The sequence below is a fragment of the Lithobates pipiens genome, unplaced genomic scaffold (assembly GCF_037356315.1).
Source record: "Lithobates pipiens isolate NorthernLeopardFrog02 unplaced genomic scaffold, aLitPip1_a1.2 Scaffold_1, whole genome shotgun sequence".
In the NCBI taxonomy this organism is placed as follows: Eukaryota; Metazoa; Chordata; class Amphibia; order Anura; family Ranidae; genus Lithobates; species Lithobates pipiens.
The window spans coordinates 175,288,553-175,432,731 of record NW_027507685.1 but is presented as its reverse complement, the minus strand read 5'-3'; the positions used below and the strand labels follow the sequence as shown (position 1 = coordinate 175,432,731).

The 144,179-nt window shown below is 44.6% G+C and overlaps 1 protein-coding gene across 2 annotated transcripts; it reads left to right on the top strand.

The window, feature by feature from the left end:
* Positions 1-85,816: 85,816 nt before the first annotated feature.
* LOC143979553 (uncharacterized) lies at positions 85,817-137,826 on the top strand. Of its 2 annotated transcripts, none has more exons than XM_077478943.1 (4): positions 85,817-85,968; positions 116,532-118,544; positions 131,140-131,231; positions 132,946-137,826. In XM_077478943.1, exons 1-4 carry the CDS (start codon positions 85,920-85,922, stop codon positions 133,012-133,014), a joined length of 2,223 nt encoding a protein of 740 aa, XP_077335069.1. In that variant the 5' UTR covers positions 85,817-85,919; the 3' UTR covers positions 133,015-137,826. The 2 variants fall into 2 exon arrangements, with proteins under 2 accessions (XP_077335069.1, XP_077335071.1); XM_077478945.1 differs by having other exon boundaries at positions 85,855-85,968; positions 116,535-118,544.
* The last annotated feature ends 6,353 nt before the right edge of the window (positions 137,827-144,179 follow it).

Genomic DNA, 144,179 nt, shown 5'->3' with positions numbered 1-144,179 from the left:
GCCCAATTTGGACATTTTCACTTAGGGGTGTACTCACTTTTGTTGCCAGCAGTTTAGACATTAATGGTTGTGTGTTGAGTTATTTTGAGGGTACAACAAATTTACACTGTCATACAAGCTGTACACTCACTACTTTACATTGTAGCAAAGTGTATTTCTTCAGTGTTGTCACATGAAAACATAATAAAATATTTACAAAAATGTGAGGGGTGTACTCACTTTTTTGAGATACTGTAGTATAGCATACTTGAATAAATACCCAACTGTAATGACAACTGAAGAAAGACAATAAATACACCAAAGGCTATACACAAAGGAAGTGGTTCAACGCTCACATAACATAGTTTGCATTCAGTAAAAATGTCTAAGACAAAAAGCAGCATAAATATATTGACATCCTTAAAGTGGGGTTCCACCCTAAAGTGGAACTCCCACTCATCAGAAGCCTCCCCCCCTCTGGTGTCACAGTTGGCACCTTTCAGGGGGGAGGGGGGGTGCAGATGCCTGTCTAAGACAGGTATTTGCACCCACTTCCAGGCATAGACTCCCACGGGAGTCTATGCTGTTTCCTGTCCTGGCGTGCTGTCTGCTGGGACACACACGATTCCCAGAGACAGCGCGGACCATTCCCATTGCGCTGCGTGACTTGCGCAGTAGGGAACCAGGAAGTGAAGCCGCAACTTCCTGATTCCCTCACCGAGAATGGTGGCGGCAGCAGCCAAGAGCCAAGCGATCAATCGGTCTCGGCTGCCGACATCGCTGGAACCTGGGACAGGTGAGTGTCCATTTATTAAAAGTCAGCAGCTGTAGTATTTATAGCTGTTGGCTTTTAATAAAAAAAAATTTCCAGTGGATCTCTTTAAACATTTATCGTGTCTGCCTTGTTCACAAAGTGCCATTGTTGGGATTTGACAGTCAACAGTCTGCAGGCATTGATAGGTATGCTCAAATAGTTTCGAGTCAAAACAAACATTGGGGGCTGATCTACTAAAACTGGAAAGTGCAAAATCTGATGCAGCTCTCCATAGATATCAATTAGCTTCCAGGATTTTTTTGTCAAAGCTTAAAGAGCTTAAAAGCTTAAAGAATAACATTCTCCTCAATGTGCATTTCAAGGATTTTAACAAATTTTGTTTAAAGAAATGACTGTTTCTTTGTCTGTGTCCATGTTCTTACTGAGTCTGTATGGGAGCGGTTTTATAATTATTAATCAGCTGCTGCACCTGCAGGGCTCTAATGAGAAAACTGCAGGGTCTGCATCCCTTTAGATGAGATTTCACTTTGAGAGTATCACACCAAAAATGAAGTTTTTGTTTCAGGGGATTTTCATACTGTGATTTGTATCTTAGTGTAGACTTCTAGCAGGAAATTACAGTTCTAGGGGGTGTTTTGTACACCATCTGTGTACAGAACACCTCCAGATAGCCATATTGCATTGTATTTTAGAGAAAATGACAGAGCTGCAGATTGAAAAGGAATGGTAATTTTTAATAACATTCAATTACAATATGACTTGTGTTGAAATTGTAAATGCTTTATTATTTTTTATTTAATTTTTTTGCAATTTTTTTTCCCCAAGAAAGTGGAGTTAACCTAAATTGAACAAGCTGAAGTTATCAGAGTTTTTGTTGGATGTTTCTATTGAAAATAGCCTGAAAATATAAATGAACTGACTATGGTACTGACATGTGTGGACCAGACTTTCCTAGGTTTATAGCTGAGCAGATCTAAGCATGAAAATATGAAAGCTCAGCTATCTGTTACATATGTGTACTTCTCTGCTTTTTAAAAAAGGAACGATAAACATATGTTAGAACTGAATATTTAGTCAATAACATAGCTCCCAACTATGCCTGATTTTGAGGGACTGTCCCTGATTTGGAACAAAGTCCCTCTTTCCTCCTCATTTGTCCCTCATTTTGGTCTGATCTATAGAGTTGTATATGAGATTCACTTTTTATCTCTCAAAACGCGTTTCACAGTGTGTAATCTTTGATCCAAATGCCAGATGGCAAAAACCAGTATAAAGGAATAATAGTGGCAAAAAAGCTTTTGTGTTTCACAAATCCTTTTTTGTGTAGAATGTGCCTTCAAGGAGGCGTGACAGGGGTGTGTCCTATGCTTACATCATTTTGCGAATAGACATTCCAGCTTTTTTTTAGCTTTGGATTATGTAATAGTTAAAACTCCGGCCAGGCTTTTCTTGTCTGTCTGTAGGAATTACCTTGTCAACCTGTTCTGTAGACAAAACACAAAATAAAAGTACATTTCTCAAATAAAAAAGGAATTCCCTGTTAAATATGTGTCACCAAAACAAGTGCTTCCTTTAGAAAACCTCTTCTATTCAAAGAATCCACATTTTGGATTTTTCCCTCTCTATAAATTTCACAGGGACACAGAGATAAAAGAATTCTACCCAGTGGCAGTGTTGCCAACCTACCAGATTGAAATTTACTGGCACGACACAAAAATTTCCTGGCACAGCCAAGTTTCCAAAAGTTACAAAATTGCAGTTTTAAGTGCAAATTTCAGTATTTAGGCTACAAACAAGTACAATATGCTATTAGCAATGTGATTTAAAGTGGTTGTAAACCCTTACAAACCACTTTGACCTACAGGTAGGCCTAGATTAAGGCTTACCTGTAGGTCCAAGAAATATCTCCCTAACCTACACGGTTAAGGAGATATTTTACAAAAATAGGGCACCGCTGTCTACGGCGCATATGCCCCATAGACATCGGCGCAGGTGCACTGGGCGCGCCGCAAGTGAAGGCAAACATGCCGTCACTTACGGCTCCCATGCTCATGCACCGGAGTGACATCATCACTGCTCCGGCCACTCACAGTGCCGGAGCAGCGATACCTGGAAGAAGATGGACGCTTCGTGCTACAGGGGACAGCGGTGACACACGCGGAATTGACGCCACGCGACTCCGGCCAGTTACAGAGCCGGAGTCCGTGACCCCGGAAGGAAGATGGACGCTTCCAGCTGGCGAGGAAATCAGGGACATCGCTGGCTCCTGTGTCAGGTAAGTGACACATAATGGACTACTATGCGATGCATAGTAGCCCATTATGCTTTACCTTTGCAGGGAGACAAAGAGGAAGTAAACCCATCAGGGTTTACTTCCTCTTTAAGGTAGATATTAAAGCAAAAAGCATATTTCTTATTTTATTTTCAATTTAGTAAGTAAGTGGCTCAGGGACAGGACTCAGGAGGGCAGGAAATTAGAACGGGCAGACACACACACATGAAATTGAGCAGTGTGCTGCAGCACAGTACACCAACATGTCCCCTCCTGAGTCACAGTGACAGTCTCTCTCCATGCCAGATGGTCTCTTCAGTCCCCTCCAGTACAAACATCACTGACAGTCCCACTCCCAGCTTGCCTTGCTCCTGTCCTGCAGACCTGCACAAGGCTCTGTTTACCCCGCTCGGCTCCCTTGCACCATGACATCACATGACACTCAGGCACCACCTCCGTTAGACCTGCCCCCTGCCGGTACCACCCAAACACACTGAAGCAGGCACGTGGATGGTCTCGGCCACCTCCGGACCCAAGCTCCGCATGCATTGTAAAAACATGACAATCTAGTGCTTCTCTGTTTGTACACTACTTTATTAAAAGGTTAAAACATTTCTTACAAGCAAAGCACTTCTTGTTTTCATTTTTATGGCAAACATTGCAGTGTTTTTTTCCTCTGCTACTACAGAGGATTGTCACCCTACAAATATCTATTAGAAAAATGTTCACTTCAAGTGTGTTATATCTCACTTAGGTGTACTAAATGATTACAGCAGTGACCTTTATCACAAAAGCACAAGGGGAAATGTATAATTTGACCTTTTTTAGGGTGGTAAAACCTAAGCAATATTTTTACAGATTTAGTTATTATATTAGTTTTCTGTGGAAAATGAGTTGCTATTTTATAATTCTTATTTAGAGTTTTTCCTTTGTTTACAATGCTAGATATAATACACTATATACTATAGTCTAGCTACTGTAACTCAAGAACTTGCTCCCGTAAAATGGCTTGTTGAGATTAATCTCAAGGTGAAGTATGACGTCACCTGCGGCCGTCTTCTTGGTTGTTTGTCTGTACATGGATATGCCTGTATTTTCCTCTAGATGGGACTAAGGGATACTGAATTAATATCCATTTTTTCCAACTTAAGAAAACTACTGGAGAAAAAATCATCAAACTACTGGCATATACAGTCATTTGACAACTATTTAAAAAACAAAATAAACCCCTCTGAACCCATCCAGATCTTCCGCACTATGGAGAATATTGGACCAGCATTCAAAAAGGAATGGGAAAAAAATGTATTGGTATGTTCCAATGGTATGATGTCTCTACTTGTAGAGGAATACCAAAGAATAATCTGAGAAATTGACAGAGAACATGAACATGCAACATCACAGCTTTTAAGAAACATGTGTCATATACTCAATACGACAATGAATTGAATGAACACCTTGAGCAGTTTAACAGAGAAATACTTGTCAAGAAGGAGAAAAAAATTCTCACTGACCAAAGGGCCTTTCAAGAACAAAAGGCATACAATTGGAAGAACATGCAGGTGAAAATTAGACCAAATTGTAGACAAACAACTCACAATGTGGATCCCGGCCTTTCTGATGCCTCCTCAGCCCCCTCGGTCTCCTCTAGGGGATTCCAGGGCTCCAGGAGGCCTAGAAAAAAGAGGTTCCATTGGAACCGGTTCAAATGAAAACTCAAACAAAAAGCGCATTACTGAGTCTCTAACTTCCCTAGCCCCTCTTAGCTCAAATCGGGCAACAATGGGCAATTCAGTGGGCAATATTGGTGCCTTTCCGTTGTTATTTATTGCTGATTCCAATACATCTTTTTCTAGATTGCAACCCACGGGTGGCAAAATATCTCAGACCAATGTCTCCCATAATGATCGACCCGCTAAATCCAGTGACAACAATGAACCACAGTGAATTGAGGATGAGGTAAATACTATCTATACCTCTTCCTCAGATCCCACTCTCACTGATTTAAATGCCATAAATTTGTCTTCCTATAAACTTAGTTTGGTGGAAACACAGGATATGGCACCGTGGCCTAAGTTTCAAATCAAAACCTGGATAAATTTGAGGTCCGAAAAGATCTTCAGCTGCTTGCTAGGAAACTAATCCTCAAACAGCTCTACACTAAGAACATACCTATCAAACCGGATTTTTAACCACAGGAATTAAAGGCTCTTGACACACTGATTGACCTCTTAGAGGAAGGCGATCACCCAGACTTGATCGACCAGATCGATTTTGAACACCCCTTGGGGCGCTACGATCAGATTGAATTACCAGTGTTGCCCAAAACTACCTTTAAAAAGAAGTCAGACAAGTTCCCAGCTCTGGGTATAAACTCCAATGTACTAGCATTTATCAAACTTTCCTGCAGTGAAATGTGTAAAATCAAGACTTCTCAGTCCGATCGGGACAATTTGTCAAGGCCTGAAAAGGAAGCATTAAAATCCCTAACCAATAATCCAGTGATAACCATAAAACACTCCGATAAGGGTGTGAATATCGTTGTGATGGACAATAACTTGTACTTAGACATGTTCAACAAAATTCTGAGCAATAGAGTATGGTACCAAAAAATCCCAGATACTAAAATCATCAAGTTCCATCAGGAATTTTATGATCTGGTCGACAAGGCTTTCGCTACTAATGTATTTCAGAAAGCCGAATGGGAATACATTAGAACCAAACTGCCACATACACCGACATTCTACTGCCTGCCAAAATTACATAAGAGCATGCTGAGACCCTCAGGTAGGCCCATTATATCGGGTAACTGCTCAGTCACTGAAAAACTGAGTGAATATGTAGATAGGCACCTTCGCCCATATGTGGCTGAGTTTCCTAGTTACATACAGGATACCATGCAACTACTCAAAAACAATGATGGAGTCTGCATCCCTTCTACGGCCACGTTGGTGGCCATAGATGTGGTGGCTTTATACAGCTAGCATAGCATACTAGCTCATTATGAATAACTTACCTGAGAAAGAAGCCCCCGAAGTGGTCCTCTGTCTTCATCTTCGCCGCTGCCATGTATCCCGGAGTGACTTCCGGGTCTCGCTGCTCTGGCGCTGTGATTCGCCGGAGCCGCGATGACATCACTCCCGCACATGCGCACGGGAGCCGACACGAGCGGCATATCACAGTGATCTGCGGCCTGCTCAGTGCCTGCTCATGTGCCGTAGACAGCGGTGCCTGTCTTTTTGTAAATATCTCCTAAACCAGTTCCTATGGAGAAAACCACTCGTCTATATGCGGGTCCGACGGATCAACAACAGCGCAAGAGCAGCTATTGAACTTTCTTTTTCTAGTCCCGCCGTACGTCATCGCGTTAAATGATCAAACTTTGGTGTGATCGTGTGTAGGCAAGTCCGTTTCAGTGGAACTCCTTTGGAACTTCGTCAAAAAGTCAGCTGAAAAGTCCGCCAGAGTTCATTCCAATGGAAAGTCCGGTCGTGTGTACACTGCATTAGTGTTTTGATAGATTTTTTAGGGGACGTGAGTGTTGTTGGCCCTCCCTTTTTTCCCCCACTGGATCGTTGATTCCAGTGTTTGAAAACTTAAATAAAATACTTTTCTCTTATTTTTACTTAGCTACATAGCTTTATCCAGCATTTTTACCTGGACCTCCCTTGTTTCTATACTAGATTGTAGGCCATCTGTTCAGCCACCTGTTGGCATTTTCAAGTTCTGTGGCATATACTGTGGTTTATGCAGCATTACTAGGTCCTCCTTGCCTGAGTATATCAGGTACATGTACAGTTTCTACTTTATTGACTTATGTATATACAGATAAACTCATATAGTGCCATAAGTATGTCACATATGTCCCTGTTACTAAATTTAACATATTCACCATATTGTACATATATCCCTGTAATCCCCTTAACCATGCCTCTATATAAGCTCACCTTTTTTGAGTTTTTTGCCATATATGAGTCTGGTTTACACATCAGATGAATAACCAGCATCTTTTTTGCTTTCAGCGACTACAGTTGCTCAAGGACATATAAAGGGGAACTCTCCAGTGGGCTATGCCAGAGCATCCTTTGTGAGGGACCAATTCCCCTTTTTTTGGACCCTTATGTGCTTGTGTTTTCATCTTGCTGAACCAGAAGTGAGCGGGTAAGCAGCCACAGCATGTTCTTAATAACTCTTTCATTTGGATGCAAGATACTCTGAACAGTTACAAAGTTTACACGGTCAGTGTATTCACAACTCATGATATTGAATAAGAAATGATGAGATAATATGTACATCTGTTATGATGCTGTATTATATCCACTGCATATTTACTTATAATTCTCTATCAATTGTTGACATTTATATATCCCGCTGTAACCGCATACACCCCTGAAGAAGAGAAAGTATTCATTACAGCCTTAAAACGCATCGGGTACTTCTGTCATCTTTACTTGCATTTCAACAGATCAAGTGTGGTTTTTGACTGTGACATCAAACTGTAATTTGTTTGTATTAGCATCCAGATTAATCTTATGTCTTGTATACTCATGAACTATTAAAAGATATATATTTATAATACTCGTGTGATACCTTCAGCTGCTCTCTGTCCCTTCCTAAAGTCCCATCTAGAGGAAACCTGTCTTTTAACTATGTGGTCCAATATGATCTCCAGCTATTCAGGTCTACGGAGTGAATGCAGACAGCTGACTGGATTAAAGACTATACAGTATGTATTAGACAGATTTTAAGGAGTGGTCCTTTTTATTTATTTTCCTAAAGACCTCCTGCCACAGCATATCCTCTCTATCAATTTGTAAGTTTCTTCCTATGAGGAGAGAACATGCTAGTACTTGCTGGTGAGTTTTTGGATTCTGTTTGGGGGATGGGTGCCCAGCAAGCCCAATATGGAGACTTGTGTTTGCACAATATGGAGACTGCCAATTTGAGTTGCAATTTGGATTCTGTATAGAGACCCCCACCATGGGGCCTTAGGTGTTACTTCCTGATGAAGCAAATAGGAAGAAAGAACTTATGATGTACGTGAGACCTAAGTGGGAGTGCACTTGCCTTTACTTCACATTGGTATAAAAATGATATGCTTGCACTGCAAAGTTAAAGAATGCAATTTTTACTTCTTGATAATAAGCCATTTTTCCTGGTGCATCTTCATGGTAGCATACAATGGGTTGTGGCTCCGCCCCCAAAACTCGATAGGACTGGTTAACTATAAATCAAAGACAGACTCGGCTCACAGAATTCTCCTTTTTGTCCTCACCTGATCAGGACTGGAGTCACAAGGTATCCCTTACCGTTTGTTGCCCCAGCCAGGTTCAGCCTCTCCTGGTTGGAAGTCCTCCCTGTACAGTCTCAAAATGAGCTATATGGTTGAAGACCCATTCTGATGGTCTGGGGGCCTATTTTTGCCTCTCCTGGCAACGTTGATCAAGGTCATCATCTCGACTTTCATTATTATTGCTCCTCGATTACCAGATGATGCTTTTTGAAGCGAAACACGTCGGCGGGAACGCATGCTGATCCTTTCACTAGTGCTAACATTGTTCCATACAGCGCTTGTTTTACATTGGGAGCATGTAAGTGCAATTCTTATGTTCCATTTTTTATTAAACATTCCAAACGGAATTATGCTATGTGGCACCTTTCTTTCCTTCTTTCTTTTATAAATTCCTGGTGAGGTACACTCCTCCATTTGCCCCATATTGGCTACATCCAATGCTGTTGTGGTTGGTTGTCTGGAGTCTCCAATGCTGCTGTGAATCTGGTACCTTAGGACCAACCTAATAATGCCCGTTTGACTCACCAGGTGTATACCTGTGTGTGTCCACGCTTTCTGGTAAGCGGCCAATGCTTATGGTGGTGGATTCCTCTTGTCACTTCATTGCTTGAACACTTATTCACATATCTATTTTTACTTTTAAATAACCACACATCACCCTTGGATGCCACTACCTGGATTTTTGTTTCACTGAGAAATCACTTCAGAATTTTTGCTTTATTGTGGACTTTCTTTTTGAACTAATATGCTATATGTCACAATATACGATTTTTAGTTACATGCCACAGTATATGATTTTCAGTTATTATATATGCTATTGGTTTACTTTATCACGTTTTATCTACATTTGATATCTTAGCGCTGCACTTATTTTTACACATATCCTATAACCACAGATTACCAGCCATAATGGTTGCAGCATTTGTGGTGGAAAGCCATTGCCTAACAAGTTAGGTTGTCAAGTCCACTTGGAAGAAGTGACAGTTGACAAAGAAGGGGATGTCTGGAAAGTAGCCACCTTGATTAAAGAATCGGCCAAGGAGTTGATACATGAAGCCTGTACCCCCCCAGTCGGTGGCTGAATTGGCTAGCACTTTTAACCAGAGCCAGTAGGTGGTGTCCAAATTGGAAAGCTTGTCGGAGGAAGGGGCCAGAGGCTTTGACGATTGCCCAATAGAGCTTTTTACAAGGGCAGTTAAGGATGCAATTGACTGGGGTGAAGTGGAGGAAACTCTCCACAAGGTTAAAAAGTACTAATTTCCCTTCACTGATCAATTGCAGGAGCTAATCCAGAAAGAATTGAAGGGATCAGTGAAAAAGGCCTGTATAAACAGGTTGTAAAAACTGTATACCCTGAAAAAGCTAAAGGTCAAGATGCTGCAGCCTCCTCCGATAGTGGATGCATCATTAATGTAGCTGGCAAGACACATCACCTTGCAGTTACATTCAAGGAGGCTCTAGTCAGAAAATTTGATCTAGATCTGAAGTGCTCCTACAAACTGTAGCACCTGCAGGTGCCTGTAGACCAGCAATAAGCAGCACGTGTGCTGAGTAAGTCTAATGGGAGTGGTTTCATAATTATCAACCAGCTGCTGCACCTGCAGGGCTCGGGGAAATTGGCAAGGTCTTCATCCCTTTAGATGTGATTTCCTATTGTGAGTATCTTACCAAAAATTACTTTTTGCCAAAAATCTGACTGGTATCTTCAGTGAGCCAATCACAAAAGCAGGAAATGCTGCTTTAGTCGGTGTTCTGTACATATTCTGTGTACAGAACACCTCCAGATAGCCATATTGCATTGCATTTTACAGAAACTTACAGCCCTGTTGATTGAAAAAGAAAGTGGATTTACCCTTTAAAGAAGCCCTTGTGGAGGAAGTGAGAAGAGACAAGGGGGTAACAGCTTTGTAAGAGCCGAAATTGGCAGGAGACTGTGGCAGATATGGCACTAGACTTCAATTGATGTATTTCAAGAGCAGTGTTCCCCACAGCCATGTCAAAGAGGGCATTATGACTGAAGCCATTGTCGGCGCATCCCGCCTTAAAAATAAAACTGGTGCAAGATACCAGATAATGGATCCAATCTATTTGAGAGTAGACAGGATACAGCCATCTCATGGGTGACCACTAGCCGGTCAGGGCAAATATCCTCTGACAAAAAACTGAAAAATCTGAAAGGTTCAGTAAACCGGCGGCAACTCGGAAGTAGATACAAGGAGGAAAAATCCTACGGACCGGGAAAAAGATTAGTGAAGGAACTGGAGAAGTACCCAATCTTCATTGTTAAAGCTAAAACTATAAGGCACCTGTCTTGGGAGAACAGCGGAAGTCCTTTTAAGGGTACACTCATCCAGGGGGTACCTGTGTGAACCTTTGCGCACACACACCTAGATGAAAAATATTCAGGATCAGTTATCTGCTATATTGGTGTGACATTGTGGAAGTTTAAGGGATGTCCACTTTCTGATCTCTTCCAACCAGCCAGGCTACCAGATTTGGTTGAAAAGTAATTCTGGTCCGGTTTGTAGCAGGGTTAAATAAAAAATTGAGCAATCGTGAAGGTTCCAAGTGACCAGAGGAGATGAGTATTCGGTTCACCGAAAAAAATCGAATTCCAGTAATCTGTGCCCAGTGCTAACTTGAAAAAACTCAACAAGCACAGAAAGTTGTTGTGCAAGATAGAGAACCAATCAAATCTATTATTGATAAATCTGGGAGGGTTATCAGACACCTACTTACCTGTCCCAATCCATCTTCAATTTCTCTACCAGTTTCAGGGCCTCCACTTTCGGTCTGAAGATGAAGACCTTTGTGAATACCCTGGGAAGGGTGTACAGACCGAAAGTGGAGGCCCTGAAACTGGTAGAGAAATTGAAGATGGATTGGGACAAGTAAGTAGGTTGAAATTGTAAGTAGGTTGAAATTGAAAATGTCTGCAATAGCGACAGGAAATGGGCTATTTGCCTTTATGAACTCACTAGATTGGTGACTCTATGGGGTTGATTTATAAAGGCAAATCCACTTTGCACTACAAGTGCACTTGGAAGTGCAGTCATGTAGATCTGAGGGGAACATCTGAAATGAGGGGAAGCTCTGCTGATTTTATCATCCAATCATGTACAAGCAAAAATGCTGTTTTTTATTTTCCTTGCATGTCTCCCTGAGATCTACAGCGACTGCACTTCCAAGTGCACTTGTAGTACAAAGTAAATTTGCCTTTAGTAAATAAACCACTATATATCACTGGCTACAGCTACTGGACGTTGCACTTTCTTTATATACCAACATTTCATGTTAATATATTTTTCAATACACTGTATAACATGTTGCTTTTAAGACTGTATCAATAATTGCAATTACACCATTTTGGCTTAGGGGGCTCTAGTGTCTGTCTCTCCTACAGTTGAGCATTAAGTCACCATTGCCTCTGCCAGTGATCAGCTCTCTCATGGCCAGTGTAGCAAGGTCCAGGGTTCCCTTTGGTCTAATAAGAACCTCCAGAATTAGGGACAGCTGACATCCTTCTATGTAAAGTGGGTTACAAGGCATGGTGCGTGTAATGCAAGATAGATTCATGGGCGCCAGACACTTCTTGAATGCAAAGAGATTTATTTTCTCTTGAACAGAACTGTGGGAGAGAAGGTTTAGTGCCAGGACACGCTTTAGTAGTTGCAATGTGAAAACGCAGACTCCAAGACTTCTATAGGTAGACAGCCATGTAGGGAAAGACATCCAGTAAGACACCACACCTTCATGAGTAGGATCGCTTTCTCTTATGGCACAGTCTTATAACAGTTTCTAACACAACTTGTACTTCCTCTACAATCACTTATTGTAGATCTTCACTCCACTAAGCTCCCAGTCTCTCTCACTAGACTTGCTGATCCACTGCCACTGGATCTCCCCAGCTAGTCCAACCTTCTGAGTATCTTCCTCAAGCGTCACTCCCACTTCTCTACTGGGTCCCTAGCTTGGTACTCACAGATACTCCTCAAGGGTCACTCCACTGGCCTGCTCGGTCCCTGGCTTGGCACACAAGGCTGCTCTGCAAGCGTCACCTCCGCTGGCTGGGTCCCTGGCTTGACACCAGCTGAAGTTTCCCAATTCTTGACTGTCCCTGGTTGGGGATAATACTGCTCCAGTACTTGCTTCGGCTACTCACTGTGGTCCCTGGTAATAAGGTGATTGGTCCCTTAGTGGTCCACAGCTTCCCCTCTACCTTCGACCACAACAGGTTCTCCGGCCGGCAGAACCGTCACTTATGGTTGGACTGCAAGCCACAGTCCCAACCTTATGCTGCTCTCTTGCTTCTGGATAGGCCCTCAGACAGCCCAGCAGCCAGATGTCCCCAGAATAGGCCTCAGGCTCTGGCCCAGCAGCCCAGGGCAGCACAACACACGTCCACCCAGACAACCATCCAGGTGGCACAGAACCCCCGATCACCTGACCTCACCCAAATAAATAAATAGGCTCTCCCAGCAGGCCAAAGGACCCAAGAAGATCCCTGCCCATTGGCTGAGATACCCTATCTATTCCTAATCTGTCCTTGCAATGTCCTTGTCTTATCTAATGTCACTAGATATCCGGCCATCTAGTGACAGAAGAGAGAAGTGCAGCAATTCCAGAATTAGGGTGGAATCAATTGATCTCCTATCAATTGGCCAAGACCACTATACCTGGCAGGTAATTTACTAGCAACCCTGCCTACTCATCAGGGTGCTACACCACTTTTGCCATCCAGCTTCAAGAGACTACTTTTGATGGCATGGAAGTTGAGAGGCAGAGGCTACTCGGTGCAGGTAGTAGCTACCTTGTGTCATACCAGAGAGGTCTTCATGAATAAGACTTACCAGGGAATATGGGTAAATTATGAAGATCTCAGGCAGCAAAAGCCTGGAGTCCTTTATCACATAAACCAACCAAGATCCTGCAGTTCTTACAACTGGGGCTGAAGGTTCAAATATGTTTAAAGTCCAAAGTTCAGAACTGTCTGAACTTACAGGGGTTAAAGGAGTCCTTAACCCTTTATGCCGCATACACACGACTGGGCTTTCCATCAGAATAAACTCTGACGGTCTTTCCAATGGAGTTCCACTGAAACGGACTTGCCTACACACGATCACATCAAAGTCCGTTCGTTTAGAATGAGATGACATACAACGGGACTAGAAAAGGAAGTTCAATAGCCAGTAGCCAGTAGCTGCCCTTGCGTAGTTTTTGGTCTGTCAGAATAGCATACAGACAAACGGTTATCCCAATAGGAATTGATTCAGTCGGAAAGACGGTCGCAATGACCGCCAGCCACGAGCAATCGTGGGCACGAGAGGCAGAACATGTGTATGTAAAGACACAAATCCCTGTTCTGTGAGGACAGACAGATTGTGAATTCCTAATAGCTAGGAATCACAATCTGTCATTTCCACTAGGTCAGTCCCCTCCCCCCACGGTTAGAAACACACACAGGGAACACAATTAACCCCTTGATCACCCCGTAGTGTTAACCCCTTCTCTGCCAGTGAAATTTTTACAGCAATCAGTGCATTTTTATATCACTGATCGCTGTATAAATGTCAATGGTCCCAAAAATGTGTCAAAAGTGTCTGATGTGTCCGCCATAATGCCGCAGTCCAGATAAAAATTGCAGATTGCCGTCATTACTAGTAAAATAATAATAATAATAATAAAAATGCTATAAATCTATCCCGTACTTTTGTGACATACTGTAGTTTAAGGTAAATCTAAAGGAAAATTGTACAAGAAAATTTAACATGTATGGCCAGCCTTAGTAAAAGCACCTCTTTGAGCACCCTAGATGACAGTGTATATTTTTAGCACTGATCACTGTATTAGTGTCACTGATTCTCACAAAGTGTCAATTAGTATTGCACTGCCCAACATACTATCACATTGGGGATACCCACAATCGCCTCACGGTGAGGAAGAATGGGGAGATGGTAATGTAAACAAGCATCTCCCCGTTCTGCCTAATGACACTGTCACTCCCTGTAATTGGGAGCGCTGATCAGTGATGTGTCACACACAGCCCCTCCCCCCACAGTTAGAATCTCCCTAGGACACACTTAACCCCTACAGCACCACCTAGTGGTTAGCCCCTTCACTGCCAGTGACATTTTTACAGTAATCAATGCAATTTTTTAGCATTGATCGCTGTATTAATGCCAATGGTCCCAAAAATGTGTCAAAATTGTCTGATGTGTCCGCCATAATGTCGCAGTCGTGATAAAAATTACTGATTGCCGCCATTACTAGTAACAAAAAAAATTATCAATAAAAATGCCATAAAACTATTTCCTATTTTGTAGACGCTATAACTTTTGCGCAAACTAATCGGCCTAAACTGAGGAAAAAAAATTTTTTTTTAATATTTTTGGGGGATATTTATTACAGCAAAAAGTAAAAAATAATGCGTTTTTTTCAAAACTGTTGCTAATTTTTGTTGTTTATAGCGCAAAAAATAAAAACCACCGATGTGATAAAATACCACCAAAAGAAAGCTCTATTTGTGGGGAAAAAAGTACATCAATTTTGTTTGGGAGCCACGACCGCGCAATTGTCAGTTAAAGCGATGCAGTGCCGAATCACAAAAAGTGCTCTGGTCAGGAAGGAGGTAAATTCTTCCAGGGCTGAAGTGGTTAATATACACTTATTGGGATTTTGTACCAAAAATATGTAGCAGAATACATAGTGGCCTAAATTTCTAAATTAATTAGATTTTTAAACTGGATGTGTTTTATAGCAGAAAGTAAAAAAATATATTTTTTTCCCCAACATTTTTGGTCTTTTTTTCAGTTATTGCACAAAAAATAAAAAACCTAGTGGCAATCAAATACCACCAAAAGAAAGCTCTATTTGTGTGAAAAAGTTATCTACATTTTATTTGGGTACAGTGTTGCATGACGGCGCAATTGTCAGTTAAAATAAACAGCGCAAAAATGCAAAAAATGGCCTGGTCATGAATGGGGGGTGGTAAATCTTCCAGAGGTCAAGTGGTTAATAAAGTGTAGTTTTTTTATATGATTATCCAAGCCTGTTCTGGTGTGTTGTATTGAGATTTATGTTAATAGGCTACAAGGGTTGTATTCAGAAACAGGATCTTTATTGGAGATTTATTGTAGGTATTGCTCTGGTGACTCCCCCTTGTTGGGGAGGGAGAGATTTTGTTTAAAACTTGTTCTGATTCCACTCTTTTATGCATTTATGTTTCTAAGTTGTAAGTCATATTTCCATATTTCCTTATCATTTCTACTAAATATGGCATACAGTTACTGCCATCTCACGGTTCATTAGATTAAGTGGAGCTAAATGCTATAAGGCTTGAGCGCCATCCAGTGGCACATTAGTTGTATGCAGATAGAATTGAAATCTACAGCTTGACTGCCATCACTCGGTGACAGGTATGAATTGTAAAATGTATATAAAATCTTTTTGTTGTAAGTATGGTCATTTAATCTAAAACTTTTTATTTTTACTTTTTAGTAGATGAGGTGAGTTACAACTTCTGACATATTCTTATAGCTCTTTTGGACCGTATTGGTGGGATCTCTGTGCACTGAATTCCTGGGTTTGCACGCCCTCTGGGCACATATAATGGATTCCCACTCTACCGGTTGTTTTTTTTTTTTTATCACATGGATCATGCTATGGGAAGATCTGGAGCAACTAATGGTTAGGAAAACTGAAAACTTTCAGCTGAAGTCATGAACTCTTACCGCTAGTACATCAAAGATTTGTTTTTTCCCATGCAGTTGGGCTTGTTTTTGTTTAGGGGATTGGAGATCAGAGATATACTTACCTAATCTTCTGATCCTCCAAGCACAAGACCAGATCCTGGGGTTCCTGTGCCATTGCCCCCCCCCCCCCCACCCGTGGTCTAGCTGTCTTGTGCGATGAACTGTTCCTGATGTCATCATAACCATAGATCTGCTCTGAATATTAAGATCTCAGGAACAGTCCACCACTGGATCATGGGGGAGCAGAGGATCGGGTGAGTATTAGCCCTTGTACACACGGTCGGACATCCGTTGGATTTTGTCCGAAACTGTTGCATACACACGGTCGGACAAAGTTGTCGGAAAAAATCCAATTGTACATAACATGATGACGTTATTTCGTTACGACGGGACTATGTTCAGGCTAGTAGCCAATAGCTTTGGTCTAGGAATTTGATCTGAGCATGCATGGCACTTTGTCCGTCGGAGTAGGCTACACATGATTGGAGTATGTCCGATCGGAGCATTTTGTCGGAAAATTTTACCGGCAAGTTGGAAAAGTTGGTCCGTCGCATATTCCGACGGAAACAGTCCGATGGAGACCACACACAGTCGGAATATCCGACAAAACGGTCCGATGGGACACATTCCATCAGAATCTCTGACCGTGTGTACAAGGGCTAAGGCTTTCTGGTCGCTCCTTAACAAAATGTTAAGGTTACGGGCTTATACATTATAACAACTAAAACATTTCAGTAAGAAGAAAGCCAAAAGAATATGAACAAATGATCAAATATACTTAGACATGTAATGGTAGATGTATAATATATGAAACGGAATCCAGGTACATCATTTTGCTACAACTATGGCATGGATGTGCTCAAACAGCCTTGATTCCCCCAGTGCTGTTCACCTCCCCCCATGCTCTCTGCTGCCCCCATGTGCTCTCCACCTCCCCCATGCTCTCTGCTGCCCCCCTGTGCTCTCCACCCCCCCCCCCATGCTATCCACCTTTCCCCATGCTCTCTGCTGCCCTCCCTGTGCTTTCCACCTCCCCCCATGCTATCCGCCACCCTCCCTGTGCTCTCCACCTCCTTCATGATCTTCGCTGCCCCCCATGTGCTCTCCTCTTCCTCCCCGTGTTCTCTGCCTCTCCTCTGTGCTCTCGCCCAACCCCACGTTCTCAAGGTTCTTCCCTGTGCACTCCATCACCCCATGCTCTTTTCTGGTCCCACCTCACACCACTTTTTGTCCCAGTCCATGCCTGCTACTATCCATGGCTCTGTTAAAGAGATTTATCCTCACTTCCTTTTCTACTGACAACTATTTGCCAGACAGGAAGTCAACTCTCCAACAGCAACACATACAGAAATAACAATTGTTTGCTTTAGTACAGTAGGGGAATGCTAGGATCCTTTGCATTTCTGTTGAAGCTTTTCCCTCATTACCTGTCTGGTAATAAAATGTTTTTGGGAAGGAAGTACGGGAAAAAATCTCTCTGATAGTAGAAACATTTACAGGGTAGTAATCCTTCCTCACTCCATACAAAACCAGAAAAATGTTTTTGGCTTGACACTTTAAACCAATTCAATACCGGCACTTTTACCCCCTTCCTGTCCAGGCCAATTTTCAGCTTTCAGCTCTGTCACACTTTGAATGACAAATGCTGTACCCAAACAACATTTTTAGAGTTTTTTTTAAAACAGATAGAGCTTACTTTTGGTGGCATTTAATCACCACTCGGTTTTTTTATTTTTTGCTAAACAAATGAAAAAAAACAGAAAACATTTTCTTTGTTTCTGCTATAAAATGTTGTTAATAAGTAATTTTTCTCCTTCACTGATGTGTGCTAATGAGGCTGCACTGACGGGCACTAATGGGCATTGATGAGGAGGCACTAATATGCAGCACTGATATGCAGCACGGATGGGCACTGATCGACCAAACCGATATGTAGCACTGATGGGCACTGACAGGTGGCAGTGATATTCGGAACTCATGTACACTGATAGTTGGCACTGATGGGCACTTATAGATGGCACTGATATGCGACACTCATGAGGAGGCACTGACAGGCATCACTGATGTGCACTGGTGGGCATCACAGGTGGGCATCACTGGTGGGCACTGGAAGGAATTGTTGATGGGGCTGCACTGATAATCATTGCACTGATTATCAGCACAGATCCGCCCTGCCAGCACTTCCTAGTTACACTGTGATCAGCATAGCATACTAGCTCATTATGAATAACTTATGTGAGATGGAAGCCCCCGAAGCGACCCCCGTTGTCCTCCTCCGACGCCGCCATCTATCCTGGAGTCACTACCGGGTATCGCGGCTCCGGCGCTGTGACGTCACTCTCGCATATATACGCGGGAGCCGCCACTAACGGCATGATCGCCGTTAGCAACGGCATGCTCAGTGCACCATAGACAGAGGTGCCTGTCTTTTGCAAATATCTATATCTAAAAACTTCTGCGCTCTATGGAAAGAATGGAAATTAACTAATAGAAAAAAGCAGCAATCACTAAATGAGTTGTCTCTCACTACTGGAAAATAAAATTAAAAGTTGCGATGCGCTAATTTCAAACCATAAAATAATCGTAGTAGACCACAAATATGCAATTAAAAATACAAAGTGCAACTGTGCATAAGTTAATCAAATAATGCTTCTGTGCATACATAAAAGTGATAGCTAGTGCCTAAACCGTAAAGTGACTTTATGTGCAACCAAACGCAGATTTGTCATAAAAATACATACGTATGTACAGTGTGTGAACTTATTTGCAAAATGTATATAATAAAACAAAAACAAGTTAAGAGTGTACGTTTAAGTGATAACTGGTGCAAGGACCATAAAGTGACTAAATGTGCAAAAAACGCAAATTTATCATATGAAATTTAAAAAACATATAAAGAGTGGATATACTTAAAAAAATATGTAAAATACAGGTAACAGACAAATATAAACTGTTCAATAAAAGTGACCAGCGTGATTGGAGATAAAATGTCCCATACACAGGCAGATCATGCAATTCGGTAAATGCACTAAGTGAAATGTGCAACGTGCTGGGCAATCAATCCATCCGTGATGATCCGTGCAATAAAGTGCAAATAATATGCAATTACCTCACTGCTGTGAGTAAACAGCAATATAAATGATGATCACCAGGATGATTGCTGGAAACGGCAGAGTAACACAATCTTTGGGAGACTTCTCTAACTTCCTCGTAAATGGCAAGTAAACTCAAAGGAATAGATTAAAGGAGACCGCCATAGTGTAGTATTTCAAACATCTAAGTTTTATTAAACAAGTTTAAAAACTACTCACAAACGAAGCTGGTATAAACACATCAGACAAACAGCATTAGAGCAAAACCGGATATGGACGTCACTTCCGGGTTCCTACGCGTTACGTCTTGGAGACTTCAACTGGGATGATCGCCGTTAGCAACGGCATGCTCAGTGCACCATAGACAGAGGTGCCTGTCTTTTGCAAATATCTCCTAAACCATGTAGGTTTAGGAGATATTTCTTGTACCTACAGGTAAGCCTTAATCTAGGATTAGCTGTAGGTAAAAGTGGTGTGTAAGAAGTTACAACCACTTTAACCGCTTCAGCCCAGGAAGATTTTACCCCCTTCCTGACCAGAGCACTTTTTGCGATTTGGCACTGCGTCGATTTAACTGACAATTGGGCGGTCGTGCGATGTTGCACCCAAACAAAATTGACATTCTTTTTTTCCCACAAATAGAGCTTTCTTTTGGTGGTATTTGATCACCTCTGCGTTTTTTATTTTTTGCCCTATAAACAACAATTTGGAAAAAAAACGCATTATTTTAAAATTTTTGCTATAATAAATATCCCCTAAAAATATAAAAAAAAAAAATGTTTTCCTCAGTTTAGGCTGATATGTATTCTTTTACATATTTTTGGTTAAAAAAAATCGCAATAAGAGTTTATTGATTGGTTTGCGCAAAAGTTATAGCATCTAAAAATAGGGATAGTTTTATGGCGTTTTTATTATTATTTATTTATTTATTTATTTACTAGTAATGGCGGTGATCTGCAATTTTTATCGGGACTGCAACATTATGGCGGACACATTTTTTGGGACCATTGGCGTTAATACATCGATCAATGCTATAAAAATGCATTGATTTCTGTAAAAATGTCACTGGCAGTGAAGGGGTTAACACTAGGGGTGATCAAGGGGTTAATGTATTCCCTAGTTTGTGTTCTAACTGAAGGGTGGTGGGGAATGTGCAGGGGACATGAGAGATCACTGTTCATACTCGATCTTTACACACACAGACCCCGATTCTACGTGTGTCAGCGTCGTTTTGCCCAGACGTGCTATTCTGCTGCAGTACAACTGTGGCAGCTGGTCGGCAAGTGGTTAAACTGACACATTTCAAATGAAAATCTATTAGTGTATAGTCAGCTTAAATCTTCGGAGATTCCGACGGAATGTGTCCTATTGGACCGTTTTGTCAGATAATCCGATGTGTGTGGTCTCCATCGGACTGTTTCCGTCAGAGTATCCGATGGACCAGGTTTTCCAACTTGTCCGTAAAATTTTCAGACAAAATGCTCCGATCGGACATACTCCGATCATGTGTAGCCTACTTCGACGGACAAAGTGCCACACATGCTCAGATCAAATTCCTGGACCAAACCTATTTACTACTAGCCTGAACATAGTCCCGTTGTAACGAAATAACATCATCACGTTATGTACAATCAGATTTTCCGACAGCTTTGTCCGACAGTATGTATGCAACAGTTTCGGACAAAATCCGTCGGACAAAATCCGTCGGACAAAATCCAACGGATTTGGTTGTCAGAATGTCCGACCGTGTGTACAAGGGCTAAAATGCCCAGAAATCCCCGCCTTCAAAATCTTATATGTACCTGGCCATGCCCCTATGGCACCCACTAGGAGCTGTTCAGCTGTCACTGCAAACTCTCCAGCCAAACCTTCAATTCTTCTATGCATTAAATATCCCATTCCTACAGAAAGTCAATCTTGTTATATGTCCCACCAATGAAAAACCTCCCAATAGGAAACTATCACATTTTCTCTATTCATTCAAAGTAGAAACAAAGGTTTGGCCTGAGAGTAACCAAAGCTAGAAAAAAGATCTTGGCAAAAGCTTCACTTTAAATATGTGCATATACTGAGCCATTTATGATTTACAAGCTTGATACTGAATATATTATCAAACGTGCTTAATGACTCTTCAACGTCATTTGCTCTAATTACACCAAGTACATCACTTAATCAGTATCACCGATACATAAACATTAACAGATACACCTGAAGAGCTAAAATTAAAGAGTGTTGTCAATAGATGAGTCACTACTCCGTGGGGAAAAGCATTCTGGGAATGTGTGATCATCCGGGGCTTTTATTATAGGATAGGGAGTATGCCAACAATGTTCTTATCTTCCCATGTCACAATTATGCCAACCCATTCAACACCATGTGGATATCCTGATCAGCCAGGATGAAGAAAAACCTGTTCTATAAAAATGTGCCAGAGGTGTGGCCACTTATATATCTCCAGACAAAAACATTTATAAGCTCTATAAAGGAGCTGCTGCTACTGTTGGATACACAAGCTGAAAGGACCACTTCAAAATGGCTTCCTACCTAACAATTATTTGCCTTTTAGTCTGCCTACAAATCACAGGTATGTTCTGTACAAGCCTAACTCAATGGGGCAATAGAAGTTCACCTATGTGGTAGTAAATACCAGTCTTTTTACAAAGCTATATATATATATATATATATATATAGAGAGAGAGAGAGAGAGAGAGAGAGAGAGATGTTAGATATATTACATTACAGCATTTATATATGTAGTTTACTCCATTGAAAGATAAATAGATAGATAGATAGATAGATAGATAGATAGATAGATAGATAGATAGATAGATAGATAGATAGATAGATAGATAATTATTTTATAGACTCCTTTCACAAAGCCTAACATATGGTTACCTTTGTGAATTGAATGAAAAAAAGTTATTTTATTACTGGTTGTTTTGTTACTGGTCCATTTATAGCATATTCATACCATTAAAATGTTATTTTTACTGTGTTTTTTATTCTAATATATTATATAGATAGATAAAACAGATAGATAGGCTGCATTACCTGAAAATCTTGAAAATTCTCACATTAAATACAAATGAACCTACTATACATATACTATATCTAAGTTAAGAAATTAATAATCTACATTTAGAAAGTTTTCTGTAAATATAGACGTTAAATTATATGTGGATATGTATGGTAGTGTTAATGTAAAAGCATGGCATATACAAAGCATAACGACTATATCTTTTTTTTTTTTTTCTTTCCAGGTTGCCTAGGTAAGTAAAAATTGTTCTATCATTCTATACTACACAACTTCTAAATTGTTGTATTTATTATTTTGGAAAGCCAGTATAGAAGAAAATTTGTGGGTTTAACCAATCAGTTTTGATTCTCCATGGTCTGCTTTCTGCCATAATACTTTGCACCAAAATGATCTGGCAAAGTTGGGAGGTTTATGTAGCGACCAGTCCCTTGATCTTACAGTTTTAGGTAACTATAAAGCCCCATACACACTATCAGATTTTCTGCTGATTCTTTCCTTCAGATTTACCAAAACCATGTAATATGCGGTCAAACCTTAGTAGTTTCAATTTGCATGCAACCAGGCAGGCCCTTATACTACATGGTTTTGGTAAAACTGAAGGAAAAAAACAGCAGAAAATCTGATAGTGTGTATGGGGTTTTAGACGGCATCTAACAACATCCTATATTAATGCAGCAACACCTCTGTTCTCAACTTCCCAGGCTGAAGCAACTGCTGAGCACTTTCTGTAGGTGGGACCCTACTCTCCCTGATAAACCTTAAAAGTCAGGAAGATTTCCCCTCACTTCCTGTCTTTACACAATGTTAGGAGAAATCTTTCTGGAGGGCAAACAGATTGTCAGAAAATATATTTTTTCAGTAGAATTGAGAATGGAGCGGACCTCTGTCTAGATATTACTATTTGTGTCTCCCTGCCTAGATGACAACAACTCCCCTCATTCCTTGTTCTAATGTCAGTGTCAAGAAGTAATGTGAAATTGTGGCCACAGATAGTAATAAAATGTTAAGAGAAGTATTTATTGCTGTAAGTTTAAATTTATCTTGTGTTATAAAGAAAACATAGGAGAAGAAATTCTAGCAGGAGGAGAGAGACTCCTAAAGTAAGTGGCTACAGAGCTGAGATCTATGGAGCTAGATCTCCCTGCTGGGTCTCCCAGAGATACAAAAAGCTAGTAAGTGACCCTTTCCACTGCCCACCTGGCAAAGTACCTTGTCCCTATGTTGGTGGGGGCAACAGCCTCTTCCCAAAACTTTAGCCGGTGGTGGAGGTCTGCAGGTAGGGTTATTGGAACCTGGAAACATATTGGAACCTGGACACTCCTTTTTATAAAAAGGGGGCTCCACGTACCGCTCCCTCCTCCCTATGGGAATAAGTACCCCTACTTATTCACACAAAAAAAGGAACATAGAAATAGACACTCTTTTCATTTTTGACAAGTCCTTTACTAAACACTTAAAAATCCTAAAAAAAAAAATCCCTCATTGTAAATCCATCATCCTTTTTGAACCCTGCCACCTGCCAACTCGCCGAAAAAAAAATACCCAATGGTTTAGCACACACGACCAGTTCCCTGAGCTGTCATCAGCTACATAAGGGAAGGGGATAGTGATGGCATCATTAGCCAAATATGACCATGGCCATGTTTGGTCAATGTCACTATCCAAATATGGCCACTAGTCAATGGGCAAGGATGTCACCGCTGTCTCTGTCCCTTGTGATATCAGCGGTTACTAGGGAAGCAGATGGTCCAGGCACTCACTGCTTCCTTAGCAACCAGTGACAGTGGGATGCTGTCATATATATTAAAAGTAGAAATACTGCTTCTATATATGATTTACAGTCCCCACCGAACAGGGGCCGAATGGGCAAAAGTTCATTTGAACCTCCAAACAGCCAAAGTTTAGTCTGAACCTAGGTTTGGACCAAACCATTGGCTCATCCCTAGCTGGGAGAAAAAGGAAAGTCCAGTGTATACAACGAGTTGCTGGAGAGCTATGAACTTCCTAGAACTGACTGGCTCAATACCGTTTAATGTAGTGAATTCCAAGCTCATCGACACTAGCGAAAAAAGGTTAGCAAATCTGCCTGGGTTTGTTTTGTGCACAAACCTTTCTCACAATTTGCAAACTTTATGGGAAATCCTTACACATCATCGATTGTTTTCTATTTCTGGTAGCAAACCTTCAAAGTTGTTGGCCCACAGTATTGTGAAGTTCACAAATCTGGTGTATTCATTGCAAACCCATGGTAGCAACAAACCTGAACCTCATCCCTACTCAAAAATATTGGGTATTACTTTGCCCCCTGGAGCTCCACATAGTGGCAGTAGGGAAAAGAAAGGTAGATATATTCTGCTGGCTTGGGAACGCAAAGGTGCTAGTTGCTTTGCCCTAAAGTAGTAGTGGTAGTGTTAACATATGGAAACATCAATCTGTGTTTGCTGGTCGGACCCTTTTTTTTTCACCTAACATAAATTTGTGTGGCAGGTTAAAATTCACACACTGGAAATAATCAGATGACCTCAGAGTCATGTGATCACTGAATCACTTAGTGAATGGTTTTCTAATGAGAGTCCATGTCCATAGATTAGGATTTCTATTTTTAGGAATTTTATACCTGGGGAGAAATAGTTGAAGTCTGTGTATGTGTGAAAATTTTGAACCTGACAATGAAAGGGACCAGGGTTAAAAGAGTACTCAGACCAACAGGGCTCACTCTCCCTAAATATCACTTTTGATTAGAGCAGTATGCAGGGGGCAAGTCGGACATCTAGAGACCCAAGCCAGTGAATTGTGTGTGAATGCAACTTGCTTTTTTCTCTGCAATTTTCTGCTTGCTGTTGAATGTGGCCACTTCACGCAAATGGGGCCACACCGCCCTGCAACCGCAAATCGTTTTTCAGAGGGTCGGTAAGAACTGCCACTAGTGTAAACCTATCCTTAGTAATAGAAAAACTTAGAAGGATGAGCATTTTTATTCTTGTATATACAGCTTGACTACATTACAGTAATAAATACAGAGGCTTTATACCAAAGAAAATTCTGCTTTTTCACCTCAAGTATGCTTTTTCACTATGAAATGTTTTGTCTTTAGGACAAGTACCTGGTTGGCAGATTGCTGTGTTGACTCTAGAAAGTGTAACAATTTTCATCTTTATACTTATCTTATTTTTTGGGGTGAGTACATATATTTTTTATCAAAAAAAAAAGAACAAGTAGGGTCAGTGCATAATTCATTAATTTCTAGGCGTGAGATGCATAATGCTGTAGATGAAAAGCAGTAAAATAAATGTATATATATATATATATATATATATATATATATATATATATATATATATATATATATATATATATATATATATATATATATATTACTGTGGCTGCTCTTCAGGGTACCCACAGGACTTGGTAAGAGTTATTAATAAAGCATTACAGTTTTGTTGAAGTCTGAAAACAGTGCAAAAAATAAGTGTTTGTTAAAATATAAGTGCCGGAATGAAAAAAAAGCAAATATACATACTCACCTAGATGGCTGCATTGATCCTATATCTGCTCTTTCTTTCAACACTCACTGGAGCTCTGGGCTGAGGAGGGGGCGGGAGTGGCTGGCTCAGAATCTCAGCTCTGAGTCAGCTGCCGATCAGGCATGTAGGTGGATTCCAACATTATTGTCGGGGTCCTTGCAGAGCCGAGACAGGCTCTGTGACGTCAGCTGACAGCAGACTTTGGCCACAGAAGTACAGAAATAAGTACACTGCTGTGACCCATAGGAGAAGTAAGACCAGAATACTTCTCCTTTCGAAAGACATGGCTTCCAATAAATCATGAAGTCCCACCCTATGCTTTCTATCTTAATGTATTCTATGTATTAAGATAAAATGCCTTCTGTGTGCAACAGCCCCCCTCAGCCCTCCTAATACTCACCTGAGCCCCATATCTATTCAGCGATGTCCACGAGTCCCTCGGCCGTCCGGGACTCTCCCTCCTGATTGGCTGAGACACCGCAGTGACGCCATTGGCTCCTGCTGCTGTCAATCAAACGCAATTAGCCAATCAGAAGATAGAGGGGGCGGGGCCGCAGCTCCTTGTCTGAATGGCAACACAGAGCTGTAGCTTGGCTCAGGTGCCACCATAGCAAGCTGCTGTGGTAAGCAGGCTGTGTCCATGTCCCCTCTACATAAGCTAATCGGACACAGACCTGTCATCCACCTGCTCAGCAGGGGATGGGCGGGCAAATCCCCTGTTGAAGAAACTAATTGTACCTGGAGTCTGCCCTGTGTTAAAGGGGCTTTAAGAAACATATACAAATCACACAAAGATTAAAGTGCTAATAAGCATGCCTCTTTTATTTAGACAATATTTTTGCTAAACTCAATTTTTATTACATTTGGATAGAAAAGCTAAGGGTTAATAACCCTGCCCATTTTTCTCCTGCTTTGTATGTCTCATCACCAATACATTTCCTGACACAAACACAACTTGAAGTAAGAGGAAAGCTCAACAAAGTGAGAAGTCCTATTCCCCCACCTCAAAAAAGTGTCAGCTTTATGTGTTTTTTTTGTTTTGTTTTTTTGCCATACATTATTTTTTTATGACCTGCCATACTTGGGGTGTTTTTCTACTGAATTGCTATGTAATGTAGCAATGACTATTGTGCAAGTGAGAAATATTCTACAATCCATGACAATTGCACATACACATAGCTATCAGGGCCTGGGGCTCAACCTGCAACCTCTGCTGTGCCTGTCTCTTCTGGCTAAGCTACCTGGGATGCTGGATAGCCCTCTGGAAAATTTGTTGACTGATCCTGCCTTGAACCTTGTTTCTCTTGAACTTTGAATCCATTGTTCCTCCTACGAACTTCCTATTTTAAACACGCCTTTGCACTTCCTGCTTGCCCCATTATTGTGCTCTCTCCAGCCAATATCTCATTCTTTTCACTCCTGTTGCCATCCATGCTTCTGCTACCCCTCGTTAACTACCTTTAGCTTGATCCCAACCTCCAACCACTCCTTACTAACTTTTGGCTTGTTTACTGACTATGCTTCTGCTTGATCCCTAACTGCTATATCTGTTACTGGTCCCCTCCTTGCTCACCTCCTAGTGGGGTGATCCTGAGGACCACAACCTGGTACTAACATGCAGCAAAACCTCCACCATCAGGAGCACTGGTGAATATTTGAAGTTTAGTGCTTAGACTCCGTACCTCAGGTGGGCGTGCATCATCTACCAGGATGATCTGCTCATGTATTTATCCTGCTGGTCAGTGGTAGTCTCACTGCTATAGCTACTGTTCTCCGAGCTGGACCCCGAACCGTGGCAAAAGCAATCAATGAAAAATCAATGTACATACAAATTGTATAAAGCATGAAAGAATCTTGCAAATCAATATCAGTTGTCCATATATGATTTATGATCAATCTCAATGTAGAAAAAGTCAACTTAATAAATTCTGACCATTCCAATATGTGACCATATGAAAAGTAGTGATAAAAAAAATTGGGAAAACTTCACGTGCACACTCACAATAATCTAGGAAAATCGTACCAAACATCCAAAGGGATATTCCCCCAAGTGCATTTGATCACATGGATATCGATTTGCGAGAATCTCTCCCGTTTTATACACACTGATTTTCCACAAATTGCTATGTGTATGGGCAAGTGTCACAGATTGTAAAGATTCTTTCACTTGCACAAAACGTATGTTTGGTTAGTATAATCAGTATTTTTTTGCTTGAGGTTAGCACTCTAGCGTTACACTTTTTTTTACATATTGTATATATATTTGGTATCAGATTTTTTGTGTTAGGAGCTTTACACTCTCCTTTTGATGACCCGAGTACAGATTTACATTATTATACCCATAGTTGATCCAGAGGAAGGCAAAAAAAAGATAAAAATCATATATAAAGCATATGGTGGTGACACAATCTTCAGTTGGTTTAGCACTCCAACACCTACCTATAGCTGAAATATCAGTTTTCGGTAGACTAGCCTTTTAAGAAGGCAACTAAATGACCAGAAATAAAAACATCTAAATTAATACCTGTATATCAAATTATTTTCATTATTTGTTTGTGCAAATTTTCTTCTAATTTGTTTTTCAGCTTGTATGTAAATGTTGCCGCAAATGCAAAAGTTCGACACAATCCTCCATTGGGGTATACTCACAGCATGGATGTGCACAGTAGTGACCCCAGAACAATTCTACATTAATCAATAACCTGCACTGATGATGATATGCCTGTCTCTCACTTCGTCCTAAAGGAGAAATGACTATATTTATTTATTATAACTTTTCCTTTCTCCAATGAGGATAGAACTTTGAAGCTCTGAACATGACTTTTCTAAACTGTCTATGTGTACAATAAACTTTTGTTAATACTGTTAATCCATTGTTGGTTGATTTTTTTATAAAGGTGATTGTGTCATATGGTGTTTATAAAAGCTAAAGTCTAGGTTCACAAATTTTGCTCCATTAATGCAGGAAACAACATCAAATGAATAAAGCGGGCTTATATTTGAAATCTAAATTTTTGTCTACTATTGTCCTGCTTCTGCAATCTATGCACTGAAAGTGTGATCTCTTTAATTGATCCAGTTGTGGTGAGCCTAATGTATGCCGCGTACACACTATCGGACTATCCGGCGGACCAAAATCCGCCGGACAATCTGCCCGTGTGTGGGCTCTGGCGGACTTTTTTCTCCCAAAAGTCCAGCGGACTTAGAAAGAAGTTTTGACTCAAAATTGTCAATCCGGTCGTCTGTGTGCTAGTCCGCCGGACTTTTGAAATGAACGGACTTGCTCCCACGGAGAAGAGTCCGTTCATTTTGAACGCAGCTCCAGGTAGACGGGACTAACGCAGGAATTCAATGTTGCCACCTCCATTGACACCGCTCTGGCCCCGTCACCTGGTATGGACTTAAAGGGGAAGCCCTACGCCGAAAAAATGGGAGTCTCCCGGATTCCGATAAGCCCCCCGCCCGCAGACCCCGACAAGCAATGGCCAGGGTTGTCGGGAAGAGGCCCTTATCTTCATCAACATGGGGACAAGGTGCTTTGGGGTGGGGGGGCCGCAGGGCCCCCCCCCTTCCCCAAAGCACCCCCCATGTTGAGGGCATGTGGCCTGGTATGGCTCAGGAGGGGGGGACGCTCGCTCGTCCCCACCCCCTTTCCTGACCGGCCGGGCTGCGTGCTCATATAGGGGTCTTATATGGACTTTGGGGGGGACCCCACGTTGTTTTTTTAGGCATAGGGCTTCCCCTTTAAGTCCATACCAGGTGACAGGGCCAACGTGGTGTCAATGTCGCCGATGGAGGCGACGACATTGAATTTCTGCACTAGTCCCGTCTACCTGGAGCCGCGTTCAACATGAACGGACGTTCATTTCAAAAGTCCGGCGGACTCCCGCCATAGTCCGGAGGTTTGTCCGCCGGAAAAGTCCAGTCGTGTGTGGGTAGGTCTGCTCGTTCGGAAAGTCCGGCGGACCTCAGCTGCAAAGTGCGGCAGGTGTTCCACTGGACTAGGTTCACTGTTCACTAGGTTCACTGTGCTATCCGCCGGATAGTCCGATCGTGTGTACGCGGCATTATTGTCTCAGTAGCTTGGTAGACAGTGACTTGATCCAAATGATATCTTTCAATTTCTAAATAAGTTTAACCCAAAACTTGTGCAGATCTTTAAAGATGAACATTAGGTAGGTCATAAAATCATAGGGTGTCTAGCTCCAGCAGAATACAGTACATGTTGTGAACAGAGACTAAATCATAAAGAAGAAGGGTGGAACTAGTTACATAGTTACATAGTAGGTAAGGTTGAATAAAGACAATAGTCTATCCAGTTCAACCTGTGTAGGTGTACATGTGTCAGTGTCAATAATCATTTCCCATATCCCTGTATGTTGTGTTTATTAAAATGTACATCCAAGAGTCTTTTTTTAAAATATATATATTTACCGCTGACACCACCAATTGTGAAAGAGAGTTCCACATCCTTATCGCCCTGACAGTGAAAACCCCCCTAAGCAGCTTAAGATTAAACCGCTTCTCCTCCAATCTCATTGTGTGGCTCTGTGTCCTCTTATGACCTGTACACACAGTCGGACATTCCGACAGAAAATGTGCAATCGGATTGTGTTGTCGGAATTTCCGATTGCGTGTGGTCTCCATCTGACTTTTTCAGTCGGAATTTCCAACACCCAAAGTTTGAGAGCTGGATGTAAAATTTTCCGACAACAAAATCAGAGCGTTTAAATTCCGATCGTGTGTAGACAAATCCGATGCACAAAGTGCCACGCACGCTCAGAATAAATTACGAGACGAAGGCTATTGGCTACTGGCCCGTTTATAGTCCCGACTTAATTGTTTTTTTACGTCACCGCGTTCTGAACGATCGGATTTTCCGACAACTTTGTGTGACCTGTGTATGCAAGACAAGTTTGGGCCAAAATCCGTCGGAAAAAATAAGATGGATTTTGTCGTCGAACTGCCGATCGTGTATACAGGGCATTACACTCCCTGAGACTGAATATTTTTTTTCCTACACTGGGATCACCATTGAGATATTTGTAAATTGCTATCATGTCCCTTCTCAAGCATCTCTTCTCCAGTATTAATTTTGTTGCCCTTCTCTGGACTTCTTCCAGCACCAGCACATTCTTTCTGAGGACTGGTGACCAGAACTGGATGGATTACTCCAGATTTGGCCTAACCACCAGAGTTTTATAAAGTGACAGGATTATCGTTTTATCTCTGGAGTATATCCCCTTTTTTATGCATGCTACATAGGGCGTCATCTAGCTGGAGTGATGTATAGACAAAATGATTGAAGGCAAACCAACAGACAATGCATGTGTAACATGATAACCACAGTGTAAAAGAGCAATCAGTACAAAAATTCTCTTCTTGCAACTGGAAGTAGCAGATCCCTTCCACACAGTTGCATTGCATAGGCCCCTCTATTCTTTTAGCCTAAGCTTTGCATACAGATAACCAGCCCCTGATTGTTTAACTACTTGCCGACCAGCCGCCGCAGTTGTACTGTGGCAGAATGTCACGGCTGGGCAAAACGGCGTTATGTAACATTGCTTGGCGCTGTGGCCACTAGGGGCACCACCTGCTCGCCCACAGAGCCCATGCGAGTGCCCGGCAGTCATGATTACTGCCAAGCTCCCACGATCGCTCGAGGCACATGGAGAACAGGGATCTTTGTGTGTAAACACACAGTTTCCAGTTCACTGAGGGGAGAAGTTAACCCCTTGATCGCCCCTTAGTGTTAACCCCTTTCCCTGCTAGTGAAATTTTTACAGTAATCAATACATTTTTATAGCACTGTTCGCTGTAAAAATGCCAGTGGTTCCCAAAATGTCCGCCATAATGTTGCAGTGCTGATAAAAATCGCAAATCACCGCCATTACTAGTTAAAAAAAACATTTATAAGAAAAATGCCATAAAACTATCCCCTATTTTGTAGACGCTATAAATTTTGCGCAAACCAATCAATATACACTTATTGCGATTTTTTTACCAAAAATATGTAAAATACATATCGACCTAAACTGAGGAAAAAAATATTTTTAATATATATTTTTGGGGGATATTTATTATAGTAAAATGTAAAAAATAATGTGTTTTTTTCAAAATTGCCACTCTTTTTTTTGTTTATAGCGTAAAAAATAAAAACCACAGGGGTGATCAAATACCACCAAAAGAAAGCTCTATTAGTGGGAAAAAAAAGGACGTCAATTTTGTTTGGGAGTCATGTCGCACGCTTGCGCAATTCTCAGTTAAATCGACGCAGTCCCGAATATCTAAAATTGCTCTGGTCAGGAAGGGGGTAAATTCTTCCGGGGCTGAAGTGGTTAAAGTGTAAGTTCACCTTTACAGAAAAATTTGTAATCTGAACTTACACAGGACCCCCTACCCTCCACCCAAACCCTTCCCCCAGTCTCGCTGACCTGCAGCGCGACAATCTCCCATTCTGAGCCCCAGTATAGCCGCCTCAGCTTTCTCTCTTCTTCTTCTCCGCTGAGAGGATGGGCTATGTGGGTTCTGACTGGTCGGCACTGACCAATTAGAATGCTCCTAAACTTACTTCCTGATGTTTAGAAGATAAAGCGCCGGGGATTTGTAGCCCCAGAGCTGTGAGGCGGCTATACCGGGGCTCGGAATGGGAGATCGCCGCACTGCAGGTCAGCAGGACTGGGGGGGGGGTTAAGGAGGGGGTCCTGTGTAAGTTCCTCTTACAGATTTTTCTGTAAAGGTGAACTTACCCTTTAAAGTTTTTTTTTTTTTTTAACATTTAATGGTTAGAACATAAAGTCTTGACAACTGAGGCATAACCTCCGAAAATGCGCTGTGGCCTCCCCACTTTCCACCATCATCCTCCCTGCTTGACAGCTCACTGCCTCTGTTGCAGCCATAAACACCCCTGGCTTGTTTTCCCTCCTGGTCTTTTTGGCACTGAAAACACTGCTGCTGTGGTATGATCGGCCCGCTGACACTTTGATTGTCTGCTGTTCCTTTCATGATTACCATTCCAGGCTGGATTCAGAGATTCTAATCTGTAAGTGTGCTTGGTTTATTACAATGGTGTTTGTTTGATTCCACTTTCTGCAGAGCCTTTACATTGTGAGGAGATCCATCCCAGATCTTTCATCAGGATCTACAGGAGATTTTTAGATTCTTCCATTCATCCATTTGTTTTCCTCGTGTTGGACTTTTATTTTACAAGGGCTCATGGACTCTGGGTGCACATACTTTGAGTATTGTTCCATAACACTTAAAAGAGTACTGGAGGTGTATCTCAGAGGAAGCAGCAGAGCACTTCATTTGTCATCACCGGACACTTCTGGAGCTCTACTCCCATAGGAGTCAAAAGATTGCTGCCCAGGTCTTCCCAAAACTTCAGCCCCACAGCCGGGCCCACAACCAGCTCATTCACACTTTTCTTCAAGGACCAGTCTAGGTGTGTTGTTTTTGTTGTTTTTATTTTTGGAGAACTTGGATAGAGTTGAGGGAAGTGATGGGATACTCTTTAAATTGAGGATTTGGTATTCCTTTCTGAGCAAGCTATAAGGAATGACAGGCTTGTAACAAACTGTAGACTTCAGCTTAAAGGGGTTGTAAAGGCTCATGTTTTTTCACCTTAATGCAAAAACACCTTGCAGTCACCGGCCCCCTAGCCCCCCCCCCCCCCGTTTTACTTACCTGAGCCCCGAATTTCCATTGGCGCGTCCCCGCCATCCCTATCTCCATGGTTTCCCTGCTCTTGATTGGATAGATTGATAGCAGCTCAGCCATTGGCTTCCGCTGATGTCAATCAGATCCAATGACGTGGGCGCCGGGGGGGCAGGGCCGAGTGTTGCATTCGGCCTCTATGGATGCCGAATGCTGGACTTGGGAGGGCGCCCGCAAGGTAACCCCCTCAGGAGAGCGCTTCTCCAAGGGGTTATCTAATGCAGGGAGGAGCCGCGAGAGCTGCCAAGGGACCCCAGAAATGGATGTTCGGGGCCAAACTGTGCAAAACAAGCTGTGCAGTGGAGGTAAGTATGACATGTTTGTTATTTAAAAAAAATAAAAAATGATCCACTTTAAGTAGTAATTAGAGCCACAAGAGAAAAGTCCCTTAAATATTGATATTTGCACTGAAAACTGGCATTTTAGGTATTGTTTTGCAGTGCCAGTAAAACATGCGGCTCTGTCAGTAAATTCATAGATTTTTTTGCCAGTAAAAAATGTTGGCGTCCTGCCAGTAAATTTCACTTCAGGGGGGGTTGGCAACACTGCTTATAACCCACTACATATTGAAGGATGTCAGCTGTCTTTGGCCTTGAAGTTTTTCATTAGACTGGAAGAGGTTAGAGATTCTGCTACAATTAAATGAATAGGTAATAGGGAGGCTGTCTTTGAGGAGCTCTTTCTGAAAACATCCGTTGTGAGTCTGTTTTGCTGTTCTAATTTCAATAGTGTGAGTCAAACTAGTGCTAGTTTCAATACTATGTGAGTCAATGGCCAAGAACAAGTATACAGATTAGCAAAGTCAAATAGAAAAGATAGTTAGAACTAATCTTTTTACATGATTTTGGTTAGGAATGTGGGTTGGCACTCCTACCTTATCACCTACAATGTAGGAGAAGTAATGGGTGCTGGTCCCGCATTGTATGTGATAATGATGGCGAGAGGTATGGCAAAAAGACCAGCCAATAAAGGTGGAACTGGCAGGAAGAAAGATACTGAGACAATGAAGTAAAATAAGTAATACTGCGATTTCTCTCATTCAATAGAAACATGAAACACTGTATATTCTTCATTAGTTTGGGGAAAGGGGTGATTTTAATTGTTCTGTCTTTGCTTGGAATGAGAATTTAAAGTAGAACTTCAGGACTTCATTGTCCACAGCATAATTTAAATAACTTACCTCTAATGATGATTATTCTAGGTCTGGATCACTGCTGTTTATTGTATGTGGCGGTACCCCCAGAGGGTCGCTGGATTTTGGCTCCCCATTGGATCTGCACAGCCATTCCACAAGCATCGAACAGCCAATGAACCAGCCCCTTGTCTTTGTTTTTGTTGTTTTATTAGGGTGGTTAACTTGGATCAGGTTAGGGCAAAATGGGATGCCCCGAACTGTATTTACAGAAGATCTCTTGAACTGCTCCAAACTTTCAGAATAGATCCCAGACTGTGAGATAAAGCATCATATAGCTTCATTGTGTACACAAAAGCCGGTTACTATGCCTCTGCATTGGTAATAAGAATGCTATAGTAACATACTGGAGGTTACAGGCCCTGCTCTAATGGTTTTGATACATGGGTCACATGATCTGCCCTCCCCCTTTTGGGTCTAGCCAGTATCATTACTATGGCTACTAGTAATCTTATTAAAACATTTTTAGTAAACATCATATTGGCAAATATCCTCAAGCTTTGGCTGTTCATCCAGTGAGCTTCTGGATGTTACTGGTACAGAGCTAGCAGATCTCAAATGAATCAATCCACTGTGCGTTGACCCAGCAGCTTCCAGGAATGTGCTGGGAGCATGGCTGCAGTCCAACTATCTTCTGCATTTCTCAGACCTGACAGCTTCCAGGGATGTCCTGCATGTTCTCCACTAGTTTCTCTAACCATTCACGGTTCACCCCCCCCCCCCCCCCCCCCATCTGGTCTAAATCTCCCTCTACCTTTTATGATGGGTGGAGGCCTGCCATATAGTACTTAAAAAAAAGGACAAATTTTGACAAATTCTCAGCAAAGCAATGGGCAACATCAAGGCCCATATATATAGGCTTTTGGGCCTATATGCGGTGTGTAGTTTCCAAGTAATCTTGAGTGCTGTTGCTAATTCCTGGAGGCACTTGTGAACAAACGCAGGGCCTATGGCGGAAGGGTTTCAATATCTGAGGATAATTTCCTGGTTCAGGCATTTGACCACTTCATTTGTAGTCTCAGTCTTTGTAGGTACAAACTGCCATCAGCAAATATTTGTATACTCCTGGGGGGGTGATTGCAAGGTCAACCAGTACTTCTTCCATCGGTGAGGCTCCTACAGCTCGTACTCCAGGAGTTGGTACAGGCTCTTTTCTTGGTTTGTTATTGGGTCATCTACACATCTGTTGGCTGCAGCTTGTGCCAGTGTAGGTAGCCGGGGAATGTAAAAAATGTCTCTCTAGGGCCTTTTCAATAGCTGTTTTGCCAATGTGTGTTCCTTTGTGGAATTCTGTCACTAATATGGTTGCTACAATAGCTGCAATGACAATTCTCCCGTCCTGCAGCTGCTACCACCGGTCTTTCCTGTACTTTCCAGGTTCCGTCTCTGGTATAAGAAAAAGATGGGACTTTAAATGAGGCTATTGAATTGTGGGGGTGAGATAATTAGAAAATATATTTTATTGGCATATTGAGTCTGACAATATATAACAATGATGCACATAGTAGAAAAAGTTTAATATATATATATATATATATATATATATATATATATATATATATATATATATATATATACATACACACACACACACACACACACACACACCTAGCTCTTTATGTGATTCTGGGTTTGGCAATATACAGTGTCATTAGAAGTAGGTTGAGAGGGAATACTGGGCTTTTTGCAAAGACCGTGTCCTGGCTCCCCATTCATTTATTCTCCATAAGACCCTTTTGTAATGGAGACCTGTTTTCTAGGTAGCGCCAATTAACCCGATAATATTCTTATAATTTCACACACACACACACACATACATGGTGTTGACCTCATGAATTACATATACATATCAAAGGGACGGCATATAAAATTGACAGGAGATTTAATATGGATAAAATGAATTATTGCAAATTCATATACGTACACGTCATCTAAATGGCACTATGCAATAGTAAGAAACACAGTATAATCATTTGGTTGTAGATATTGAGGCTAAGTAGGTTCCTATCAGTAGGCATGAGAATGCATCCTAAAAACCTGACGTTTTTCGTGGATAATACCACTCTTCAGGGGCAGATGCATGCAACTCTATAAAAGACAACAAAACATGAGTAGACCAGTATGATCAAATGTTATACCCCTCAATGGGGAGGATGTGTACAAGAGAAAAGGGAGAGAGTTACTCATCCCTCTGAGTACTTAATAATAAGTCTGGAAATTGGGGACGAGGAATCAGAGGCTGTCCCAATTGTCTGTACAGCTTGCAACCTTTGCAGAAACACTTCCTAAAATTAGCAATCAAACACTGTAAGGGGACAAGACTAATGACTGATTCCCACCCCTTATGTAGCCTACAGACACCAAGACAGACACCGAGGGTAGGATAAGGTTTTGAGAATCCAGTAAGGGGTCAGAATCCTCAGCACAAATAGGGTTAATAGACATCACTTCCCCCTATCAGCGACTCAGACACGGTCTACCGTCTCAGAATACGCTTACACGTGGTTCACAATCACTTTGTTGCTGAGGAGGGTTGAGCACTTGGCATCTCTGTGTAGATGGGGTTAGTCATACGTCCGGTAGCCTTTTTAGCGTTCTGTGAAAAAACAAATGATTACTCCAGTGCTCAAAAGGACAGTCACCAGACCAGATACTGTGTGGAATCTACTTTACACTTCCTCTGGTGAAATGCTTCAATGATGCTGCCCTCCCCAGATGGGGGAATTCAACCATAAACTGCAAAAAAAACACACACACACACACACACACAGTGGGGCGCAAATACCTAGTGCATTACCAGAGATTTAATGATAGAAGAGATCAAAAAGCCAAATGAAAAAGGTAACAGGCATGACAACAAATCTGGTGGGTCACCAGATTTGTTGTCATGCCTGTTACTGTCCTTCTGTCCTTTGTGAGTATTCATTTGGCTTTTTGATTTCTTCTATCAATACATCTCTGTTAATGCACTAGGCATTTGAACCCCTTGTGTGTTTTTTTTACATTTCAGCTTCATGTTACAATTCCTTTGGCACTAACTGGTCACCCCTATGTAGCACCCTCCTATACTAGGATGCTAGGAAATTTAGTGTTTGGCTTGCTCTGTAGTCAGAGTAGCTGAATTTGATTGTTTGGGTCTGTTTCCCAGGCTTACGTGGTTTCCTAGGTGGTAAGATCCATTACTTCCCTCTGTTTCAGTTGAGAAGCTTCCAGAATTCAGGGAAGGGGATTTAAATCTATCACCTAAATATTTACTATCCTCTAGCCAATCCTGGGGAGGTTTGCCCTTTAGGTGGTCAGAGAGGGGGTAAATAGGTTGGAACTTGTGCAAACTTGTTCTTCCCCTCAAGGAAGTGGGAGCACATGCTTCAGGGGGCTATTAGTCCCAAAGCCTTACTGGACTGGCTGCTGGACTATTCCCTCCCCTGGATGGAGCCCAAATGCTTGGGATATTAATGAGAGTATTTGTGGTTTTCTGTATAGATGTTTTTTCTATGTATATCTGTTTGATTTTATTTTATTGGAGATACTTTGTGTCTGGGTGTCTCTTTTATATTTCTTGTAAAATGAATTAAAATATATATTTTTTATCTTTAATCTGGGTAGTATTGGTGATCCATTAAAGTCCCATTAAGGGGGTGTCTTTTTGGTGGTATTTGATCACCTCTGCTGTTTGTTTTTTTTTGTGCTATAAGCAATACCTTATTTTTTGTCAGTGCCCCTGCCGAGACTAGTCTTTGCATCCGCCCTTGGTTAACCCTTCCCTATGCCACCCAAAAAATGTTAAAATGATTCTTTTGCCTGAAGCTACACATAAAAAATGTACCTGCTCTGACTTACATTCAAATTCAACTTAAGAAAAAACTTACAATCTTGTTTGTAACCCGGGGACCACCTGTATTTAACTTGCTGTGTACAAAAAAAAAAAAATTTGTGCTTTGAATTCAGCACAGGGTGTTCCCCATCCCTGCAATAAACCATTGCACTCAGGACACTTGCCTATCCTGTCACCTCTTGTCCCAGCCCTGGTTGTGCACATCTAACTATCACACCTATATGCGCTTGTCGGACTTTCTCCTCTTAAACCATGACCCTTAATATTGAGTTCTACTCTCTCCTTTTCAGCTGTAACAGCCTCCACTCTTCTGCAAAGACATAACCCAGGATTTTGGAGGGTATCTTGCAAAATTTGTGCTAATTCGGCCACAAGAACTTTTGTGAGGTTAGGTACTCATATTGAATGGAAAGACCCATCTCACAATTGGTTATACAATTCATTCAAAGGTGTTCAGTAGGGTTGACATCAGGGCTCTGCGCTGGTCCCTTGAGTTTCTCCACAGCAAACTTTTCACGCTATCAGTATAATTCATAAAGAATGTGTTAAGACACTCTATGAATCTATCTGTCTCTCCTCCACTCAGCAAATGTTGATGAAGGTGACAGATTCATGAAACCTTTGGGAACAAGTACATGAAGCTATCCTATATCCCTTACCGCAATCCGCAAACACTACTTCCTTGGTACATGCTCAACCCCTTGTTAGCTAAGACATTGACAGCTCTGCAGCCAACAGCATCATACCAACTGATCCTGGCACCATTCAGCTGGTGGCCAGGTGATTTACTGGTCAACAGCTGAAACTAAATGGGCTAACATCATTGTACAAATATTTGCATTACCATATTTTAGTAATGACATTGCAATATCGACGTTGCTTTATCGATGATTTGCTTTATCGATGTTGGAAGCCACCAGCTGTAGTCACCAGACCAGAAGTCACCAGAAAAGCTGTCATGTTTATATTTCCAGCACAAAATGCCCCACTTTGAACACTCCCTGTATTTAGACAGGTGCAGTCTGTATTCTCCACTGCAGGTGGCACGCCTCCACAGTGGCAATGCAGATGGAGGAAGAAGTAGAGAAGAACCTATGTTCTATGGTTTCATCAGTCACAGGGAGGCAGCTATCTGATTGGATGCTGGCACCCCCATATGACTTTGGTGGCCATCTTGGGTCAGGTAGAGTCTATTTGAGATAAAAAAATTTAAAAATATGATAAAGTTGGCAGCAACAATACAAAATAGTGTTGAATAAATCAAGGTGACTAAGCAGCTGCTCCTTTAAGTTAGAACACCACTTTTAGCAAACAAAAACATAAAAAAGGTACGGCGCTACTATTAAACAGGCAAAACAAAGTGAATCATATTACAGTTCCAATACTTAACCACTTGCTTACTGGGCACTTAAACAGCCTTCTGCTCAGACCAATTTTCAGCTTTCGGTGCTCTCACACTTTGAATGACAATTACTCAGTCATGCAACACTGTACCCAAAATAATTTTTTGTCCTTTTTTTCCCACAAATAGAGCTTTCTTTTGGTGGTATTTGATCACCTCTGGGGTTTTTATCTTTTGCTCTATAAATGAAAAAAGACCGAAAATTTTGAAAAAAAACGCATATTTCTTTGTTTCTGTGACAGAATTATGCAAATTGTTAATTTTTCTGCATAAATTTTGGCCACAATTTATACTGCTACAGATCTTTGGTAAAAATAACCCAAATTAGTGGATATTATTTGGTCTTTGTGAACGTTAGAGAGTCTACAAGCTGTGGTGCGAATCGCACAAAATTGATCACATCTGATGTGCTGGTGGACTATCTCGCTTCTTGTGACCCGAACAAGTCAGGAAAGTACAAATACCCCCCAAATTACCCCTTTTTGGAAAGTAGACATTCCAAGGTATTTAGTAAGAGGCATAGTGAGCTTTTTGATGTTGTGATATTTTTCCCACAATTCTTTGCAAAATTAAGATTTTTTTTTTTTCTCCACAAAATTGTCATTGTAATAGGTTATTTCTCTCACATGGCATGTGTATACCACAAATGACACCCTCCAAAAAATTCTGCTACTCCTCCTGAGTATTACAATACCACATGTGTGGGACTTTTTCACAGCCTGGCCACATAGAGTGGCCCAACATGCAGGTAGCGCCATCATGTGTTCTAGGAACATAAATTACACATCTAACTTGTTGACTATTTATTACACTTTTGAAGCACCAGGACAATGACATGTGACACTGATGACAGATGGCACTGATACGTGGCAATGATGACACTTATACGTGGCACTGATGACACGTGGCACTGATGACAGATGGCACTAATATGTGGCACTGATGACAGATGGCACTAATATGTGGCACTGATGACACGTGGCACTAATACGTGGCACTGAAGACACGTGGCACTAATATGTGGCACTGATGACAGATGGCACTAATACGTGGCACTAATACGTGCCACCGATGACAGATGGCACTAATACATGGCACCGATGACGCGTGACACTGATGACAGATGGCACTGATAAGTGGCATTGATGACACGTGACACTGACAACAGATGGCCCGTGACACTGACAGGTGGCACTGATGACAAATGGCACTGATACGTGGCACTGATGACAAATGGCACTGATACGTGGCACTGATGACAGATGGCACTAATACATGGCACTGATGACAGATGGCACTATGTGGCACTGATGACACGTGGCACTGATGACAGATGGCACTTATATGTGGTACTGATGACAGATGGCACTGGTGAAAAATGGCACTGACAACAGGTGGCACTGGAGGCAGGTGGCACTGGAGGCAGGTAGCACTGGGGTGGATGGCACTGGGGGCAGGTAGCACTGGGGTGGATGGCACTGGGAGCAGGTAGCACTGGGGTGGATGGCACTGGGGCGGATGGCACTGGGGCAGGATGGCACTGCTGGGGGAGGATGGATGGCACTGCTGGGGGAGGATGGCACTTTATTTTTTACTTTTTTTATTTTTTTCATCTAGGCGAAGCAGAACGGCTGCCGCTGCAGCCATTCATCTCTCCCCTCTCACACTCTGTGTGAGGAGGGAGAGCGGCGCTGAGAGATGATCTCATATGTTTACATATGAGATCATCTCCCATTGGACACGCTGATCACTCTGTAAACGGCCGCTGTGATTGGCCGTTTACAGCGATCTGTGTTTGCCTGTCCCCGGGGGACACGGCGAACACAGAACTTCCGCGATGCGCGCCCGCGGCGGCGCGCATTGCGGAAGTAAACAATAGGACGTCCAGGGACAGCCTCCCGGACGAACGCGCCTGCTCTACGGCCGTCATTCGGCTATAGGGCGGGCGCGAGGTGGTTAAAGAAACACCAAAAATATATATATAAAAAACATTAATATGTTCTTCAGTCCTTCAAATAATATTCCAATCACCGTGCCTTGTGATAAATAGTGACTTCTTATCCTGTACTCCACCACAGTTTGAGTAAAATACACACTCACCAACCATAAGGGACCATTAAAGACCTCAGTCGTTTTTCAAGATACTCCAATTCAAATCATTAGGCGTTGTCAGAATCTGCCTTGGGTGTGTCATAGCAGAGAATTACATTTCTTTTTTTAGACTCTGTGCTGACTGTTACACTTGCAGATCGCTGTTGCGTTGCATGTCAAAATTGCTTTTCTATATTAGAAAGATATTTAAAATATGCAGTTCGTACATATTTTATTACTTATTCTGTACAGTGACAGCATGCTAATAGCTGCAGTTGTACCTAAAGTGCATTCGAGATCATGGAAATCCACATGTTGCCATGGGAAAAAAAAATCTTTAATCCAGAGAAAATATTTGAATCTCATTATGTTCCATTTACCTGGTTCAGCAGGCGTTGTAAATCACGTAACACTAATTACCCGGAATGACAGCTTACCAGAATACATGGTTCTCTTATGTGTGTTACTCTGTGACAGTGCAGGGCTTTGAGCAGAAATGACCATATAGGAAGTGTAGCACCCTCCTATGTAGGTGCTAGGATAGTTAGGTAAGTGTTAATATATGTTTTTGATAGGTAAATTTAGTTACTACACAGTGTGGTTGTAATTTTTAGTAAGGTAAAAGCATAGTTTGGCTCACTGTACTCAGTGAGCTGTGATTGTTTATTTAGCCCTGCTCTGTGTGCTCTGCCTCTGCCAGTCAGTCTGTTAGATAGCTCACTCTGTATCCAGGTTCCTTGAGAAATTCCTGGATGATAGGTGTGAAGCTATGCAGTTGGTAGCATAAATATTGATGCAGCCCTGGCCTATCCCAGAAAGGCAGGCTCTGATGGCATGCTGGGAGACTGCATATACTCTTGGAGCACACAGAACTATGGGTCTTTTCCCAGAGTGGATTAGTCTAGCCTGGGGGGCACGCTGCCCTCCCAGGCAGTAGCTGCTGTTGGTGAGGCCTTAGGTAGCTATGTGTAGCGGTACCCCCATGTGGGCTGCAGATTTTTTGTTCATTACCTTTTGCCGATCACTCCGCTTCCGATCCCCCATGCAATCGCATGACACCAAACAGTCAGAATTCCAGATTTATATTGCTTTATTTGGGAATAAATCTGTGGGGCTATTCCGTGAGGTATATGAGATGCCCCTTCTGACTCTATTTTCTTTTGAAGGGTGTTAATCTATAGCTGTAGCTTGTTAATTAAACCACTTATAGCGATCCATTCTTGGTTCCATTTCTCTTTATGATACAGCACTCTCAAGTTAGACAGATAAGCATTACTCGGAATAATCCCTTCTGCCAAACCGATAGGTATCCTGTGGGTGTTGAACTCAAAGTCACAGGCCATCACTGCCTATTTCCATTACTTGTAGGTCAAACTTCCCTCAGACCTTGAAAGCGCTTGATACTGTGTTCCTTGGATGCACAGTAGGAAGTTCTGATTTAGCTCCTCTGGGTTTGCGCTCCTTTTGCTCTCTCCCAATCAACAGTCCCTGTTCTACTCACAGAAAGTCTTCCACCGCTTTGCTCCTACTTCCTCCTCTTCCTCCGACACTGCCGGGCACATCCCCCACTTGGGGATGTCTGGTATTTCCCCAGCGCTACATGTTAGCTCCGTCTCCAGGGGCCAGACTCTCGCCCCCCCTGGACTCGCCTCATTCCCAGAGGCTCTGGGATCTCTAAACTCCCGGGCCTCTGAACCTGAACCTCCAACTCCGAAATCAAACTCCCCAGAGCATGTGACTCCCCTTTTTATGAGAGACCTCCCATGTAAATTAACCATTGGTCAGTCCTCTCACCTGGGTTTCCTGCCACTCAGGTCTCAGCCCATCCTCTCTTTCCAGCACAATCCACTGTCAAACATAGAAGGTATCCCTGAACCCAAGTGTAGATGGTCACACCCCCTTCTATTCTGACACTTCCAACCCTGAATCAAAAACCAGGCCTAGTAAAGAACACAGCCCTGGCTAAATTTGCCTGTCTCTATCTCCTACACAGAAAAATACTATAAAGCCCCTCCCTAAAAGTAAAGGGTGCTATACTTGGAAGAATGGAAGGAGGCTACCAACTGTCTTTGGGCCTTGTGAGTACAGACACTGAGAGATCATGGGGACCTTATGCTTTAACTACCCCTCTGGTGCCTTATAGTCATCTGTGGGTCTGTTAAAGGGTACACCAGATGGTGTCCTGAAGAGATTTGTCCAAATAATGTCAAACCTTAGCCTCCTTAGCGGTATTCCCAAGTGTGGATCGGGGTGGATTTTAAGCACCAAAAGCGGTAACCCCAAGCCACACTCGGGATCACATTGCAGAATCCAGCTACAGCTCACTTACCTTGTCCCCAGAATCTTGCAATGTCCTCCCCGCTGTGTGTGTGAGCCATCCTCCGCTTGATTCATCACAGAGCCAAGCTCCGTTCCCTGCGACCACTGCGGTGCACGGGGACGGAGAACGGCGCCAAATTCAAAAAGTATAAAACACAATACATATACAGTACACTGTAATCTTAGAGATTACATTACTGTATCAATTTATTTCACATCCCTTTTGTCCCTAGTGTCTTGTCCAGTGCCCTGCCTGCAGTTTTATATTATAAATACTGTTGTTTCTGCCTGGACACTGGAGATTGTCCATAGCAACCAAAACTGTCCCTTTACATCAAAAGTGGTTTTAGACCAGCTAGAAAACAGCGATAATAAATTAGACAGCTACCATTCTGCATTATTGAATCATTTTTATTATTATTATATTATTATTTGTTATAATTATTTATAGTTATTTATTATATTATAATTTATGATTCCTAGTCTCAAACTTTATCATACCCGGGATGTCTACTAGACTCTTGCTTGGACAGATTTAAGTAAGTTATTCCTAAGAATTACAGGCCTACAATATAAACCGCAAAATTTCCATGCAAAATAATTGTACCGCTTTCTGCATCAGAAATCTGACATAATCATACCGCTAGGGAGGTTAAGGGACTTTTCTCTTGTGGCTCTAATTACTACTTAACCACTTCCCACCCGGCCAATGCACATATACGGCCGGGTGGGAGCCATCTACTTCTGATAGGACGTTCAGGAACGTTCTTCAGAAGGAGCGGGATCGTGCGCGCGCGTGCCCGCGCAGCGGGGCGCGATCCCGATGTGCTCGTGTCACCCGGACATGGCACATCTCAGATCGGCAGGAGGGCTCTGTGATTGGCCCTCTTGATCACATGACGGCCGTGTCCAATCACGGCCGTCATGTGATGTAAACAAACAGCCGGTTGCTAGGCAATCGGCTCCTCCTCTCCTCACACAGAAGTCATCGCTGAGGAGAGGAGAGCAGATCGCTGCAGCCGGCTGATGATCAGTGAGTATGAGCTTTTTTACAGCTTTTTACTCACTGATCACCAGTCTAGTGTAAACACACAACACACCACACAGTATAAACACAGTCCCCACATATGTCCCCAAAACACACATGTCCCCAAATAATAAAAACACATGTCCCTAATAATAAAAACATGTCCCCCACATATGTCCCACTAAAATCACATGTCCCAATGATTATCTGCACACATATGTACGTGATCACCTGCACACATATGTACATGATCATTTGCGTACATATGTCCGTGATCACACAAACCAATTATTATACACTTAACAGAATTTTTTTACCAAAAACATGTAGCAGAATAAATTTTGGCTTAAATTTATGACAAAATTTGATTTCATTGGATTTCTTTTAAAATAGAAAAAAGAAAATATTGTTTTTTTTTTACAAATTTCCGCTTTTTTTGCGCTTATATCGGAAAAAATAAAAAACGGAGTCGTGAATAAATACCACCAAAATAAAGCTCTATTTGTGCGAACAAAATGATAAAAAATTTATTTGGGTACAGTGTAGCATGACCGCGCAATTGTCACTGAAAGCGCTAGAGCGATGAAAGCTGAAAATTGGGCTGGGAAGGAAGGGGACGAAAGTGCCCTGTATTGAAGTGGTTAACCTCCCTAGCGGTATGATGTCAGATTTCTGATGCTGAAAGCGGTACAATTATTTTGCATGGAAATTTTGCGGTTTATATTGTAGGCCTGTAATTCTTAGGAATAACTTACTTGAATCTGTCCAAGCAAGAGTCTAGTAGACATGATAGCAGCGCAGCCATTGGCTTCCGCTGATGTCAATCAAATCCAATGACGTGGGCGCCGGGGGGCGGGGCCGAGTGTTGCATTCGGCCTCTATGGATGCCGAATGCTGGACTTGGGAGGGCGCCCGCAAGGTAACCCCCTCAGGAGAGCGCTTCTCCAAGGGGTTATCTAATGCAGGGAGGAGCCGCGAGAGCTGCCAAGGGACCCCAGAAATGGATGTTCGGGGCCAAACTGTGCAAAACAAGCTGCGCAGTGGAGGTAAGTATGACATGTTTGTTATTTAAAAAAAATTAAAAATGATCCACTTTAACCACCTCAATACAGGACACTTAAACCCCCTTCCTTCCCAGACCAATTTTCAGCTTTCAGTGCTCTCTCACTTTGAATGACAATTACTCAGTCATGCTACACTGTAACCAAATGAATTTTTTATCATTTTGTTCACACAAATAGAGCTTTCTTTTGGTGGTATTTATTCACCACTTCATTTATTATTTTTTGTAATATAAGCGAAAAAAGAGCGAATTTTTTGAAAAAAAAAAAAATTCTACTTTCTCTTTTAAAAGAAACCAAAAAAATCTAATTTTGGCGAAAATTTAGGCCAAAATGTATTCTACTACATGTCTTTGGTAAAAAAAAATCCTGATAAGTGTATGATCATTGGTTTGTGTGAAAGTTATAGAGCCTACAAGCCATGCTATGCATAATTGAAAATGTATCAATCCTAATGCACCTATCTCAGTTCTTGAGGCCCTAAAATGTCAGGACAGTACAATAACCCCCCAAATGACCCCTTTTTGGAAAGAAGACAGTCTGCGGTAATTGGTAAGAGGCGTAGTGAATTTTTTGAAGTTGCAATTTTTTCCCCACAATGCTTTGGAAAATTAGGAAATATATATATATATATACATATTTTTCTTCACTAAATTATCATATTTACAAGTTATTTCTCACACATGGTGCAGGCATAATTGCAATTACACCCCAAAATACATTCTGCTATTCGTCCTGAGTATGGAGATACCCCATGTGTCAGACTTTTCCACAGCCTGGCCACATACAGAGGCCCAACATCCATGTAGCACCATCAGGCGTTCTAAAGGCATAAATTAACACATTTCAACACATGAAATACATTTCATTTCCTGAGTACCTATTACATTTTTGAAGGCCCTGGAGCACCAGGACAATGGAATTACCCACAAAGTGACCCCATTTTGGAAAGAAAACAACCCAATGTATATTCTGTGAGGCATAATGAGTCTTTTGAACATATAATTTCTTTCCACAAGTTTTTGGAAAACGTGGAAAGAAAATGAAAACCTATTTTTTTTCACAAAGTTGTCAATTTAGAAGATCTTTCTAACACATAACATGTACATAGCCAAAATGACACCCCAAAATTCATTCTGCTACTCGTCCTGAGTATGGCGATACCCCATGTGTCAGACTTTTCCACAGCCTAGCAACATACAGAGGCCCAACATCCATATAGCACCATCAGGCGTTCTAAAGGCATAAATTACACATTTCATTTCCTGAGTACCTATTACATTTTTGAAGGCCCTGGAGCACCAGGACAATGGAATTACCCACAAAGTGACCCCATTTTGTAAAGAAAACAACCTAATGTATATTCTATGAGGCATAATGAGTCTTTTGAACATGTAATTTCTTTCCACAAGTTTTTGGAAAATGTGGAAAGAAAATAAAAACCTATTTTTTTTTCACAAAGTTGTCAATTTAGAAGATCTTTCTAACACATAACATGTACATAGCCAAAATGACACCCCAAAATACATTCTGCTACTCGTCCTGAGTATGGTGATACCCCATGTGTCAGACTTTTCCACAGCCTGGCCGCATACAGAAGCCCAACATACAAGTACCACCTTCAGGCTTCTAACATATAGCATGTACACACCAAGAATTACACACCAAAATACATTCTGCTGAGCAAAGGGTAAAAAAAAGGCTCACCTGTGGTTTTAGCAGGCAGGGACACCGTTCCAGAGCAGTCAAAGCATTTTCTAGACAGCCAAAGGAAATGTCCAGGAATTGTCCAGGCAGCAGACAGATATGGAAAATTATGAACATGGTTCAGTACAGTCCAAGGTTTAGCAGGCAGTTCAGGCATAGGCATGTCCAGTTCAGGTGGCAGGCACAGGCATGGCCAGTTCAGGTGGCAGGCAAAGGCAGGGCCAGTTCAGATGGCAGCAGGCGGCACTTTGTACATTGGGCCTTGGTCAGGTAAGACCCGAGGACAGGGGTAGAGGCTTCTTCCCACCCAAATCTCTACGAAGCCTCCGAGTCTCCAGACCCTAATCCGAGAAAACGAAAAACCTGGAGAAAAAGGTTTTCTCCACTCGGAAAACTTTTTCTGGAGCCCCTCACATGTGAGACCCCTGTGCTGTACAGTGGCAGGGCAAATTATCAGTTCAGGAGGCAGGCAAAAAGCATGGTCATTTAACAGGCCGAGGTCAATTCACGTTGAAGGCAGAAATATGTTTGGGAGAGGCATAGTCATTTAACAGTCCGGGTCATGGCAGAAAGTGGAAACTGGAAAGAAATCATCTTCGCTTTACTAATAGTTTAGTGAAGTATGATAGCTTCGATAGCAAGTTCCAATGCAGAGGCCTGGCTGGGAGGGACAGTCTGGACAGTAGTATCGGGTGTCACGGCGAATTCCTCTACTTGTACACACACGGCATTTTTTGGGGGGTTTGCGACCTGTTTGGGTAGGAGGGAGGATGTCGGGAAAGTGCCTTTCATGGAGTCTGGCTACTGCATCAGAGCAAATTAGTTGAGTGGGTTGGCCATGGGGATAGACAAGGGCTGTGATGACATCTTCTTGGAATCTTAGATAGGTCAGGGAACTTTGGGTGCTCTTAGAAAAAATAATATAAGAATTGAACATGGCCAGTTGCATCAAATAAACGGCAATTTTCTTGTACCAAAACAGTGATCTCCTGGTGGCCAAGTAGGACTGCATCATCTGGTCATTCATATCCACCCCCCCATGTATAAGTTATACTCGTGGATACATTTTGGCTTCTGGATGGGGCCTTTTCTTCTTTGCAGTTTCACCAAGGTGTCATTGTGTATTGTGGAAAGGATGTAGACATCTCTTTTTTTATCTCTCCACTTCACCACTAGTACCTCGTCAGTCCGCATACTGGCCATTTCACCCTGTTTTAATTTCTTGGTGACCAATATCTGTGGGAAGCCTTTGCGGTTGGTCCTTGCTGTCCCACAGGCCACAGTCTGCTTTAGGTATAGATGGCGGAAAAGTGGGAGACTTGTGTAGAAATTGTCTACATATAGGTGGTAACCTTTCCCAAGCAATGGTTGGATCAGCTGCCAGACAATTTTGCCACTTGTTCCCATGTAGGTAGGGCATCCAGGGGGGTTTAGCTGTCGGTCTTTTCCCTCATAAATTATGAAGTCATATGTGTAACCCGTGGCCCTGTCACACGCCTTATAAAATTTTACCCCACGTCTGGCTCTTTTACTGGGCATGTATTGTTGTATTCCAAGTCGCCCAGTGAAGTGTAATAGGGATTCATCCACACAAATATTTTTATCAGGGGTAAACATCTGTTTGAAACTGGTGGAAAAAAAATTGATTAGGGGCCGAATTTTGAATAATTTATCATAACTGGGATGATTTCGAAGGAGGCATTGGGCATTGTTATTGAAATGTAAAAATCTCATGATCATCTCATAACGGTTTCTGGGCATAATTGATGAATAGACCGGCATGTGGTGGATAGGTTGGGTAGACCAGTAGGAATGGACTTCATTTTTTTTTGTTAGCCCCATGTTGAGGGTTAGGCCAAGGAAAATGTTAAATTCTTCCACGGTGAGGGGTTTCCAAAAAAAAGGACGGGCATAGGAAGAACTGGGATTGTTGGCTATATGTTGGCTGGCATATAGATTACATTGCTCCACAATGTCAGTTAGGAGATCATTGGTAAAAAATAAATGAAAATAATAAAGTGGGGTTACATTTTCCGTCTGTATCTGAGGGCCTGGCTGGGATGTAAAAAGGGGAATAACAGGTTCTACTGACGTATCGGGCAGCCATGTTGGATACAGCAGAACATCTGGAAGGCTAGTATGGGCACTGCCTCGTTGATGGGATGCTCCGTTGCTAGTATCTGGCCTATCTTCAAGGAAGGTTGCAGAACTGCTGGTGGATGCCTGCCTATCCCGGAGTGCTGCGCTGCTGCTGGATGCCTGCATATCATCCTGGAGTGGTGCGCTGCTGTTTGATGTCTGCGCCTGCTCATTTCTCCCGTTTCTCCTTGTTAGGATTCTATCTTCCTCGGTTTCCATCTCGGAGCCACTGCTTTCCACTGGCTCATAATCGCTATCCGAGTCTGACGGAGAGAGTTCCCCGCTACTCTCGTCCGACATACTCTGGAGCATCTGGAAAGCCTCCTCTGCGCTGTACGACCTTTTAGTCATGTTGACGGGCAGATGTCAGATGGCGGGCGGAAGATGTCAGATGGCGGGCGTCAGATGTGCCTGATGGCGGGCGTCAGATGGGCCTGATGGCGGGTGTCAGATGGGCCTGATGGCGGGCATCAGATACGCCTGATGGCGGGCGTCAGATGAGCCTGGTGATGGCGGGCCGATGCGCCTGGTGATGGCGGGCCGATGCGCCTGGTGATGGCGGGCAGATGCGCCTGGTGATGGCGGGGCAGATGCGCCTGGTGATGACGGGGCAGATGCGCCTGGTGATGGCGGGGCAGATGCGCCTGGTGATGGCGGGGCAGATGCGCCTGTGATCGCGGGGCAGATGCGCCTGGTGATGGCGGGTCAGATGCGCCTGGTGATGGCGGGTCAGATGCGCCTGGTGATGGCGGGCAGATGCGCCTGGTGATGGCGGGCAGATGCGCCTGGTGATGGCCGGTCAGATGCGCCTGGTGATGGCGGGGCAGATGCGCCTGGTGATGGCGGGGCAGATGCGCCTGGTGATGGCGGGTCAGATGCGCCTGGTGATGGCGGGCAGATGCGCCTGGTGATGGCGGGCAGATGCGCCTGGTGATGGCCGGTCAGATGCGCCTGGTGATGGCGGGGCAGATGCGCCTGTGGATGGCGGGCAGATGCGCCTGGTGATGGCGGGCAGATGCGCCTGGTGATGGCGGGCAGATGCGCCTGGTGATGGCGGGCAGGTGCGCCTGGTGATGGCGGGCAGATGCGCCTGGTGATGGCGGGTCAGATGCGCCTGGTGATGGAGGGTCAGATGCGCCTGGTGATGGCGGGTCAGATGCGCCTGGTGATGGCGGCAGATGCGCCTGGTGATGGCGGGCAGGTGCGCCTGGTGATGGCGGGTGGCTGATGTGTCAGATGGCGGGCTGATGTGCCAGGTGTTTTTGGGGACACTGTGTTTTGGGGGACACTGTGTTTTGGGGACACTGTGTTTTGGGGGACACTGTGTTTTGGGGGACACTAGCTGGGAGATCAGTGGGTAAACAGCAGACAAACAGCTAGAAAACTCACTGATCTTCCCGGCTGAAGCACAGATTTCTCTTCCTCTCCTCACTGACAGGTTCTGTGTGAGGAGAGGAAGAGATGAGAGCAGTTACAACTGCTCTCTATTTACATTACATGACGACTGTGATTGGACACAGTCGTCATGTGATCAGGAGGGCCAATCACATGGCCCTCCTGTTGTATTTTTCTCTCCGGTCTCCGGGGGTCTCAGGCAGATCGGGATCGCGCCGCTGCGCGGGCACGTGGCGGCGCGATCACCGGTTATCTGCCACCCATCCCCCTTTGTTTACTTACGATGGCTGTGATTAGACACAGCCATCGTGCGGATCAGGAGGGCAAATTACATTGCCCTCCTGCCGATCCGAGATGCGGCGTGTGCGGGGGACACGCGCGCATCGGGATCGCGCAGCTGCGCGGGAGCGCGCCCGCGTGATCCCGCTTCTTTGACAGGACGTTCGGGAACGTCCTGTCAGGAGTAGAGAGCTCCCACCCGGCCGTTTATATGCAGTGGCCGGGTGGGAAGTGGTTAAACTATAAACATGTAGCTAGTGCTATTGGTGATGTGTTTAAGCTAAATAAAAGTCAAAAAACATATTTCTCCATTTACATGAAGGTCGGGTTACTATTACCCAGCCAGCACAGAGTTCCCCCTTACATCGGAGTCTGCAGGATTCCCTCTTACAGTGAGGGCAGGGCTCGAGTCCAGCGGGAACGCGTGGGAACGGCGTCCCTGCACTTTTTTCACAGCAGGAACGCCGTTCCCTTTGCAGGACTAGAGCCGCCCGAGGCTCTAGCACAGGCATCAACTAAATGGAGGGCCACGGGCCAAGTCAGTCAATGATCTGTGCGGCCCCGGCGCGGTCACGCCATTTAAGATTTGCTTTCTGCCGCTTCCTGCTAGCTGTGTTGTCTATACAGAGCTGACATCGGAAGAGCAGCACAGCGATGCACGGAGGGCAGGGGCTGGCCCAGTTAACTGATTGGTTAATAGAACCGCTCTGCATTCTATCAACCAATCAGTTAACTGAGGCAGGTCCTGCCCTCTGTTCATCCCTTTGCTGCACTTCCGATGTCAGCTCTGTGCCTCCGATGGCATCTGCTGTGTCCTGTGTAAGGTAAGACAGGGAAGAGGGCACTGTTTTGAAGGATGGAGGGGGAAAGTATCAGAAACTGAAAGGAATGAGGAGGGGTGATATAAAAGGGAGGCAGGGCAGGAATGTGAAGGGTGGTTCTACAAAGGGGGTGAGGACAGGAATGTAAAGGGGGTGAGGAAAGGAATGTGAAGGGGGGTTCTATAAAGGGGGTGAGGATAGGAATGTGAAGAAGGGTGCTATAAAGGGGCCGAGGACAGGTTTACATTTTAAAACTGGCTACTTGGTCATCTTCTGTAGTATGTCGCATTCACAGTCTGGTCATCTCCTGTAGTCGCATTCGCAGTCTGGTCATCTCCTGTAGTCGCATTCGCAGTCTGGTCATCTCCTGTAGTATGTCGCATTCACAGTCTGGTCATCTCCTGTAGTCGAATTCGCAGTCTGGTCATCTCCTGTAGTCGCATTCGCAGTCTGGTCATCTCCTGTACTATGTCACATTCGCAGTCTGGTCATCTCCTGTAGTTTGTCGCATTCGCAGTCTGGTCATCTCCTGTAGTATGTCGCATTCGCAGTCTGGTCATCTCCTGTACTATGTCGCATTCTCAGTCTGGTCATCTCCTGCAGTATGTCGCATTCTCAGTCTGGGCATCTCCTGTAGTCGCATACGCAGTCTGGTCATCTCCTGTAGTCGCATTCGCAGTCTGGTCATCTCCTGTACTATGTCGCATTCACAGTCTGGTCATCTCCTGTAGTATGTCGCATTCGCAGTCTGATCATCTCCTGTAGTATGTCGCATTCGCAGTCTGGTCATCTCCTGTAGTATGTCGCATTCGCAATCTGGTCATCTCCTGTAGTCGCATTAGTAGTCTGGTCATCTCTTGTAGCATGTCGCATTTGCAGTCACTGTATTTTCTGTGAAATATATATATCCATATGAGCGTATTATTTTTTATTTATTTTTTGGTGGGGGAGTGGATCTTGGGTGGGTGTTCCCACACTTTTTTCCCCAGGACTTGACCCCTGAGTGAGGGGAATGCTTTATTTATGATTTAATCATAATCATGGTTTAAGGGGGAGCTCTGATGTAAGAGGGAGCTCTGGTGACCAGAGACCACCTTATATCAGAGTCCACTGCATTCCCTTTATATCAGAGTTCCCACTTACATCAGGGTCTGCAGCATTGTCCTTGAACTCAAAGGGGGGAATCCTGCAGACTCTGATGCAAAGGGGAATGGCAGGAACTCTGATGTGGGGGCACTCTGGTGACTAGAGACCACCTTCCACAGAGTGAATACACTAAGGTAAGGGGAGTTACTAATACAGAGGGGGACCTTTTCATCAGTGCCCCCTTACATTATTTTATTCACTCCCCTTACATTAGCAACTCCCCCCAGACTGGTCTTGCTGTGCTGTCACTGACCTACTCTCAGGTGCATTGTGCAGGACACAATCAGATGGCTCCAGGTTGGCGGCTCTGGGTTTTATCCCATCCACAAACTTCTGACTCCTCCCATGACTCCCATCCTGGTGATGTTTCCACTCTTGACTCCTCTCCAGACTAATACAGAAGGTGGACAGAGGCTGCGGACATGATACAGAAGGTGGACGGAGGCTGCAGACTTGATACAGAAGTTATACAGAGGCTTTTCACATGATACAGAGGGTGGACAGAGACTGCAGACATGCTGCAGGAGGTGGACAGAGGCTGTGGACATGATACAGGAGGTGGACAGAGGCTGCGGACATGATACAGGAGGTGGACAGAGGCTGCGGACATAATACAGGAGGTGGACAGAGGATGCGGACATGATACAGTCAGGGGGTGGCCAGAGAGGCTGCACATACAGGGTAGTTTCCTCCTCTGATCCCTTCATATCGCTTCCCACATCAGTATCTTACTATCCTTCTGTGCCCCTTTCACCCTTCCAGTCCACAGACACATCAGTTTGACAGTGTCCTCCTGTGCCCCTTTCACCTCTCCACAGGGCAAGGTAATCAGTGTCCTCCTCTGCCCCCTTCACGGCTTCCCCAGTTCACCCCCAGTCCTCCTCTGCCATCTTTTTATCATCCTCAGTCAGGCTCTCACTGACTCACTCACACGTGTGACTGACTGGCTGACCTGTCCTCTCCTCCTCCTTGGCTGTGACAGTATGTGTGTGATGACTGGCACTGGTCATAATGTTATGGCTGATCGGTGTATCTCCCCATAGGAAGATACAAGTGCTGTCCATCCTGTACTCATCACTCCCACCCTCTGCAGCAGGCATGCCCTGTGATAAATGAAGTGTCATCATTACCAGGAGCTCATTGTGTCACAATCTATGGTATGACATCTCTATGGATATTGAAGGTAGCATGGAAGTCCAGCAGCATGTCTGCAACTTGTGTAAGCCGCCTGCCCTGTCCTGAAGCCCTACACATTTGGAGGCACGCCCTGCGCCAAGGACAAGTGCCGCAGCCGCTACTTTCCATTTAAAAATGTCGCCAGGTGGCATCATTGCGTTACTGCGCATACACCGCCCGGCCGAGCACGTACAAGCTTTCCCAAGCCCAGTCGGCATCGGAACAGCACAAACCACTGGCGGACATCTTTTTTACGGGCACCGTTGCCCATAATGGGCATTTACGGGCAGCCCGAAAATGGGCTTATATATACAGGCTGCCCGTAAATTTACGGGCGGTTGGCAAAACTGGTTATAAAGCATAGTGGGTGCAAAGATGGTGAAAGTCATTGGGCCCCAGACACTTCTTTTGATGCAAAAGAGGTTTTATTTCTTTTAAAAGTCCTTTTTATATTTTGCAAGAGAAAGAAGGTTAGGGTCAGGACACCCTTGAGTGGTTAAGTAGCAGTTGGCAGACTCTGAGACTTCAATAGGAGGACGTTAGCCATACAGGGAAAGGCCCCAGCAAGGTGCCACTTCTGCATGTGCAGGTTTGCTTTATGGCAACAGTATCTAACAGTTCCCAACACAAAGTTCAACAGTTCTCTCAGCTTCACTACAATGTCCACTTGTAATTCTTTAGCCCCTTGAGCGTCTAGTCTCTCACTGGACTCTGATTCACTGACTCTGAATCCTGTGAGCTCCTCAAGGCTTTTGCGGTGGTATCTCCCTCAAGCATCACCCATGCTTCCCTGCTTCTCCTGCAGGGAGAACCACAGTCGTGCCAGCCAATAGGCTTCTATGGAGGGTGCTAATCATGTGAGTTGTAGTTTGAGGCAGTAGCCATACAATGGAGCCAGGGAACTCTGTACACTACAGTTCCCAGGCATCACTGAGTAGCAGAGGGTATTAGTGAAACAGCTTTTACTGAACTGCCTAGGAATACTTTGCGCTCTTGTAGCTACAGATTTGAGGAGTGCACATCTGTAACCGGGGTCAGTCTGTGGCTAGGCTGGACTGGGAGAGATTGAGAGGAAGGCCTAGGACAGTGATGGCGAACCTTGGCACCCCAGATGTTTTGGAACTACATTTCCCATGATGCTCTTGCATTCTGCAGTGTAGTTGAGCATCATGGGAAATGTAGTTCCAAAACATCTGGAGTGCCAAGGTTCGCCATCACTGGCCTAGGAGGAGAGAGCTACCCTAGCTGCACAAAACTGACCACAGTAATCGAGCTGCACCATTGCTGCAGTGAGACTGGAGTTGTCTCTCTCCTGCTGCTTCCTATAGCTGGACTTCGCAGGCACCTTAAGGAAAGACAGACCCTTCTACAGCAAGAGTGCAGATGCATCATAGGGACCAGTGCATATGCACTGCTAGGAGTACATTCTAGGAGGACATTCAGCACATTACATCCCCACCGCATCTGTGTCTTACCTATTCTGCAGGTATATCTAGTGCCGATCCTGGACAGGTGCACAGGATGCACTGCGCCTAGATGCAGAGAACTAAGGCATTGGAAGGCAGTGTTGCCAACCACCCAATAATTTACGGGCAGCCCGTAACGGGCTACCCGTTACTAGCAGCAGTGCCCAAAAAAATATGGCTGTGGACCGACAGCTCAACTGTGCATGCGCTGTTCCAGGCTCGGGAAAGCTTGTACACGTTTGCCCATTTTCACCTGTGCGGGCGCATGCTAACTGATGTAATGGCGCCACCTGGTGCCATTTTTGAAAAGAAATGCAAGGCCCTCAGTCTCGGTGATGGCGCCTGGCCACAGGTCAAGGCACTTAGGTAACAGGGGTCATATAAAGGGGGGCAGAACAGGATACTACTGTCTACTGTGCAGTTTATGGATAACCTGTCTGGTAATCATTAAAATTTTGCTCTACACTAGTGAGATACCAGGTTTTTATGCTTATATGTGTTCTAGTCTCTATAATGCAACATAACAGATAATTCACATTATTCTTTCTGACTCTTTCCTATGGCCTAAACTAGGGAGATGTATTTCTCTGCTCCAGTGTGACTGCTGTGGGAGGTAAAATGGGCAGAGGAGGACGCTGATGTGGGGGGAGGGTGAAGGAAGGAGGTAGAGGAGGACACTGATGTAGGGAGATGAAGGGGGAAAATAAGGACACTACTGTGAAAGGAGGCAGAGGAGGACACTCAGATTACAAAAAGTGATGGGGCTTATAGATGGAGAGGTGGAGTCGTTTCCATAGAAACATTTGTAAAGGGGCAGAGTTAGTAAGATGACCGCACCCATGTGGGGGTGCCAAAAATGTTTCCGCACCCAGGCTTCTATGACCCTAGGATCGGCCCTGCGCATACCTCCCCCTTGAAAACAGCACCTGTGCCGTTTCTGCTGCACTACAACAACTCTACACTGCCTGCTGGTTTGTTAGGACAGCCGACAAGTGCACCAGTGCATCTTAAAGGGCACCAATGGTAGCCTGCAGAAGAACCATCTAAAAAACTGCCCCCTTGTTATATCACCCCACATGCCCCTCACAAGGAGGTCGAGGCAAAAAACAAGGGAGCTATTTTACCCAGTGGCTCCTACGGGGGTCGCACTACAGTAATAAAAAGAGAGTTGGAGGAAAATTGGAAAATACATACTCACCTAGGTGGATGCATCATTGGTCCTAAACTGAATCTGTCCCCAACTAGCTCTACACCGAGAACTGAACAATCAAAGACCACTGACCATTCAGTTCTCGGTCTTCAGAGAGCAGAAAGCAAGTGACTGTCAGTTACCAGCTCTCTGCTCTGCTCCTCCAGCCCTCACTGTAGCCCTTGGTTATGCAGGGACAGGAATGGCTAGCTCAGGTGCTGCTAAGAGGCTGAGTCAGGTAAAAGTGTAGGAACTAGTGCGCTACTCTGTGTTTGAGAACACGTGGATCAAAAATAATAAATGACTAATGTACAAGTGTATCTGTACACCAATTAATGTTCAACGGATAAAGCTGCCATTCGTTGTAGTGTCGCAACATACATAAACAGTTATAATCGCAATATATGGAAAGGCGCTAAGTCTTAATAAGGAGAATATCAGGTAATGAGTCAAACACTGGCCTCCATGCAATCTCCATCACTCCAACAGTTGATTGATCGGCTTGTACATATGGAAAGCAATAAAACTCCTCATGGTGTAGAATAAACGACTATTTTATTAAAAACAATGTAGTAACTTACAGTTAAAAAACTGACATCCAGCAAGATCTGAGACCATGGGGTCACACACGGGCTGAAAACTGACAAATCTGAACTTCTGGTCTTGGCCGTGACCGGTAGTGACACCACCCGGCTCCTCCCAACACGTTGCATCACTGACACGTGACTTTATCAAGGGCTGAGAGGATGAGTCAACTGCCAGTCCAGGCACCTGGGTACATCTTGACATTAAATTTGGGATCACTCAAAAGTCCGGACCGTCTGAGTGACATCAGCTGACATCAGACTGTTGGCTGAATACACCGGACTCAGACTTTAGCCCGCTATTGGCAGAACTAAGTGCACTCCTGGGACCCACAGGAGAAGTAAGGCCAAAAGAGTTTTAGCCATACTTCTAATTTAAAACAAATTAAAATGTTGCTAATAAGTATCCTTCCAAAACTGAAACTTATATAAAAGGACACTGTTTAACCCATCCAATCACCTTGAATTATTTAATCAATATAATACCTCATACAGTGGTGTGAAAAAGTGTTTGCCCCCTTCCTCATTTCCTGTTCCTTTGCATGTTTGTCACACTTAAGTGTTTCGGAACATCAAACCAATTTAAACAATAGTCAAGGACAACACAAGTAAACACAAAATGCAATTTGTAAATGAAGGTGTTTATTATTAAAGGTGAAAAAAAATCCAAACCATCATGGCCCTGTGTGAAAAAGTGATTGCCCCCTAAACCTAATAACTGGTTGGGCCACCCTTAGCAGCAACAACTGCAACCAAGCGTTTGCGATAACGTGCAATGAGGCTTTTACAGCGTCCTGGAGGAATTTTGGCCCACTCATCTTTGCAGAATTGTCCTAATTCAGTTACATTAGAGGGTTTTCGAGCATGAACGGCCTTTTTAAGGTCATACCACAACATCTCAATAGGATTCAGGTCAGGACTTTGGCTAGGCCACTCCAAAGTCTTCATTTTGTTTTTCTTCAGCCATTCGGTGGTGGACTTGCTGGTGTGTTTAGGATCATTGTCCTGCTGCAGAACCCAAGTTCGTTTCAGCTTGAGTACACGAACAGATGGTCGGACATTCTCCTTCAGGATCTCTTGGTAGACAGCAGAATTCATAGTTCCTTTTATCACGACAAGTCTTCCAGGTCCTGAAGCAGCAAAACAGCCCCAGACCATCACACTACCACCACCATATTTTACTGTTGGTATAATGTTCTTTTAATGAAATGCAGTGTTCCTTCTACGCCAGATATACTTGGACACACACCTTCCAAAGAGTTCCACTTTTGTCTCATCGGTCCACAGAATGTTGTCCCAAAAGTCTTGGGGATCATCAAGATGTGTTGTGGAGAAATTGAGACGAGCTTTGATGTTCTTTTTGCTCAGCAGTGGTTTTCTCCTTGGAACTCTGCCATGCAGGCCATTTTTGCCCAGTCTTTTCCTGATGGTGGAGGCATGAACGCTGACCTTAACTGAGGCAAGTGAGGCCTGCAGTTCCTTGGACGTTGTTGTGGGGTGTTTTGTGACCTCTTGGATGAGTCGTCGCTGCGCTCTTGGGGTAATTTTGGGAGGCCGGCCACTCCTGGGAAGGTTCACCACTGTTCCATGTCTTCGCCATTTGTGGATAATGGCTCTCACTGTGGTTCGCTGGATTCCCAAAGCTTTGGAAATGGCTTTATAACCCTTTCCAGACTGATAGATCTCAATTACTTTCTTTCTCAATTGTTCCTGAATTTCTTTGGGTCTCGGCATGATGTGTAGCTTTTAAGGATCTTCTGGTGGACCTTACTGTGTCAAGCAGCTCCTATTTAAGTGATGCCTTGATTGTGAACAGGTGTGGCAATAATCAGGCCTGGGTGTGGCTAGAGAAATTGAACTCAGGTGTGGACAACCACAGTTATAGTATGTTTTAACAAGGGGGGCAATCACTTTTTCACACAGGGCCATGATGGTTTGGATTTTTTTTCACCTTTAATAATAAACACCTTCATTTACAAATTGCATTTTGTGTTTACTTGTGTTGTCCTTGACTATTGTTTAAATTGGTTTGATGTTTCGAAACACTTAAGTGTGACAAACATGCAAAGGAACAGGAAATGAGGAAGGGGGCAAACACTTTTTCACACCACTGTACGTTTGTGTTGAATATTTGATGCATGGCATAGAAGCTGTCAAATGACATCATAAATATCCTTCATCTGACATTGCAATATTTTATATCATGAATGTACACATCAGCCTGCTGATAAACTACATTGAATGTAAAGATTTTTCCTTGCAGTATATGAAAACTCACTTTTTTTTCCTGCTCTGCAATCTCTAACATATATTGCCTTATCAACTATTTAAATAGTTTGTCATGCAATGAATTTCAAATAAAGGGCTGCAAATTGCAAATCTTGAACAGTTCGGTATCTAAAAGTCATGTCATTCAAAATTCCAAGAATGTGAAATAAGCGGTAGATATGCACATTATTGTAGATATTTAAGTTTCGATCATCCTACATATAGGGATGGAATTTTTATAAAAATGACGTGAGTTACTAAAAGCAGCTCAGTTAAAAAGGGTGTGCTACTCTCGCTGAATTATATGTAGACAATCATTTTATTTTAAGGAGAAGTATGGGGTGTTTAAAAAAAAACAACATCCATACCACAGCCACATCAGCTGATAACAGGCAAATAGCACAATATTAGCTGAATTTGGTTCACAGGAGAGCAAAAATAAGTGGATTCCTGTGACCCACAATATGGCCAGAAAAGTGGGTGCACAGAGGCTCCTGCCCACATGTCAAATTTTCACATGTGATTTTATCCATGCTGGTGTTGTGTATAGTCAACAGAAAAAGACAGCTGGCAACTCCATAAACCTCAGATATTTTTATTTTACCATTCCAGTGAGCACAAAGACAGAGGCAAATAAGCCTTGTTCACTTCTGTGGACTACCTGCATGCAGTTTCAAGATGGATGCACACTCATCTGCCAGCGGCTCTGTTAAGAGGACCACACTAATCTGCTGTCTCATTGAACCCCAAAATTTTGTTATTGGTTCTTTTGATGCTCCCATTCTAAGAGGCTTCATTACCTTCACTGTTCTAAAATATTACATTTTTCTTAACCACTTACCCCCTTCCTAACCAGGCCAGTTTTCAGCTTTCAGTGCTCTCGCATTTTGATTGACAATTACTCAGTCATGCAACACTGTACCCATATGAAATTTTTGTCCTTTTTTCACACAAATATAACTTTCTTTTGGTGGTATTTAATTACCATTTTTTTTTTTTTTTTTTTATAAATGAAAAAAAGATTGAACATTTTGTTAAAAAATGCATTTTACTTTGTTTCTGTTATAAAATTTTGCAAATTAGTAATTTTTCTTTATACATTTTGGCCCAAATTTATACTGCTACATATCTTTAGTAAAAATAACCAAAATCAGTGTATATTATTTGGTCTTTGTAAAAGTTATAGAGTCTACAAGCTATGAACTGCCAAGCACTGAAAATGGACCACACCTGATGTACCGACGGCCTATCTAATTTCTTGAGGCCCTGAAATGTCAGGACAGCACAAATACCCCCCAAATGACCCCTTTTTGGAAAGTAGATGTAGCGCCGGCTCCTGAAGAGCATGCGCTATGTGTTTTTGAAATTTAAAGTTACACCTAAACTGCAGTTTGGTTTGGGTATTATTATTTCAAATTTTGAGCTCAGCATCAGTCTGACTGGACTATGGGGTGTTCAACCTGGCCATAGGGGGCGCTGCCTCCTCTGGTAGGCATGGAAACACAGTCTGGTTGGGTGCTTTAGGGTTACTTTCTCTCAGAGCCAGCCCAATGGCAGTGTCACTCTTGCTGTGTCTTCTGGGAGAGGGTACTTAAGATGTCACGTGGTTCGAGGTTCCGGTCCAGAAGTATGTTCTGACTCCATGGTCCTGATCCTCCTGACCAGCCCCCAGAGGCCCTCATTGCCTGGGGTGCGGATCCATCCGGTTTTCCGAGTCTCTGGGCTGGCTAGCCCAAGGCGCAGTAACTGGAAGGAGGGTTCCAAGGTGGTCCGGTGCCATCTCGGTTTTGGAGAGGCCCAGCAACTGAAAACGCAACCAGGGGAGGACTCTTCAGAAGAGGGCCACGCACAAGGCTGGCTGCTCAGCAAGAGCCTGGAAGCTAAGCTGGAAAGGACACCAGGTGAATCCACACTCGTACGGTATTGCCGGACTGGCTGCAAGATACTGGTACCATATGAGAGTTCTCTAATTTTATCCTTCAGTTACAAGCAAGTCTGTAAGAGAGACTTTTCATTCTAAGTTCTACAACCAAGTCTGTGGCATAGACTTTGCTTTACCCAAATCACCTGTCGGTTGCTAAATTCACAAAAAGGGGATTTATCCGATAGTTGTAATATCCAGTTGCGAATGGCTATTCCCTGGATTGTATAGAGAGAAACATTCAAGTGTCAGCAGTTCCAAGAGTACCTGAGCTTTTCTACCTATACCCTCTATTCCCTAATGAGAGACTGTTTTGTTCAACATTTTTGCAAATAAAAATCCCTAAAGTGGATCAAGTGTCAGTCTCTGCAGTTCATTTGGCCATCTACCTCGGGAAACCCCTAGAGGTACACAAGGTGAAGAAGGTAACAGTAAGCCCAAAAATAATCAGCCGCTCCTTCGGGGGTCAGTGCTATGCTAGATATTCCAAGGTATTTAGTAAGAGGCATGGTGAGTTTTTTGAAGTTGTAATTTTTTCCCACAATTCTTTGCAAAATGAAGATTTTAGGTTATTTCTCTCACATGGCATATGCATACTTGCAACTACACCCCAAAACATATTCTTCTACTTCTCCTGAGTATGGTGATACCACATGTGTGAGACTTTTTTACAGCCAGGCCACATACAGAGGTCCAACATGCAGGAAGCATCGTCAGGCCTAAACATTTAATTTCTTGACTACCTATTACAATTCTGAAGGCCCTGGAGCACCAGGACAATGGAAATGCCCACAAAATTACCCCATTTTGGAAAGCAAATGCCCCAACATACAAATCTAGGAGGCATAATGAGCCTTTTGAAGATATAATTTTTTTCCACAAGTTTTTGGAAAATGTGGAAAGAAAGTGAAAATGCATTTTTTTAACATTAAGTGGTCAATTTATAAGATATTTCTAACATACCATATACATAGCAAAAACTACACCCCAAAATAAATTATTTTACTCCTCCTGAGTATGGTGATATCACATGTGTGAGACTTTTACACATCCTGGCCACACACAGAGGCCCAACATACAGGGAGCACCATCAGGATGAGCACTGATATGGTATGGGTAAGCACTGATGTGACATGGATGAGGCATTAGTAGGCACGGATAAGCACTGATGTGGCACAGATGAGCACTGATGTGGCATGTATGAGGCATATATGAGGCACAGATGTGGCATGGATGAGACACAGAAGAGCACTGATGTGGCATGGGTGGAGTGCAAATGAGGTATGGATCAGCATAGATGAGGCATGGATGGGCACAGATGAGGCACGGATGAGGCATACATTGGTAAGGATGAGGCACAGATGAGGCATGGATGAGGCATGCTTGGGCATGGATGAGGTACGGATGAGGCATGGATAAGGCACAGATGAGGCATGGATGGGAAGGGATGTGGCACGGGTGAGTCATGGATGAGGCACGAATGAAGAACGGATGGGCATGTATGAGGCATTGATTGGCATGTATGAGGTATGTATGAGGCAGCGATGGGCAGGGATGAGGCATGGATGGGCATTGATGAAAGAACAGATGGGCAGGGATGGGCACAGATGAGGCATGTATGGGCATGTATGAGCATGTATAAACCATGGATGAGGCACAGAGGGGCATGTATGAGGCACGTATGGACATGCATGAGGCACGGATGCCTCCGTCATTGGATGGAGTGATTACATGGTAAAGGCCCCCTGTCATTGGCCCCTTTCCACACCAAGTGATCACGGACACCTCCGGGTATGTGCCCCAGGGGACGCACGATCTGGTAGTATCCCAGAACTAGCCAATAGCGCTGTAGCCGTCATATGGCTATGGCCCGGTTGGCAAGTGGTTAAAGAGACACTGTCACTTTGGCTATTTAAAGAGACACTGTCACCTTGGCTGTTAAGGATCTGTGTATTAAGACATTTTCTCTTCTGGCACAATGTTCTTGGGCTTATGTTTTAGACTATTTTTTCCCTGGACAAATGTTCTTAGACTATTTTCTCTTAAAGGTTGGTTGTAAAGGCAGAATGTTTTTTATCTTAATGCATCCCCTCTAATACTTACCCGAGCCCCATCTCTATTTAGCGATGTGCACAAGTGCCTCGGACATCTAGGACTCTCCCTTGTGATTGGCTGAGACACAGCAGGGTTGTCATTGGTTCTGGCTGCTGTCAATCAAAGCCAGTTAGCCAATCAAAAGAGAGAGGGGGTGGAGCTGAACTGTGGCTCTCTGTCTGAATGGGCACACAGAGCTGTGCCTCAGCTCGGGTGCCCCATAGCAAGCTCGGCAGGATGGAGGGGCTAGGAGCGTTGGTGAGGGACCAGAGAAGAGCAGGATCTGGGCTTTTCTGTGCAAAACCACTACACAGAGCAAGTAAGTATAACATGTTTGTTATTTTTAAATAAAATAAAAACAGACTTTAGTAACACTTTAAGATTAAGGCCTCATGGGCACTGGACGTTATAAAAAAGTCAGTAGTGTTAGCTGTAGAAAGCTGTAACTGTAGCAGCATTTTTGTAGTAGAGTTTTTCAAAGTTTTTTAGCATTTTTTAGCATTTGTGTTTCTATTTTTTAGCAAAACTATACTCACACAAAGGCTTATGGCTCAAAAACACTCATAAACGCAGACTAGCCATGTTTTTTTTAGTGTTTTTGAGCTTCTGACAGAATTATAGCGCTTTTACAGTTGAAAAACTCCTCTCAAAACCCACTAGTTCTGGGCTTTTTTTCCAGACAGAAAATGCCCCTCCAAACAAAACGCTTGACACTATGCCGCGCACAGGCGATCGGAATTTCCGACAACAAATGTTTGATGTGAGCTTGTTGTCCGAAATTCTGACCGTTGTGTAGGCTCCATCAGACATTTTTTGGCGGACTTTCCGACCAACAAAATTTGAGAGCTGGTTCTCAAATTTTCTGACAACAAAATCCATTGTCGTAATTTCCAAGCGCGTTTACACAATTCAGACACATATAATTCCACACATGCTCTGAATCAAGTACAAGATGGAAAGGCTCGGTCTGGTAAATCTAGCATTCATGATGGAGATTAGGGATGGGCTTTATGTTGGGGTCGAACATGAGTTTGACTCAAACATTGGCTGTTAGCCCGTTCGCCGAATAGCGAACAATTTGGGGTGTTCGTGGCAAATTTGAAAGCCGCGGAACACCCTTTAAAAGTCTATGGAAGAAATCAAAAGTGCTAATTTTAAAGGCTTATATGCAAATTATTGTCATAAAAAGTGTTTGAGGACCTGGATCCTGCCCCAGGGGACATGTATCAATGCAAAAATAAGTTTTAAAAAAAGCTGTTTTTTTGGGAGCAGTGATTTCAATAATGCTTAAAGTGAAACAATAAAAGTGTAATATTCCTTTAAATTTCGTACCTGGGGGGTGTCTATAGTATGACTGTAAAGGGGCACATGTTTCCCATGTTCATAACAGTCTGACAGCAAAATTACATTTCTCAAGGAAAAAAAGTCATTTAAAACTACTCAAGGCTATAATGAATTGTCGGTCCGACAATACACATAAAAGTTCATTGATGAAAACGGCATGGAATTTCCTCACAGGGGAACCCCAAACAGGTCCCCCTAAATTCCATACCAGACCCACTGAGGCGGATCGTGCGGAGGACGAAGTGGAGAAGAAGCCAGAAGAAGATGCCGGATGAGAAGAGTGGAGGAAGAATATGGAGAAGAAGAAGATGGAAGAAGAAGTGGGGAAAGAAGAAGAAATTAATAAAGGGCTTTATAAATATAAAGGGCAACCGTCTCTTGTCTTTTTTAACCTTTTTGATACTTTTTTGTGAAATAGTAGGGGTACATTTGTACGCCATTACCAATTCACATGGGGGGGCTGGGATCTGGGGGTCCCCTTGTTAAAGGGGGCTTCTAGATTTTGATAAGGTCCCCTGCCCGCAGACCCCACAACCAATGGGCAAGGGTCGTAGGGGTGAGGCCCTTATCGCCATCAACATGGGGACAAGGTGCTTTGGGGGGGCCGCTACCCTAAAGCACCCTCCAAATGTAGAGGGAATGTGGCCTGGTACAGTTCAGGAGGGGGGAGGCGCTCTCTTGTCCCCCCTCTTTTCCTGTTGCCTGCCAGGTTGCGTGCTCGAATAAGGGTCTGGTATGGATTTTTGGGAGGACCCCACGCCATATTTTTTTAATTTTGGCACGGGGTTCTCCTTAACCACTTCAATACAGGGCACTTTCGCCCCCTTCCTTCCCAGCCCAATTTTCAGCTTTCAGCGCTCTAGCGCTTTCAGTGACAATTGCGCGGTCATGCTACACTGTACCCAAATGAAATTTTTATCATTTTGTTCGCACAAATAGAGCTTTATTTTGGTGGTATTTATTCACGACTCCGTTTTTTATTTTTTGCGATATAAGCGCAAAAAAGCGGAAATTTGGAAAAAAAAAACAATATTTTCTTTTTTCTACTTCAATAAAAATCCAATAAAATCAAATTTTGTCATAAATTTAAGCCAAAATGTATTCTGCTACATGTTTTTGGTAAAAAAAAATCCGTTAAGTGTATAATAATTGGTTTGTGTGATCACGGACATATGTACGCAAATGATCATGTACATATGTGTGCAGGTGATCACGTACATATGTGTGCAGATAATCATTGGGACATGTGATTTTAGTGGGACATATGTGGGGGACATGTTTTTATTATTAGGGACATGTGTTTTTATTATTTGGGGACATGTATGTTTTGGGGACATGTGTGGGGACATTGTGTTTATACTGTGTGATGTGTTTACTGTGTGGTGTGTTTACTGTGTACACTAGACTGGTGATCAGTGAGTAAAAAGCTGTAAAAAGCAGCTCATACTCACTGATCAGCAGCCGGCTGCAGCGATCTGCTCTCCTCTCCACAGCGATGACTTCTGTGTGAGGAGAGGAGGAGCCGATTGCCTAGCAACCGGCTGTTTGTTTACATCACATGACGGCCGTGATTGGACACGGCCGTCATGTGATCAGGAGGGCCAATCACAGAGCCCTCCTGCCGATCTGAGATGCGCCGTGTCCGGGTGACACGGGCGCATCGGGATCGCGCCGCTGCGCGGGCGCGCGCGCGCGCGATCCCGCTACTCCTGAATGACGTTCCTGAACGTTCCTGAACGTCCTATCAGGAGTAGGCGGCTCCCACCCGGCCGTATATGTGCATTGGCCGGGTGGGAAGTGGTTAAAATCCATACCAGATCTGAAGGGCCTGGTATGGATTTTGAGGGGGACCCCATGCTATTTTTTTACATTTTGGCACGAGGTTCCCCTTAAAATCCATACCAGACCTGCATGGTCTGGTATGGATTTTGAGGGGGACCCCTACACCATTTTTTTTTTTTTTGGCGCGGGGTTCCCCTTAATATCCATACCAGACCTGAAGGGCCTGGTATGGAATTTAGGGGGACCCCCACGCATTTGCTTTTTTAATTTTGGTTCAGGGTTCCCCTGTGGGGAAATTCCATGCCGTTTATATCAATGAACTTTTATGTGTATTGCAGACAGACAATTCATTATGGCCGCGATTAGTTTTAAATTACTTTTTTTCCTTTAGAAATATAATTTTGCTGTTGTTCTAAACACAGGAAACATGCGCCCCTTTACAGGCATACTATAGACACCCCCCAGGTATGAAATTTAAAGGAATATTACACTTTTATTGTTTCACTTCAGCATTATTAAAATCACTGCCCCCGAAAAAAGACAGTTTTTAAAACTTTTTTTGCATTGATACATGTCCCCTGGGGCAGGACCCAGGTCCCCAAATACTTTTTATAACAATGCCATGCATATAAGCCTTTAACCACTTGCCGACCGCCGCACGCCGATGTACGTCATCAGAATGGCACGGGCAGGCATAAGCACATACATGTACGTCCTTTGCCTCCCGCGGGTCGGGGGCCCGATCGGGCCCCCGCCCGGTGCCTGCGGCGGTCGGTTTTCGTTCGGGAGCGATCCCGGACGAGGGGACGGCCATTCATTCATGGCCACCCCCTCGCGATCGCTCCCGACGAATGGAAATCCCCGGTGACATCACTTCCTCTCCTGTAATGTAAACACAGGAGAGGAAGTGATGTATTCTCTCCTCCGTGTCGGTATTTTTCGTTCCGACACGGAGGAGAGCGGATCAGTGAGTTGCACCAACACATCCCACACACAGTAGAACATGCCAGGCACACTCACACCCCCCCTTTACCCCCCGATCACCCCCCCAATTACCCCTGCCCCCCAGTCACAGTGACACCAATGTCATTTTTTTTTTTTTTTTTTTTTTTTTTGCATTGGTGTCATTTGTGACTGTAATAACTGTTAGGGCAGTTAGGGTTAGCCCCCTTTAGTTCTAATGTACCCCCCTAACCCCCCCAATAAAGGTTTAACCCCGTGATCACCCCCCGTCGCCAGTGTCACTAAGGCTGGGTTCACATTGCAGCGGTTTATGAGAACGAATGTGATTCGCACCGCACTGCAGTGCAAATCACATCCGATCTCTGTGCGATTCGAGTTCAGCCATTCGCCGCACCCGCCGCACCCGCCACACCCGCCGCACCCGCCGCAAATTCGCACGGGACCCTTTTTTTGGCCCGCAGCAGAATCGGATCGCATGGGTGTTCACACCATGCGATCCGAGTTTGCAGATCGCACTGCGATATGCGAACTGATCTGGGGGTGTCAGTAACATTTCACTGACACTCCCAGCAGTTCGCATAGGGCAGTGTGAACTGCCGCCGGGAGGCATGCGATGCGGGAACCCGCCGCGCATTCGTGGCGTTCCCGCATCGCTCCAGTGTGAACCCAGCCTAATAAGCGATCGTTTTTCTGATCGCTGTATTAGTGTCACAGGTGACGCTAGTTAGGCAGGTAGGTATTTAGGTTCGCCGCAGCTTTTTATAGCGCCAGGGACCCCCATATACTACCGCATAAAGCCCCCTGATTGCCCCCTAGTTAACCCTTTCACCAGTGATCACCATATAACTGTTACAGGTGACGCTGGTTGGTTAGTTATTTTTTTATAGTTTCAGGGCACCCGCCATTTATTACCTAGTCTCACTAGTGTACCCCTAAATTTAGGGGTGTCTACTTTCTAAAATGGGGTCATTTGGGGGGGGGGGGTTTGTGCCATCTTGGCATTTTATGGCCTTCAAAACTGTAACGCCCTTAGAAAGCCTGAAGGCGGTGCTTGGTTTTTGGGGCCCCGTACGCGGCTAGGCTCCCAAAAAGTCCCACATATGTGGTATCCCCGTACTCAGGAGAAGCAGCAGAATTTATTTTGGGGTGTCATTTCACATATGCCCATGGCATGCGTGAGCAATATATCATTTAGTGACAACTTTGTGAAAAAAAAAAAAAGTTTGTAATTTTCCCGCAACTTGTGGCAAAATATAAAATATTCCATGGACTCAACATGCCTCTCAGCAAATAGCTTGGGGTGTCTACTTTCTAAAATGGGGTCATTTGTGGGGGTTTTGTGCCATCTTGGCATTTTATGGCCTTCAAAACTGTAATAGGTAGTGAGAAGTGAACTCAAAAAATTACGCCCTTAGAAAGCCTGAAGGCGGTGCTTGGTTTTCGGGGCCCCGTACGCGGCTAGGCTCCCAAAAAGTCCCACATATGTGGTATCCCCGTACTCAGGAGAAGCAGCAGAATTTATTTTGGGGTGTCATTTCACATATGCCCATGGCATGCATGAGCAATATATCATTTAGTGACAACTTTGTGAAAAAAAAAAAAAAAAAAAAAAAGTTTGTAATTTTCCCGCAACTTGTGGCAAAATATAAAATATTCCATGGACTCAACATGCCTCTCAGCAAATAGCTTGGGGTGTCTACTTTCTAAAATGGGGTCATTTGTGGGGGTTTTGTGCCATCTTGGCATTTTATGGCCTTCAAAACTGTAATAGGTAGTGAGGCGTGAAATCAAAAATTGACGCCCTTAGAAAGCCTGAAGGCGGTGCTTGGTTTTCGGGGCCCTGTACGCGGCTAGGCTCCCAAAAAGTCCCACATATGTGGTATCCCCGTACTCAGGAGAAGCAGCAGAATTTATTTTGGGGTGTCATTTCACATACGCCCATAGCATGTGTGAGCAATATATCATTTAGTGACAACTTTGTGTAAAAAAAAAAAAAAAATTTTTTTTTTGTCATTATTCAATCGCTTGAGGCAAAAAAATAAAATATTCAATGGGCTCAACATGCCTCTTATCAATTTCCTTAGGGGGTCTACTTTCCAAAATGGGGTCATTTGGGGGGGTTTTGTACTGCCCTGTCATTTTAGCACCTCAAGAAATGAGATAGGCAGTCGTAAACTAAAAGCTGCGTAAATTCCAGAAAACGTACCTTAGTTTGTAGATGTGACAACTTTTGCGCAAACCAATAAATATACAATTATTGACTTTTTTTTTACCAAAGACATGTGGCTGAATACATTTTGGCCTAAATGTATGACTAAAATTGAGTTTATTGGATTTTTCTAATAACAAAAAGTAGAAAATATCATTTTTTTTCAAAATTTGCGGTCTTTTTACGTTTATATCGCAAAAAATAAAAATCGCAGAGGCAATCAAATACCATCAAAAGAAAGCTCTATTTGTGGGAAGAAAAGGACGCAAATTTTGTTTGGGTACAACATTGCATGACCGCGCAATTACCAGTTAAAGCAGCGCAGTGCCAAAGTGTAAAAAGACCTCTGGTCATTTACCAGCAAAATGGTCCGGTCTGAAAGTGGTTAAAATTAGCACTTTTGATTTTTCATGTTCATGTCCCATAGACTTTAACGGTGTTCGCATGTTCGAACAAAGTTTTTGCCTGTTCGCATGTTCTGGATGCAAATCGAACAGGGGGGGATGTTCGGCTCATCCCTAACGGAGATAGCACATTCGTCACGCTGCAAAGTTTTTAATCTTTTAATGCAGCACATTCTCTTCTTCTTTAGAATGCTAGAATAATGAAGTTGTTTTGCTGCTGATGTTCTGACAAACTGATTTCTTTATTATTTTTCGTGATCTCATGAATGAACTTTTTTTATTTTTTTTTTATTTTTTTTTGCCAGATCTCCAGAATAATGTTTTATTTATTTCTATAGTGATCTACTTTTTTTTTTTTATCAAGATCTCAGTTTTTTTTTTTTTTTTTTTTTTTTTTTAATAGTGATCTCCATAATATTTTTTCTCATTTTGTGTGTCAAGTTACCACAGCACCATTATTATTTTTTATTTTTTAACCTCAAAGAGATTGGTTGGTGTTGGTTTTCCTTGTTAATTTGACATTGTCTTTTTGAAATGTACCTGCCTAGTCACAAACAAACTGTCCTTTTTGAACTAAAACAGATAGCCAAGTATTTGTGAAAACTAGGCATTTATTAGGGGTCATAACAAAATAAAGAGGAAGGCAACGCTGGATAAACTGGTGAAATTGGCAAAGCCTTTGTATCCCTGGGCACATAATTATTTGACAGACAAAATTGGTAGCCTGAGGAGTCCATTTAATAGAGAGCACAATACAGTCCTGGAGATTGGGAGCAGCAGCAGACAACATGTATGTCCTGAGGCTGTGGTCTTACAACATCCTGCGTCTTTTGTCAGACCAGACTGAACCCAGGCCATCACTTTTGTCTTCCTTACATGCTTCCTTCCTCCTACATATATATCCACTGCATTCCAGTCTAGCCAAGCCTATGTCTGACTGCAGGACATTCCTGGTGTATGTTTTCAAATACACTTTCAGGCAGGCAGGTGATTCAGGGATCTGCAGTGCATTAAATATATATACAGTCTCCTACATATATATATCCACTGCATTCCAGTCTAGCCAAGCCTATATCTGACTGCAGGTCATTCCTGGTGTACGTTTTCACATATACTTTCAGGCAAGCAGGCAGGTGATTCAGTGATCTACAGTGCATTAAATATATATACAGTCTCCTAATATATATATATCCACTGCATTCTAGTCTAGCCAAGCCTATATCTGATTTCAGGCCATTCCTGGTGCACTTTTTCTAGTAAACTTCAGGCGGTATTTTGCTAATAAAATTTTACAGCATGTCTGGAAGGACGCCAAGGAGAGGCAGACGCTCACAGGCCACTAAAAGAGGGCAACCAAGCTCTGTGTCTACAGCCAACAGTGCTGGTCATGGACACGTTGCATCCTCAGCACGTGTCCGTGGGGCACGCTTGTCCTTTTTTTCGGCAGCTGGCCGTGTTGATCCACAACATGCAAAAGAGTTGGTAGAGTGGATAACTAAGCCGTCCTCATCCTCCTCATCCTCAGTCACCCAGGCTCAGAGTAGTTTGCCTACCAATGCAGCTGTCAAAGTGGCCTATTCCATTGGCTCAATGTCATCAGTCACTCCTTCTCTAGCCCCACCATCATGCCTGGAGGAGTCCCCCGAACTGTGCGACTACAGTGTCGGGTACATGCTGTAGAAGGATGCGCAGCGTTTTGAAGGCTCCGATTATGGTACTCAGGTTGAGGAAGGTGGTAACGTGAGCCCAGAGAGAGGGGGTGCCCAAGAAGGACCAGAAACTGGCAGTCATGTTCCCCTAGCTGCAGAATACTGCCAGGTTTACTCCAGTGACAAGGAGGGGGACAATAATGAGGTCACTGACTCTACATGGGTGCCTGATAGAAGAGAGGAGGATGAGGAGGAGGCACATCTCCAACAAGCGTGGCCAAAACAGCAGCTGCTTGGGCACCACATGCTTGACCAGACATATGTCGATCTCCCATGCAGTCCGTTGGCAACAGTATTTAAAAGACCCACACCAAAGAACAAGGCAAACCTCTCCTTGCTCCTCATCAGCTGGGATCTCCAACCCCACTATGCCTTCAGTCCTCTCAGAAACCTGCACTGAGAGGAATGAAGGTGTAGAATTACGTGTGCCAAGTACTTGTGTGCAATCTGCTATCGCTACACCAACATCCCATTGTAGCAGGCAACTTTCCCTACCCCAGTTGCTAAATCGTCAAAAGAAATTTGGTCCCAGTCATCCACATGCTCAGCGGCTGAATGCTAGCTTGGCTAAATTGCTAGCACTCCAACTGCTGCCTTTTCAGCTGGTAGACTCTGCCCCATCATGATTTTGTGGAATATGTGGTACCTCTGGGGCAGGTTCTCCAAGTCATTTCTTTTCATGGAAGGCCATCTTGGCTCTCTACCGCCATGTGGAAGGCAATGTCTTGGCCTCGTTGGACAGGGCAGTCAGCAGGAAGGTGCATATTACTGCTGACTCATGGTCCAGCAGGCATGGACAGGGACATTACCTTTCTTTCATGGCACACGGGGGCTACGCAAGCACTCAGGAAAAAAGATGCCATGCAGTGCTTCAGTTGGTCTGCTTAGGAGACAGGAGCCCCACTGGGGCAGAGATTCTGTCAGCTCTGCGGGGGCAGACTCAGAGGTGGTTGATGCCATGCCAGCTTCAGCCAGGAATGGTGGTTTGTGACAATGACACCAACCTCCTCTCCGCCCTCCGACAGGGACACTTACCCATGTTCCCTGTTTGTCTCACGTCCTTAATGGTGGTGCATCAGTTCTTGTGCAGGTACTCGCGCTCACAGGATCTCCTGAGGCAGGCCAGGAAAAGTCTGTGGGCATTTTTGTTGGTCATATAATGCCAGTGTAGAGGGAAAAAGCTAATATTAAATGGATTTTATGAGGCACATGAGTACTCTATCTATAAAACTATTTTATTACAAATATATATTATTAAACATTCACATGTATATGGTACAACAATTGCATAAGAAAAGATTTTTTATATCACTGTAACCCAAGCTGCCTGATCATTACTATTTTCCAGTAAGGCTTAAAATATGACGTGTAATACAACAATCAATAATACAAAGCCGATAGCGGGAAGCTATTCAGAATTCCAGAGACATGAAGTAAGGCATGTGGGTCCAGTTTTTTAATTGAAGAAATAGCTCGACATGTTCAGCGCTCAATTAGCGCTTCTTCAGGAGCAGTTCATACTAAAAAAATATACATATATCAATCAAAAACCACATAATAACAATCATTTTAATGCATAATAATCATTTAAAAAAATTACAAAATATGTTAAAAATGTTAAATATGTTAATACCCAGATCTCTACAGCACATTTATCACGGACATCCACTCATTCTCATACTACGGACGAGGATGAGAGGATGTCTGTGATAGGCGGAACACTGACTGCTGGGAAATTGAGTGTTCCGCCTATCACAGACAGAGAGGCGTGGCTTTTGAACAGTGGAATGGCCGCCGTCTGTCAGATGAGGAGGAGAGGTGCGGCATGGCACACAGAGGCTGCAGAAGGCAAAGAGACAGGTAGGCTGCGATGGACACAGGGAGGGACGGGACACAGGGATGGACGGGACACAGGCATGGACGGGACACAGGCATGGACGGGACACAGGGATGGACGGGACACGGGACACAGGTCTCACCCTCAGCTTATACACGAGTCAATAATTTTTCCCAGTTTTTTGGTGGTAAATTAGGAGCCTCGGCTTATATTCGGATCGACCTATACTCGAGTATATACGGTATATTATTATAATATTCATTATATAGTGTATATTGTGCACAATTTTTTCTCCCAGAAAATTTACTTATGGGGATGTTAGTATCATTATTTTTATTTTTTAATTATTTATACACATTCAATGTTAATGAATTTCTCTTTATATGGATACATTATCCCCGCATTTTAATCTTCCATATATTGCTTGGCAGCTTGATAGGTAGCACATGCTCAAAGTTAAGTTTTAGTCTTTGATTGCACCGAATTTGCATATGCATCTATTTGTAGACTCCCAACCTCTGCTTTGCTTTTTATCCTCTGGCCGTCTTTTAGGGGATGTGTCCCTTCTGCTCCTCGGTCCCTTTTCTCGCATATAGACTCTGGTGGTTTGGCACTCTCTGGGTATTAACATAGGTTATATTTTGTAATTTTTTTAAATGATTATTATGCATTAAAATTATTGTTATTATGTGGTTTTTGATTGATATACAGTATGTATATTTTTTTAGTATGAACTGCTCCTGAAGAAGTGCTAATTGAGCGCAGAACATGTCAAGCTATTTCTTCAATTAAAAAACTGGACCCACATGCCTTACTTCATGTCTCTGGAATTCTAAATAGCTTCCCGCTATCGGCTTTGTATTATTGATTGTTGTATTACACGTCATATTTTAAGCCTTACTGGAAAATAGTAATGATCAGGCAGCTTGGGTTACAGTGATATAAAAAAATATTTTCTTATGCCATTGTTGTACCATATACATGTGAATGTTTAATAATAAATGTTTGTAATAAAATTGTTTTATAGATAGAGTACTCATGTGCCTCATAAAATCCATTTAATAGTAGCTTTTTCCCTCTACAATCTATATCGGGATGTTGGCACATTAAATTAGATGTGTTTGCGGTGTCACCCTGCAATACACACGTTTTTTACACGTTTTGTTTTCCCATATAATGCCAGTGCGCAGCTGGCTGACCTTCAAAAGGAATGCAACCTGCCCAAGAACCGCTTCATTTGTGACATGCCCACCAGGTAGAACTCAACGTTGGCAATGATGCAGCGGCTGCACACGCAGCAGAGGGCCATCAATGAGTACTTGTATGAGTATGGCACCAGGACAGGGCCAGGGGACCTTGGCTTTTTTTCATCAAGCAAGTGGCTACTGATCAAGGATGCATGCACTGTCCTGTCACCATTTGAGGAGGCCACAAGGATGGTGAGCAGTGACAGTGCATGCATCAGTGATACTGTCCCTCTTGTCTTCCCGTTGGAGCACACGCTTCGTGGAATAATGGACAGGGCACTTGAGGCAGAATAGAGGGAGGAAGAGGAGGACTTCCTTACCTGTCATGGAGATCCTGCCAGAAATCTGCGCCCCAGGCTCTCTGGCTCACGTCCGTGGGCGCTATCGCACCTGTCTGTCACAGACGGTCCCCGCTGTCTGCTCTAGCGTTGCACAGCGTTGTGTGCCTGAGAACCTGATCTGAAATACTTACCTGTGATTAAGACCCGGCTTGTCTGTGACCTACCTGTTATCTGCCTGCACCCGACCCCGGCCTGTCTGTGACTACTCTCCTGCCTGCTCCCTTGTACCTTTGCCGCCAGCCTGATACCTGACCCGGCCTGTTTGACGATCCAGTCTGCTAAGCTGATCCAGTCTGCTGAGCTCATCCTACCTGCCAAGCTGTTTAAGTCTGCTAAGCTGATCCAGTTTGCTGTGCTGATCCTACCGCTAAGCTGATCCAGTTTGCTGAACTCATCCTACCTGCCAAGCTGTTCCAGTCTGCTAAGCTGATCCAGTTTGCTGAGCTGAGCTTATCCAGTCTGCTGAGTTGATCCTGCCTGCCAAGCTGTTCCTGTCTGCTGAGCTGACCCAGTCTGTTCATCCTTTCCGGTCTGTTGATCCTGCCAGGAACTTGTGCCCTTCCTTACTCCTGTGTCTCCTGTTACTTTACCAGGGAACCGGGAGTGGGAGCCATAAGGGAGGCCTCCCTCTGCAATTCGGGCTCTAAATAGGCAAGTGAGGCCTGCAGTTCCTTGGACGTTGTTGTGGGGTCTTTTGTGACCTCTTGGATGAATCGTCGCTGCGCTCTTGGGGTAGTTTTGGGCGGCCGGCCACTCCTGGGAAGGTTCACCACTGTTCCATGTCTTCGCCATTTGTGGATAATGGCTCTCACTGTGGTTCGCTGGATTCCCAAAGCTTTGGAAATGGCTTTATAACCCTTTCCAGACTGATAGATCTCAATTACTTTCTTTCTCAATTGTTCCTGAATTTCTTTGGGTCTCGGCATGATGTGTAGCTTTTAAGGATCTTCTGGTGGACCTTACTGTGTCAAGCAGCTCCTATTTAAGTGATGCCTTGATTGTGAACAGGTGTGGCAATAATCAGGCCTGGGTGTGGCTAGAGAAATTGAACTCAGGTGTGGACAACCACAGTTATAGTATGTTTTAACAAGGGGGCAATCACTTTTTCACACAGGGCCATGATGGTTTGGATTTTTTTTCACCTTTAATAATAAACACCTTCATTTACAAATTGCATTTTGTGTTTACTTGTGTTGTCCTTGACTATTGTTTAAATTGGTTTGATGTTCCGAAACACTTAAGTGTGACAAACATGCAAAGGAACCGGAAATGAGGAAGGGGGCAAACACTTTTTCACACCACTGTATTTGAGGCCAGAAATAGGAATATGAAACATTGCTTGAAGTGTTGTACAATTGTCTGTTTTGGCAGAGTTCCAAGCTGAAAACATGATTTTTTTGCCTTTTGAAAGCTGGAATAATGACCTTTTTTGTGCATGTTTCACAGATGAAGATACCACTAGTATCCACTAGAGCACCCGTGTGAGATACCCTAAAAAGTTTGTTCTTGTGTCCCACACTAGTGTTCCTGCGTCCAGATGTGTAAACAGCTGCTGAGTGTCCTCTCCTTACACTGAATCTAGTTTGCATTTCATTCTAGTTACAAACCCATCTAGACAACAATCTAATAAACTTCTTTTAATACAAATCGGCATGACCAAATGTAATTAATGCCAAAAACATTGTATTAGTGGACGAACGAACAATGTTTACTATGAACGATTACTATGCCCACGAACCTGAAACTTGCCATTTTAAACTGTACAACAGTAAAGAAAAGCACATGGAGCAGCACAACAATACATTCCGCCATGTTGATTGGCATCAGGAACAGGTGGAACCGGCTGGCCATTATCCCAAAAGCATTCTCCACCATTTTTTTTGCCAGCCGGTAGTTAAAAACCCTCTAGTCCACAAAAGAGGTAGTTATAGTGTGTATGGGTTTGGAAAAGTCAGCAGATAGAATATTGGGATTGACTTAGCAGTTCGGGGGAGGGAGGGTTCCAAACGAGTTTGGGCCCCCCAAAAAAGCCTCTTGCATTTAAGGACAACAATAACATTTGTACACATTTTAGGGGGTGTTTACGGTAAAACATTACTATGGAGCTGACAAAATACATTGTTCAGTGACTAGGCTAGGTGTGTATGGGCCCAGGATAGCATGCTAGGGAGGTTAGTGAAGGCAAATATGCATGAAGGACAAAAAAGGACCATAAAAAAATTCAAGGATGCATGAGGATAAAGGGGACATTCACAGCATATTACATTCATGGTAATTATGGAATAATTAAATAAAGACAATACATTAACAAACATTAAATACATAGAATGTGATGTTAAAGGAGAAAACTTACCCTAATATAGTCCTTCTGCAGGGCCTGAATGATGGCAGAACAAGTCTCTGGAATAATGATCCCCAGAGCCTCGGTGGAGATGCCTGTGGAGAACTTGATGTCCTGCAAACTTCTCCCCGTCGCCAAGTACCACAAGGTGGGGACTAGCCACTGTTCAGGAGTGATGGCTTGCCGCATGCAGGTGTCCTGCTTGGTAATATAGGGGGACAGCAAAGCCAACAGAAAAACGGGGTCCGTCATCTGCAGATAATTCCTGAAATCATCAGGATTATTCTCACGGATCTCCTGCAACATAGGCACGTGTGAGTATTGGTCACACTGGAGCAACCAATTCTTCATCCTTGAACTCCTCCCCGCCCTGTTCATGGACTGGGCTTGGGTCAAAGTAAAAACCCCAACACCAAGCTCCCGCATAGCACGAACTCTGTGATGAGTACATAACCACAACATGGCTTCAAAGCGGTCGGCTGGTCAGAACGAACTAACAGAACTTACTGAAAATCAGAAAGAACGAGCTGAAAATCAGAAAGAACCTGAGAAGAACGAGATGAAAATCAGAAACGAGTGGACAAGAAAGCACTGAAGATCAGATACGTACTAGAAATAGCACGCACTGAAAACCAGATGCAAACTGAATATGCACACTGAAAACCAGATACGAACCCACAAGCACAAACTGAAGAGCAGTAACGATCGGAAAAGCACGAGGCTAAAAGCCACGAATCACCTCTCACCAAACTTCTACTAACACGAGATTAGCAGAAGGAGCCCAAAGGGTAGCGCACTGGCTATTGAACTTCCTATTTGTAGTCCTGTGGTACGTGTTGTACGTCACCTCTTTATAGCCGATCGGAATTTCCGAAAACATTTGTGCCACCGTGTGTATGCAAGACAAGTTTCAGCTAACATCCATCGGAAATAAATCCACGGTTTGGTTGTCGGAAATTCCAATCGTCTGTAGGCGACAATAGGCTAACATGCTGGGGGGTTTACTGGCTGCAGAAAAAAACACCTGAAGCCCAAAACAACAGCTGTAAAAACATCCAGAGTGCCTGAGATCTCAATGGGAGTATAGTTTTGTTAAACAAAGCTAAAAACCGCAAACGCTAAAAACGCTACTACAAAAATGCTGCAAAAATTCTACAATTTAGCTTTTTACAGCTAACACTACTGGTGTTTTTTATAACGTCCAGTGTGCATTAGGCCTAAATGTTCTTGAAGTGATATGGAATATTATGCCCCCTTATGCACATCCAGAACCACTGGTTTATAGTACAGATATAGCCTCAAAGATAGAGTAATGTATTCCAAGCTTTTATAAAGTTGTTTAATGTTAGCTTCTCATCAGTGCAGTGTACGGAAACTATGACTTCTATGGAGTTGGGCTTATGTAAACCCAGTGTCAGCTGAACATATAGATAGAGTCTGCACCAGTTGATGGGCCACTGCACACCGATTTACGTTGGCAGAATGGCACGGGTGGGCAAATAGGCATACCTGTACATCTCTCCCTCCCCATGGGCGGGAGGCGAATCTGCGGCGGCTAGATTCGTTAGAGGACCGATCAGTCCTCAGGTACCAGCCAATGATTTAAGGCCTGGACCTGCTGATCAGACCTAATGAATTAAATCCTTCCCCATGTCTGTGTAAGTGTAAACACAGACAGAAGGAAGTGCTGTCATCTCTCCTCGAGTCTTTTCGATTCCAGTGAGAGGAGAGAGGACATCCTACCATGAATTGCACAACACTACACTAATACCTGTACACATAGGAACACTTGTCACCCCCCAACAACCCCCCCAATCCCCCCCAGTTAACCCCTTCACTCCCTGTCACTGTGTCACCAATTGCAGTTTTCAGATTTTTCACAGATTCAGGCTCAGAATATGATCCTGTAGACAGCAGCGGCACCCTGACAAATAGCTCTGACGATGGATTTGCGGTCCCTGCCAAGGTCAGGAGTACCCGACCTTGTTTTTCTGCTGTTGTTGAGGTGCAAGAACCGCAGGTCCCTCATATGGAGCAGAGAGCCAGCACTAGTGCCGTTCATCCTAGTGGTGAACTGACAAGCACCAGCGGCCTAGTACATCCTGGTCGTACATCCAGCACTGCTTTATCACGAGGTGATGTGGCGAGTTCCATAAGTGCAATTCAAGCTGGTGAGGCGGCTAGCACAACTAGTGTCCCACAGCCACCCAAAAGACAAAAGACAAGCCCGTCGAGCCCATAATGCCCTTCCTGCTGCATTTTCCATTTCTAATTGGGAGCCCACCACTTATGCAGCACCCATACTTCCCCCATTCACTGGCCAACCCGGAATTCAGATGGAAAAAGTTTATTTTACGTCACTTGATTTTTATTCATTGTTTTTCATGGAAGATCTCTACAGATCTATTGTGGACCAAAGCAATTTGTATGCTGGTCAATTTATCGCCACTAATCCCCATTTGACCCTTACCAGAGAATGGAAACCTATTACGGTTTCCGAATTTTAGACCTTTCTGTGCCTACCCCTCCTCATGGGCATAACTAAAAAGAGTGAGTTGCAGTCATATTGGTCCACTGACCCAATTCACTGTCTTCTCTGCCTCCATGGCCAGGGCATGATATGAGCAGATCTTGGGGTTCATGCACTTCAATGATAATTAACTCTGTCGCCCTTGGGGTGACCCTGGATATGATCGGCTCTACAAAATTTGGCCCCTCGTAAACCACTTCAACCAACAGTTAGCAGTCTTGTTTACTCCCGATCAAGTTGTCTGTATTGATGAGTCCCTGATTACGTTTTCTGGCCGCTTGTCTTTCAAACAGTATCTTCCTAGCAAGCATGCAAGATATGGGGTCAAGATGTATAAGCTCTGTGACAGGGCCACAGGCTTTACATATAGTTTTATGGTTTACGAGGGAAGAGATAGTCACGTAGAACCGGACAACTGCCCAGACTACATAGGGAGCGCTGGTAAGATTGTGTGGGACTTGGTGTCACCCTTATTCGGAAAGGGGTACCACTTGTATGTGGACAATTATTACACAAGCGTGACACTTTTTAGTCACTTGTTTGATCATGGAATTGACGCATGTGGCACCGTGCGATCTAATTGCCGGGGCATAAACCAGCGGCTTGTAGATTCCCATCTTAGGCTGGGGGAGAGAGCCTGCATGAAGTGTAATATTTTGTTAGCAGTGAAGTGGAGGGATAATCGGAATGTTTTCGTTCTGTCCTCCATTCACTCAGACACGATGGTCCAAATTCCTACGGCGACTGGTGTTGTGGAGAAGCCCCTTTGTGTCCACAAATATAACCGGAATATGTGAGGGGTGGACCTCAACAACCAGTTGTTGGCGCCGTACCTAGTTGCCCGTACGGCCAGACGCTGGTACAAAAAAGTGTCTGTATACTTATTTCAATTGGCTCTGCTGAATGCTTATGCGCTATACAAAGCTTCAGGATGAACTAGATCCTTCCTTAAATTCCAGGAAGAGATCATCACAGCCCTTCTGTTTCCAGACAGTGCTGTGGCCCAACTTCCCAATCCAAATGCAGTAAGCCGGCTGCATGAGAGGCATTTTCCGTATGTCCTCCCTTGTACCCCTACCCAACGAACCCCATCCCAAAGAAAATGTTGTGTCTGTAGAAAGTGCGGATATAGGCTTGACACCCGCTATTATTGTCCCTCCTGTTTTATTGTAATTGCTTTGCAGGTATGATATGTCTTATGCCCCGTACACACGACCAGACTTTTCAACATCAAAAGTCTGACGGAATGATTCCGGCAGACTATTCGATCGTATGTGGGCTGCAACGGACTTTTGATTCGCAAAAGTCTGACAGACTTTAGAAATGGAACATGCTTCAAATTTTTCCGCAAGAACTCTGCCGGACCCAGTTCCTACCGAGAAATCCGCTCGTGTGTATGCTAGCCTGACGGACAAAAACCGACGCTAGGGCAGCTATTGGCTACTGGCTATCAACTTCCTTATTCGAGTCCAGTCGTACGTCATCACGTTCGAATCCGTCGGAGTTTGGTGTGATTGTGTGTGGCCAAGTCCGCTCATTCGGAAAGTCCGTCAGAACTCTGTCAGAACTCCGGCAGAACTCCTTCGAAAGTCTGTCGGACATAAGTCTGGTCGTGTGTACGCGGCATTACTGTTATACTGTAATGTTACTTTGTTTTATTGTTAACCATCATTTGCATAGCAGGTACGTCATTCAGCTGCAGCACTAATTTATTTATCTTGACAGCAACATCGGTGGCTCCCACGATATGTAAATCAGCGACTCCAGTGTTGTAGGAGGTGATTTCACCACCACAGTTAAAAAAAAAATGGTGCATGTATGCCCATCATTAGAAGTGGGTGGATGAAGGGCGGTATTCAATGGTGGGCATACCCACCGATCAATCTCTTTTTCGTTCAGCCCACAGGCTGCATGAAAAAAAAGAACATTACAATGTATGCCCAGCAACATACTGGTATGTTGCTGGACTTTGAGGGGTTTTATCAGAATGATGCCTGTAGATTTAGGTATCATCTTGGTATCATTAGCCAGTTTCAGCCAGTGGTCGGCTTTCATGTAAAAGCAATCCTAGTGGCTAATTAGCAGGGAACGCCCCTCCCGCTGTCTTTCATGGTTTTCTCTGTCTCTCCTGTCTGCCAGCTGACCGTAGAGCTGATTAGAGACCAGAATGGCTCCAATCATCTCTATGGCCTAAGAAACCGGAAGCTATGAGCATTGCATGACTTTGCCGGATATAAACAGCGCCATTGAGAAATTGGCAAAGCATTTTATCACATCGATCTTGGTGTGGTCAGATGCTTTGAGGTCAGAGGAAAGATCTAGGGTCTAATAGACCGCAATTTTTTTAAAAAAGAGTACCTGTCAGTACCTATTGCTATCATAGGGGATAAGGAACAATTTAAAAATAAAATAAAAAAGCAAAATAAATAATAAAAAATAAATAAATAAATACATAAAAGCACCCCTGTCCCCCCATGCTCACGCGCAAAGGCGAACGCAAGTATCAGTCTGGTGTCATATGTAAACAGCAATTGCACCATGCATGGGAGAAGACCTGTTCTGTAAATCTAAAATTGTAAAATGTAAAGGTTTTTAATAATGTATGTAGTTTGTCACCGCTGCACATTTAAAGCATGTCATGTTTGCCATCCATGTACTCGGTGTAAGATCACCTTTTTTTATTTAATCAAACATTTGGGCAATATAGTGCGTTTTAGTGCATAAAAATTTTAAAAAGTGTGTTTTTTCTAAAAATTGCTGCGGAAATACAGTGTGAAAAAAAAATTGCAGCACCCACCACTTCTGTAGGGCTGTACATAATCTGTAGGGCTTTTGCTTTTAAAAAATATATAATGTTTGGGGGTTCAAAGTAATTTTCGTGCAATAAAATAATATTTTTTCATGTAAACAAAAAGTGTCAGATTGTCTTCAAGTGGTTATTATGCTGCGTACACACGATCAGACTATTCGCTGGACTTTCCGAACGAGCAGACTAGCCCACACACGGACTAAAGTTTGTTCATTTTAACGTGACTTCAGGTACGATGGGACTAGCAAAGGAAGTCAATGTCACCGTCTCCATCGTCGAGATTGACACCTTGCGAGCCCCGTCACCTGGTATGGGTTTTAAAGGTAATCCCTACACTGAAAAACGGCATGGGGGTCCCCCCAAAGTCCATACCAGACCCTTATCCATGCACGCAGCTCGGCCGGTCAAGAAAGGGGGTGGGGACGAGCGAGCGCCCCCCCTCCTGAACTGTACCAGGCCGCGTGCCCTCAACATGGGGGGTGAGTGCTTTGGAGAAGGGGAGGCCCCGCGGCCCCCCACCCCAAAGCACCTTGTCCCCATGTTGATGAGGACAAGGGCCTCTTCCTTCCTGACAACCCTGGACATTGGTTGTCATGGTCTGCTGGCAGGGGGTTTATCTGAATCTGGGAGCCCCCTTTATTAAGGGTGGTAATAAAAAAACACACAGCACAGGTTTTTAAAGTAGTTTATTAGGCAGCTGCGGGGGTCGTCTTCCGACTTCGGGAGTCTTCTCGCCGGGCTCCTCCGCTATCTTCTGCTCTTTTGCCCGGCTTTCTCCTTCGTCGTTGGCGCCGTCCGGGGGTCTTCTTCCGACTTTGGGGGTCTTCTTCTGACTTCTCCGCACTTTCCGGCCTCTTTTCCCGCTCTCCGGTTCTTCTGCCGGGCTCTTTCACTATCTTCTTCCAGCTCTTTTACTAGTGTTGGCCCGGTCTTCTCGTTCATCGCCGCCACCTTCTTCTTCTTCCTTCTTCTCTTCTTCCGATGTTGACATAAAGATCTCTCCCGCTGTAATCCCGGGGACACATTGTGCGGCAACTTATATAGGCATAGGGGGCGGGGTCACCAAGTGATGTCACATGGTGATCCGCCCCTTATGATGTCACAGTCCCGGGGGACCTGATTAGAGCCAGAGCCTCTAATAGGCTTCAAAAAAGGGTGGACTTGGGGCGCAGGGAACTGTTGTGTGACGGTGGCAAATACATTTTCGCTATTTTCACACTAAAATTCCTCCCTGCCAATCAGGAGGCAGGTCGTGAGACCTGTTTCCTAATTGGCCAAAGCATCGTGATCCTATTTGATGCCTAGCGCTTAGGAAGAACAGAGAGGAGACACACAGGGGAGGAAGCTGCCGTGGGAGGAGCCGTTGCTTGCACCTCGGGAGAGGAGAGGACACTACAGCCCTCCAGTCCTAGATTGGGTAGGTGCCTGACTGCCGGCCACCCGGGGGGGTTGTCAGTGCCATGCTGCAGGCTGCCAGAGAGGGGGAGTGCTTGTTTACTGCCCCCCCAAAAGAAAAACTCCCCAGTCGCCACTGTTTCTAACGGTAACACAGTTGCAGTCTTTCCTGGATAGCATTAGCAGTTGAGTGATTGTTTTAACTTGTTGGCTGGCGTTCCATATATGTTGAACCAGGCACAAAATGGTGTTAATAATTGTTGAGCATACACATAGAGGTCAGAGATTATCAGTCATACTTGGAAAGTTCTCCCACAGACATACTCCTAATTCAGATGCCTAACAAAAGAGATGTGATAAAGGACCCACCCTTTCGTCCTTTACAGTATATACACAATTTTCTCGCTGACCAAAAGGTTTTCAGCTCTTTTGCACATGGGAGAGAAAGACGTAAGAGATGGGATTAAAGCTCGGAGCAATCTTCCTTCTGGTCTTGGGCATCACTGGTAAGGAATTCCAGAATTATTATAATGAAAGTGATTTATGGTGAATAAATTTTTTTATATTATATATTATATTCCACTTGTATAAAGAAAGTAAGAATTTGGTGACTTTTTTTCTAGCAGTGGATTATTTTTTCTAAAATTCACCACCAGTATGTTTTTAGGGCTACATGGCAGTGGCTACAAGGCCATTTACTGTAATAGGCCTGGAGTTGCATTATGCTGAAAAAAATTAGTTATTACAAATCAGCAGCCTTCAGCAAAATGTGATCTTTCAGCGCAGTCACCTAAAATGACTCTAAGCTCTGGTTTAAAAAAAATAAAAAATTCAATGCTATCTTAAAGGGTAATTCCACTGTCCTTGAAAAAAAATAGCAAAAAATAGCAAAAAAAATAATAATATACAATTCCAACTCAAGTCATATTGTAATTGAATGTTATTACAAATTAGAGCTTCTTTTCAATCTGAAGCTCTGTAGTTTTCTGTACAATGCATTATGGCTACCTGGAAGCGTTCTGTACATAGATGGCTTCCATGATCCAACTTCCTGTTAGAGGGTGGTTATTAGACAAGTATATGATAAAAAAATTGTTTCGTTTCGTTTCCATCCGTTAATCTAGTTATTTTATTTCGTTAAATTTGGTTGATTTGTTTAATTTATATTCGGAATTCGCATTCAGGAGTAGTTTTATATGTCTTTTTAACATTTTTTTCTAACTTAACGATTTTTTTCGATTCAAAATGTTCGAATCGATAAATTTTGAATTGGTCGTATGGAAAACTTTCGCTTTATTCTTTTTCTTTCAACTCTAATAAATGATTAAAATTACTCTTTAAAACACCTTTGGCTTAACTAAAACAGCATTATTTCGAAATGGTACTCTAACAACACACAAAGTCTTTAATTTCAGCAATATGTGTACAGTTAGAATTCGACTGGAGTTCCATGTAAAACTCGATTCGAATTTCAGTCCGCATTTCTGAAATTCAGACTAATTTAATTCTGTTATTCAGAGCATTTGGTAAAATTTGTTTACATCGTAATTCAGGTATTCGGATATATAGGAATCTCCAAATAACGAAAAATTTGTCCGAATATTAATTCAGAACGAAACGAACCGCACATGTCTAGTTGTTATGTTCTTCCTCCATGGTCTCATCAGATAGACTAGGGACTATGAACGTGCATTGCTTTTTCCTAAAAAATGGACACGAGGGAGAAAAGTAGAAGTTTGCAGGGGATATTACAAGGACAAAAGCACAGTAAGAAAATATTTCATTAACTATTGATTACAGGGCAATTAAATAGTGGATTTATATGGATTATATTTGGAAAAAAAGTATGAGTTGGGTATGCGGAAGAAGGAGTTATTAAAAAGCCAGGATTCATTTAGGGGCTAGGTTAGTGTTAGTTTCAGAAGATTGGAGGTTTAGTTTAAGATTTGAACTTAAAGGGGTTGTAAAGGTTTGTTTTTCTTTTCTACACGTACATCCTCCCGTGTAGAAGGATCTGGACTTGGACAACATAAAAAGCTAACTCTTTGGGTCAATTTGTTCTGCTAACTTTTAACAGAAATCTGATCAAGGTGAGTGTTATCCCATAGTGATAACAATGGTAATGATAACCAATAGTGATTAGCCAAACTGCCCTGGATTTGGTTTGAAAAGACAACTACAAAGAAGTTTGTAGGCTAAACCTGAACCCCATTGAAATCAATGAGAGCTGAATCTGTCAAATGAAAAATTCCCAGTTCCTGGGCTAAAAGGTAAGGCGGTCTAAAAAATTTGCATGGGGGACTTGATGGGCACTGCCCTGGAGAACACGTGCCAATACAAACTTTTTTTTTTCTTTAAATACAATGGGAGCAGTGACTTTTTAGCACTAAGATTAACAGACCCCTGGGGTTTGTTTTTGTTTTTTTTAAAGAAGCCAGCAATGCCGTTTTCTTTGCTGGTTTAAACTGTCTTTTTTTTTTTTTTTGTAAATGTACTTTTTGCTGTAGCACATCCTGTAGCAAGAATGAGAAAACAATGTGTATGGAGTCAAACAAAATGCATACCAGATCTTATGAGTCTGATATAAGTTCTAAGGGGGTACAAAAACACAAAAAAAAATGCATGAGGTCTCCCAGGAAATCCATACCAGATCCTTATTCTGAGCATGCAGCCTAGCTGCTGACCAGGAAACAGGGGGGGGGGGGGTGTTGAGCAAGAATCCAGTCCCCCTTAAAAGCCCCTTGTATGTTTATTCACAAGTCTAATGTGCAAAATGTTAGACCTAATCCTGCAAACCCTAATCATTTCACTCCATCCAGAGCTAATGCTGTGTACACACGGCCGGACTTTGACAGCAAAGGTCAGACGGAACAAATCCGCCAAACAATTCGACCGTGTGTGGGCTTCATCGGCCCTTTGCTGTAGAAAAATCAGACGGACTTTAGATTTAGAACACGTTTCAAATTTTTCCAATGGACTCGAGTCCGGTCGAAAAATCTTTTCGTCTGTATGCTAGTCCAACGGACGAAAACCAACGCTAGGGCAGCTATTGGCTACTGGCTATGAACTTCTTTATTTTAGTTTGATCGTATGTCATCATGTTCAAATGCGTCGGACTTTGGTGTGCTTGTGTGTGGCCAAGTCCGGTCATTCAGGAAGACCGTCGGACCTAGTCTGACGAAAAGTCAGCTCGTGTGTACGCAGCATAGTTTGTTGTTAGGGCTGCAGGAACAATTGGAACAGTTTGTGTATCAAACTTGTAGATAAATAAAATAAATATAAATGGGGTTTTTAATAGAGAGCGACTTCTTTCTCCTTTCGTTCATTTTAGAGATTTTATAGTTTTTCAGTTTTGTGTTATGTAGAATGTTTGGTTGTCTTCCACCTTGTCAGTTAATGTCCATCATTCCATCATTTAGCTATTCCCTGTTTACCTGTTCTGGAACATCAGGTTGATATTTGATATCCCTTTCCCCCTGGCAATGGCAATTTACATACTGTATTTGCCCTGGTTGCTCTTTCAACTAGTATTTAGATGTTAAAGCGGTTCTGCACCTTAAAAAAAAAATATTAAAAGCCAGCAGCTACAAATATTGCAGCTGCTGACTTTTAATAAATTGACACTTACCTGTTCCAGGGTCCAGCGATGTCGGCGGCAGATGATGAGCGATCGCTCGTCTTCGTGCTGCCCCCGCCGCCATCCTCTGTCAGGGAATCGGGAAGTGAAGCTTCACTGCCCGGTTCTCTACTGTGCATGCGCGAGTCGCGCTGCACGTCTCTGCTGGTCCCCACTCTGTCCTGGGAACTGTGTGTTTCCCAGAACACAACGGGGGGGGGGGGGGGCATCTGTGGCGGTCTGCGGTGGTCTGTCCCGGAAGTGGGTGCAGATACCTGGATTATCCAGGTAATTGCACCCCCCTCCCCCCTGAAAGGTTCCAATTGTGTCATATGAACGGAACTTCCACTTTAGGGTGGAGAACCGCTTTAATACCTTTATAGCTTTGTTTACTAGAGTCCATGTCCTGGATCTTTCAGTGGCTGGTACCCACCTCTCAGACTGTTTTTGGCCTTCCCAAATGTGTACTGATTACTATATGGATGTTCTCTCAATGAATGATGAAGAAAATGTGATTTTTGTACTTACCATAAAATCCTTTACTCCTGTCCCTCTGTAATATGCCTGTAGTAAGGTCCCAGCCTTCTTTGGTCTAATGAGAACCTCCAGGGCCAGAAACAGCTGACATCCTTCTGTATATGGTGGGTTGTAAGGCATGGTGGGTGCAAGGTAGTTCAAGTTATTGGGCGCCAGACACTTCTTGAATGCAAAAGAGAGTTTATTTCTGTTAAACTTTTTGAGAAAGAGAGGGTAAGGGCCAGGACACCCTTAGGTAGTTGGAAGATTAATTGGCAGACACTGAGACTTCAACAGGAGGACAGCCATGCAGGGAAAGGCATCCAGCAAGATGCCACATCTGCATGTTCTGCATGCTGTCTCCTAAGGCAACAGTCTTTAACAGTTCCTAACACAAAACATAACAGTTCCTTCAATTCCACTACAATCACTCCTTGTAGTTCTTCAGATCACTGAGCTCCCAGTCTCTCTGTTACTAGACTAGATAATTCACTGCCACTGAATCCCTTAAAGAGGAAGTAAACCCTGATGGGTTTACTTCCTCTTTTTTTCCCTGCAAAGGTAAAGCATAATGGACTACTATGCATCGCATGGTAGCTCATTATGTGTCACTTACCTGACACAGGAGCCAGCAAAGACGCCGCTGTCCCCTGTAGTCCGCCGCATCCATCTTGCTGGTGGCGTCTCGCAGCTCCGCCGAATAACAGCGGCGAAGCCGCGGTGACGTCACTCCCGCGTATGCGCACGGAAGTCGACAAATTAGGCAGCTCCATTCTTGGACTTGCCGCGTTTAGTGCGCCTGCGCGCCGCTGTCTACGGCCATTTTCGGGCAAATATCTCCTAAACCATATAGGTTTAGGAGATATTGCTTGGACCTACAGGTAAGCCTTAATCTAGGCTTACCTGTAGGTCAAAGTGGTTTGTAAGGGTTTACAACCACTTTAAACTCCTCCAATCTTCACAGTGGTATCTTCCTCAAGCGTCACCACTGCTTCTCTGCTGGGTCCTTAGCTTGGCTCTCAAGATACCTCTAAAGCTTCACCCCACTGGTCTGCTTGGGCCCTGGCTTGACACACATGGCTGCTCTGCAAGCATCACCTCTGCTGACTGGGTCCCTGGCTTGATCACAGTCCCTCGGTTGGTGAGAATTCTGCTCTGGTACTTGCTTTAGTTACTTACTGTGGTCCCTGGTAATAAGGTGGTTGGGTCCTTAGTGGCAACAGCTTCCCCTCTACCTCTGACCATGACAGGTTCTCCAGCCAGCAGAACCGTCACTTTTGTTTGGACTGCAAGCCACATCCCAACACTGCCTGCTCTCTTGCTTCTGGATAGGCCCTCAGACAGCCTAGCAGCCAGAGGTGACTGGGATGGGCCCAATCTCCAGCCTAGCAGCCCAGGCAGTACAACACACATCCACCCAGACAGCCGTCCAGGTGTCACAGAAAAGATATACAAAAGTGAGTACATCTCTCACATTTTTGTAAATATTTTATTATATCTTTTCATGTGACAACACTGAAAAAATGAGTGTACAGCTTGTATAACATTGTACATTTTCTGTACCCTCCAAATAAATCAGCATACAGCCATTAATGTCTAAACCAGTGGCAGCAAAATTGAGTACACCCCTGTGAAAGTAAAAATGTCCAAACTGGGAACAATTAGCCATTTTCCCTCCCTGGTGTCATGTGACTCAGAGGCGGCTCTAGGCTTTGTGAGGCCTTAGGCGAAACTTACACATGAGGCCCCAATCACGGCCATAATGGGAAAAAAAATTCAAGCAATAAAAGTGGCTGCAAAAAGATGCACAGATCTAGCACACAGTTCATCAGCACCACCTCCAGGGCACACTCCTCACCCATCAGACATATGCAGCCATTTAAACATCTGGGGCCCAGCAAGGTGGCAACCCCTCTAAGAATTTCCCGTGCCTTGGGAGAATGGGGAGGGAGTGTCACTGAGTCATTCCACATCCACAGAGGAAGTAGAGTGGGTGGATCTCAGCACAGCGCAGGGGGAGCGAGAGAGGGGGAGGAAGAGAGAGAGAATGGGAGAGAGAGGGGGGAGGGAGAGAGGGGAGGGAAAGGGAGGGAGAGAGAAGGGAGGGAAAGGGAGGCAGAGAGAGACAGGGGATAGAGGGAGGGAGAGAGAGAGGGGAGAGAGGGAGGGAGGGGGACAGAGAGGAAAAAAAGGGGGAGAGAGAGGAGGCGGAGCAAGGGGGAGCAAGAGATTATGAGTAATAGGGGCAAAGTGAGGGGGGGAGAGAGAGAGAGAGGGGGAGGGAACGAGAGAGAGAGAGGGGGAAGATTAAGAGAGAGGGAGGGGGGAGCAAGAGGGGGAGCAAGATATTGTGAGTGAGAGGGGGAGGGAGAGTGGGTGAGAGAGAGAGAGGGAGAGAGGGTGAGCAAGAGAGGGTGAGCTAAAGGGGGAGAGAGAGAAGGTGAGCGAGAGGGAGATGGGGGTGAGAGAGAGGGGTAGAGAAAGGGTGCGCAAAAGGGGGAGACAAAGGGGTGTAGAGAAGAGAGGAGAGGAGGGGGGAGAGAGAGAGGGAGGGAAGGGGGCTAGAGAGAGGGGGTAGAGAAAGGGTGCACAAACGGTGGAGAGAAGAGAAGAGGGGGTGAGAGAGAGAGAGAGGGAGGGGAGGGGGAGAGAGAGGGAGGGGAGGGAGGAGAGAGAGAGGGAGGGGAGAGAGAGCAAGAGAGGGAGAGAGATGAGGGGAAGAGAGAGAGAGAGGGAGTGGTGGGAAGGGGTAAGAGAAAGAGAAAGAAGGAGTGAGGTGAGAGAGAGGCGGAGGAAGAGAGAGAGGGGGAGTGAGAGAGAGAGAGAGGGGAGAGGGGGTAAGAGAGAGAGGAGGGAGAGAAAGAGAGAGGGGGAGAGAGGGAGTGAAGGGGGGAGAGAGAGGGGTGAGAGGGCGTAAGAGAGAGAGAGAGAGGGAGGTGAGAAAGAGGGGACGAGGGAAAGGGATGGATCTAGAGATCTGTCCCTGTCTGCAGCCCCTTGTATGCCCCAGTCTGTGAAGGCATTGGGGGGGCAAAGAGCAGGGAGGGGCTGGAGTGTGCTGGGGATGGGGGTTGGAGAGTGCTGGGGGGAGGGGGCCTGAGAGTGCTGGGGGCCAGAAAGTGCTGGGGGTGGGGGCCAGAGAGTGCTGGGGGGTGGAGAGTGCTGGAGGGTGGGGGCCGGAGAGTGCTGGGGGGTGGAGGGCAAATAGTGCTGGAGTGTGAGTGCAGTGAGTGCTGGAGGGTGGGTGCAGAGAGTGCTGGGGTGGAGGGTGGAGAGTGCTGGAGGGAGGGAGCGGAGAGTGCTGGGGGGCAGAGAGAACTGGAAAAGGTGGAGAGCACAGGAGGGGTGGGGGCTGGAGAGCGCTGGGGGGGAGCTTGAGAGGGGAGCAGAAAGAATTGGAGAACAGGGGGTGCTGGCGAAATGGGGGCGGGCCAGGGAGAACAAGTAGGGGCTGGAGAGCAGGAGAGGTGGAGTCAGGGAGCACACGGAGGGGTGGAGCCAGGGAGCACAAGGAAGGGCGGGAGAGCAGGAGGGGCTGAGCACAGGGAGGGATCGGAGAGCACGGGAATGCAGAAAAAGTTAGCTAGGAAGAGCGGTGGGGAGACTGCACATAGTGGAATAGATTTTTCTATATTCCTCCATGCAGCCACTGAATGATCACTTCTCCTCTCCTTCCTGCAGACGTTCAGGGCCTGCATGGAGGAATATGGAAAAATCAATTCCACTATGTGCAGTCTCCCCACCGCTCCTCCTTTTTAGGGACACAGGGAGGCTGCACGGGCACTCACCTTCTCTCCGGTTGTCTAGGTAGCATAAGAGCTCCTTCCTCTTCATAATCATGGAGCAGCTCAGCTGGATAGCTTCAGTGACCCCCCGCCTGACTGCAAAACCAAATAGGAGGCAGGTGTGGATAGGTCGGGTGAGCGGCACAGGCTAAAGGAGCAGCTCAGCTGGGGGTCCCACATGGACATGCTGCCCGCATTCCTTGGAGTCGGGTGCTGTCATCCAGCCACTGCTGCCACCTAGAGGCCTCTACTGTCCTGCTCCCCGCACTTGCTACCCCCGGACCGGGATGAGAGACCTTGACAACAACAGTGATTGATCACAGGCAAATTAGTCGGCTGCGAGGCCCCTGTGACTGTGGGGCTTTAGACGATCGCCTAATTTGCCTAATTAGAGAGCTGCCTCTGATGTGACTTGTTAGTGTTACAAGGTCTTAGGTTTGAATGGGGAGCAGGTGTGTTACATTTGGTGTTATCGCTCTCACTCTCTCATACTGGTCACTGGAAGTTGAACATGGCACCTCATGGCAAACAACTCTCTGAGGATCTTAAAAAAGAATTGTTGCTCTACATAAAGATGGCCTAGGCTATAAGAAGATTGCAAGACCCTGAAACTGAGCTGCAGCACTGTGGCCAAGACCATACAGTGGTTTAACAGGACAGGATCCACACAGAACAGGCCTTGCCATGGTCAACCAAAGAAGTTGAGTGCAATTGCTCAGCGTCATATCCAGAGGTTGTCTTTGGGAAATAGATGTATGAGTGCTGCCAGCATTGCTGCAGAGGTTGAAGAGGTGGGGGGTCAGCCTGTCAGTGCTCAGACCATACACTGCACACTGCATCAAATTGGTCTGCATGCAGGGGCGTAACTATAGGGGGTGCAGCAGTCGCGACCGCAACTGGGCCCTGTGATGCAGGGGGCCCATGCAGCCCCCTCTACATATGGCCGGCAGCAGCATAGGCAGCTAGGGGTACCAGTGCACCATGCACACGGGTGGTGGAGGTGGAGGGTGACTAGTAGAGCTCCATGCTCGACTATCGCACTGGCTGCTCTTTAGTTGTGCATTCCCCCGCATGACCTGTGTCCTCGGCCGGCTCCTCAGAGTACCCCTCTCCTGCTCCATGCATTGCCGCTCAGTCCGATGTCTGTTCTCCCCAGCCAGAGTCCTGCCCCCCCGAGTCCGGCCCACACTGCACGGCATACTTCTCCCGGGTAAACAAACTTTAAGCACACAGATGCATTGCAGCCCTTTGAGACCCCCTGGAGGATACTGCAGGCTGATCACCCATCCAGCACAATGGATGGAGCCCAGGCCAACTTGGATAAGTGCGCGGCCTGCAGCTTGGTCATGGTGAGTGAGAGGACCCCATCCCCCACACACCATTACATACCCCCTCCATCTCCCCCTGGGGACAGGGACCCCTACTCACATGGGAACAGGGACCCCCACCTCCCCTGGGGACAGGGGCCCCTTCTCACCTGGGGGCAGTAACTTCATCTGCCCTAGAGAAAAGGACCTCATCTCTTCTGGGGACGGGGACCCCATCCTGCCTAGGGACAGTCCCCCAATGGGGCACCTAAAAATAAAAAATAAAATAATAAAAAAAAACTACTGATACCAGTGGTGGAACTACAGGGCTCACAAAGGTCATACCTGTGACCACGCCCTGGAGTTCCACCGCTGGACTCGGAGGAAAGGGCCCTGGCTGGGGTTCAGGGGGGCCCTTCATGGTTTCTTGCATCTGGGCCCTGAAGGTTCTAGTTACGCCCCTGTCTGCATGGCTGTCATCCCAGAAGGAAGCCTCTTCTAAAGATGATGCACAAGAAAGCCCGTAAACAGTTTGCTGAAGACAAGCAGCTAAGCTCATGGATTAGTGGAACCATGTGCTGTCGTCTGATGAGGCCAAGATAAACCTATTTGATTCAGATCATGTCAAGCGTGTGTGGCTGCAACCAGGTGAGGAGTACAAAGACAAGTGTGTCTTGCCTACAGTCAAGCATGGTGGTGGGAGTGTCTGGGGTTGCATGAGTGCTGCCGACACTGGGGACCTACAGTTCATTGAAGGAACCATGAATGCCAACATGTACTGTGACATCCTGAAGCAGAGCATAATCCCCTCCCTTCAGAGACTGGGCTGCAGGGCAGTATTCCAACATGATAACAACCCCAAACACACCTCTAAGATGACCACTGCCTTGCTAAAGAAGCTGAGGGTAAAGATGATGGACTGGCCAAGCATGTCTCCAGACCTAAACCCTATTGAGCATCTGTGGGGCATCCTCAAATTGAAAGTGGAGGAGTGCAAGGTCTCTAACATCCACAAGCTCTGTGATGTCATCATGGAGGAGGGGAAGAGGACTCCAGTGGCAACCTGTGAAGCTCTGGTGAACTACATGCCCAAGAGGGTTAAGGCAGTGCTGGAAAATAATGGTGGCCACAGAAAATATTGACACTTTGGGCCCAATTTGGACATTTTCACTCAGGGGTGTACTCACTTTTGTTGCCAGCTGTTTAGAAATGAATTTTGAGAGGACTGCAAATTTACACTGTTATACAAGCTGTACACTCACTACTTTACATTGTAGCAAAGTGTAATTTCTTCAGTGTTGTCACATGAAAAGATAAAATACAATATTCACAAAAATGCGAGGGGTGTACTCACTTTTGTGAGATACTGTGTATATATAATCATATATATATATATATATATATATATATATATATATATATATATATATATATATAGATATCGATATATATATATAGATATAGATATATTATTTATTATATAAATCATGCAAAAAAGTAGTTTTGTTTCTTTTCAAAATAATTACAGAGTCATTCCAATACATTGTGGACTGTTAACAGCTTCCTGTCATTTAGGCTCGGTTCACACAGTGGGCGGCACGACTTGCAGCGCCGCGACCTGCACACGATCAGCGGCGACTTGCAAAACAACTTCTGTATAGAAGTCAATGCAAGTCGCCCGAAGTCGCCGCAAAAGTAGTACAGGAACCTTTTTTCTAATGCCGCGTACACACGAGCGGATTGTATGGCGTACTTAGTCCGTCATACAATCCGACGGACAATCCGTCGTAGTTTCCACTGAACGGACTTGACCACGCACGGATACACAAACAGTCCGTCGAAAGCTTGTGCGATGACGTGTACAGCACGTACGACGGGACTAGAAATAGGAAGTCCAAGACACAGCAAAGCACCCTTCCGCCGTGTAAATCCTTTCTGGGCATGCGCCATTCTTAGTCCGTCTAACTAGCATACTGACGACCGTATTGTCCGCTGAAACCAAAGTACGACGGACAGATTTTTGGAAAATCCGAAATTCTTAGCACTCCGGACTGCACGCTGAAAAAGTCCGCTGAAGCCCACACACGAGCCGATTGTCCGCTGAAATGTGTTTCAACGGACTAAGTACGTCAAACAGTTCGACCGTGTGTACGCGGCATAAGTCGGAGCGACTTGATCGCTCCTATTAGAACGGTTCCATAGTACAGAACAGAGCGTGACTTGTCAGGCGGCGAAGTCGCCTGGACAAGTCGCCCCTGTGTGAACCGAGCCTTAGCCAATACAAGATGATAAAGTAAGATTAGTTATTTCAAAACTGGATACACTAAAATTTATTTAATTTATTATTGATTACTTTAAAAACCTGAAACTGAGGGCGTGGCCTGGAGCGGCATGAGATAGGACGCATGTGAGCTGAGCTCCGCCGGCCGCATATCCTGATCACTAATCCTGAGACGCAGACTGTTTTTTTTTTCTCCGTCCTGACCGCTCCCCTAACCGGGCAACCCCAAGGCACATGTCACAGACGAAACGGAACAACTCAGCGGCCACCAGGCTGTCACAATTCCGGCGTGATGAAGCAGGCCCCGCAGACCAAGATGGCGCCGCCATGCAGGGGGAGGAGGACGCGCGGCGCACAGACACAACCAGGCTCTTCCATGCTATTACAGCTTGACAGGAAGCGGTTACGAACTGGAACTGCCAGACCAACCTCACAGCCAGGACTGAAGAGGTAAAAGTAGATATATCGCTGGTTAGGCAAGACTTTCAGAAACTAAGAGAGAGGGTTACTGAAGCTGAGACCCGACTGAGTAATGTAGAGGACTCCCTCCCCCCCCTGCAGATCTCCTCGGAGGCCATGCAGCATCAAGTGACTCAAATCCTTCAGAAGCAGGATGATATTGAGAACAGGATTCGCAGATGTAACCTGCGCTTTATAGGCCTGCCTGAAGGGGTGGAGGGCAGGGACCACCCAACTTTTTGGGAAAAGTTACTTGTGGACACATATGGAAGGGACTCATTCTCCCCCATGTTTGCGGTGGAACGCGCACATAGACTGTCGGGTAAGCCTCTCCCATCAGGGGCGCCTCCCCGCACCTTTATTGCCAAGTTCCTAAATTTCAGGGATAGAGACACCATCCTTCGTCTCAGCAGGGAAAAGGGGAACATCCCTTTTGACAACAAAACCATAGCAATCTTCCCTGATTTTTCCTCTGAAGTCCAGAAAAAACGCAAAAGTTTTATGGAAGTGAAAAGACGCCTGCGAATCAAAAACATAAAGTATGCCATGCTATTTCCTGCTCGCCTACATGTGGAAGGTACGGACCGGGCCCATTTTTTTGAGGATCCTGAGACCGCGTTGTCGTGGCTGGAGTGACGAGATGCCAACAGATGAGTATATGTGTACGAATCCGCCCGCCAATGCCGGCTGCTTTCTGGAAATGCCCTTTCTTTTCCCACCTGATCATCTTTGATTATGTATGTCTCACTGAACTGGGACCCCCGTCTCCCTGCACCCCCTGAATGAGTGCGCAACTGCATGTCAGCTCTCCTTCCTAGGCCCACTATTTTCAGGCCCACAATGCTGAGGTACTGACTGTCCCCATTTTGCCCCATGTGGTTTAAATAACCTCCTTTACATGCACACAAAGCTGGGCCAGCCGTGCAGTGACAGGGCGTCTGACTGCATAAGTACATTGCTCACTGGTTATTACGGTCGCCTACGAGAGTGGTGGCTGAGTCCCCCCCCAAGTGTGCTAGAACACCTGACTCTGGACTGGCCTCCCACGCAGGATGGAGATGGGGCTGTTATGGTTACCCTGGCTGACATGTCTGATGGAAAGAGTGTCCTGCTCTATACGGGGCCCTGTGATATCTAACTGAGTATTATAGCTGAACATACCATTGTCTGTGTTGAAACTTTAACTTTGTTTTTCCCACTTATTATAGGAATGTACTTTTCTGCACCCTCCTGGCCGGCGGAGGGAAATAACTAATCAGCAAGCTCACCTTGCTTTGTGAGCACAGTCCTATAGTGTCACATAATACAGCAAAGTTTCGCCCAACGTTTTACTATACACCTCTCGGGTTGGAACAACTGGCATAATACTTTGCTTTTTTATCATGATACCCCCGCGGATCTTTTCTTACTGCAATGTTGTTCCTTCCCGAGTTGGAAAATGTTTGTGCCCTGTTGACAGTTAGGGGTTAATGCCCGCACTAGTTGGGGTCAGTGCAGGGCGGGGAGGGGGGATGTACGGTTTTCATGGGTTAAAAAAGTTATTTTTGAGTTTTTCTCTGATTGTTTTCTATGGTACAATGTATGTCTGGCGGGGAGGGTGGGGCCCTCTTCCGTTTGAGGGGGGCGGGTTCTGGCTGCTCCGACCTGGCGGGTTGGTCTGTCTCCTGGAGTCTCACCACTGATTAATATGCATCCATTCCCACACTGAAATTTCTTACATGGAATGTGAGGGGATTGAGGGACCCTATTAATCGGTCAGCCGTTTTTGGGCAGCTTAAAAAAATGAAGGCAGATGTAGTGGCTTTAGTGAAAACCCATGCCGAGGGCCCCATGCTCAGAGCGCTCTGACGCCCTTGGATAGGCTGGGGGTATCACTCCATACATACTACCCATTCTAGGGGAGTCTCCCTTCTGATTGCCAAACACGCGCACTTTGAGCTCCAGGATTCGGTCATTGACCCGCTGGGTAGATTTGTATTTATAAAAGCAAAGCTACATGGGGATATGTTTCTTATAATGGATTTTTATGTACCCCCACCATTCCAATTCGGTGTGCTGTCAGAGGGTTTTTACTATATGGCTCTCCATCCCGCTGCTTCGGTGGTGTGGATGGGGGACTTTAATAATGTGCTAGACAGATCCCTAGATAGGATGGCGGTCACCCCGAGCCCCCCTCTGACCAGGTTCGCCAGACTTCTCCGCGATTTCCACCTGGTGGACTCGTGGAGAACCAGGCACCCAACGCAGCGCGTTTTCACATGCTTTTCTGCTACTCACCACTCTATGTCCTGAATAGACCTTATACTCTTCTCCAAATCACTCCTACCCAGACTCACAGACGTGGGCCTATTTCCTAGATCGCTCTCTGACCACTGTCCATACTGGGCGACGCTCTCCTTATGACATACTCACCCTTTGATGACTTGGCGCCTCAACCCCTTTTGGTTGACTCTCCTCCCCGAAGACAGTAACCTGGAATCGGGCTGGCAGGCATTTTTTGAGACCAATGAGGGGTCGGCTCAACCACACGTAGTCTGGGAGGCTTTTAAACTACATGCAAGAATGACCTTACAGACTCAAATTAACAAGGTAAAGCGGTCCTCTGTAGCAAACATAGCTGAGGCAACACATATTCTCCAGACAGTGGAACAGGACTTTATGAATGACCCCTCGGCGGAAAAGGCAGGTAGCCTTAGACTCAGCTCCAGAACACTGGACCAATTTCTCTATGAAAAATCCAAACAAAAACTGTTCTTTCTCAGGCAGAGGTCGTTTGAACATGGTGAATGAGCGGGGAAACTGTTGGCTTATCTTGTTCATGGTGAGGAGAGACCCCCTGTGGAGATCTCCCTTCGCTCGTCACAGGGTGTACTTGAGACTGATCCCGTACGGGTCACGCAGATGTTTCGTGACTTTTTTACCTCTCCCTACACCTCTAATGCCTCAAATGACCCCTCCCAGATGGAATCTTTCTTGAGGAGATTGCAGTTCCCCCAACTGACTGAGGAACAGATCTTAGAATTGGAGGCACCTCTGACTCGGGATGAAATAGCATCAGCTATTGCTGCATTCCCATCATCCAAGGCCCCGGGCTCAGATGGCCTAACGATAGAATTCTACTCTACCTACATAGAGCTACTGGCCCCTAAGCTACTGCCAATCTATAACTCTATATTCGAACACTCCGAACTTCCAGTGACCATGAGAGAGGCCACTATAGTGTTAATCCCTAAACCTGGGAAGGACCCGCACCTCCCGGAATCTTATCGCCCTATCTCTTTGCTGCAGGTGGATGTCAAGATACTTTCTAAGATTCTTGCCATCCGCCTTAATAAGGTGATCCTCTCGTTGATCCTTGCGGATCAAGCAGGATTCATGCCCGGTAGAAACATGTCGTTTAACCTCCGGAGGCTATTTATCAACCTCCAGACTTCTCACGATGACGCCGACACTAGGATAATAGTTGCCTTGGACACCGCCAAAGCGTTTGATTCTGTTGAGTGGCGATACCTATGGACCTACCTGGCTCAGTTTGGTATAGGGCCTAAATTTATTAAGTGGATCCAGTTGCTCTATCAGAATCCGGTGGCCAAGGTCTTGGTGAATGGCTGGTCCTCAGAGAAGTTCCCTCTCACTAGAGGTACTAGACAAGGGTCCCCTTTGTCGCCTTTGCTGTATGCACTGGCAGCGGAGCCATTAGCTATGGCAATACCTGAGCACGTGGGCATAGTGGGTTTGTGTAGAGATGGGATAACGGAGATCAGCACCTATGCTGATGATATTCTACTGTACCTAAATGATTCGGATCAATCACTCCCCCTTGATTTAGCACTGATAGAAGAATTTGGCAGGTTTTCTGGTCTTAAAATTAACTGGGACAAGTCCCAGATTTTACCCCTGGACAGTTTTCCGCCTCCCAGAGACAGGGCCCTGCTCCCTCTACAGAGGGTAGATACCATTAAATATCTTGGAATCAGGACATCCAGAACCCCGTCGGATTATATTAAAAATAACATAACTCCTCTGATTGACATGATTAAACAGAAGACACAGCTATGGGCACGCCTCCCATTGGGAGTAATGGGTCGTACAAATCTGATTAAGATGGTCCTTCTTCCTAAAATTTGTACATGCTTTGGCACTCCCCCGTCTACCTGGTCCTCAAACATTTTAAGGTAATGGAAGCTCTTTTGAAACCCTTTGTGTGGGGTAATAGCAGGCACAAACTCACATGGCAAAAACTAAAACAGCCCACAGACCTAGCGGGACTGGCAATGCTGGACTTTAATGTATATTATTTAGCATCTCAGTTGTTGCAAATGTTCCATATAGACAAAACAGACAAAGACAGGTTATTACATTTTTTATGCCTGACATGGACCAGGCCTACTTTAGACCCTATGGTGGCGATTGTCGGGGGAGCGGAAAGGGAGGGGAGGAAGGCGCCTACCACATCTCTTCTTTACCAGTATAGGAAGGTGTGGCATATTGCCTCTGTGAAATTGTGCCTTCCACCCCTGCATGAATACACCCCCATATGGCAGAATTGGAATATCCCAGAATTTAGACGGATTGGGGATAGCGGAATGTGGTGCGGGAAGGGCATTTTTTATTTGTCCCACGTGCTTTCTGGTGGCAAACTAAAATCCTTTCCTGCCCTACAGACGGAATACGAGCTCCCGAATCACTTTTACTATAGATACCTACAGCTTCGTCATGCATACCATGCTCAATTTCCCCTAGAGGATCTATCTGTACCCCCCAACCCACTTATGGCAGCGATAAAAAACCCAGACCCCAAAAAATTAATCTCACAGTTTTATGCTATGTTATCACTTCCTTCCATAACCGTGGCTGCCTATACACTTAAAAATAGATGGGTGGGGGAGTTGGGGCCTATTACAGATGACGAATGGAGTGATACATTGGACACCTGTAAACTAGTTTCGCCCAAACTCTCTGACCGGCTGACTCAAATTTTTATAACGCACAGAGCGTATCTCACGTCGCTTATGGTTTCCAGGTACAAACGCGCATGTTCCAGTACTTGCCCCATGTGTGCACAAGCACCTGGCACCTTTTTTCATCTTCTCTGGGAATGCCCTAAAATTCGAGTGTATTGGTCCCAGGTGGTGAGGTTTCTACATGATACGATGGGTTCCCCCATCACACTTCAGCCAAAACTATGTCTTCTGGGTATCTTCCCAGACCCTGCTTTGAATAAATACACCAAAATATTTCTACACAAAACCCTGTTTTCTGCACGGAAAATGATTGCCAGAGTCTGGATGAGACCTGACCCTCCAACGGTCTCCCAATGGCTCGGGGAAATCAATGGAGTCTTGCCGTTTAAGAAACTTATATACACTCATAGGGGATGGCCCTCCAAATACGAGAAGATCTGGGACAGGTGGCTTAAAAATTATGCAACATGCATATAATAGTCTGTTTGTAGATGAGTATTGTTCTGTGCTTTTGATAGGTTAATGGAGACGAGTCGGGAATGGGTGGGATGGGATGAGGGGGGGTGTGTGGGTGGATTTATGGAGGTGCTTGTATGGCTCCGGTAATAATTCTAAAACTATGTACTGACTTGATTATCTATGTGAGGCATGTATATACATTATGTACGGAGAGTGAACTTGAGATTACCATAAGTTTTGATGGAGACACCCTTTATTTTTTCTGTATGTACCATAACCTTTTTTTTCAATAAAAAGAACTCATGTTAAAAAAAAAAAAAAAACCTGAAACTGAAATGCTGAAGCATGATTTATATGAAGCTTTCTATTACTTTTCAGTGAGTAATTATTATAAAAAAAATATACTCAACCACCAGTTAAAGCACCGCACGTAGTGCATGTTTAGGAGATATTTACACTACCTATAGGTAAAGCTTATTATAGGCTTACCTATAGGTAAAAGCAAAAGATGGAAGTTTACTTCTACTTTAATTCCTTTTAGATTATTATTTTAAAAAATACTTAGACAAGCATCAATTAATTTGTTTTGAGATGGTTTCAACTGTTACCTACCATGTAAAGATCATTGACAAGACTATTATGTCAGGGTCTGTAAATAAAATGAAGAGCCACCTAGGGAGCGGTGAAAGCACTTATGGCTTTGTCCTTTAGATAGAACTATAGGTATCGGTCATTAACATGGTGAAAAATTGTAGCTATGACTATTATGTGGTTACCTAGACTCACATGATCAGATCAGAGAAAGTAAACAGATAAAAAAATAATATTTAACAAACTAGCTTAAACTAACTACTGCCTGTCTCCGAAACCTATTTAAATAGGTATGCCTGTCTCTAGCAATTGGACATAATATATTTCTTGTTTTAAAGTTTTCTAAAACATTTACAATTTTTCCCAGCTATATCACCAACCTCCAAGCTTCTATAAATCTATTATTTGGTCAAAGGAATAAATGTAGGTGTGTGCGAGACATTAAATGTTGAAAAAAAAATTGTGGTTAACAAAAAAAGGAAAAAGAGATTTTGCGGGGCGGGAGTTAGGGGCTTTGACAATCTCAAGAGACTTTCTTTTGTATTGTCTCGATGGCTGTGCCTTAAAGTTTAATAGCTAAATAACTGTAGATAATGTAATCCTCCGAAATAATACATCAGTGCAAAAGGGGAGCTAGGTATAATGTGTTAGTTATGTTTATCACCCTGTTTCTGATCTAGTGGTCCGTAATTTACAAAGTCCAATTACAGTTCAAAGACCCCTGAAGGTGTTCTTTATGGTGGTTTTGTAAATAAGTGAGGTGCACCATAAAAAAGGCCTTAAAATAGAACTACAGGCAAAATATTTTTTTTTCTTTTCATATTGGAAAGAATAAGGTCATTTTTTATTTATGTCCCTTTGGGGGAGATTTCACTTAATTTCCTGTCCCATATCAAAAACAGGAAGTGAGAGAAAATCCCTTCAAATCAAGGGAATCTCTTGGGGCCCCCCGGTTCACCAGAACTAGGGTTCCCAGTGGAATATTTCTATTACATTTCTGGGGACAACCCAAACTTTGGGATTTTCTTTTGCTTTCACTTGGTATCACTCAATGGTAGTGGTGTAGCCATGCCTCCGTAGGGGTTAATGAAATTTGTGGTTCACCTGTCACCCTGCCCAGCCCGACATCCATCTTACAGTCACTCAGTAACACAGAGCAGTCCATAGCTTTGTTTTTTTTTTTGTTTTATTGAGGGGATTAAACTTGAATGGGTATTAGGGGCTTATGGGATGCCCAGCATTGCAGAATAATCAATTGTGAATTTTAGAACAATCAATTGGGACAACTATGTACACTCCCTGTAAATACATCTCAATCTTCTCTCCAGAAGAGAACACTTGCTGTACACTATTCCTCCTCCAGCACTTCACTTGCTGCAGATGGTTTCTCCTCCGGGCCAGCTAGCACTGCATGTGTAGGCCTGACACTGCTTCAGCCAGGCCTCACTGAACTGCCTTTTGCGGCCAGCAGGGACCTTGGACCCCTGCATAGTTGCCAACATTGTAAAAAAATGTATAGAGACACTTTTTTTAACTGTGGCTGGAGTCTTATTATAATTAGGGGGCGCAACATTCATTTGTAGGCGTGGTATAGTGAAGCGTGAAATTTGCATGGTTTAATCTAAATATTGGGTATGGCTTTGAGGGGTGTGGCTCAAAGGGGGTGTTGTTGTAATCTGAGATGAACGAGGGATGGAGGGAGAAAGAGGCAGGGTGGGGGAGAGAGAGAGAAAGAAAGAGATAGGGAGGCAGGGAAGGAGAGAGATGGAAGGAAAGAAAGAGGGTGGAGGGACAGCAGGCACAGATCCTACAATACAATAGAAATGTGTATTCCAGAAAGTTTAACAATGAGCAGATAAAGATACTCCAAAAACCTGGTGTTAAAACATTCCGGCATCATGGTTGTTATGGTGTCAGGATGAATGAATTGCATTATTTCTATTATTACATTGTAATATAAAATGAACCCATTCAACTCACTATAATACAGAATCAGTGGAAGCCCTGAGCATGTCACTTGCCACATTGCGTCCCTCCTTACATCAGGTGCCCTCAGCAGAGTCCCTCCTTACATCCGTTGCCCCCAGCAGAGTCCCTCCTTACATCTGGTGCCCCCAATAGAGTCCTTTCTTACATCAGTTGCCCCCAGCAGAGTCCGTCCTTACATCAGGTGCCCCCAGCAGAGTCAGTCTTTACATCAGGTGCCCCCAGGGGAGCCCCAGTCCTTACATCAGTGTCTCCAGTGGAGCACAAGTCCTTTCTTACATCAGTGTCCTTAGTGGAGCCCAGTCCTTTCATTAGTGTCCCCAGCGGAGCCAAGTCCTTACATCAGTGTCCCCAGAGGAGCCCAGTCCATACATCAGTGTCCCCAGTGGAGCCCCAGTCCTTCCTTACATTAGTGTCCTCAGCAGAGCCCCAGTCCTTCCTTACATAAGTGTCCCCAGCCCAGACCCCTATCCTTACATCAGTGTCCCCAGCCCCAGACCTTACATCAGTGTTCCCAGCAGAGCCCCAGTCCTTACATCAGTGTCCCCAGTAGAGCCCCAGTCCTTACATCAGTGTCCCCAGCAGAGCCTAGTCCTTACATCAGTGTCCCCAGCAGAGACCTAGTCCTTACATCAGTGTCCCCAGCAGAGCCCCAGTCCTTCCTTACATCACTGTCCCCAGCGGAGCTCCAGTCCTTCCTACATCATTGTCCCCAGCCCCAGTCCCGACATCAGTGTCCCAAGCAGAGCCATAGTTACCCCCATACATAGTTACCCCCGCCCCCTGTACATAGTTACCCGCCTCCCCCTAGTTACCCCCCTGTGCATAGTTAGCCCCCCTTTACCTAGTTACCCCCTCCCCCTGCACATAGTTACCCCCTCCCCTATACATATTACCCCCTGCCCTGTACATAGTTACCCCCCCTGTACATAGCATCCTCCATGTACACAAGACAGCACAGCGGTGTAGTGGTGTAGTGGTTAGCACTCTCGCCTAGCAGTAAAAAGTGGTCGCTGGTTCAAATCCCAACCACAACACTACCTGCCTGGAGTTTGCATGTTCTCCCTGTGCCTGCGTGGGTTTTCATCCGGGTACTCTGGTTTCCTCCCACACTCCAAAGACATGCTAGTAGATTCATTGGCTTCTGTCCAAAATTGGCCCTAGTATATGAATGGGAACCTTGGATTGTGGGCTCCTTGAGGGTGTAGGGACCAATGTGAGTGTACAGAGATAGGGACAATTGTAGACACTCACTCAGGTTGAACTGGATGGACTGGTGTCTTTATTCAACCTTGTAACTATGTAACTAAGACAATGCCCGCTGTCCCCATACATATGGTGGAGATATTGCAGTGGCGGCGGTTACAGCTGATGATGTGTCGCTGGCCTGTGCTGTATACCATACATAACACACGGGAGGGCAGTAGGTCAGCAGCCCCCCCCCCATCACCCCTACCAGAACTATTCGCACCTTCATCAGCACAGCAACACAACACAGTTGTCACCAGCAGTATTCTTCTGGTCCAGGATCTTCGCTACAAGCAGAGGTAGCTGGAACAGCCAGTAATTCAGGACTCGACTACACAAACTCCTTCCACATAGGTTACCCTAAGATCAACTTGCGCATTTACAAATAGCCATAACACAGCAGCAAGACTGATAACTAGACAGACTAAGACTAAGGAAAAAACCCGGATCAGGATCATCATCTCAGTCATCTTAGTGCCATCAACTTCATCCTCTCGCCATGTGCTACTTCAAATACTCAGCAGAAGTTCTCCACAGGCTAAGGAATAACACCTCAACATTGCCAGGCTCCACTCAAAAAATCCTATGAAAAGAACAACTACTAAAGACTGACCTACAATCAACCATCAAACACAGGAAGATACCAACTCAACCACAACAATTAGCATGCGCCATGATCAACACCAGGTCTGCAGCCAAACACAGACTGGAAGTACACCCAAAACAACATAGATTGCCTCTTCATCATGGAAAGCTGGCTAACTCACGACTGCATCGCCATCCTTACCGAATTGGTGCCGGAGAACTACAGGATCCTAACTGAGCATCGAAAGGGAAAAAAAGGAGGAGGCCTAGCAGTGATCTTTAAATCTCACCTTGTGCTCACCAAACCAATTTTGAAGAACTCAGTGCCTTTTATGGAGACACTAACGCTACATCTTCAATCAACACCCCATGACACCATTCATATTCTTCTATGCTATAGACCACCAAGACCAAAGACTAATCTTCTTACACCCCTTATGGAATTCATTTCAATACACACCCTGCAATCCAAAAACTTCCTGGTACTTGGGGGCTTTAACCTCTGGGCAAACTCTACCCAAGATCCTATCGCAACTGCCTGCATCAACCAACTGGAAGAACTGGGTCTCCAGCAACTAATAAAGACTCCCACACATGGTTCAGGACACACCCTGGACCTCATCTTCAAACAAAATATGGACATCAACATACTTGACAACATACCACTACCATGGATGGACCACCATGCCATCAAATTATAAATCTCCACTAATACCACCCACCAAAAAACATAAACTTGCAACAACTCATCATAGAAGAAACTATACTCCGAAACCTTCAAAACCACTTTATCAAACAAAATAGCAATGCTGAATTTAAGCCACTCAATGAAACAAACCCTCAGCTCCCTAAACAAGGTATTACTACAATCAGCAGACTCAGTGGCTCCAAAACACAGAACACTCGGTTTAATGGCTCTCTCACTCTACTCAAGCAGAAGAGCTGAAAGAGCATGGAGAAGAAATCCTACCAAGGAAAACCACAAAAACTACAAAGGACTCACGGAGAATTATCAAAAGCAATCTTCAAAGCTAAAAAGGATCATTTCTCAAATACCATCTCATCGGCCTTAAACCGCCCTCGGGAACTTTTTAAAATAGTTGCTCAGTCAATGAACTCGGTATGCTTAGAGCCCCCAGCAAACGAAAGCCAAGATTTCTGCAACATCTGGAAAACAATTCATCAGAAAAAAACAACCAACCTCAGTCAACCAAAGCAAAAAGAAGATATCGACACAAACATTCCACAACCACCGAAGTTTTCTCTGACCCCAATTACCACGGACACCACATCATCAAAATCCTTTGAGACACCACATCACCAATTGACATCATCCCCACAAAACTCCTGAAAGAATGTTCCGACATCGTGGCTCCCACCATAACTCACCTCATAAGTCAGTCATTTAAAGAAGGGATTGTTACAGGAGCCCTCAAACAAGGCATCGTCAAACCCCTGCTAAAGAAACCCAACCTCGACCCTCAGGACCCCAACCAATGCAGACCGATAGCAAGCCTTAACACCATGTCCAAGTTTATGGAAAAAACCGTAGTACAACAGATACAACGCCACCTGGACACACACAAACTCCTCGACCCGCTGCAATCAGGCTTCCGCTCGGGCCATGGAACAGAAACAGCACTCCTCAAGATATGGGACGACGCCCTTGAAGCAGCAGATGATGGAAAATCATGTCTCCTGGTACTGTTGGACCACAATACTCTACTCATCCGCCTCACAGAAGTAGCAGGAGTCACAGATTCAGATCTACAATGGTTTGCATCCTTCTTAGGAAATCGTTCTCAGACAGTGAAACTAGGAGCATTCACCTCTGAAACCCGGGCAATCTCTTGCAGAGTCCCTCAAGGATCACCCTTGTCGCCAGTGCTCTTCAACATATACATCCGCCCACTCCTCAAAATCATCAGAATATCAGACCTCTGCTTCCACTCATACACTGACGACACACAACTCTATTTTCTTATCACCGGACAAAAAGACCATCATCATCAACTAGAAAATTGCCTCACTTTGATAGACGACTGGATGACCACTAGCTCTGTCAGACAACACTTACCAGACCGGTGAGTCCGCTTGGGCAGAAGGTGGTCTCCCGTACGTGTCTGACTTACAACCCCTGGTAGAGTAGACAGGTGGCTGAAAGTGCGGAGTGGTATGAGAGCCTGTGATGAGGTCCCTGGAGCTGGAAGCAGGAGAAACTCCGAAGCAGCAGGTGAGTAGGCAGGGACACAGGCAAACTGGGTGCGGAGCAGGAGCTGAGCAGGCAGGTCCGGGTACAGGCAGGATTCGTCAACAGGCGGGCAGCAGCGGTACAGAAGGAACAGGCAGGAGCGAAGTCAGAACAGGCCGAGGTCAGGTGCAGGCGGAGATCAGAGGTGTCCAAGAGAAAGCCGGGTCATCAGGAGATCAAGAAGCAGGAACGCAGATACAGGCAACGGAGCAGGGACCGGGGAAGCTGATGATCAGGAAGTACTTGAGTGGAATATGTCGCAGACCTAAATAGGCTGATTGGCGCCAAGCACCATGCACGTGCGCGCGTCGACGCGCACGGGCACGCGCATAGGCGCACGCGCGCCCGAGCGCCAACACGCACGCCAGTGCCACCAGGAGTGCACACAACAGCGCGCACCGGCGCACATCGGCACGCACCGGCGCCAGCAGGAGCGCGCACCGGCGCCAGCAGGAGCGCGCACCAGCGCCCACAGGGGTGCACACCACAGCGCGAACAGGAACACACACACCAGCATGCACCGTCGCACATCGCCGCACACCAGCATGGCCAGCACCGCGACCAACCAGGTAACTTCTCTGACAAGCTCCCTCAAACTCAACAAATCGAAAACAGAGCTTCTTATCCTACAAGCAAACCAAAATTCCTGAACCATGATCCCTTGGACACCACCCACCATCTTTGAACAGACCATCTCCCCAAGGACCAAGGCCAAGAGTCTCTGAGTCATTTTTGACTCAGAAATGTCAATGGATGCACAAATAGGAGCAGTAGTCAGTAGTTCTCACCATCTGCTCCGCCTGCTATGTAGACTCATCTCCTTCATTCCAAAGGAGGACAAAGCAGTGGTAGTTGGAACAGTCATTAATTCACGACTTGACTACGCAAACTCCCTTTACATAGGATTACCCCAATATCAACTTGCGCACTTACAACTGATCCAAAACATGGCGGCAAGGCTGATAACAGGAAAAAAAAAACTGGGAATCCATCTCCCCTTTCCTGAGGAGCCTACATTAGCTAAACGTAAAGAATCGGATCACATTCAAGATCCTCTGCCTCACCCACAAATGCACACATGGAGACGCTCCTCAATACCTACTCGAGAAAATAAAACACTATACACCCAATCTCAGTCTTCGATCATCTAAGCAAAACCTCCTCCTCAATTTCAAATCCCACTACAAATCAAAAGGGGAATGGAGAGTCGCTGTCCAAGAACCATGGCTATGGAACGCTTTACTGACCTAGTGTACATCCGCATGGAAGAAAACCATCAGGCCTTCAGGAAAAAAGACCTACTTCTTCTAAGAAGCTTGACAACAAAGCACGAATACAGCACCTTGAGGCGATTCAGTTCGCATTGTAGCGCTATACAAATTATTCATTCATTCATTCACACACAGATGGCAGAGCTGAACAAACTTCCACAACAAGCCATGTGTTCAGTGGAGAGGGGAGGGGCCTCCGATTTGTGCAGCCAAATCAGTTTCAGCGTACAAGAGAACAGTCTACTCATAAAATGAAAAGATAAGCTGATGGGTTGCCCCTCCCCTCTCCACCGAACACACGAGGAAAGACACCTTGCGGCTGTGTCGGTGGCCATTTTTTTGTAGCTCACTGTTGCCAAAAATAGTCCCGATTCTTGGGACAAACGCGAAATCCCGGGATTTTAATCGGGATGGACTCAGGTTGGGACATGAGTCCAAAAATTGGGATTGTCCTGGGAAAATCAGGACTGTTGGCAAGTATGCCCCTGTGGTGTAGAATAGTTCAGATGCTAGCTGTTCTCTCCTCAGCTACCACTCCCAGATAGCTCTTGTCAGGTCCTGGCAGCCAGCCTGACTGCAAAGACCCCTTTCCACTGCCCTTCCCACAGTCCTCTCTTCTGGTTCTGCACCAATCTCTCAAACTGCAATCTCCCAGTTCTCTCAGGTGTGTCTCTCCAGTACTCCCGACTGTGCTCACTCACCAGCCCTCCTATCTGCGATCAATAGCCCTCCCTGAAGAATCTTAGATTTCTCTCCCGCTGCCCTCTTTTCTGCTCTCTCATGTTCCTCTGTTTCCAGGATCTTTTCACTCCTCCCAGGTGCACCCGAACTCCAGCCCAAGGTCACCCCTCCCCCAGACTGGGGAGATTCCTGTGGTCCCCGACAGCCTCCACACTCTCTCACTCCAGCTCTCCCCCCCTACAACTCCTCCTCAGCTAGGCTGACCCCAGGTATTTAAGGAGGCCTGCCCCCCTGCCAATCCAAATTGGGGATTGGTCAGGGCTCCTTAAAATACCACAGGCAGCTCCACCTCTCCCCCCCCCCCCCTCTCCTTGCAGCACTTTCTAGAAGGAAGAGGGAGGTGACATTTAAGTGATGCTGCCTGTGAATCATCAGCTGCTACCCTGAGCCACTCCCAGCCCATAATGAAAACAAACTGGCCTAGCAACCAGCTGCCTAAATTTACCGACACTGCCAGAGAAAAACCTCACTCTAGCACCTTACTAACTAGGGGGTGCTACAATGGTAAACAGGACAAATAGAGAGGAGGAATCTCCCTAATGGGGCACAGAGAGCAATAAAAACTGACAGGTTTTCCAATCTATTTCCACTCTGCCCACAAAAAAAAAAAAAAAGTTTTGTCTTTAAAGTGATACTAAACCTAAAAACTTTTTTTATGTTAATGTATTGCTTGCATTAAGGTAAAAAACATTTTCAATTTTCCTGTGCCCCTCCTTCCCCCCTTCCGTGTGTAGGGGAAGAGAGGGGGAAGAGATCAACATTGTGCAGAGTTGCATCTATTCTCCCCTTTCTTCCTCTTTACACAACATTTGAGCAACAGCAGGAGCCACTGGCTCTTGGTGCTGTCAATGAAATGCAGTGAAGAGGACGTAAGGGGCGGGCCTAAGTGCTGCTGTATAAGTCTATGGAGCACGGCTCCATAGACACACAGGTCGGGAGCGAGCATACACCGTTTGTCCCCATAGCAGGTAGCTTGCTATGGGGCCACAGAAAAGAAGAGGAACAGCCAAGATTGTCACCAGGGACCAAAGAAGAGGAGGATTGGGGCCGCTCTGTGCAATACCACTGTACAGAGCAGGTGAGTATACATGTTTGTTATTTCAATTTATTTTTTTAAATCTGAATTTAGTAACACTTTAACTATACTTTAAGACTTTTGGTTGTTAATGATCCTGAGTGTATAGGTGCAGGTTAAAATACACCTTACATGTTATAGTGCCCTCCCCTTCCTTCAAGGCTAAAAGTTTAAACAGGTTAGTTGCATGATGTAGTATGGAGCAGAGGTTCAATGTCTCAGAGTGGAGCTCAAGGCTGCAGCTGTGCAATGAGCCTTATGGTAGCCTCCCCTGCTACTCCGAAGTGACTCCACACTGCTTCCCAGGGTCCTTGCTCAATCTTGTTCATCCTGGCTCTTACTGTATAGATGAAGGGCAGCCCGTCGATTAAAGCGGATATAAACCCATCCATAAAACAGTTTTATTTCTGGCATGTGCTGGAAATGTAGCATCCCATTGGTTCTGCTCTCGACCAAACTGTCAAACCATCCAATGGCTGGTGTCATAACTGATCACATGTGCAGCATCATGGTTGTTGTAGAGATTAAACAGAGTCAAAGATGGCAGCTTCCTTGGCTGAAAACGATAGGGGGGTTTACTTACACTTTAAGGGTGCATGGTCACTACCCCTCTAATCATTCCACCCCCTATATGATTAATATATTCATGCATAGCATCCATGGCCACCTCCTATTCATGCATCCAGCCCCTTTCAGGATGCCTGGCGCATGAATTACAGCGGCAGGTTTTTTTTTTTGAAGCACCTGATTAGAGCCATATGCTCTAATAGGCTTTAAAATAGGGTGGAGCCCACCCAGGTGTGTTAGTAAAGCAAATCAATATTCGCTTTTCAAACACTGAATTGCCTCTCCGCCAATCAGGAAGCACTGGTCTGATACCCATTTCCCGATTGGCTGAAAGGTCAGGTGATCCTATTGGAAGCCTAGAAGGAGGAGGGAGATGCATGGCGGAAGCTGCCATGATCCACACCACAGGAGGAGGAAGAAAGCTGCTAGACATGCTGACCACCCGCCCGCTTCCTAGATGGGGTAAGTGTGGGGCTTTGATGTCCCGACTGTCCTCCGCGGGGGGAGTTGCTGCAGCTGGCAGCCGGCTGACTGACCGAACAACTGGGGGGGTGGCTGTTTGTGCCACCCTCCCAAAAGAAAAAAATCATCAGGCGCCACTGGTATAGATAACTTTGCAGACCTGTGTCCAACCAACACCTGCAGCTCTTACCTGCAAAGGAGCCACTGTTTTCTTGGGCCCCCTGTTCCCACAAATCTCAATGCAGCACCACGTTCTCTGACACAGAGGCTCAAGGGTGGATATTTATTGCAACATTGCACAATAATTCAACAATCAAAGAATGGAAAATGGCAAAAAACACTGCAACAAGTATGTCAAACAATTGCAAAATGACATATGGAATTGGTAATAAAAAAAGCAAAAAGCAGACACCTTATCCTTATACTATGGAAGACCCTAAGAGGTGATGCTAAGACAATGGTCTAGCAGTCTTTGACAAACCCCCACCTACTGGTTTTGGGACCCAAATCCCATACTGGAGCACACAAAATGAAGTCCCTCTGAACCCGAGTGTAGATGTCTGAATGATGTCCCCAGTAAGCAATACTTTTCCCTTAAATAAAGTATGAAAGGGCCACAATCAGATAGCGACACCAGGCTCAACAGTAGCATTCCCACAGACCAGGGGATGTCCTCTACTCAGCCTCCCTGCATCCCTGTCATTGCAGCAAACCAACCCAACAGCAGCCTCTTACACAATATGTGTTCACCACATCTTCTCTGTGAATGTCTATAGCCCAAACCAGTCCTTCTTTTACCTCTCCAGAGCTCTGGTAATGCTGGGGTCTATCGTTCCTGAGCTTATCTGTAGTACAGGATTAGTTTACCTGAGGGACTACATTCCCCACAAGTCATAGGTTCTTCCAGTAGGTTCTATCCTTCCCACAATCCATAGCAGTTTAGGTTCCACATCCTCTCTGTGATCCCAGGTGGTGGGCCGGCTTACTTAGGTTACACACACAGCCCAGCAACACTAGCAGTGATAACAACCCAGTCCTTGCTGCCTGACAGAGCAGCACTGCGAACCAGACCAGCAACAGACCAGAGACTACACACCAACAAAAAAAAGAGTTCTAGGAGCAAGCCACAGGATCCTTATGTTCTGCAGGTTACAACCTTTACAACAACAATCCAAGAGGAATTCTCACAACCAATGCCGGGACAAGGTCATCCACCACCCAGGGCAAAGATGCCAAACTGCGCCCCCCTTTCCCTTAGGGTTAGGGTCAGGGTACCCCCTATCCCTGCAATAAACCATTGTGCCAGGGGCAGCCGTCCCTCCTGCCCACCCCTTGTCCCGGCCCTGCTCACAACCATCTCTTTCTTTCCTGATCTGTGTGAACCATTTGTTCTATAGATTCCCTTGTTTATTTTTTGGTTATAGTGTGTAAACGTGGATCCAAAAATGTTTTTGTTAGTTTTGGAGTGGCGAAGGGGTTAGAACTCTGTTTAGGTTGTTTTTTTTGCTATGTTCTCCAGTGGGGAGATTCACCCTCAATGCTTGTCCTGCACTGCCACTAAACCTGAATGTGAGGAAAACACTAAATTTGAGCTGTCATCAGACCAGAAATAGAGGAGATGTGTTCCAATTAGGGATGCTTGTTGCAGTGCCAAATGCATAAGACAGGATTTCCCTCATGTTGAAATTTTATTTCTCTTGCTCCAACCACCCTCTGCTAGGTAAGTACTATAGCTCGCAATCAGTGATGCTAATGCCGCGTACACGCGATCTGACTTTTTGACGAACTAGGTCCGGTGGACTATCCGACGGACTTTGCAGCAGAGTTCCACCGGGCTTTCAAACGAACGGACTTGCCCACCCACTATCACTCAAAAAGTCAGACGGATTTGAACGTGATGACGTACAACCGGACTACAATAAGCCCTTGTACACACGGTCGGACATTCCGATGGACAATGTCTGATAGGACCGTGTTGTCGGATAATCCGACAGTGTGTGGGCTCCATCGGACTGTTTCCGTCGGTGTATCCGACAGACCAAGTTTTACAGCTGGGCTATAAATTTTTCCGACAACATGATCCGATCGGACTTTGTCCGATCATGTGTACAGAATTTCGATCGGACAAAGTGCCACACATGCTCAGATCAAATTCCTAGACCAAAGCTATTGGCTACTAGCCTGAACGTAGTCCCGTCCTAATGAAATAACGTCATCATGTTAAGTACGATCGGATTTTCTGACAACTTTGTCCGGCTGTGTGTATTCAACAGTTTCGGACAAAATCCGTCGGACAAAATCAGTCGGACAAAATCCAACGGATTTGGTTGTCGGAATGTCCGACCATGTGGACAAGGGCTAAGGAAGTTCATAGCCAGTAGCCAATAGCTGCCCCAGCGTAGGTTTTTCGTCGCTCAGACTAGCACACAGATGAGCAGATTTTTCGACTGGACTCGAGTCCGTCGGACATATTTAAAACATGTTTTATTTCTAGGTCCGTCTGACTTTTGGGAAAGAAAAGTCTGCTGGAGCCCACACACGAATGAATTGTCCGACAGTTTCCGGTCCACCGGACCTAGTCCATCGAAAAGTCAGATCGTGTGTATGCAGCATAATGCTCCTTGCTCATCGGATTGTTCTAGTTCTGACTCAGCAAGGGCATGTTGGAGAGACCAATGCCTTCACACAGAGAGCAAGGATCTTTACTTGTATCAAGCTGGCAGGGGACAGGCTTTTATGCTCATTTTTAAAGAAAACAAACCCCCTTGCCCCTGTGTGTTTTGATATATCTGAATTGTATTTAGCTGCTTAAACTGAAAGTTCATTTTGACTTTAATACTTGTGTGGATTTACTCTTGTGGATTTAACCAATTTAAATGTGTTTTTTTTTTTCTGTCTCCATCAGCAGAGGCTAGGACAGCAGATCAATCTGAAACCACTACATTTGAAGATGTCACTTTTCCAGCTACTGGCACAGTACCTATCACAGCACCTATTACCTTTACAACCGTGGGCCTAAACCCTACAGAAACATACAATATTTTACCAAGAATTCTTACATTCAACCTTCACAAACCAGTCTCACTGTTAATAAGTGCGTACGTGCAAAGCAAAAACTTCATAATGGGGCCGGCAAGCTTGCAAATGTCAAAATCAAACATTACCAATACAATTAATTTAATTAGACAAGGTAAAATAGCTACAGAGAAAGATCAGCTAGTGGTAAATGTATCAGTGATGACTACAAAAGTGGAGAAATTTTTTTCTACAGTGTTGACCAACCAGAATATTTTCTTAACAATTGACATTAGTAATAAATTTAACCTCACAGGTTCCATAACTACCAGTGCAACAAATAGCTCAAGGGCTACATTTAACATCAATGCAGTTACAACACCGGTTAGCACCACTGTGTTTGATTCACTGGGGTACGATAATAATAATTCTACCTTTTCCGCAATTAAAATGACACCAACAATTACAGTACTGCTGCCCACCACTACTACCACTACTACTACTACAACTTCTACTACAGCTATAACTACTGAGCCTCCTTCAACCTGGACCACAAGTAGACCATCAACTACAGAAACTACTGAATTGCCTTCAACCAGGACTACAACTACTCCATCAACTATGGAAACTACTGAGTCTCCTTCAACCTGGACTACAGTGACCTCACCAACTACAGAAACGACAGAATCCCATGCAACTACTCCATCAACTACAGAAACTACAAAACTGCCTTCAACCTGGATTTCAACTATTCTATCAACTACAGAATCCACTGAATCACCCTGGACTGGAACTACTCCATCAACTACAGAACTTACTGAGTCAACCTCAACATGGACTACAAATACTCCATCAACTACAGAATCACCTTCAACATGGACTGCAACTACTCTGTCAACTACAGAAACAACAGAATCACCTTCAACGTGGACTGTAACTACTACATCAATTACAGAATCACCCTCAACATGGACTACAACTACTCCATCAACTACAGAATCACCCTCAACATGGACTACAACTACTCCATCAACTACAGAAACTACTGAGTCAACCTCAACATGGACTACAAATACTCCATCAACTACAGAAACTACGGAATCACCTTCAACATGGACTGCAACTACTCTGTCAACTACAGAAACAACAGAATCACCTTCAACGTGGACTGTAACTACTACATCAATTACAGAATCACCCTCAACATGGACTACAACTACTCCATCAACTACAGAATCACCTTCAACATGGACTACAAATACTCCATCAACTACAGAAACTACAGAATCACCTTCAATATGGACTGCAACTACTCGGTCAACTACAGAAACAACAGAATCACCTTCAACATGGACTGTAACTACTACATCAATTACAGAATCACCCTCAACATGGACTACAACTACTCCATCAACTACAGAATCACCCTCAACATGGACTACAACTACTCCATCAACTACAGAAACTACAGAATCACCTTCAACATGGACTACAACTACTCCATCAACTACAGAAACTACAGAATCACCTTCAACATGGACCACAATGGTCTCAACAACTGCAGAAACTACAGAATCATCTTCTACCTGGACAACTATTGCATCAACTATAGAAACTACTCAGTCACCCTCGACCTGGACTACAACTACATCTTCCACTACAAAAACTACTACATTAACACCAGCCCAGACCACAACAGTATCCTCAACGACTGCTAGTACAAAACCAACAACCACCCTAATTACCACACATTCTTTAACTACTGCAGGTACAGAAACAACAGCAACTAGCCCAACACTAATTTCATCCACAACAAAGGCAACTACAACACCAACAGCCAGTACAAGTTGTAATACTGAAACTACTGCTGCAACAAGTCAGTCTACCACAGCCTCTCCACCAAGTAAGTACTAGTAAATGCTAGTATATCTTCCTCTCATAGTGACTGTTTATAAAGTAAAAAAATGAGCCTTGGAACATGTCTATTAGAGGGGTATTTAAAAAAAAAAAATCTGAATCTGTGTTCATATCATAGCCAGACTTTTTTTTTGTTCAAAGGTGATGTGCATGTAATACACTACTATAAAAAATAATGTATAATGTGCATGTTTCCAAGTAACTGAAATTTTCCTTTGATAATAAAATAGTTGTTCTGCTATAGCCTCCTTACAGACTGCAAGGTTAAAGCAGTATTAAATCAAAGAACTAAAATGTGATACATTGCAGCTTACAAATCATTAGATGTGGTGGCTGCATTGTTTGTTTGTTTTTTTTTGTTTTTTTTTGGGGGGGGGGGGGACATTTTCCCTCTGTTATCCCATGGTGATCTGGACAGGAATACATTTCCTGTACTAGAGTACCAGAGTACCTACACTCTGGATAAATGAGCACAAGGTGCAGATCTAAAAGGCAAGATTGTCAGGCTCAAGGGAAGGGGTGTTAAATGGACTGGCTGATTTAAATACACATACAATAACAAAGTCCAGGTAACACATTATAAGCAAATACAGCAACACAGTTTTTTATTTGTTTTGTTTTTTGGGGGGCAAAGGTGTTTGGGGCCCTGCTAGTGTTAAATGGTTCATCCCTGTAAATGCAGTGTGTTGCTTTGAAAAGCAACAGACTTACTGGCTGGATCACCAGAGGAAAATAGAAGAAAGAACGCCTAAAAAAAATTATTGCAGCCATCACATCTAAGAATTGGTAAGCTGCAATATAATAATTGTTGGGGGTTAATACTGCTTTAAAGCAGAACTTTGGAGAAGAAAAAGTTCTTATCTTGACCCCCGTCCCATAAAGAAAATCATAAAAATTGTTCCACACTTACTGAAGGTGCCATTGTTATCTCTGTGCCTTACAACTACAGTGCCTTGCAAAAGTATTCACCCCCTTGGCTTTTTACCTATTTTGTTACATCACCACCTTTAGTAAAATTATTTTTAATCTGAATCATATGTGATGGATCAGAACACAATAGTCTAAGTTGGTGAAGTAAAATTAGAAAAATATATACATAAAACAGTTTTTCAGAAATAAAAAACTGATAATTGGCATGTCCGTATGTATTCACCCCCTTTGTTATGAAGCCCATAAAAAGCTCTGGTGCAACGATTACCTTCAGAAGTCACATAATTAGTGAAATGATGTCCACTTGTGTGCAATCTAAGTGTCACATGATCTGTCATTACATATGCACACCTTTTTGAAAGGCCCCAGAGGCTGCAACACCTAAGCAAGAGGCACCACTAACCAAACACTGCCATGAAGCCCAAGGAACTCTCCAAACAAGTAAGAGACAATGTTGTTGAGAAGTACAAGTCAGGGTTAGATATAAAAAAAATATCCAAATCTTTGATGATCCCTAGGAGCACCATCAAATCTATCATAACCAAATGGAAAGGGAGTCCCGGAGCAGAGCATTAGCGCAGGGACAGCATGACATGTGCGGACTGCACAGTCACGCTGTCAGGGGGAGGTTGAGGCATGTTCCCTTTAAGAAAAGGGGAGGTGCCTCAGCAAGAGATCTGTTCGCCAGGAGAGGAGAGAGATTCACGCGCTCCCACCGCTCTGTCCTCCTTCTCTTGACTAATGGCGGCTCCGGTGGCACTAACGGCGCTCGTAGCGCAATTGCGGGAGGCGGCGGCAGCGCAAGGGGCGGACTGGCTGCACGCTCAGGTCGCAGCCATACTCCGGGATGCTGGATCGGCTCCGAGCGGGGGGGATGCGGAGGCTCCACGTGCGCGGAGTTCCCGGCCGCCGGAACGCTACAGCCCAGATGCGGTGCAGGGGGAGCAGAGCACGCAAAGGCAGCGGAGGGGAGGTAATGTCCAGGCACCCCCCAGAGATCACCAGCCCCAGGGAGGGGGGACAGCAGGACGGCTCAGCGCAGGGGCCGTAGCGCGGTGATTGGTGAGCCCAGCGCGACACAGGGATCTGTCGGCCGGGGCTGCAGGAGGGAGCCAGATGGCCCAGCGGGGAGCAGCAACGCTTCGGGGGGCTGGCCAGGTGGCCAAAGAGGCCAGCAGCCCAGCCAGGAACAGAGGAAGGTTCATGAGGAGCGCGGTGACGGCGGTGTGCAGGAGCAGTGCGGGGACGCCAAGAGCCCAGACCAGTCGGAGAAGCCAGAGTCCATCCAGGCGGCCAACGAACGGGTCTGACGGGTCGACACAGTGCAGAGGGCGCAAGACACGCTGCAGATCCCCGGCAGCCAGAGCAGGACCCTCTGGGGTGCAGCCAGCAGTCGTACAGCAGGAGGAGGCCAGCGACAGATCGGAGGGAGAACTGTCCGGGTCGGAACGGGACGAGGACCAGGGACATTCGGCAGCGGTGGATATCGGTGTGGCGGCTGATGGGCCCAGTCCTGGGCAGCCCGGTGAGTGCACTTCTACTTTATCTATTTTGGCTTTATTAGAACAGTTATTGGAGCGGGGTAAGGCAGCTGGGTCCACCAGGGAGGGTAGTTCTTCAGGGGTGAGTGGGGTACGGCACCATGCTGGGCAGCCCCAGGAGGCAGGGCAGAGGGCGACAGGCTTACAGGAGTTATTGCTGGGTTTGCGGGAGCTGGTGCAGCGCTTTGAGCCGACCACGGGGGACAATTCATCGCCGGCCCAGGCGTGGGTCCCGTCACTAGGTAAGGAGAGTACGCCAAAGGTTACGCCACCGACCGCGGTCGCGAATAGAGTGGAGGCCGAGGCGAGAACAGCGGACACAGTGACGGCGGTGGACATTACGCCCACGGCAACGGCCAGCGTTACGGCTCCGGCTAGCCAGGAGAAGACGGGGGAGAAGAAGTCGGAGTCCTTCAGGTTGGCGGACTCCGCCAAGAGCGAGGTTTATGTATGTTTTGAAGGCCATTTGGGAGCCCATCTCAAAACGTAAGTAAAGGAAAAAATTTGGAAAGGGGAATATGTGGAGATATTCACATTATTGCCGCTTGAGAAGTTCAATCTGGATAGATTGAAACCGGAAGAGAGCAAGAAGGAAGACGAGGAAAAACGCAGATACCGACTGATTCTGCGGACAATCTCAAACTGGCTGCAGGCGTTCGCCATCTTGGCGAGCGTGGTGGGGGAAAAGGCCCCCGAACACTGCTCGGCGTTGTTCGTGTATTTAGAGGCGATTAGTGAGGCGCACCGGACGTATGGCGGCATGGCATGGCTGCGTTATGATGAACAATTTCGTCAGCGGATGGCCGTCCGACCGTCCCTAAGATGGGACCACAAGGATATTAGCCTGTGGATGAAGCTGATGACGGCGGCGAGGGCTCCTAACCAGTTTTTTCAGGCGGGGGGCGGAGGTACTGCAGCTCCAGGACAGCCGACAAGAGATGGGGCTTCTGTTGGCAGTTCAACGAGGGCACCTGCAGGTTCGGCGCCAACTGTCGATTTAAGCACACGTGTTCCGGCTGCGGGGGATCACACGCCCTCTCAAAGTACTTCAGGAGTGGAAAGGGACGTGGCGGAGAGCCTGCGAATAAAAGGGACGACGCCGGTGCGGGTGGAAAGGGGTTTAAAATACCTTGCCATCTGGCGGTAGCCCCTCCCATAGTGAATAATTTATGGTCGGTCCTGCTGCATCTGGCAGTGGTCACAGAAAAAATTGACAAAGAAGTAAAACTGGGGCGCATGGCCGGCCCGTTCGCTTCAGTTCCTCTGTCGGGCCTGGTGGTATCCCCCTTGGGTGTAGTTCCCAAGAAGGAGCCAAATAAATTTAGACTGATTCACCACCTGTCGTTCCCGAAAGGTGGATCTGTCAATGATTCGATTGCACCGGAGGAGTGTGCGGTAACATACACTTCATTCGATGCGGCGATATCATGGGTTCGACGATACGGCCAGGGGTCCCTGATGGCAAAGGCGGATATTGAATCCGCCTTCAGGCTTTTACCGGTTCACCCTGAAAGCTTTCGTTGGCTGGGTTGCACGTGGAATAGGGCATACTATGTGGACCGTTGCCTCCCGATGGGATGCTCGATCTCATGTGCTTTCTTTGAAACGTTCAGCTCATTTTTGGAATGGGTGGTACGGGACGTCTCTGGGATCAACTCGGTTATTCAATATCTGGACGACTTTTTATGTGTCGGCCCGCCGAGTTCCAATGTTTGTGCCATTCTTTTGGGGACGTTGCAGCACATAGCGGAACGGTTTGGGGTCCCGTTAGCCCCGGGCAAGACGGAAGGCCCCACGTCCAACATAGTTTTCCTCGGAATTGAAGTGGATTCCATGGGAATGGAGTGCTGATTGCCGTTGGACAAACTGGAGAATCTCAAGGAGGCAATACGTGGGACCATCGGGCGGCGGAAGGCGCAGCTGAGGCAATTACAATCGCTATTGGGGAAGCTAAGTTTTGCTTGCCGAATAATTCCCATGGGCAGGGTGTTTTGCAGGCGGTTGTCGGCGGCAACGGCAGGAGTCAAGTCCCCCACTCATTTTGTGAGTCTGACCTGTGAGCACAGGGAAGATTTGCGGGTGGGGCATGATTTCCTGGAGTCCTTTAACGGGCGCGCCTTCTGGATGTCGGGCCCCATCAGCAATTGGGATCTTGAATTGTTCACGGATGCTGCAGGATACACAGGCTATGGGGCCGTCTTTCAAAGGCATTGGAGCGCCGCCCGGTGGCCCACATCTTGGGAGGAAGCTGGGTTCTTGAAGAACCTAGTTCTCCTGGAACTGTTTCCTATTGTGGTGGCAATGGAAATATGGGGGGAATCGTTCCGTAATCTGAAAGTGCGGCTCAACTGTGATAACATGGGGGTTGTACAAGTGATTAATCGGCTGTCAGCCTAGTCGGTGCCGGTGGTCAGGTTGCTGAGACACCTGGTACTGCGGTGTTTGAAATTGAATGTTTTCATTTACGCTGTACATTTACTGAGGGTGGAGAACACCGTAGCTGACGCTGTCTCGTTTCCAGTGGACCAGGTTTCGGGAGTTGGCACCGGACGCGGAGCAGCAGGGGGTCGCCTGCCCGGTCTGGATGTGGAACGTTGCCTTGGGAACGCAGCTAGGTGGATTCAGCGCTCAGTGAGTCAGGCCACGTGGGACGCCTATTCCAAGGTATGGTAGGAATGGTATGCATGCTTGCGCAGTCTGGAGATCTCCCCACAGGGCCAGGAGTTAGTCCACGCGGTTCTCTATTTCCTCAACATGGGTTTTGAGCGGGACATCTCGGGAGCTGCCATCGAGAAGAAATTGGCAGGTTTGGCCTTTCTTTTCAAGTTGCAGGGGCAACGGGACTATACTAAAGATTTTTGGGTGAGGCAGACGGTTAAGGGTTACAGGAGAGCACATAAGAAAAGGGAGGGGCGACGCCATGTGTCATTTGGAGTACTACATGGCCTGTTTCGGCAGCTCCCACCCCTTTGCAGTTTGGAGTTTGAGAGTGCCTTATTCCAAGCAGCCTTTGCATTGGCGTTTTTTGGGGCGTTACGGGTGGGGGAGTTAGTCAGCCGTTCAAAACAGGCACGGGGGGGGCTACAAGCAGGGGACTTGGAGTACTTACACGATTCGATCAGGATACGGATAAACCGGTCAAAGACGGACCAGGCGGGTAGGGGCATGCAGATAGAAATTTTTCGTCTTCCTGGGTCACACATTTGTCCGGTGAGCGCGGTGCAATCTTCCAGGGACTTGCGGCCAGGGTTTAAAGGCTCGTTTTTGATGCATGCAGATGGGTCGGCCTTGTCGAAGTTTCAATTCATAGCAGTGTTCAAAAGATGTTTAGCCGCTGCTGGTTACGATCCTACGACCTATGCATCCCATTCTTTCCGCATAGGCGCAGCGACGGAGGCGGCTAGGGCCGGGCTTAGCCAAGAGGTGGTGAAGCGTATCGGGAGGTGGGATTCAGACAGATTCAAGCTTTACATTCGGCCACATTTGTTACAGACTTGTTAAACGGTAGTTGTTGGTATTCGTATGGTTGTTTGGGGGGGGGGACTCATTATTTTGTGTTTGTCATCTTTTATTCACAGGTATGGAAGTGGGCCTGGTTTGGATCTTGGGCCACTCCTTCGTTTACTGGGGTGCCAGGAGAGCTGATGTTCGGCCGAATGGTAGGCAGTTGGGTATCCCCAGACACGAGGCTCAGGTCAGATGGATCGGGGTTCCGTGCATGCTTTGGAGCAGGGTGAAGTCAGAGGTCAACAGGTTCGCCTGCCTAGATAGGGCACCGGATGTTTTGGTGCTACACATGGGGGGGAATGACATGGGAGCCAGGTCCATGAGACAGTTGATAAGGGACATAAAATGTGATTATTTGTGGCTACAGGCAGCATTCCCGGGTATGGTCATCATATGGTCAGATATGGTGGGCAGGACGTCCTGGCGGTGGGCTTGGTCTGCTAAAAAGGTTGATAGGGAGAGAGTTAAAGTTAACAAAGAGGTTAGCAGGTTCGTTGTTCGGAATGGGGGGTGACCATACGGCATAGAGAGTTGGAGGTGGACACATGGAGGTACCTTAGAAGCGACGGGGTACACCTTAATGAAGTTGGAACCGATCTTTGGGCTCTTGGCTTGCAGGAGGGTTACAACGTGCTTTGAGGGTGTGGAGGTGCTCGCAATAGTAAGGTCTTACTCCTTGCGTGCTGTGGCAGTGGTTTGGGTCTGTGAGGAGGAGATGTATGTTATATGGAGATATAACATGGTTGTTACCCAGCTGGGGTATCAGGTACCTTCCGGTTACAAGGGGTTAACCAGGAAGGGGTGGAAAAGGTAGGTCACTTCGAAGGTTGGGTACCGTCTTACAGTCAGGGGTTTGCGACTGGAGACCTAAAGTTGATACAAAGTTTGTCGCAGTGACCAGTGGTGTGTGTTCCCCTCCAAGACCCATAAAAAGTACAGAGAATGTTATTATAAAGTTTATTTAATTTTTTTTTATTTATTTATGTTTATGTTAATTTGTTAATAAAAGGCCAGCAAGGCCATTTACTCCAATACCTTGTTACGTTTTTTGTGGGGAGGGATTGGAGATTTTATTAGGGGGATGGAAGAGACTGGCGGGATAAGTCCTTCACATGTCAAGAACATGGCACAACAGCAAACCTGCCAAGAGATGGCCACGCATCAAAACCCATGGACCGGGCAAGGAGGGCATTAACCAGAGAGGCAGCACACAGACCTAAGTTAACCCTGGAGGAGCTGCAGAGTTCCACAGCAGAGACTGGAGTATCTGTACATAGGACGACAATAAGCCGTGCGCTCCATAGAGTTGGACTTTGTGGCAGAGTGGCCAGAAGAAAGCCATTACTTTCAGCAAAACACAAAATGGTACGTTTTGAGTTTGCGAAAAGGCATGTGGGAGATTCCCAAAATGTATAGAGGAAGGTGCTCTGGTCTGATGAGACTAAAATTGAACTTTTTGGCCCTCAAAGAAAACGCCATGTCTGGCGCAAACCCAACACATCACATCACCCAAATAACACCATCCCCACAGTGAAACATGGTGGTGGCAGCATCATGCTGTGGGGATGTTTTTCAGCAGTCAGGACTGGGAAACTGGTCAGAGTTGAGGGAAAGATGGATGGTGCAAAATACAGGGATATTCTTGAGCAAAACCTGTACCACTCTGTGTGTAATTTGAGGCTAGGATGGAGGTTCACCTTTCAGCGGGACAATGACCCCAAACAAACAGCTAAAGCAACACTTGAGTGGTTTAAGGGGAAACTTGTAAATGTGGTGGAATGGCCTAGTCAAAGCCCAGACCTCAATCCAATAGAAAATCTGTAGTCAGACTTAAAGATTGATGTTCACAAGTGCAAACCATCCAACGTGAAGGAGCTGGAGCAGTTTTGCAAGGTGGAATGGGCAAAAATCCCAGTGGTAAGATGTGGTAAGCTCATAAAGACATATCCAAAGCGACTTGGAGCTGTGATGACCGCAAAAGGTGGCTCTACAAAGTATTGACTTTAGGGGGATGAATAATTATACACATTGACATTTTCTGTTATTTTGTCCTATTTGTTGTTTGCTTCACAATAAAAAAAACATCTTCAAAGTTGTGGGCATCATGTAAAGTAATTTATGCAAATCCTCAAACAATCCATGTTAATTCCAGTTTGTGGAGCAACAAAACACAAACAAATTCCAAGGGGGGGTGAATACTTTTGCAAGGCTCGGTACCTGCTGGAAGAGCTAAGTACCAACACAGTGTGGAATGCATTCTTGTGGGATTACTCTCATTAGACACTGGTTAGTTTACAGTTTACTACAACTCAATCTGAATTTATAAAGGTGTAGAATAAATAGAATCATTACAATAAGAAAATATTAAAAGAATTAAAAAAATATTAGTATTAGAAAATAGCTTTCATTGGTTAATCAGATACCACTTTCAATGCACTCTTTCCTAAGGAGTTAGAGTTGATACTACCATATCTATTTCACCCTGTTTGAGTTTAATTTCTGGCTTGGAGTGTATTTTCAGTTTTTATCCATTTATTAGAGTTTCTTATATTGCACTGTCTCAAAGTACACAGCGCTTTACACATATATATTGTATATTCACATCAGTCCCTACCCTCAAGCTTACCACATACATTACAATTTGAGTGTACAATCTTCTTTAAACCCTACAAAAATGACGTAGTTCAGGGGGCCTGCCTAATTGTCTACAAATTGAAAGCATAGTTTAGGAGCGTCAAATATTGCATAATTTTGGTAAATCTAAAGGTGATTGTACAGTCAGATCATAATGTGTTTAATAAACTTAGGAACAGGCACCACAATATATTTGCTTTTACTAGGTTTCATGATTCCTTTTCCTGAGTAAGGGTTCGAGTTTTCTAACTTCCATTAGAGTAAGCACTCTCTGTAGTATGAAACGCGTCAGTTCCTGTTTGTATTGCTTTGCTGTGGCTTGTACAGTGTGATCCTGATTTTTCAATAAAAGACAAAATACATTTTCTTTGGAGTGCGGCTATCCAGAGTTTTCCGTTCATCTTCGTTTGCTATACACATTTGCCAGCACCTGGGGCTCTTCAGTTCTAGAGAAGAAGTTTTTGTTTTGGATGACCTGTCTGGAGTGGTGGTCCCTCTCTCTATCCTAACTTCCATTACTGGTCCTGGGTTCTACCTTCCCACTTGATCCTCTAGAACAGGCGTAGTGAATTAAAATTCACCGGGGTCCAGTCAGAAAAATTGTCTTCTAGCGGAGGTCCGAGTGTCATCTTGGTGCTATGAAATGATATCTTCCACATCTCAGCCTCCTGTTAATGTCACAGGCCCCTCATCTCAGAACCCTCATCACAGAATGACCCCCATCACAGACTGACCAATCACAGACTGACCCCAATCACAGACTGACCCCTCATCACAGTCTGACCCCTCATCACAGTCTGACCCCTCATCACAGACTGACCCCCATCACAGACTGAGCCCCATCACAGACTGAGCCCCATCACAGACTGACCCCGTAACAGACTGACCCCGTAACAGACTGACCCCCCATCACAGACTGGCCCGCCATCACAGACTGGCCCCCATTACAAACTGACCCCATAACAGACCGACCCCCCCATCACACACTGACCCCCCATCACAGACTGACCAATCACAGACTGACCCACAATCACAGACTGACCCCATAACAGACTGACCCCCCCATTACAGACTGACCCACCATCACAGACTGACCCACCATCACAGACTGACCCCCATTACAGACTGACCCCCCATCACAGACTGACCCAAAATCACAGACTGGCCCCATAACAGACTGACCCCCATCACAGACTGGCCCCCATCACAGACTGGCCCCCCAATACAGACTGGCCCCCCAATACAGACTGAACCCCCATTACAGACCGACCCCCATATCACAGACTGACCCCACCATCACAGACTGGCCCCCATTACAGACTGGCCCCCCATTACAGACTGGCCCTCATATCACAGAATGACCCCCCATTACAGACTGGCCCCCATATCACAGACTGACCAATCACAGACTGACCCCCCATCACAGACCCCCCCCGATAATAGAATCCTGTCCTCATACAAGCACAACACTCCCCCCTCCCCACAGAGCCCTACCTTATTCACATAAGACGGAAAGCACGACAGCCCTGGACAAGGGGCGGGACTTTTCACGTTAAAGGTGAGTGACTGATTGCCGGGACCGCCCTGCTGCGTAGCAACCAATCACCCCCTTCCTAACTTAAAAAGTCCCGCCTTTTGTCCAGAGCAGTGCGTTTCTCATCTTGTGTGAATAAGACAGGCAGTGTGGGGCGGTGCAGTGCAGCGATCCTATCGAAGGGACAAACCCGTGCGCAGCGTGCCTGCCATGTTGTGCACATAGTGGCAGCAGCAGGCTGGCAGTCCAGGAGAGGACACACAGGCAACTCTTTGGCAAGGCTGCAGTCACTGGTAGTATGGCTACTGGGACTGGAGCTGGACCATGGTCCGCCATTTAGTGATGACTGCTCTAGAATGACAACACCCTTGGGATTAATAAGAGTGTGTTTATTGAAGAGATATTTCTTTGCTTTAGGGCGAGTTTAGGCCCAAAGTCAGGAAAGTCAAGGTGAAGCCTGAATCACAGGAATTTGCTGCCTATCACAGTTAACAGCTAGGGAAGCCTACACATAGACTGACTTGTTGGCCTTTTAGAAAAGAGATAAAAAGTTGAATTGCCAACCAGAAACTCCATAGTCAATGTTTGTCTTTTTTGGGGGCATTTTAGACTGAGAGAAATGAAGGGGAACTCATTTAGTGGGGAAGGAGTAAAATGTTTGATAAGTTGTTTATTGCTGTATATGTTTGTAGTGCTGCCCCCTAGAGGGCCGCTGTCATACGAGAATATGTATACAGCACCTTTTTTTTTTCAAGCCCATCTCCAGGCACTACTGTACTATTTTCTTTTTTTTTTTTTTTCAAAGTCTTTAAATTTCACTTTAACATGTCAATTTTTATTATTTCAGGAGCTCTTTAAGCTCTGATAAGAGCTCCTTACATGTCAAGTGGGAAGCAGGACTACTGGCTCTGCATTGCAGCAGAATAGTGTCTGTAAATGGTGTCATGTCTGATGTTGTGCCTTCAACCCCTTCCTCTGCTCTCTGCTGTGCCATTCACAAAGCACAATGATACCATTTGTGCTGTGTTTTGTGAATGGCACAGCAAAGTAAGGGGGTAACAGTGTTAATGCGAGCGTTAAAGTGGTAGTAAACTCAGTTTCACCACTTTTACCTACAGGCATGCCTATAATAGGGCTTACCTATAGGTACTGTGAATATCTCCTTAAGGTGCACTGTTTAGGGAATATTCAGGGTGCATGCAGCTGGCGCATGAACTCGGAAGGTATGGCATACCGTTCCAGACCTTCAGAGCCCGTGCCACAAACGGCAGCTCCTGCACACTTGCACGGAGTGACATCATTGCGCCCCTGACCACTCATGTAGTTGAAGGCTGCAACCTGAAGGAAGATCAGGTGAAGACGGAAGTCCTCTTAGGCTGGATTCACACCTATGCAGTTTTAGTTCTTTTTGCTTTTTGCAGATTTGTACTACAGTCCATTTAACATTGTTTCCTATGGAACACTTTTTGTAGTACAAACCTGCAAAATTCAAAAAGCACTAAAACTGCATAGGTGTGAATCCAGCCTTAGTGGTGACAGCGCGCCACTGGAGGGCATCGTTTTAAGGCAAGTCTCTCATAATGTGCTAGTATGTGATGCATGCTAGCACATTACGGCATTGGCTTACAGAGGATTTATTTTGTCCTTTTAACTGTGGTTTAATGGCGCTTTTAAAAAAATGTAAAACACAAAAATAGCCATGGCTAAAGTTGGGCTTTAATTTCCAAAAGCCAAAACTCCTTTGACAATTCCAGTCACAAGGTGGGTACTGGACCAGGGTTTAGTGCTTAAGTGCAGTGTTGTTTGCCAAGCGGTCTCATAGTATAAAATATTACTTATGGACCTAGCAGATGTGTCTGGATCAAAAGACTGGCTGAACAGAATAACAAATCCTTTGCCATGTAAAACAGTTCCCATATATGCATTTCAACCCTGTGTTTAGCTGTTCAACATTAAAATGGTAATAATATAACCAGTGCTGGCTGCTCATGCAGGGCACAGGAGCGCCACCTCCCTAATCCATGCGCCCAACCCCTAATCTACATGCAGGGCACCGGACGCATAAGCACATGATTACAGTCTGAGGCTCTAATTGGCTTAAAAAAAAGGGTGCGCTCGGGCGCAGAGCACTGTTCCCCCGAGCCCATCCAGTTGTGTGACATTAGCAAATTAATGGAGGGGTTGGCTGGCTGGCCGGGGGGGGGGGCATGCCCCCCCCCCCCACCAAAAAAATTGAGCACCAGCCACCACTGAATATAACAATAACATTTTTTGCCCACATTCAAGTTTAGAATATGTTAATATCATTATTAAATATTATTTATAATTAATACATATTTTAAAGGTCTAGTGTTACTCTCAAGCATTATAAGCAGAATAATAATATACACATTGTTGGAAAATATAACTAAACTGCATTTTTTTTTACCGCACAGCACCATGTCAATGCCTACCCTTGTGGTTTATCATTGTCATATCTGCTTTAACTGCCTTTGGTACAAGTCTTCTTTTCACACTTCTGGTTCTGGTAAGATAATGTTTATTATTTAAAAATGATCTTTGCAAACTAATGACCCATTTGATAAAAAGTACAATGACTGCATGCATTAAAACTTCTCAGGTTTAGGAGTTTTTGCCTTGTTTATCCCAAAATGGACATTATTGTCACAGGTGTTAAACAGGTAAAATGATTTATTACAGCGTTGTCAATTTACACAAAGCTTTACATATATACTGTATATAGTACAGTCATATCAGTTCCTGCCCTCAAGGAGCTTACAATCTAAGCCCCTACCTCACAGGCCAATTTAGGCAGGAGCCAATAAATCTACCAGCATGTCACGAAACCCACACAAGCAGAACATGGAAGCTCCTTGTAAGTAATGTCATAGTTGGGATGTGAACCAATGATGCTAAGGTTGCAAGGCAGGGCTGCTAACCACTTGGCCACTGTGCTATCCAAACCTGTAACAGATTGTGACCCGTAAAGGGTAACTCCACCTTCATAGGGGAAAAAAATATATAAAATAAAGAAAAAATAATATAGCATATACAAGTCATATTGTAATTGAATGTTATTAAATATAACCTTTCCTTTTCAATCTGCAGCCGCTGTAATTTTCTATAAATTAACTGCAATATGGCTACCTGGAGTTGTCCTGTACACAGAATGTGTACTGACCACTCACCAGAAACATCATTTCCTGCTTGTGTGATTGGCTCACCAATTTTCCCAGAAGTCTGCCTAAGATACAAGTCAGATTTAAGGCATGCCCTGCAACAAAAAATGTAATTTTTGGTGTGATATTTCCAATAGGAACACATCTAAAGGGATGCAGGCCCAGCAGCTTCCCTCATTAGCGCTCTGTAGTTGCCACAGCTGACTGATAATTATGAAATCACTCCCATTAGACCCACTCAGCACAGAGTAACAGATAAACACACATGTATTTCTTCAGAATAACAAAAGGTAGGAATCTGCAATAAAGGTTGTTATAATCCTTGCAATGTATATAGAGCGCCCAGGGGGGAATGTTTTTTTCTCAACAAAAGTGGAGTTACGCTTTAAAGCAAGTGTCTTTGAGGTCACAATTCATACTCCCAGTACATATGTATCAGACACTCAGTGCATGGGCATCCGCAAGGGGGGGGGGGGGGGACAAGTGCCCCCCTCCAGAACCAGGGATCACATGGGCACTTACTGTTACATTCAGCAGCAGCACCAGCAATTCACATGTGTGTTCCTGGTCCCAGGCACCTTCTTTCCGGGACAATACAGTGTCCTGGAATGAAATAGAGGACACAGGATAGTAGGAAACCCTGCTAACTGATTTCCAAAAGTTTGGCACTGGTTGCTAGGGCCGCCCCACCTAGCGGCTAGCAACCAGTGATGACAGAATCAGAGTCTCAGTGAGGCCGGGTGGAGGCCTGCATCTAGTGCTGTACTGTACACTGCGTCCTGAGACTGTCTCACTCTCTCCACCCACCTCCTCCTTCTCTGGCTGTGGAGCCCAGTGACTTGAAGGCAGCAGGGCAGAGAGGGACTGATTTTTTTAAGTCTCCATCTACCTCCTTCCCTGGCGTCCGTGGCCCCCACCCACCACCCGGTGGCATCGATTAGACTGGCTCTAAAAGACTGGCTTTAAAACTACTTTTATCACTGCTAGCTGTTTTGCTCAACTAACCTACTCAACTCTGATATCAATATTTCAGCCTTAATTATATATATTTTTTTTCTTTAGATTGTATGGTGGCTGAAGAAAGCCAGAAAGCCAACTGGAAGCTACAATCCTGCAGCTCGGAGTATTTGAAAGAGGACTTATCCATTCCTTGTCATAGCTGATAATCACTGTACACAGAAGTTTAACATTATTGTTGTACTAAGAGAAACAGATGCTCTCTTTTTGTGAACTGCATTTTAATTCCATTGAATAATGTCAGGATGGCTGACAATAAATGTGGTGTGAACAAATAATGAATCTGTATTAGACTGTGAATAGTTAGGTGTTGCTGGCTTGCAGTTATTGCCACAAAGTCTGATAAGTATTTATTTTTAATTATCTTGCTATTATGATATATTCTTTTTACACAGAATCAATGTGCTGAGTTTGAGTGGACATTGTTTAGGCAGAATGCCTAAACCCAACTCCAAGAAGTAAAATTAAAAAGGAACCAATTCAGTGGAGCCTCCATCACTGCACTGCAAGGGGTAAATGATCTTAATGTCTAGGGGCGCATAAATAAGGTGCAATCACTTACCTTATTCCTCACTCCAGCTGCCCCCCCCCCCCATTATACAATATGGGGTTAAATGTGTGTATTGTATGTGTTGACCCAAGGCTCCAAAGACAGGAGCTTTGGGCAGAGGGCAAGGGTGATAGAACCAGCTGGAGATGGGGTGTAAATTAAGTTGTCCTGCCTAAACTTTAATCCCTAGATGTAATGAACTTTTAATCCTTGCAGTGAGGCACACTGCAAGGGTTGTTTTTTTCAAAATCCTGGAGTTGGGATTTGAGTGTGTTGCCATGCAGTGCAGCTAAACCCCTGGGATCCATGTCCCATGAGGGCCCAGATCACCCACAGCTTCTTCCATAGAAGGGTCTGCTCTTCACTGCTATGAGGATGACTACTTCCACTGGCCACCACCACTTCCAACAAGATTTAGACAATGTACCTCATATCCAGGACCTTGTCCACCAGCACCCATGTATTGTGTCATGACTTGGACCCTTCCTGCCACCTTTGGCCTAATTGTTCTGGCCCAAAAAAAGGCACTTCAGGTTTCAATTCAATTAACTCACATCTTCTGGTGCAGTATAAAGTCCTTGTTCCCTTACTGGTCAGTGCTCAATGCCCATAGGGAAGCCCACATGGGGAACCAACACAATTCCACTCAGTCTTCCACTGCGTTCTTCCTCTCCAAGGTGCACAATCATCTTCTGCCCTCTTAAGATCCACCCACCCCAAGGGTCACTTTCTATAAAGAAGGGTTAGCTAAAGAACAAGTTTAGCTAAAGAACAAGTTTACTGCTTTCCATATCTCTCCTTACTTTCATAATAACATGTGCCCGGGCCATGTATAACAACATCACTGACCAATCAGGAAACGCAAATTTAAATTGGTTAGGCAACATAGCAATTTAAAAAAAGAATCAACATGGCAAACAACATTAGAAATCTGCAAACACCATCAAACAAACATTTTGTACAGGAGTATATACACAGTAAACCACAGGACTCTTTATAATCAATAACAATAGTTTAACATCAGTCCCTTTGATGTAATACCTTGGGTCAGAAATAATTGCCCACTTGCCCAACCGAGGATGCAAAAGTTGGAATGGGGTCTTGCTACTTCCAGTTCTGGGGATGCTACCTGTACCTGTTCTAGAGTTATCAGTTTAATAAATGCCTCCAACAGGATCTCCTCATATGCCATTTCATGATCCACAGAAATCAAAAGAAGGTTCAGATTTTTCTAGAAGCAGAGTGAATAAGAAAGCACATCAGTGGCCAAACTATGCCCATAGAGATACAACAAGGGTCACACAATCACAGTCCAGGCATAGCAAGACAAATTAGTACTTTATTCCCTGGTTGCATAGGGCAAAGCCCTTCAAATAGTATGAACTACAGTCCCCAAGGGCCATCCCAGTTCCAAGAGAACAGATCCAACATATTCCTTTGCCTCAGTTGTCCTATATGGCAATCCTGCCATCTTTATCCCAGCAAAAGCAAGCCAATGGCATACACATGTCCTGCTGCCAATTCTATTCCATATGCATGTACTGATACATAGCTCAATGCCTCTTTATATAAAGCACCACCTTCCCCATGTTCTAGTGCTTTTTCGAGGCTTCCACAAACGTAAAGCATTTTCTGAATTCTTCCAAGGGCTTCACTGCTTCCCACTAGTGCCATCTTCTGTTCGGAGGGTGATCCTGCCAACTGTGCAAAGTGTTGGCAAGTCACTACCAGCTCTCAACATTCTTCTAGGAGCCCACCCAAATACAAGGCTGTCCAGAGGTCTAAACCTTCCGCCCACCAGGCCTCACAGCCCACTAAGCCTGCACTGTCTGACAACTTGTGTATGGGCGGTGGGTTGAAAACCTTTCCATCCCCTGGTCCACTACAGCACCGACCCATAAGTGGTGGGGACTCCTCACATTGCAAGGTCCTGTGTTCCTCCACAGATTCCAATTTAGAGCACCAACAGTACAGCTGAGCACCTGGGGCGCATGTCACATGAGTTCCATGAAGGAGATTGCTCTTCACCGTTAGGAGAGCAACTTTTTCTTCTTGCCACTACCACTTGCAACCCAACCACTGTGTACTTTGTATCCAGGATCCTGTCCACTAGCACCCGTGTAATATACTAAGAGTTGCACCCATCCAGCCACATTCATTCTGTATATTGGCCCATCTCACAGACTTCTAATTAGCTGTCAGGCATCCTCTGGAATAACATTACTCCAGCCAGAAGCAAAATTCTCTCCTAGGCCCCATCCACCTTATATAAGAGATCCTGCCAGAGGGGCGGGGACAACTGGACACTTCCTGATAAGGAGCTAGGGAATAGGTTAACCCTTTCCTATGGGCGTTGATTTCATCCTAAAGAATATGTATATTGAAGCTAGGGGATCAATATGACAGCCAGGCAAATACAAATTTCAAAAAGAGGTCAGGAATGAAAAGTCCCATAGTTCAACCATGATAAGTTTATTTTTAAGCTGAACTCAAGGCAGATAAAACATGATACAAATGAATGTAACTCTATTCATTATTACATCATGTGAGCAGTTTAAACAACTTAATTTTACTTGGTGTACATCTCCTACAGTCCCTGTACAGCAGAGCTCAGACTATGAGAAGGGAAAGCAGCCCCAATTTGTTGTGCTGTGAAGTTCATGTGCAAAGACGGAGCATGCTAAGGAAAGACCAGAGTAACAAAGAGATAAGCTCATTGGTGTGCTGCTTCCCCTTCAAAGTCCAGTCACACCTGCTTGCCCGGAGTTCATCTTCAATAGAAATTACACATCATGAATCCACCAACGCAATCCACCAATCTGTAAACCAATGTAATATGGAGAATGTGGGTACCGTTACCACCATTCCACCAATCTGTAAACCAATGGAATATGGAGAATGTGGGTACTGTTACCACCATTCCACCAATCTGTAAACCAATGTAATATGGTGAATGTGGGTACCACCACCACCATTTCACCAATCTGAAAAACCAATGTAATATGGAGAATGTGGGTAACATTAACACCATTCCACCAATCTGTAAACCTATGTAATAGGGAGAATGTGGGTGCCGCTACCACCATTCCACCAATCTGTAAACCAATGTAATATGGTGAATGTGGGTATCATACATATACATGAATATTTCTATTTTGGAAAGAAGGGAAAAGAGGTGCTGAATGCTTTTTGTGTTCTTTGCTTTTTTTTGTGTGTGTTTTCTGTTTGTTTTTTTGTTTTGTTTTTTTGCTTTTATTGTTTTTTGAGGCTCAGGGCATAGAGTACCATAACCATAAATGCTTGTTCTTGCTGTCTTACTTTGTGATGTAAACCAGTATATTTATTATTAAAATCCCTCTGGATACAAATAGTTTGATGTAATTTGGGGATCGTCAATTATAAAAGCCCATCTCCAGCTTAGAACTGAACTCCCGCCTTACCTTCCATCCTGAACAGTTGCACAGGCTCCTCTCCTGTATTTTAATTGCTTTCTCTTATTTCACTACACACTGTGAGCTTCTCACATTGTGCACTAGACGCTGCATCATTTCCTGGCTGGAGGACATCAGCATGATTTAGCCCCTTCCTTCACAGCCTGACTGTGCTGGCCCACCCATTTCATTCTGTAGATTTGAGTTCTTTCAATCATGAAGGTTCACCATCACATGCAGGCTTTTCCACCGCTGTCTGTTTTTATGTTCAGCACCTCCATGGCCCCGCCCACCGGCAATTATACATAGAGAAGTACAAATGCCCAAAGATTGTGGGTCTTTGGGTCTAAAATAACATATATAACGAAAAGAGAAAGGTTTTATTTAATCATTTCAATAGTATTTTGGCCCAGCTTCGGGGCTGAACAAGGGCACTGAAATCTGCTGTAGGCATGGCAAGGCACCTCTTGGCACCCATCAGCAGTTTCTTATTTAAAGTAATAAAGTCACTTTAATCTTCCTATGCTATACTAGCACTTGCAAAATACAATACTTTTACTGTGATCTCTTGATGAATAAATTATACATAATCATTAAAATTATTCTATTCTAATCAATCAAAATAACACATAGACATTAATGTCATAAGTGGTTTCTTTCAAACTCTGAAAAAATTATAATATGTAATTTATGCATTTATGGTGAAGTTTTGTCCCCAAAAATGACCTGAAAGTGACATGGCCACCGGGCTACTGCCCATCTGTTGGGTAAATATCTGTGGAATAAATCTGCATGGTGCCTATCACACAGTGGCATTGTTTGTTTGTGGGCTCTGGGAACTGATAATTGTGTAAAATGGGACAACGTTTAATTGTAATGAAAATGCTGTTTTTTATGTGATATAGATGATTAAATATTAAAATAAATTTTGACCAACACAATGAATTTTGCTTTTCTGATTCATATTTATTGAAATTACAGCATTTTCCCTGCACATGATGGAATCATTATATGGTACACTTTACCATCTTCTCTTTATTTTATTTTTTTTGTCCTATTTAAAAGAGCCCTTGGTTGATTAAAGAATTCTAGGTATTTTATACCACTGTACACTCACTGGAATGAATGGCTGCAGGTGTTCCTGTACCATACTTCGCCACTAGGGGCAGTTTATTTGAAGTTATGGCTGAATGAAAACAACCTCACAGACTGGCGCGAAATAGAATGATATATACAGATGCATCTCAAAAAATTTGAATATCATAAAAAAGTTAATTTATTTCAGTAATTCGATTTAAAAAGTGAAACTCATATTTTATTTAGATGCGCTACACATAGAGTGATATATTTTAAGCATTTCTTTTTTTATTTTATTTCGATGATTATGGCTTATAGCTAGTGAAAACCCAAGATTCAGTATCTTAGAAAATTAGAATATTACATAAGACCAATTAAATAAAGGATTTTTAATGCAGAAATGTTGGTTTACTGAAAAGAATGTGGAAAGCTGCATCAATGTGACGTGGCATGGAGGGGATCAGCCTGTGGCACTGCTGAGGTGTTATGGAAACCCAGGTTGCTATGATATCGACCTAGCTCGTCTGCATTGTTGGGTCTGGTGTCTCTCATCTTCCTCTTGACAATACAACACAGATTCTCTATGGGGGTAAGGGTCAGGCCAGTTTGCTGGCCAATCAAGCACAGTTATACCACGATCATTAAATGATGAATTGGTACTTTTGGCAGTGTGAGCAGGAGCCCACACTTCTAATCGCCTCTATGACACGCCGCACTTATACATTAATTCGTGCAAAAGGAGTCCCGACCAAGTATTGGTCATTTATTACCCCAACATTGGTTGTTTGTATCCCCCGACATTACATATTTCTGATATGTGCCTGCTGTACCATGTACTTGCGTGAGAAAATATCCTGTTCTCTTTGTATTGCTTTTTTTGTGTGAAATCCCTGGTGATCCTGACAGTCCCTCTGCTTTCCTATTAAAAACTGACCACTTTAAGCAGGGGAACACAGTGTGGTCATAATGAGGAAGTAGGTCTGGACAGCCGCACTCCAGCAGACGCGTTTCGCACTGACAGTAGTGCTTATTCATAGCTATGAATAATATGCGGTTGCGCAGACCTACTTCCTAATTATGACCACAATGTGTTCTCCTGCTGATGACTGATGACTAATCCCTGTACCAGCTCGCTTTCAGTACCATGTGACAGATGTAACCAATCACAGCAGATCACATGACATTTGTAAACAATAATTGGCTTCCTTTCAAGCTGCTCATTGTGTACAATTGTGTTGCTAGCTGTGATTGGTCACTGTAATCACTGAACAGACTGGGCCAACCACAGCCCATCTGTGCCATGTGATTAGCTGTGACCAATCACAGCTAATCACAACAAAACAAACTGAATGAATCAATTTCATTCAGTAAATAGCTTGCTTATAGCAATGAAATTCATTGCTATAAGCAAACATAATGTGTAAAAAAGCTTAAATTCTGATCACTTCCCCAGAGTAGTACAATATTACTATGGTAACATTACATTGCTCTGATCAAAGTGTGTTAAAAAAAACGTTAAAAAAAGGAAAGAATCTAAATACAAATATATACAAATTATTTTTTATTATTTTTTTACTGTCAGCAGTCAGTGTCCCTGATTACCACCACACCAGTTATATGATGACACTGCACTGTACAGCAATTCTGATGGTATTTTTTTTAAATTTCTTCATTTTCCAAATAATTATGACAAAAAAATTACAACTTCAAAAAACTCACCATGCCCCTTACTAAATACATTGGGCTGTCCGCATTCCAAAAAGGAGTAATTTGGGGGTATTTTTACTGTCCTGACATTTTTGGGTCTCAAGAAATGAGAGGTCGTCAGTACATCAGGACTGATCGGTTTTCAGATGTATATACCATAGTTTTAGACTCTATAACTTTCCTACAGACTAAATAATATACACTGATTTGGGTTATTTTCAACAAACAAATGTAGCATAATGATTTGGCCTAATATTATGAAGAACAATTATTTATTTGCAAAATGTTCTAACAGAAACAAAGAAAAACGTGTTTTATTATTTTTTTTTCTGTATTTTTCATTTATTTAGCAAAAAATAAAAAAACGAGTGGTAAATAAATACTACCAAAAATAAGCTCTAGTTGTGTGAACAAAATGATAACAATTTAGTTTGGGTACAGTGTTACACGACTGCACAATTGTCATTCAAAATGCGACACTGCTGAAAGCTGAACATTGGCTTGGGCAGGAAGTGGCTAAAAATGCCGAATATTGAAATGGTTAAAGAAAGTTGAAACTTCATATTTATCTAAACTTTCCCTTCCCTCTCCACAGGGTGACAACACAGTGGGGCATTTTCACTTCAGAAGGAACAGCGTTGTCACCCTGTCACAGGAAGTAGAAAAAAAGCAGACCTATTTGCAGCATTAACATATAAAATACCGGGATTATGGCAGCAGCTAGCTGCCATAACCCAGTATTTTCAGCAACGGCGTGTGGTTCTCTTTAAGATAAAAGTGGTCTCTGTGGCGAATTTGCCGCAAGATCACTTTTATCAGGGATGGGAAGTGACCCCCCTCCCGCCACCCTCTGGTCATCTCCGCCGCTTACCGGAGCCATCGGTAGCGGCGGAGACGATCATGTCTGGATGCCGAGTGAGGGAAAGATGGCCCCTGCTCAGTTCCATACCATTGAATGGCGGAAACAACGTCAAACGTCACTTCCACAAAATGGTTTTAAATTTATTTTTTCAAAAATGACATTTTATACTGTATATATATATTTTTTTTATTGCATTTAAGTCTAAATGTTAGATCTGAGGTATTTTTGACCCCAGATCTCACATTTAAGAGGTCCTTTCATGCTTTTATCTATTACAAGCGCCTAGAGGCGATTAAGTTCGCATTGTGCGCTATATAAGTATTTCATTCATTCATTCATTCACAAGGGATGTTTACATTCCTTGTAATAGGAATAAAAGTGACCCAAACATTTTTTTTAAAAGGACAGTGTAAAATAAATAAATAAATAAATAAAAAGTAAAATAAATAGGAAAAAAACGCGCGGGTTTAATTTTGAAGCATGACATGTTGGGTATCAATTTACTGTAACCTTATCTCTTGACTTATTTTTTTAATTAAAAAAAGTGTATTTTTTAAAACAAATTGCGCTTTTATGACTGCTGCACAAATACGGTGTGACAGAGTATTGCAGTAATTTTCTAGCAAAAAAAAATTATGTTAACTTGTAAACAACAAGTCTCAAAAGTAGGCTCGGGGCTGAAGTGATTAAATTGTTTGTTGCTGACTTGGTAGTTCTGTAGAAAGGGATGCCCACTATCACAAGGTGCTCATGTAATATAATTTATGTTTTCAGTAAAATTTCCACCCAGGTTACAGGGTTCCTACATTGCCCGGATCCAGAATTCCCCACATTGGACCCATTTCAGCTGAGCTATTATGTAAGCTATTATCATACACTTATAAAAGCAATGTTTATTAACATGCGGACATCCTAGATGGCAGCCTTCCCAGACATACTGGGGATAAGACGCTGATGGAATTGTAAAATGTTTACCTTTTTTTCTGCAAAGAATGAATTGTCTCCAGCTGTTCTATGAGAGTGCCTTACACCTGAACTCCAGGCAGGTCTAAAAGACACAAATGAGCACAGCTTTGTATTTATTAACCCATTAAATAACTGTATATATATAAAAAGGAAAATTCACAGAAAGCATGGAGGAAACATAAGGACAAACCACGTGTGATATTGCTAAAACCAATTGCATTTATTAAAAGAATCAAACTCACAATTTGAATGAGAGAGCAGGCATGTAAAGATCCAGCCAGCGGGCATGATGACATCAAATTGGGTGTTGTGTGCCTCCAGCACAGTATACACCTGAAGATACCCTTTATTACTGGTGTTCTGTAATACAGGCATCTGCAGCAGTTAAATTGGGTGTTGTGTGCCTCCAGCACAATATACACCTGAAGCTACCCTTTATTGCTGGTGTTCTGTAATACAGGCATCTGCAGCAGTTAAATTGGGTGTTGTGTGCCTCCAGCACAGTATACACCTGAAGATACCCTTTATTACCGGTGTTCTGTAATACATGCATCTGCAGCAGTTAAATTGGGTGTTGTGTGCCTCCAGCACAATATACACCTGAAGCTACCCTTTATTTCTGGTGTTCTGTAATACAGGCATCTGCAGCAGTTAAAATGGGTGTTGTGTGCCTCCAGCACAATATACACCTGAAGCTACCCTTTATTACTGGTGTTCTGTAACACAGGCATCTACAGCAGTTAAATTGGGTGTTGTGTGCCTCCAGCACAATATACACCTGAAGCTACCCTTTATTACTGGTGTTCTTTAATACAGGCATTTACAGTGGGTGTTGTGTGCATCCTGCACAGTATACACCTGAAGCTACCCATTATTGCTGGTGTTGTTCTGTTTCTGTAACACAGGCAGTCAGCTGCAGTAATTACAGTCGATGTACTGTGTGATCTGCTCAGTGTGCATCTAAAGCTACCCAATTGCTGGTTTTCCCATCTCCCTGCAGGCCATTACTATGTCTGGAAGGCCAACAAGGAAAGGCAGACAGTTACGAGCCAATAAAAGAGGGCAAGCAGGCTCTGTGTCTAGAGGCAACAGTGCTGGTCATGGATGCGGTGCATCGTCATCGGCGCGTAGCCATGGGACACGCTTGTCCTTATTTTCGGCAGCTGGACGTTGAGCGTATCATGCCGAAGACTTGGTAGAGTGGATGACCAAGCCCTCCTCATCCTCCTCATCCTCTATCACCCAGGCTCAGGGTACTAGCAAAGCTGCTGCCAATGCGTCCTCTTCCCTCGTCTCAATGTCATCAGTCACTCCTTCCCTAGACCCACCATGTCCTCCTGAGGAGTCCCCTGAACTTTTTAAGCACAGTGTTGGGTACATGCTCCAGGAGGATGCCCAGGGTTTTGAAGGCTCTGATGATGATACCCAGCTAGCGGAAGGCAGTAACATGAGCGCAGAGAGAGGGGATGCTCAGGAAGGACAGCAATCTGGCAGTCATGTTCCACCAGCTGCAGCATACTGCCTGGTTTGCTCCAGTGATGAAGAGGGAGAGGATGATGAGGTCACTGACTCCACATGGGTGCCTGATAGGAGAGAGGAGGCACATCTCCAATGAGGCAGGATGCCCTCTGGGGGCCAGCTTAGGGGCAGCACACTGACTGGATCACACCGCAGAGCTCCTCCTGTGCAGGGCGCTGCCTCTGCGCGTTATTCCGAAAGTTCTCTGGTGTGGGACTTTTTTGAGACAAGTGCATCAGATTGCACCGCTGCTATCTGCAACATATGTTTCAAGCGTATCTCGCATGGCCAAAATATCAGCCGCTTGGGCCCCACATGCTTGACCAGACATATGTTGACCTGCCATGCAGCTCGTTGGCAAGTGTACCTTAAAGACCCACACCAAAGAACAAAGCAGACCTCTCCTTGCTCCTCATCAGCTGGGAACTCCAACCCCACTAGACCTTCAGTCCTCTCTGAAACCTGCACTGAGAGGAATGAAGGTGTAGAATTAGGTGTGACACAGCCAAGTACTTGCGGGCACTCTGCTAGCAGTACACCAACGTCCGATTGTAGCAGGCAAATTTCCCTGCCCCAGCTGCTGGACCATCAAAAGAAGTTCACTCCCAGCCATCCACATGCCCAGCAGTTGAATGCTAGCTTGGCTAAATTGCTAGCACTTGAACTGCTGCCTTTTCAGTTGGTAGACTCGGCCCCCTTCTGAGTTTGTGCACGGAAGGCGATTCCGGCTCTCTACCAGCATGTGGAAGGCAATGTCCAGGGCAGTCAGCGGTAAGGTGCATATTACCGCTGACTCATGGTCCAGCAGTCATGGACAGGGAAGTTACCTATCTTTCACGGCCCATTGGGTTACTGTTCTGGCAGCTGGGAAGGATGCAGGACAAGGTGCAGTAGTGTTGGAGGTTGTTCCGCCACCACGCCTCCAAAATGCTACTTCTGATTGTGACACACCTCTCTCCTCCACCTCCACCTCTTCTTCTTCCTCCATGGCCTCTTCCAGTGCTTTGTCCTAGAAACCAGCGGTGCTCCGTAGGCGTTCAAGGGGCTACGCAAGTACGCAGGCAAAAAAATGAAATGCCATGCTTGCACTGGTTTGTTTGGGGGACAGGAGCCACACTGGGGCAGATATTTTGTCAGCTCTGCAGGGGCAGGCCGAGAGGTGGTTGAC

Excerpts from the sequence above, each read along its gene's own strand:
- LOC143979553 (XM_077478943.1), top strand. The coding sequence starts at position 85,920 with ATGGGATTAAAGCTCGGAGCAATCTTCCTTCTGGTCTTGGGCATCACT. Across the intron at positions 85,969-116,531 it reads TCTGGTCTTGGGCATCACTG|CAGAGGCTAGGACAGCAGAT; the intron begins GTAAGGAATTCC and ends TGTCTCCATCAG. Across the intron at positions 131,232-132,945 it reads TTTTCACACTTCTGGTTCTG|ATTGTATGGTGGCTGAAGAA; the intron begins GTAAGATAATGT and ends TTTTTTCTTTAG.